This window comes from Durio zibethinus, chromosome 3 (assembly GCF_047325235.1).
Source record: "Durio zibethinus cultivar Kanyao isolate XHJ-2024 chromosome 3, ASM4732523v1, whole genome shotgun sequence".
Lineage (NCBI taxonomy): Eukaryota > Viridiplantae > Streptophyta > Magnoliopsida > Malvales > Malvaceae > Durio > Durio zibethinus.
Genome location: NC_143164.1, coordinates 28,312,206 through 28,456,384, shown reverse-complemented (window position 1 = coordinate 28,456,384; position 144,179 = coordinate 28,312,206). Strand labels below are relative to the sequence as shown.

Sequence of the window (144,179 nt, the reverse complement as noted above, 5' to 3'; positions counted from 1 at the left end):
GCCCTATCAAAAAAATATTTTTCATAACTTCTTCACAAGCCTTTCTTTTTTATCTTCTAAGATTGCCATTAAATCATTGTTCGAGAAGTTAAACTTTATGGGCTCATAATCTTCTATGGCCCTATTAACAAGAAAATTGACTATTGCTCCTCATTTTACAGACGTTTATGACACATACACAATATCATACTCTGAAAGCATGACTCGTCATCTAGCTATTCTACCTGAAAGGGATGGCTTCTCAAGCATGTACTTGAGAGGATCTAGCTTCGATATAAGCTAGGTTACATGATAAAGCATATATTGTCTAAGGCTACAGGTAGTCTACAATAATGCGTAGCACATTTTTTTCAATTGGGAGTATTTAATTTCATACTCCATAAACTTCTTGCTCAAGTAATAACTAACATGTTCTTTCTGACCAGTTTCATCTGTTTGCCCTAATACACATCCCATCAAGTTTTCTTGTATTGTTAAATACAAAATTAATGGCCTTTTTGCTATAGGTGGTACCAATATCAGTGGGTTTGTCAAATACTCTTTAATATTTTCAAGAGCACTTTGACATTTTTCATCTTCACTGCCAAGATTGTTTTTATACAGCAACTTAAAAATTAGATAACATTTTGAAGTGAGTTAAGATATAAAGTAAGATATGTAATTCAATTGCCCCAAAAAGCTTTTCACCTCTTTTTGTGTATGTAGAGCTACTAAAGAATGGCTTGAATCTAATTGAGGTTTACCTCAATACCCCTTTTATTGACTACAAACCCTGGTAATTTCCCTTATTTAGCATTAAAAGTACATTTGGCCAAATTCAACTTGAGCTGATACTTCCATAACTTTTCAAAGTGTTTTCTAAGGTTGGCTACATGATCTTCTCTTTCCCTAGACTTTGCTATCATATCATTAACATATACTTTTATCTCTTTATGTATCATATCATGAAAAAGAGTGACCATCACCCTTTGATACATTGCGTCAGCATTCTTAAGCCCAAAAGGCATAACTTTATAGCAAAATGTAACCCACATCATCATAAATATAGTTTTCTCCCTTTTCACCTGAGCCATTTTATTTGGTTATGTCTAAAAAACCCATCAATGAATGAAAAGGTAGAATGCTTAGTAGTATTATCCATAAAGGTATCAATATATGGCAATGGGAAATTATCTTTTGGGCTAAACCTATTCAAATCCTGATAACCCATACACATATTCACTTTCCTATCTTTTTTAAGAACTGAAACTATATTGGCTACCCATTCTAGGTATTTGGCTACTTCTAAAAGTCTCGCATCAAATTGCTTCTTCACTTTTTCCTTTATTTTTAGCAACATCTCTGGCTTCATGCACCTCAACTTCTATTGTTTAGATCGATAGTCTGGCTTTAGAGGCAGTCTATGTTCAATAATATCCGTATTAAACCTGGGCATATCTTGATAAGACCATGTAAATATATCTACATATTCTTTTAACAAGTCCATGAACTTTTTATTTTTCCATCAGCGATAATGAAGAGCCTATAACTTACTTTTTATTCTTCTCATCTCTTAAATTCAACAAATCTATTGTCTCTTGATAAGGCTCTATGGGTTTCTTTTTTTGTTCTATCCACTTTAACAATTCATAAGGCAAATCATAATCTTCAGAGTCAACATTGTCATCATGCTTACTATTATTAATCGAGTTTTCAAAATCAAATCTGGCATTATTGTCTTGTTCATCCATAATGGTTATTATTTAAAGACCTAAAAATGGGTATAATCACAAGGAAATACAAGGTAATTGGGTTAAAACAAGAAAAATATAAGCAACAAAGAAAAGAATATGGGAAGATAATGTATGAGAAATGCATTACATCCATTACTTCGGCTAGGATAATTAAAAACAAGCCCATACATTTACCCTTTGCATGCTTTTAAGCAAAAGCACTTAGAATTTAAAGTTTAGATGTTCCAATGATAACAACAACAAAACATCATGTTCAAATTCCTAATTTTAGAAAAGGAAAAAAGAACATCTCCTTTTCTTGTATCTTCTTCACATATTTTTTTATTTAAACTTGAGAGTAAGCTTCTTCCATTTCAGCAACTGGTTCTCTTTTTAATGCTTCTATTGATCCAGGATAGATGTACCTACCATAACGGAGTATCTCGTACAAATAAGGGAATACCATTCTTCCATCATCTAAATCATGCCCTTTGAGGCATGCCATTCTCTTCTTTCTCTTTTCCATCATCATTCTTCTCTGATCTATAGTAGTAGGTTTGAAACCTAAACCTTACCTCTCATTGTTTTCAATCGTGATCGATGTTTTCTTGATTCCTTGCAAAGATACTCCTAAACTTTATCCAACTCACCAGCCTTTGCCAATGGTCTACTGAACTATCATGTTTGCAATATTTGAAAATCGAGGCACAAGCACCTTTGACCCTTCTCCAGCATATATAGCACTTACAATGTCAAAAGCTTTAAACAAGCACTCAGGTGCTTTTTCAACAGCTTCAGTATAAAGAGTAATCAGAGTTTTAGTTACTAACAATTCTTCCTTACCATCCAAACAGACCTATTTTTCTTTAACAATAAATTTTATCTTTTGATGCAAGGAGAAAGGTATGATTCTTGCTGTATGAACCCATGGTCTTCTAAGTAAACAATTAAATGAGAATATAATGTCTATAACCTAGAATTGAACATCAAAGGTACATGGACCAATCTATAATGGAATTTCAACATCATCAATCACTTTCCTTCATGCCCTATTAAAAGCTCTAACCATCATGTAGTTGTTTCTTATTTGTGATTGATCCACTAGCAACTTTGAAAGCGTGGTCATAGGCATTACATTAATGAATGACCCATTATCAATAAGCACCTTGCCTATTGTATGTGTCTTGCACTTAACAATAATATGTAAGGTTTTGACACTACATCTTCCTTCAGGAGCTATCTCATCATCATTAAAAGAAATAAAATTTGAGACTCTAATTTTCCCCACCATGTGATGCACATTCTTTATAAAAATATTACGCTCAACATAAACTTGATTGAGCACGTTCAATAAAGCATTACTGTGTGGTTGTAAGTTTAGAAGTAGCAATAACAATGAAATATGAGCTAGTAACTTGTTCAACTGGTCTACTACACTGTACTCACTATGTTTATTGACCTTAAAAATTTCATAAGTTTTTTTCTTAGACATAGGCTTCTTATAATGTATTTATGGATTTATTACAATAGGACTAGATTCTCTTTCTACAATGACCTCTATTTTTTATATAATTTTCCTTTCCAAACCTTTTAAGCATTTTGGGGGTGTAATAATGACCATTTCTAGTCATTCCTCCCACACTTATTATATTTATGGTGCATTTACTTTCTTTATTCTTTAAGGTTATTTCATTATTTGACCCTTGAATCTCCACTTCATAATTATAGTCTCATGGGATTGACTTATCACGCTTGTAGGGAAAAGGACTAAGAACATAAATTGTCAATGGTATTCTAGAAAAATGCATCGGTTCTTCCACAATTGGTTTTGTTTCATCATTGTAAAATATGGTAAGGGGTTTTGGAATGAAAGGTGTTTCTGACCTATCACTTATCATACTCACATTGCTAACATCATCTTTAACATAAAATTTAATCACCCCTTCATCCATTAATTACTGCAACACCATTCGAAACCTTTGGTAGTCTTAGATCACCTACCCTACATTCTTTCCATGATAGTGACAATCATGGTTATCATCTATATTGCCAGTATCATCAATTGAGAGCAAAATCATGTTTGTCTTGACCAAGTAGTCAAAAACTTTCTTCATTGGGGTCCCACCTCGGTAATCCATCTCTTTACTTTTAACCCTTGTCTATCTAACACTGTATTAGTAATGGCACCAAAATTATTAAAAAGAGAGTTTCTACCAATATTAGGTTTAGACTTAGAGTTGATATTCAATAAACCTCGATCTATCAACTCCTACACCTTATGTTTTAAAGTCATGCAATTTTTAGTAGAATTATTGGTTACACCATAATGATAATCAATTTGGCATCGGGGTCATACCATTTTGGGTATGATGGTTTCAATAGCACTACACACTTGGGAATGATAAGGTGACCTCTCATCAACTGTGGATACAAATTAGTGTATGACCTAGGGATAGGGTCAAATTAAGGTTTTTCTTAATTGTTGCTATTTTGTGGGTTCCTTTAGCTTGAACTATTTGGCTAAGTTGACATTATTAGCGTAAAACTATGTGGTTATGGATTAAATTCTAGTATGTATGGTGGCTATTGGGATTATTGATAATAGTATGGTGGTTGGGTAGCTTGATTAGTGGTAAGATAATAAACAAAGAACTATGGTCTTAGATTATAAGGGACAAATGGGCGAAATGACGGATGTCCTATAGACACAACATGTGTCTCTTGCTCTTTCTTTCTTGGATTGGCTGACTTTTTGGTGCTAAAGCTTTGGGCCCTTAAATCTTGCCAATTTTAATGGCATTCTCAACCATTTCTCCTAAAATCACCATGTCAGTGAAATTTTTTATAGCACTCTCTACTAGTTTGCCATAATACGAGGCCTCTAATGTACTAATAAATAGCACTGTAACTTTCTTTTTAGTTTACGGTGGTTGGACTTAAGTTATTGCATCTCTCCAACAATGTGCATACTCCCTAAAAGTTTCTATTGACTTTTTTTCCATATTTTGCAAAGATAACCTATCTAGAGCAATGCCAATGACATGCTTATATAAAGTCACGAAAGCATTAGCTAAGTCTTTCCATGAATGGATCTAGCTTTGATCTAACTGAATATACCATCTTGCTGCTGATCCAGTCAAACTATCTCAAAAATAGTGTATCGAAAACTTGTCATAAGAGTATGACCTGTGATTTTACGATAAAACATCATAATATAAACATAAGGACATTTAGTTCTATCAAAATTTTTGAAATAAAAAATCTTAAATTTTGTTGGTATAACCAAATCAGGCACCAAACTAAGCTTATTTGCATCCATGCTTTCAAAAATGTCATTTCCTTATATGGCTCTTAGTCTTTCTTCTAACAGATCATACTTATCTTTCATCTCAACAATCACTACTGGTGCAGACATGTCACATAGCTTTTCTTGCTAAACAGGATCATCTAAATTTGGTACAATTATAGGATCGATAGGACCCAATCCTTGACTGATATTCACATGTACCTAGAGTTGATTAGCAAAAGGCCTAGCACCAATGTAAGGCTAGGGTTAACTAATAAAAGGACTAGCGAAAGTGAAAAGTTATGTAACCGATGGCGACAAATGAATTCCTCGAGAATTATGAACTCGAGGTGGAGTGAATCATGAAGGATATGCTAGTTCCTCTATATTAATCCCATCTTCTAATTCTTGTGTGCTAGCGACTTCTTTGTCTTTTAGGGATCTAGTTAATATTTCTCTTAACTCAGATATTTGTTCCTCAATATTCAACTATATTTCCATCATCCTCTCCCTTATGTCTTTCCATGCCTTCTCGACCCTCTCAAACCTAGCCGTATTCTCTTCTACCATAATTTGAGAATTAGAAAGAGTATTATACTTGTGCAAAATTGCTCGAGTTGACTTCTTTGGCTTTGCTATCCTTGAACCTCTAATTACTAATCATAAATTAGAATGCATGGTATAATTGTCATTACATATTAGTCTGAATACTCGATTATTAGACGTAAAAGGTTAAAAATCATGAAAAACACGGAGAGTCACCACTAATCTTTTTTAAGGGTGTGATTTGCCACCAAAAATTTATCTTTTTAATAAAATGGGTTTAGAGCTTTATTAAAGAGATGATTTTTGCCTACGAAAATAAAATTGGGTTCAAGAGCCAGCTACATGCGGGAAAGGATTAGCATTCCCACAGCACTTATAAAATTGGTACCAATTAATTATGCATTATTTTTAATTTTGGATATGAAAATTAATTATAATTCCATTTACTTTTAGAAAGAAAATTAATTTAAAGAAATCCTTATTTAGGAATATTATGAAAATTTTAGATCAAAGAAATACCTGCAAATTCCCTGACATAAAGGCAAAATTAAAATATAATAATTTTACCTAAAATTTGTCACAACATTCCTTTTAAAAATAATAAAATAACATTATTCATAAATGATAATTATCGACAACTCTGCTAACATCTAGTTAGAGTACCAATATTTATATTTCACGGAATGCTATTTTAACTTTATTTGTTTAAAACTAATTTTTAAGAACTTTTTGTGTAGTAAAATGAGAAATAATATAATTAATATTGTACGTCCATAATTGGAAAAAACATACATATGCGTTATAAATGAACACATTAATCTAAAAATGAAACATTTGCAAATGATGATAAAAATACGAATTTAAGAATCGAGTTTTCAAATATAAAGAGATCACATGGACTCTCCAACCTCTAGGTAAAGTTTGGGTGCAACTATTTATATTCAAAATCATGCTTTATTGTTTATTTGTTTTTTATTCTTTATTAAAAAATTTTTATTTTAAGTTATGGAAATATATGAAAATTATGAAAATTTCTAAATACCCCATTATCTAGATAGCATTTGGAAACAAATTATTTTATAAAAATTTTTTCATATAAATCATTGAAATTTTAAAATAACTTTAGGGTTTTGGGTAAGTTTATGATTGCAAAGTTTAATTTAAGAGTTCCACTAAGGCCTAGAGATTTAGGTTCCACCTAGGATTTAAGGTTTCAAGTTCCCTTACGGTTTTGATTTAAGGTTTCATTTAGGGATTTACAAACCTCTCTAAAAATTTTCAACATTTAGACAAACATTCGAAGCAAGCTCGTATTTTGAAATTTTCTTAAAATAGACATAGAGTTTTATATTTCATATTTTTACTTTTCCTTTAAAATTGTCATTATTTTTACTATTTACTGTTATCTATTTCTTTAAACAATGGATTTTTATATTTTTATTTATTTTCTTTTTCAATAAACATTTTATTATTACTATTATTATTTATTTACAATTATTACTTTTTATGTTTAATATTTAATAATTCTCCAACATTTAGGTGGAATTACCAATTTTTAAAACATGATTTTCAATTCCCCCTAACATCTAGGTAGGGATTTTTTTCAAAAAAAAAGAAAAAAAATAATTTATAATTATATTTTATGAGGTTTAAAAATGTAAATATTATTTAAAATCTATGAACATAATTAAAAATAAAATGGATATGCTAATTTCTAGACTAATATATGTGCAAAATTATTAAACAATCAAAACAAAATCAAAATAAGCATGATTGTAATAATAAAAATAATAAAGTTAGCAATACAAAAAGACATTTAAACAATCGGGTGGCCTAATCTTTTTGAATGATCAATCCTAGTTAATTTTTAAATTTTCTCCTTTAAATTTTTTATTCTGCTTAAGTTCCCTCTTTTTTAAATAAAAATTTTTTTTTCCTAACCCAACCGAAAACATGAATAGTAAACAAGGGAGCAATAGAAAATCACGGATAACAAGAACCAAACGGAACATATCCATCAACAAAACCAAAATGAAAAGAAGAGAAAAAAACAAGCTTCATCACAGCATCCTTACGGTTTATCCTCATACTATGTAAGGAAGAAAACAAACAGAAACCATCAAATGAAAAGGATAAGAAGACAACAAACCTTGAGCTACAAACAAGCACATGCAGAAAAATGCAGAACGGATACAGAACTATGTTCTAAATTTTCAAATACAGCCAATTACATTTCACGTTTCTGTGTTATTTTTTTCTGTGTTGTCTTCTATCTTCCTCGTCTGTTTATCTGGCTTTTGTTCACGTGCTGCCTGCTGCGGCGTTTTACTTCCACGCCCTTTGCCACCATTTTTCTGGCCTGTTGCTTCAACGTTTCCAGCTTTGTTTTCTGCTGCAGTTTCGTTTTTTTTTTTTGTCTGTTTCACGTTTCGTCCCTATTTATTTTTCTGGTTGGCTTCCTACTGCCTTTTCCGCCTGCTCCCACCTTCACCACTGCCATTTCTGTTAGGCTAATTTTTCTGCTGCTTGCTTGGTTGCTGGCGTCCCTCTTTGCTTGGTTTATTCTTCCTTGCCCATTTTCTTCTGGTTCTCCCTTACTTTCTGGTTCTAATTGTTTTTTTTTTTTTTTCTGCCTTCGTTTTCTCCCTTCTCTCTATTTCACGTACTGCTTTCCCAGCTTCCTCCTCCCGTTCTCAACCCAGTCATCTCTCCTCCTTTCAGTTTCTGCCTTCCTCCCTTTCACTGGTCTTCCTCGTTCTCCTTTCCTTATTGCTTCCGCCTTTCACTTTTTGGTTCATGCCTCTCCTCCCCTTGTTTTTGGCCTCCTCATTTTCTGCCTAACCATTTTTCCTACTGCCCCGTTTTGGTTTTCTCCTATTTTTTGGTCTCTCCTTTCTCTTCCTCTGCGTTTTTCTTTTGGTTTCTGTTTACCCCGCTTCCTCTCTTCTTCTGTTTGGTTTTCTTCTCCTTTTTTTTGTTTGGTATTTCACGTCCCAGTTTTTTCTTTTGGCTTTTTAGTTTTTGCCCTTGCCCATTTCTGCTCTTCACGTTCTACCTTTTTTTCTGCTGCACGTTCTCTTCCCTCGCATGGACTGCCTCCCCGTTCCTTTTTTGTTTAATAGTCATTAATAAGTCATCAATGGACTTTAAGGACAAGCCTTTTTATTGGACCATTTTGGCATTCACTAAGCGCTCATTTGAGCCACTGCAATGAGCCTCATCATGGGGCCAACATTGGGCCTCACCATAGGGCCCACATTAGACCTCATCCTAGAGCATTTGAAAAATAGACCATGTAATGGACCCGAAAAATTTATGATTAAGGCCCAATTGTCAAACCCAAGCTTGAGTTAAAGTAACAAAATACCTTAGACAAAATTAAGTGTCTACAACTATCCCTCTTTGCATATTTCTAAGGATCAAGAATAATGTAAACATAGATAACAATTTTATCTAGATACTACGTTCTAAAACCCTTTTTTTTGTTTTTGTTGTTTTTTTTTGTTTTTTTATTTTTAAGTTTCGAGATTGAACCATGAGTCAAGTAATAAAAAATGATTGAGACGATACCACAAGTCAAAAAATAAAGAACAACTAGGATTGATCTATGAGTCAAGTAATTAAAGAACGATCGGGATGACACTGTAAATTGAAAAATAAAGAATGAACAAGATTGAACCACAAGTGAAGTAATAAAGAATAATCAGGATCAGAAAATAAAGAATGATCGGGATTGAACCATGAGTCAAGTAACTAAAAAATGATCAGGATGACACTGTAAGTCAAAAAATAAAAAATAACCGAGATTAAACCATAAGTCAAATAATTACAGAACAATCGAAATGACACCGCAAGTCAAAAAATAAAGAATGACCAAGATTGAACCATGAGTCAAGTAATAAGGAATCATCGGGATGACACCGCAAGTTGAAAAATAAAGAATAACTACAATTAAACCATGAGTCAAGTAATTAAAAAATGACCAGGATGACACCATAAGTAAAAAAATAAAGAACAAATGGGATTGAACTATGATCAAACAAAGTGACCGCTAATCTAGGTTTACATGCCAACTAATCTAGACTTTCATGCCAGCTAATTTTGGGCTTACATGCTAGCTAATCCCAGGCTTATGTGCCAACTAAATTGGGCTAATATTTTCATAGAGGCTATCTATAAACTGGGCATAAAACGTCATTGGGTGTCAACTAGACTAGGTTTAAATTTTCCTTGGTGCCAGCTAATATGGGCTTAAATTTTCATTTAATGTCAACTAGACTGAGCTTAAATTTCATTGGATGCTAGGTAAACTGGGCTTAAAATTTCATTGGTGTCAAATAATCCAAGCATAAAAGCTGAGTGCCAACTAAACTGGGCTTTAATTGTTTCTCGAGTACAAAAAAATTTGGATTTAAATTTATATAAGGTGGCAGCTAAATTGGGCTTAAAATTTCATTAATGCTAGAAAAACTAGACCTAAATTTTTAAAAAAATTAGCAATCCTTACCAAAAATGAATAAGGTGAAAATTTTCTTTCCAAATGGATTGAATGGTTCAATATATGGAGGTTTCTATTTATTTAAAAGGATTTCTCCACTTGAAAGGGATAGAAAAGGCATATATTTTTTTAATGCAGGCTCACAGATGAAACATAAGTTTTTTCAAAAGACATGAATCCCTTGAAAATCAAACATGTTAAACACTTTCTCCTTTAAATGTGACATTTTGATATATGTCAAGGTTTGATATAAGAGCTTGAGATTTTGAAAGGTTATTTAGGAATGAAAACAGGTTGAGATTTTTTAAAGTAACCCTTCTCAAACTTTTAGGACTTTGGTATTCAGATCTTTCAAAAAGGTTTGGCTTATCCTTGTTCAGCCTTCACCTCATTCAGTTTTAAGAGTGGCATTGAAAGTTTACTCTAGATTGCCATTTTTAAGGTTTTCACCATAAAGCCAAATTTATTTTTCTACTTTTTCCTTTTCTCTTTCTTTTTTTTTTATTTTCTTTATTTATTGATTATCACACCATGCACTTAAAATTCAAACCTAATTGAAAAAGGTTAATTGTTCAAATAGAAAATTAAGTAATAAAGAAGGATCAAAAGGTTCATGGGTTTCGGCGCTATTTTCTTAAAAGAAGCTTTTTAAATTTTAAGCATCCTTGCTTGATCCAATATAGCCTTTTCACAGGATGTAACATAGGCTAAGGTTCAAGGTTTTCAAAAGAAAGGGTAAAAAGGCCCAAAATAAGAGTTTAAGGGTAATTAAAACCAAGAATCATCCTTCATTTGAAGGATTCACTTTGGGATATATTTCTTTTCATTTTCTTGTGCTTTACACCCATTCCTTTTTTTTTCTTTTTTTTTTTCTTTCGTTTTTTCCTTCGTTTTTCATTTTTCCTTTTTCTCTTAGTGGATTCAAAACTTTTGGGAACTTTTATATTAGGTTTTTGCCCTAACACACGTGATTTCATGTAGACATCATCATTTTTTAAGCCTTAAATGTATTCTTTTTTGCCCCTCAATATGAAGGCCAATCCTTAGGTAAGGTTTATTTCGAAAGAATTCTATCAGGCTCAATGGGGTAACAAAGGATAAATTTTCATACCATTGAAGGGAAGATCAAAGATGGCCATTTATCATTTCAAGCATGATCACTTATATTGAAAAGCAGTTCTCTTTGGGAAAATCAACTTGAAGAAAGATGTTTCATTTCAAAAATTCTCTTTTTTTTTCTTTTATTTCTTTTTTTTTTTGTTGTTTTCTAATTTTATCTTTCTTGACTTTTCATTCTATCTTTTTCATTTTGGGCTATTTTTTTCCATTGTCTCTTTCCCAAAACTTTAATTTTGTTAAGACTTTATTTGGCTTTATTCAAACATCTTAATTGCATGATGTCATAACCAATTTTCTTTTCCTTTTTTCTCTTTTTTTTGCTTTTCCTTCTTTTGTTGTTTTTTTTTTTACATGCCCCCCATAACTCATTTCTAAATTCATTTTGCTAGTAATGCATTTCATGGAAAATGCCCTATTTTAGCAAACCATTTTTCATAAAAGTTATTACAAGAAAAAGGTTACGTGGATGAATGAGAAAATGTCATATGGAATGAACAAGTTTAAGGTATCAAATAATCCATGTCACTTTACCAAAAAGAAAATAAAAAGGTTTATCATAGCTCAAATTGTCTTAAGGGTAATGAGGTTTTTCTTTTCTGATTAATGTGTCCCTAAGACACAGGGGTTATGCCAATTTTGGGCTAAAAAGACAAAAGGTTAGCAAGTTTCATGATCAATGTGCCCTTGAGACATATGGGTCAGGCCAAATTTTGATAAAGAGCTTAAAGGTTGATAAGTCTGAGTGGTGTGCCCTCGAGACACGTGAGCCAAGCCAATTTTTAGGTTGAAAGGTTGGTAAATCTAAGCAACATGCTCTTGAAACACATGAGCCAGGCCAATTTTTGGGTAAAAGGTTGGTAAGTCTAAGGTCATTTTACAAGACTTGGGGTGACTTTGACTTTCAAAAATTTTTGAAGTTACAACATAACATTGACAAATTAAATTACCATATCTAAATTCTTTTTAAAAAAAAGTCATGTTTGCCTGATCTTCTAGGAATCCAAATTTTTTTATCCCTTTTTTAATTAGATGTTTCTTTGCTCATTGCCTTGGAAAAGAATATCACCTTTCAATATCATAACATTATCAGATGAAGGCAAGGTTCACAAAATCAAATTTATAGCTTTTGAAGGGTTATGGCTGATGGATGGAATCAAATGAATGATTGAAGAAAAAATGTTTAATTAGATGTTTCATTGCTCGTCATTGAGCATTTGAAAATGGACCATGTAATGGGCTAAAAAAATTTATGGTTAGGGCCAAATTGCCAAACTCAAGGCCGGGTTAAAGTGATAAAATATTCCAAACAAAATTTGATATCTATAATTATCATTATTGTTATTATTATTATTATTATTAATTTGCTTTTATTAATTTACATGTATGTAATGAAGTTAATGTAATGTATAAGAAGCATTGCTTTGGATCAATCTAAGTAAAAAGAAACATGCATTAAGCATAGAAATCTTTATACATCAACAAATCATTCTTGCATTGAAACCATAAAAACACCTAACTTGAGCATAGTACTTCCTACCTTCACAAAAGAAACTCAATAATCGTTGACCACAATGCTGACTCGGTATGACCTCTTGCTCAAGTTCTTTAGCTCTCTCTACCATTTCTTTGGCTTTCTACACAACCTTGTAAATCTCAAAAGTAAAGTGCTTTATGTACTATTGCTTTCCTAGACTTTTTGTTCTCTACCTTTCCCAAGCTTCCACTTCCATGTTACAAGTATAAGCCCAATAATCCTTCCTCTCTTGCCATTTGGTCAAAATCTTATCTATATGGTTTTGATTATTGACCAACTGGATTTCCAAGCTCATCAACTCTTGTTTCGAAACCTTTTTTTCTTTTTACAAGTCAGAATTCCTATTCTGTTCCTCTTTCAATCTGGCCCTTAGCTTCTCATTTTCCTCTTGGCACATGACTACCTTTGTAGAGACTTCAAAAAGCTTATATTTCCATGCTTGCTATTCTTTGGTGAGTGTAGAAATTATTTCCTTGTTTTTTTGGGCTCTACTTTTCCAATACTCCACCATCTTTTTTAAATCTTTCTCTTCCTTCTTGGATCCCTTCAAAGGTCCAATATCCATCCTCAATCTCTTATTCTCTTAATGAAGATCTTGCAAATCCTTTTTCAACACCTTTTAGTCCTTGGTCAACTTCTATAATGCATCATCTTTCATTATCAAATCATACCTCAACTAGTTGACTTGATTTATCATTTCTATCTTTTTTTTCTCCATCTTTTTCTTTTCAATCTGAAACTCTCATTATGTTTTTCAAAAGCTGACAATATTGGCTGATCTGAAACATTTATTGGTAAGAGCCTAACTTTATTGACTATTTTCATTCTCTATGCAAAGTACCCTTCTGCAACATTGTCTACATGTTGGCTGGGTTCATTCGATTAATCTATTTTCATGCCCTGATGAGCTCTTAGACCTTTTTCATATATCCTAGTGCCCCATAATCAAACTCGAGCAAATTAAGTCCATGAATCATAAAGATAAATTGATGAAAATCATATTGCCTGCAAAACATGAGAGGTGCATAATTCATTGTCCCTTAAATCCCTAGCAATGGTACCCACAATTCATCTCTACAACTATACAAAATGGCTGTGGGAAGCATCCATGGTGCTTTCCATGTTACATCATCACTAGTAAGCTTTAGAAATAGCAACATCCATTGACCTTTTGTCCAATCCCTCTGCCATTTCTTGGTAATAAACTCCTTGATTGGATCGAAATGAATGGAAAAAAGTCAAAATGATAACATCCTATGAATCATCCCTTACCCTTCATTTGACAAAAATTTAGTGATCTAAATCTATGCTAAAACAATCAGTAAAGGATTTATACCTTTGTCCAAATGCTCAAAAAAGTCAACCATATATGCCTCTACATATCCTAAAACCTTGGGGCATATAATCAACCCATACACAGCTAAAGCAAACAAATCCAACCCGTGCTCATCATTTATATACTTCTTTATATGCTCTACCAAAAAGATTGATGGGATTGTTTTGATCCCGTTCTTTTCCTTCTTATGCGTGTTTATCTTTTCAACCCCTATTTGCATAATTTTAGCTAATTTCTTTGTATATCTTATAGTATTTTACTCCTTCCAATCGATCTTGTCTTGACTAGTTGACTCTATTCGAAGTAGGGATGAGTATTTTTCAAATGTGGGGGTTAAGTTTTATTGGTTAAACACAGAACACCGATAAGATAGATCCCAAAACTGTATTGCAGCCTTGATTAGCAACTCATCAATCTTCACCAACTTGAGCAATGCCACATCCTTATATTCTTCAAAAAAGACTCTTTCTTTTCTACTCCCCACTGTTGCCATATGGTTTCCAACTCGGCTACATCACTTTGACTCAAATCCATATGCACCAATGGTGGAAGTGTAGAAATATAACTGACCCTAAGCAGTCTTTTTTTTTTTTTATGCTTTTCGATTGGTTTTTAACTTTCAAATAATTCTTACTAAAGGCTAATGCTACTGATGGCTTCATGAGTGCTTCTTTTACTATTGATTGACCTAAAATAAATATTCTTCTTAAAGTGTAATATTTATATGATGTATGCAACAAAATTAAATACTATACAAATAAAAAAAATTCAAACAAGTAAATAATAACAATAACAAAACAATCATATCATACAACAAAATAACAAAATATACACAGTGTTCTAAACTTTGGTATTTTTTTAAAAGGCGGCATGGCTCTATCCTAAGTAGGCTTCATATGGCTCACGATATGTTAGGTCAGGATTTATTTATCTAAAGGTTCCCAAATCAACCTTAATCATCATTCATTATAGACTAATAAGGCACACCAATCCTCACCCATTACAAGCTACAAACGAAAAGGGTTCGATCTAAGTGGAAATGTTTTGCTAGCAAATGCAGAATTTATCACCTCACGAGAGCATAGCTACTTCACTTCCTCCTAATAAGGATGAAGCTTAGGTCTAGAGCTCATGTATGTATGTGCATATGCAAAAGTGTGCAAAATAGTATATCAATCAAAACAAAATAAATAAATCACTAAAAACAAAAATTAAAATAAGATAAAAACTAACATAAAAATTATTAATTTTTATTAATTTATTTCTTTTGAAAAAATAAAATAAAATAAAAGGAATTAAATTAAATATCAAATAAAACCAATTAAATCCAAAATTTTTGATAGCACATAATTAAAATTTTAGCTTGACTCTCAAAATATCCCCAACAGAGTTGCCAAGCTATTATACCATATTGATCCAGAGACTTAATCGCTAAACACAAAATTTAAAATTGCGAAAACATGAAAAGTCGGCACAATCTTTTTTAAGTGTGATTGGCTACATAAAAATTTTATCTTTTTAATAAAATGAGTTTAGAGTTTATTAAAAAGATAATTTCAGTCTACAAAAAAGAATTGGGTTAAATAGTTAGTTACATGTAAAGAAGGATTAGCACCCCCAAAGCATTTAAACAATTTGTACTAATTAATCATGCGCTATTTATAATTTTGAACTAAACTAGTTTTTATATGAAATTTAATTATAATTCTAATAATTTTTAGGAAATAAAATCATTTAAAAAAACCTTTGTTTAGGAATATTATGAAAATTTATAGATTAAAAAACTACCTTTAAATTTTCTGACATAAAGGCAAAATTTAAAGATAGTTTTTCCATCTAAAATTTATCATAACATTCTTTTCAAAAATAATAAAATAAGATTTTTTGTAAATGATAATTATTGACAACTCTCCAACATCTAGGCAGAGTATCAACAATTATATTTCATAGAATGCTATTTTAATTTTATTTGTTTAAACCAATTTTTTTAATAACTTTTTATGTGATAAAAAGTGAAGAATAATATAATTAATATTAGGCATCAATAATTAAAATAAACATATATATGCACTATAAATGTAAATATTAATCTAAAAATGAGACATATGTAAATGATGATAAAATGCAAATTTAGGAATTAGGTTTTCAAATATAAAGAGACTACATGAACTCTTCAACCTTTAAGCTGAGTTTAGGTATGACTATTTATATTTAAAATCTCATTTTATTTTTATTATTTTTATTATTAAATTTTATTTTTAAGTTATGGAAATTTATGAAAATTCTTAATGAAATTAAAGTTCCTAAATATCCCATCATCTAGACAATATTGGGGAACAAATTATTTCATAAAAAGGTTTTCATATGAATCCTTAGAATTTAAAATGAGTTTAGAGTTTCAACTAAGAACTAAGGATTCAGATTCCATCTAGGATTTAGGGTTTCAGATTTCACTTGAGTTTCATTTTAGGATTTTACTTTAGGGTTTCACATAACGTTTCGGGTTTCACTTAGGATTTAAGGTTTTAATTTCAAGGTTTTAATTTTAGGGTTTCAATTTAGGGTTTCAATTTTAGGGTTTAATTTTAAGGTTTTGGATTTCACAAATTTACGAGCCACTCTAAAAATCTCTAACAGCTAGGTAAACTTTTGAAGCAAGCTTGTATTTTCATAATTTTTCTAAAACTTGGATTTTAACATTTTGATTTAAAAATTTATCATTATCATTATTATTTATTAATCTTTTATTATAAACATGATCAAAGATGATATAAGCATGCCAATTAAAAAACTAATACATTCAAATTTTAATTAATCTAAATCAAACATAAAACAAAATAATTATATAATCCCAAGTTTAATAAGAATAGCAATAATAAAAATAAAATCAATAATGATGTAAAAAATGCCATATAAACATTCATGAGCTTTAAGCTCTTTACCTACAATCTTTATTATTTTTTATTATTTGTCTATTTATTTATTTATCTTTTTTTATATATTTTTAAATTCTATAATTATGATTTTTTTAAACAATTCAAATTTTCTTTATTCAAATTTAATTCTCCAACATCTAGATAGAATTAAACCTTTAAAACTCAATTTTGAATCCCTCCAACATCAAGGCAAGGATTTAGAATTTTCATTATTATTATATTCTTCTATTATCAAATTATTTTGAAATGAAATCATAATAGTAAAGGTACAAAAACACTAGGAAATTAAATTGCTTAAAATAAAAAAACAATAAGCAAAATTAAATTGTAAGCAGGTGTAAAGAGTGAAGTAAAGAAGCATGAAAGCTAAATAGTCTTGAAAAAATAGATTGCCAACAGCCAAAATGCCATAGAAATTAAAAATGTGCAAAGGGTCAAATTGCTTGGAGATAAAAAGTATATATAACTTGAGGGGAAAATTAAAACACCTAAATTCAAATAGACAAATGAGAATAAAAATTCTTAAATTGAAATTTAATTAAAAATAAAGGATATGAAATTCAAATATCTAAAGTTAAAATTGCATGATTTTAAGGAAGCTTAGTATCGTTTAGGTATAAAGAAAGCAACCCTATACTAATACTGTTGTATTATTTTACAAGCTAATAACATGAAACCTCGAGGACAATAAGAATTATATCCCCACAAACAACGTAAATGGGATTTTCAGCAAACAAAACTAAAATCTAACCTAAGAGTACCACTTAACAACCATTGCCCTATTGGATAACTAAACCAAGCACCTAATATATAATTCATAGACAAATGCTAAAGGTAGTAACTCTATATTGGCACTGCCACACCCACATAACCAATGTAAAAGGATTTGCATGCGACAAACCAAAAACAATAACATACAAAAGGATGAACTTTGAGTTTCCATAAAAAAAAAAAACTTATATACAAAAAATGAAAAATAAGAAAAAAATGAGAAGCTTTATATTTGGAAAAAAATAGCCCCATATGTGTTAAACATAACAAAATAAACATCACAAACCCTTGAACTCAAGCACACATGAACAAAGTAAAGTAATCCTAAGAATAAAAGTAAAAAAAAAAAAATATGAAAGATGGCAAAAAAATAGTACCATTTTAGCTATCCTTCACCACAGCTATTCTTTTTTTTTATTTGCCCGTTTCATTTTTGTTCTTATTTTTCATTTTTGCTTTTGTGTTTTCCTGCTTGCTATTTTTTCACATTTTGCTACTTTAGTACTTATTGTAGTTTTGGTTTGCTATTGGTTGCTTCTTTCTCGTGCACCTTTTTTTTTATTTTTTCTTTTTTTTGGCTGCTCTTTTCCACTCTCTTGCATTTTTCTACTCATTATTTTTTGCTTAACTTTTTTGGTTTTTCCTTTTTTTTTAATTTTTTTCTCCTTTTCCCTTTACTCATTTCCAGCTTTTTTGCTCTTATTTTCATTTTTTTCTTTTTTTGCTTTTGTTTGCTCTCATTTTTGCTGCCAATTTCCCTTTTTATTTTTTAGCTGCCTTTCTTTTTTTTTTGTTGCACTCTTTTTCTTGTTTTTTTTCTTGCACTAAAGGTTTTTTCAAAATGCCCCACTATTACAGTTTTTGGTGGTTTTTTTTTTAGTTTATGCACTTTTCACTACTACACCTTGCCATTTTTTCCTTTTCTTACCTTTAATCTTTGGCAATTAGAGAAACTGTCCATCCCATACTGCCAAACCTCCATGTAGTCTTTATGTCCTCATGTATTTTCTTTTTAGTTTTTCTTTTTAGCCCTCTTTCACATTCCATAGCATGGCTTTGCGTCAAATTTGTCTTTTTTTCACATGTTCAAGTGTATGCCACTTTCATGCATATTTTTATTTCATTTTGCATGGCTTTATCTCTAAATGACGCTAACCAAATGGCCTATTTTTTACCACATTTTGGGCTTTAAAAAGAAACCTTTCATTTAGGCTTAAGCTTTATTTGTTTAGCTTATGGTTTCAACTAGGCTTTTTAAGTTTTTTTAATTATTGTTATAATTATTATTTATTTTTGTTTAAGGCCAAGTTATTTTTATTTCTTTTTATTATTATTATTGTTTATATTTTGCATTTTATTTTATTATTTTTATTTTTATTTAATGGTCAATAACGGGTTTATTATTATTGCATGCATTTTGGGCCAATGCAACGGGCTTGGCTATGGGGTTCACATTAGGTCTCATGCTTGAGCATTTAAAAAATGAATCGTGTAATGGGCTTGAAAACTGATATCAAGGCCTAATTACAGAGACAAAGCTAGATTAAAACAACAAAATGTCCTGAACAAAATTAGGCATCTACAACCCTTAAAAATGTTGAAACCTATAAGGAAGACCTTGAAGAAGAGAATGTTGAGATGGTTTATGAAAAACATCAAGAGGAGTATATTGAAAGGTCTTTTGAAGAAAGGCGAATGCTACTACAAGTAGAAAGAACACCATTAGCGAACATTTAGCCTGAACATAAAGAGATAACCTAAAGTGAGATTGCCCAAGATGATACCGAGAATTGATGATTGAGATGTTAAAGATAACTCACAAGAATGTGAATATAGAATATTGTTATTGGATTAAAGAGATAGAAGTTCACCACCAAGTTTAGACATTAAGGGATATAGAAACACCGCCCTAAAAATTTCTAATCAAGGATAAAGAAATATAGAAGTTCTAGGAATTTCACCTAAGAGATATAAAACTTGAGAACAATATAAAAGATTGCTTAAGGATAAAATAAACTCCACTCTACCTTCTACAAATAATAACAGAAAATAAATAGGTCTGGAACATCCCTCCAAGCTTGGAAGTTTCAAACACTGCCTCTTTTGGTTTACTGAATTGATGGAATTGCTTCAATCTTGTCTTGTTAAGATGGTGCCTAAAATCATGGGATTGACATGTCAACACAATAATATGCAATGTGAACATAATTAGCTACCTCCCAAAGTCATGGGATTTATATGTGAATACAATAATTAGCTGTTGCCTAAAATCATAAGGTTTGCATGTGAACACAATAATCATAATTAATTACCCATTTACTCATGCAAATTACAACCTTGCACGTTGTTATGAATCTAACCATAATCCTATCCATCTTCATGCTTTTCTTTTTCAACTAGTGTGAACATAATCTCTTTATTTTAACCCACCTTATTTCTATATTTGTTTAATGGATATGGATTAAGGATAGGCCCATTTTAGTTTTGGATAGGTCTTCCTTAGTCTCAGCCTAAGTTGTAAAATATGTTGACACTCCGATGTCAATCTCCTCTGATTGGGAAAGACTTGTTCTCAAGTCTGAATTAGTCTTTTTGCCATAATAGGTGATAAATCAACAATATTGAATATAGGAGATACTCTATAAGTGTTGGGAAGCTCTATCTTATAGGCATTTTTCCCAATACGTTGGATAATTCTAAATGGACCATCTACCTTAGGTTATAACTTACCAAACTTTCTTGGTGAAAATCTCTTTTTATGCATGTGAATCCATAGCAAATCACGTTCTTTGAACTCTACATGTCTTCGATGCTTGTTTGTTGCCCTTTTATATTTTTCATTTTGCTGTAAAATCTTAGCTCTTATTTGTTCATGCAGTCATTTGATACCCTTACCTATTTCTTTTACATCTCTACTAAATTATTGATTAGTAAGGGAAAAAACTAAATCTAATGGGTTGATTGGATTCTTATCATACACCACTTCAAAAAGGCTGCAACTAGTGGTTTGGCTTGGTAAGCGATTGAAGGTAAACTTTATTTAGGGTAAAACATGATCCCATTGCTTGATGTTCTTTCCCACATAACTTCTTAAAAAGTTGCCTAAGTTGTGGTTGGTCATTTTTATTTAACCATCTATTTGAGGATGATGAGAAAAACTATACTTTAGATTGGTGTCAAGCTTCCTCCATAAAATGCACTAAAAGTGACTATAAAATTTGGAATCCCTATCTGACATCATGGATCTAGGAACTCCATGTAGCTCCACAATTTCATTAAAATGCATATAAGAAACATGAAAAGCATCTATAGTTTTGGTATAAGGAACGAAATGAGTCATCTTAGAGAAATGGTCCACAACTACCATGATTAAGTCTTTGTTCCTTTGAGTTCTTGGTAGTCTTACTACAAAGTCCAAACTAACATCCTTACAACGAGTATTAGGCATGAGCAGTGGGTACATAATCTAGCGTTTTGACCATGACTCTTGGCAATGTTGCACATTTTATATTGCGCAAGGTGTTTCATCACATTCATCTCTATTCCTGGCTAATAAAACCTATTTTGCAAAAGAGCAAGTATCTTGTCTATCTCAAAGTGTCCACCTAGTGCACCATTATGAGCCTTGGTGATTAAGGCTTGTTTCAAAGAACATAAGGGAATGTAAAGGCTGTTAGCCTTAAAGCGATATCCATTATACAATAAAAATTGGTTGTGCAGTCCTTGCTAGCATTTTTCCCAAATCTAGCCAAAGTAAGGATCTACCTCATAAAACCTTTAATGACATCAAATCCAATAACTTCATCAACCATAATCCCCAAAAATGGGTGTTTTTAGCTTAATGCATCTACCACTACATTTTGAGTTCCTAATTTGTGCTTGATAGTGAAGTTGTAGGCTTAAAGGAATTCCATCAAAGCTTTATGCCTTTAATTAAGCTTACGCTGGCTATTGATGAACATCAAGGCCTCATGGTCAGAATATAAAACAAATGGCTTGGTAAGGAAATATTGACTTTAATGGAATAAAGCCCTATATATGGCATAGAACTCATTATTGGTTGAATACTTCCTCTTAGCTTTATTAAACTTTTCATAGAAAAATGCAATAGGCTTTCTCTATTGGCTTAAAATGGCACTTATACCAAAATTGGATGATCACATTCCACCTTGAACACTTGATTAAAATTTGGTAGGGATAGGATGGGAGCTTCAGTGATCCTTGTGTTGATGAGCTCAAAGCAATGTTGGGCTTCTTTGGTCTATTTAAAAGCTTCTTTCTTCAAACATTCGGTGATAAAAACCACAATAGAGCTAAAATCCCTAACAAAACACCTATAGAAAGATGCAAGACCATCGAAGCTTCGGATGTCATGTAAAGATGTTGGTGTTGGCCAATTTAAAATTGCCAAATTGCCTCAACTGTGCTAGGATCTATCTTTTTTCCTTTATTTCACACCACAACTCCTAGAAAAACAAGGTTGGAAGTAAAAAATCTACACTCTTTAAGGTTAGCATAAAGCTTTTGCTCTTTCAATAAGTAAAACAGTTGGTGTAGATGATTCAAGTGTTGGTCCTTATCTTTGTTGTATGCCAAAATATCATTAAAATAAACTATTACAAATCTACCAATCAAGGTTCAAGGATATGATTCATAAACCTCATGAAAGTACTAAGAGCATTAGATAAACTAAAAGGCATTACAATCCATTCATAAAGACCATCCCTTGTCTTGAAGGCTATTTTTCTCTCATTTCTAGACCTCATTTTGATTTGATGATAGCCACTGTGTAGGTCTATCTTAGAAAAAATAGTTGCTCCATGTAGTTGGTTTAGCAAGTCATCTAAGCGCAAGATAGAAAAGCAATAGTCAATCATGATTTTATTGATTACCCTACTATCCACACACATGTGCCATGATCTATCCTTTTTGGGCACCAAAAGGGCTAGGGTTACATAAGAGCTTATGTTTTCATGCACCATTCCTTTTTTCACCATTTCATAAACTTGGCACTACAACGCCTCATGCTCTTTAAAGCTCATCGTATAGGCTATTTTATTGGGTAAAACAACTTTTAGGATGAGGTCTATATAGTGTTACATGTCCCTCATAAATGGTAGACAAGCTAGTAACTCTTCTTAAACAATATTTCAAAATTCTACCAATAATGGTTTTATGACTGCAAAAAGTTCCTCATTGTCTTCATTCTTTTTAATTAGCACTAGTGCATACGTAGTGCACTTATATCAATTTTTTTTTTTGTAATTAGCTTTGGTAAGTAAGCTGCTTCTTACTTTTTTGGTTAGTTTTGACAAGGCTATGGGCTTGGTAGGGCCTAGGATGATTTTGCATCCATCATTTATGAATGTGTAAGTTTTGCAATAGCCATCATAAATGACCCTCCTATCATAATGTCAAGGTCTTTCAAGCAGTAGATGGCAAGCATCCATAGGAGCTACATTCCTCCTTATATTTCTTTCCTATAGAAAAAGGAACCAAACACCTTTTGCTAACCTTGATTTCATTTCCACATTGCAACCATGACAACTTGTAAGTATAAAGGTGTTCCATAGTTTTGAGATCTAGCCACTATACCAAGAGAATGGATTCCACATTCTCAAAGTTACCATTATCAATAATCATATCACATACCTTTTCATAAGTAGTGCACTTAGTATGGTATACATTTTTATGCAAATAGTTTTTTTCCTTTACATACACGTCACTCAAGTTGCATTGTATAACAAGTCAAGATCCAAGATCACCATAAGGCTCTTTAACATCTTTTTCAAGATCTCGATGTACTTTAATAAGTTTTACTTTAGCTTCTTCAAGATCTTCATCTCCACCCAATGTAACTATCTTGAGATTTGGACACTCAAAATCTATGTGCCCAAGTCTTTGGTACTTGAAATATTTTTGGGTTTGAGTGTTGGTAGCACTAGATTGTTGTTTGTTGGAAGTGGCTCATTCCTTCTTTAAAGGTAGCTTTCAAGGGTTTTGGTAGAAACTCTGGTCTTGGATGTGCTTCCCTTATTAATGTAGCTCTCTTATGACCCAAACCTTGAATCACTACTATAGGTCTCCTTTCGATGCCTTTCCACCTTAAGGGCTAGCTTGCAGACATCATTACAGATCCAATATGGTTGTGGTTGCACCACTTTAAAAATTTCATACTTTAGGCCATTGAGGTAACATGCGATGGTCTATTCTTCTTGCTCTTCCAATTCACACTTCATCTGATATGCTTAAATTTTGTTGTGTCTTTTTCCATCAAAAGATCCCTCTATTTTAGATTATAGAGTTTGAGGAAAACATCTCGGCAAAAATTGTTTAAAAGGTATTTCCTTTTCAACTTTTGCTTCATCTTATCCTAAGTTGTAATTCTACTCTACCGTATCTTTCTCATTACTTTTTCAAGGTCTCCTACCAAAGTGAGGCATGTTTTGAAGCTTGATAACCACCAACTTGACTTTTATGGTGTTTTAGAGCATCCTGATATTCAAATATATGTTTCACCATATATAGCCAATCAAAGAACTCTTATGCCTACATCTGCCCTTCAAACTCAGGAATCTCCATCTTCGAGTTAAACACGTTATGTTGAGGTTGGTTTCTACTTAGATACTCTTTTACATTTCTGAGAGGTGGTCGAGTGTTATTTACTGAATCATGGTTGTTTGCATAGTGGACAAGGTTAAATTCATTATCTTTATCACCATTTCTCTTTTCATACTACTTTGCCTCCATGTGTTTTTCATGGTTATGAAGCTACTGTTGTAGTTGTAGAATTTGTTGCCTCATCTCTTTAAGACAACATCTTTCGAGTTTGTTATAGCGGTTACTTCAACATCAACTGTTAGGGCTTGATGATGTTGAACTGTCATAACTCTGATACCAATGTGATACCAAGAATTGATCTTTGAGATGTTAAAGATAACTTACAAGAATGTGAATAATGATAGAATATTGTTATTAGATTATAGGCATAAAAGTTCACCATCAAGACTAAACACTAAGGGATACAAAAACACCACCCTAAGAATTCTAATCAATGATATAGAACTATAAAAGTTCACCACTCTAGGAAATCCTCCTAAGAGATATAGAACTTGAGAATAATCTAAAAAATTGCTTAAGAATAAAACAAACTCTACCTTTATCTTATACAAAGAATAATAGAAAATAAAGAGGCTTGGAACATCCTTCCAAGCATTAGAGCTTTAAAGACTTTTTTTTTAGCTTGTTGCATTGACGGAATTGCTTTCAATCTTGTCTTGTTGAGATGGTGCCTAAAATCATGGTATTAACATGTGAACACAATAATTAGCAATATGAACATAATTAGCCGATGCCTAAAGTTATGAGATTTACATGTGAACATAATAATTAGTTGCTGCATAAAATCATTGGGTTCGCATATGAACACATATTCATAATTAGCTTACCATTTACTCATACAAATTATAGCCTTGCACATTATTATGAATCTAACCATAATTCCATCCATCTTCATGCTTTCCTTTTCTAGCTAGTGTAAACATAATCTTTCTATTCTAGCCCACCTTATTTCTACATCTATTTAGTGGATTTGGACTAAGGGGTCCATCTTGGGTTTGGATAGTCTTTCTTAGTCTTAGCTTAAGTTGTAAAATGTGTTGACACTTCAGTGTCACAAGATAACTAAGGAGAAATGGTACTATAAGAAGAGGATCCCCAAGAAAAAGCTCTTAAGGATGAAAAAAAAAGTTATAAGAAGAAGTTTAGCCAAGGCCTAGGATGATTGCTAGAATATATAAGCAGTGTTTCAATATAGAACTACCTACCTTAAGGCCTATTCAAAAGGAGCTACTCAAGGAATTAAAAAAAGTCACATTCTTTAATGAGTGCAGACTTAAACTTCAACAACTTCTGCTTAAAAGCCAAATAATCTAGGGAGTTTTACTATACCTTGCAAAATTGGAAATTTAAAATTTTTTAATGCTCTTTTTTATCTTGGTTCAAACATAAATCTAAAGCCTATGAATGTTTTTATGCAACTAAGTTGTAAAGAGCTGAAACTTCATCAATTCAACATTAAGTTTGTTGATCAATCTGCTAAGTTACCACAATGGATGTTGAAGAATGCTCTGGTAAAAGTTGGAAAATATGCTTTTCTTATTCATTTTGCTATCTTAAACATAAAGAATGATGAAGCTCTATTACTTTTAGGTAGACCTTTCCTATTCATTACCAAAGCCTTAAACATAAAGGATGATAAAGCTCCATTACTTTTAGGTAGACATTTCTTATTCATTGCCAAAACCCTAATAGATATGTATGAGGCTAGCATTACCCTTAGGTTTAGACATAAGAAGTTGCAATTTGTATCTACAAGGTATAATGTGATAAGAGATAAAGAATGAGTTAGTGTAGTCAAGGTAAAGAAAACCCTAAAAGAGTCTAACCTATTAGATAAACCTCTTAACTTTTCCAAACTCTAGCTCCAGTCATGTCAACCACTCAAAAAATTCGAGCTCAGTTTATGTGATCTTTGCTAGAAATTCAAACTAAGCCTATTTATATCATACCACAAAGAAGGAAGCAATAAGGTAAGCTCCCTCCAAAAGGGGTAAAATGATTCTGCATAGATTTAATGATGGTCAAGCTTGACTAAAACTAGTGTTGGCCCAAGTTCCTTTTTAATAGTTTTTTTTAATTTTTTTTATTTCTAGGTTAAGTATGTTTTAATGTTTTTATTTAAGCATTTTTGTTTTTAGGGATGAAGAGAAACAAAGAGGATGCCTCATGGATATTTGGCCTTGAAGAATTTTAGGGAGTATTTCTTTTTCTTTTTATGTTTTCTTATATGATTCCATTTAAATGTGGGGGAAAAAGAAAAATTTTGAAATTTTGACTCATCTTTGCTTTCAAACTAAATTGACTTGCTAAATCTCATTATGTTATTCATTTAGTTGAAAATTTCACATATTCTTTTTAAAATGACTAAAGTATGATATGTAGTTTAAGTATTGTTATAGTGGAACTTGAAAAGAATTATTAAGCATGTCTTTACTTTGGATATAATTCCTATGCATGTGTCTCTATTCTTTTTTAATGAAATGCTATGATTTTTGTGAAAGATTGTGAGATTTGGATTTGCATGAGATTTAAGATATGTTCACCTACTCAACCCTTGAAGTGAAATCTTAGACTGTGTTTGACTTAAGAAATGATCTAGCCAATTTCTTGGATTGTTTGACCCTTTTTCAAGCCTACCTTATGATAATGCATCCTTAGTACCCTTATTTTGAGCCTTATTTTGAGCCTTTATATTAATCCTTTTCTTTGTTCATTTTAACCACATTACAAGCCCAATAAGCTTTTTTTATTATTATTATTATCTTTTCTTTTGATGTCCTAACCCATTGTGCTTACTTATGTATCATGTACATATTCTTATATTTGGGAGGAAGGGAGGTAAAAGGAAAGAATGAAAGAAAAAGAAATTGGCAAAAGCAAAGGCAAAGCCTAATAAAACCAAAAATGGCTATCATTTAAAAAAAAAGGCAAAAAATACAAAAAGTAAGAAAGAATGCCTCGTAAGTTTCAAAAAGAGTTCCCATTTGTTCAAAGTTCAAATTCTTTTTTTCCTACCTTGACCCAGGCCTTACATTACAAGCCTAAGAGGCCTTTTGATCTTTAGTTGAATATGTAGGTCTAACATTAGTGGAGAGGGATGAGGGAAAAGGATATATGAAGCCATTCTATCTTTAAATTAAAATGTGATGAAGTGTTATGCATTCTATTTACTTGAGTTATATGCATGAATTAAAGATGGAATAGATTTGTATGTATGATAGCATAAAATATTGAAAGCTTAATTTTGCATGACATTATTCTGACTCTATATTTATCCTTAACTTTGTATTATGCAATAGTACATGTTAGGAGTTTTGTATAATTTTTTACTTTCAGGATATTTATAGTATTATTCAGTTTTGTTAATTTGAGCTTTTACTTGAAGACAAGTAAAGATTCAAGTGTGGAGGTGTGCTAGTGCCAAAATATATAGAGATTTTACATGTTAAAATGGTGCTAAAAATTAAAATTTTAGATGATTTCTTGTGCTTTTAATGTTGTTTTCATGGCTTTAGGTTTTTCAAACTTAAAAGGCTCAAGTTCATACAAGCCATGCATGTAACCATGTAAAGCTCACAATTAGCCTCGCCATACAAGATTAATGTCACCCGTCATTGCTCCATATTCAAGCAATTACAAGCCCATTTGGACTCCTTCACATTCAGCCAAAATGAAAATTCAAGATAAGCATGCTTTCTTTGCTTCGCAATGAAGAAGATGACTTGCATAAGGATTCTAGTACATTCGACCATGCAAGGGAGAAGGAAAATTTGCATGAATTTGGACTCTCCAAGCTCAATTCATTCGACCAATAGGAGATTGAAGTTCATCTTGAGACTTGACTTAGCCTTGAAGAGTTTTACTTTGAGGAAACCTTTATCTTTTCACAAGATGGATGAAATTCAAATTCTAGCTTTTGAATCCTATCCTAGTCAAACCTAATGGAGGAAGTTGATCAAGATTCATCAAGATGTGATAAAGGGCCGAGGCTATCAAAGAGAGAGAGTTTCATATAACCATGCTTTTTCTAAGATAAAGATCAAGCCTATCCAAAGGTATTTAAATTTGAATCAATCACTTGTAATCTTCACTCTCCTAGGTTGAATCCCACTGTATAAATAGGGAGACCATTCTCCTCATTCCATCCTCCTTACTTTTCACTACTCTTCTTTCTTTTAGCTTTTAAGTTACTTTTAGTTCTTTATTTCTTTTAGTTAAGTTATTGGCTTAGGTGATAGATTTGCCAATAACCAAGCTCTTGTTCTTTAAATCTTTTTCAATCAAGAAGTATTTTCAATCAAAGATCTCTTTTCTTATTTTTAACGTTTGCAATTCTTATTTCTTATTTTCTTTAATTTTGGCACAAGCAATCTTTAGTTTTCAAGATCCAATTTCATTTGTTTTCTTTACAAGTTTTGATCAACCTACATTTTCTTATTCTTTAGTTTTCTTTCATGCAAGCTTTGTTCCAAGATCTCTTTAAAAGTTTAGCAATTTTTATTTCTTGTTTTACAATATTTTAATTATTGCTTTATTTAGTCTTTGGCAAAAATTTTTTACTTCCAAAATGACAATTGGTGAAGTAAAATCTCTACCCACACATTGCCTTTAATCTTTATTTAAAAAACCTAAATGTTCATTTGTTTAGATATAAGATCTTAACCTTTCACCTTTGGTAATTATGAGCAACCCAACATTATTTTTTATAATCCCTAATGAGACGATACTTGGAATACTCCATTTTATTACTTGATCTGTGCACTTGCAGGCTTTATATGAAAAGCAATAATTAAAAACATCGTTATACTTAAAAGAATCACATAATTCAACATAATTTGACAATTGAAGGTTAGGATCATTGCTTAGTAAACTACCAAACTGTATAGAAGTTTGGACCATTTGAATGATCAAAGACTTAATCTTAAAGTTGTTAGCTTGTATAGCTAGCCTTCAAATGGATGGTTGAAAAGCATCAACATTAAGGACAGCATAATCTCTCAAAGTTCTTTGACCTTTCGTTGTTTGCATTTGCCATTGGTGTTGGTGTAGGTGGTGTTGCTTGCTCTCTCCTTAGATGCCTTAAAGTTTTTTCAATTTCTTGATTGAATGGAACTAGGTAAACACTTTTCTAATCTACGTATACAAATAATAAAAAGATCAAAATAGATAAAAGCTAATAAAAGTAAATGTTTAGATTACAAAAGAGTAAAGAATCCTTATTGATTTTGAATCACACTGCTATAATCTCTGGCAATGGTGCTAAAAACTTGATTGTTTTTTTTTTTTGTAATGCCTACAAGTGCATAGATTGTAATAAAGTAATAGTAGTAAGTGAAGTAAAGTATCATCCCATAAGGGTTATAGACTTTAATTGTTAGGTGGATTCAAGTACCAAAGTTGATAGTCCCTTATATCTAAATCAATGAAAGCTTAAAGTCAATTTGTATATAAAAAAAAAAACCAAGAACATAAAAGAAAGATTGTATAGACCTAGATCTGAAGAACAAGAATTGAAACTTGAAATTAACCAGATTTAAGAAAAGCTAAATACAATGAAAGTAATAAAGAAATATTAAAGCAAAGTTCCATCAAAATCAAAATTTAGTATGAAACAAGAAATATAACTGAATCTTGTAATGAAGAAAAACTACTTGTAAACCAACAACAAAGAAACAAGATTATGAAAACTAGAATAAGAAAGCTTAATAAGAATTTGTAAACCAAAACAAAAATGTAACAAGCTTTGAAAAAGAATAAATCTTGAAACTAAAATAATACTTGTATTCTAAAGAAGTAAGAAAACAAAAGCTTTTTGTATTGGCTAATCTGTCACCTTAGCCTAATATAAATAAAACTTAGAAAGAGTTAAGAATACTGAAAGAACTAAAGAGAAACCAACAATAAAAGAAAAGAATGGAATGCGAGGTTTGTTGGAACTAAGAACTAGCTTTCCTATTTATAGTGAAGGGTTCAACTACGGGTTAGATATAAGGCTTCACAAGTTTAATCCTATCAAAACAATTAAGGATATTAATTATTTTGATCTTCAAGAGATTTGACTAATAGGGATCTTCAAGCTTGAATGATCTTGGCTGATTATGCTACATAGAATTTCATCGTGGCCATTAGTTATTGGTGCTTCAGTTTGATCTTGAATTCTTGATAGCTTTGGCTAAGGTTTGAAATCCAAGACAATGTTGTTGTTTCTCATTCAATCCCTTAATAATTATCTTGCACAATCTTTATTGAAATATAACTCCTTAAGTGATGATCAAAAGAGTCATTCTTGCATCAAACTTTTCTTGGCCTAATGTCTTCATAGAGTGCTTCCTTACATAGAAGCCTTCAATTATCACATGTGCATGAAGTCCTCTTGAAAATAGGCTAGCCGAATGCTTTGGAGTCTTTATGCAAGTAGAATTCTCTTTAGCCGGATGGATATAAAAGTTTTGAAACTTCCTCATTGCATGGCCGAATGTTCCTTGTATTTGTGCTTGCATGAATTCACATGGATTCCACATTCCAAAGATTTTTAACCTTTAAAATCAAGAATTCAACTATTAAAGTACCAAATTCAACAAAATTTTAAAATTTTTTCACCCAAATTGGACTTCTAAAACATTATATTTTTAAGTGCTATCATAGCCTCACACTTAAATGTTTACATGTTCTCAAAAAAAATTCTCAAATTAACATTACTATAATTAATATAAATACCATCGAACTCAAAAAATAAACAAATTCTCAATCATACACTATAGCATAATGTAAAGATAATTACAAACATAGATACACAAGTAACTCATTCAAAAAGTAAGCTTTGAATGTCTTATAATCTTCATGCATATGAAATTACTCCATCTCTAATCCGTACATATAATTTAAGCAAAAAAAATGAAAAATACATCACACATATCCACTTAATGATAAAATAAACTTCATACATTTACTTTTCTTTTCCCTCTCCATTAATATTAGACTTACACATTTGACTCAAGATCAAAAGGTTTTTAAGGTTTGTAATGTAAGGCTTGGGTTAAGATAGGAAAAAGGAATTTTAGGCTCATAAACCCTTAGCTTAATTTCTTGAACTTCTTGGAATAAAGATCAAGAATTTGAGAATTTTTTCCACTTTTTCAAGACTTTGAGGCATCATTTATATTTTGGCATTGTTTTTACTAAGCCATTCTCGATTTTTTTCTGTTTTCCTTGCACCTCCCTTCCTCCCAAATACATAGAAATGTCCAAACTATGTGTAAGCATATTGGATTAAGGTAAAACAACAAAAAGGGATAACTTTCAAAAAAGGCTTTTGGCAAATTTATATGGCTAAATAAACAAAGAAAATGATATGTATATATATAAAAGGCTAAAAAGTAAAGGTATTAGGGATGCATCATAAAAGATAGGCTTGAAAAGGCTCAAACTGTCTTAAAAATACTTAGATCATCTCTTGAATCAAGTACAATCTAGAATTTCACCTCAAAGGTTGAGTAGATCAATTCTGAAGTAGTATTCTTACTTTAAATTTCTTTACAACTTATTATATTACAAACTTTCCACAAAAATTAATGCATCTCATAAATCAAGCATTAAAACATAAACATAAAAATTATGTTCCAAAGAAAAACTTACTTATGAACTTGTTTCATGCTTCACCACATTCATCCCTATCCTTATATCATATTTGAGTCATTCTTGAAAAATTCATGCAATATTGACCAGGCTTGCATAATAAAGATTTTAGCATGCTAATTCAGTTTGAACATAAAGCAAAAATAGGTAAAAGATTTAAAATCAAGTTTAGTTAAAAAAAATCCTTTCCCTCCCACACTTATTCAAAATAACACATTTAACTAGGCAAAAAATACTCCCCTAAATCTGCTTTAAAGCCGAATCTCTTTGTATTCTTCATGAGGCATCACCTTGCATCCATTCCATCCCTACAAAACTCAAAAACATAAAAACAAATCAAAGCATACCTATCCTAAACATTTAAAATAAAAATAGAGAAACAAGTGCATAAACCATTAAAGTAAAACTTGGGTTGCCTCCTAAGCAGTGCTAGTTTTGGTCAAGCTTAACTATGCCTAAATTGGTTGGTTCAATTAAGTGCATAACCTATTCTACTTGCTTTGCAGCTTCCACTTCATAAATCTTCAATCTGTGCCCATTAACCTTAAAATAATGTTTTTCCTCCTTATCCATAATTTCTATAGCTCCATGTGAAAAGACTTTAGTCACAATGAAGGGTTCACTCCATCTTAATTTAAGCTTGCAAGGGAAATAGTTTGAGCTGAGTATTGAAAAATAACACTTATTGACCAAGTTCATGGTTTTTTTCAATGATCCTTTTTATCATGCCATCTTTTCATTTTTTTCTTTATATAGCTTGGCATTTTCATAGTCTCACAATCTGAATTAATCCAACTCATTTAGTTGTAATAGCCTCTTTTCACTTGCTAGGTTTTGATCAAGATTAGGGTTTTTAATGGCCCAATACACTTTGTGCTCTAATTTTATAGAGAGGTGACAAGCTTTTCCATAAACTATTTGGAATGAAGGCATTGCTAAATGTGTTTTGATGCTATTATATATGTTGGTAAGGAGACATTGCTAAAGGTGTTTTGAATGATGTTTTATATGCCTACAAAGAATCATCTAATTTAACTATTGAGTCTTTCATAGACAGGTTTATAATCTTTTCAAATTTATATTAATCTCCTTATTAAAAACCTTAGAGTGGTCATTAGCTTGAGGGTGATAGGTCATAGCTATCTTATGGGTCACTCCATATTTAACTAATAATTTTTCAAAAATTTTGTTATAGAAATGGGTGCCATCATCACTTATAATGGCCCTAGGTGCACCAAACCTAAAAAAAATGTTTTTATTTAAAAACTTAAGTACTATCTTGGCATCATTAGAAGGTGAGGTGATGGCTTTAACCCATTTGGAAACATAATCTACTGCTAGTAAAATATAAATGTTCCCATAAGATGACACGAACAGGCCCATAAAATCTATCCCCCATACATCAAAGATTTCAACTTCCAAAATGCTATTTAGTGGCATTTTCTGTCTCTTAGTTAGATTCCCTCCCTTTTAACATCTAGCACATTGAGCGAAAAACCTATATGCATCCTTAATTAGGGTAAATGAATAGAAACCACATTATAATACCTTTGCTATCGTCCTTTCCCCTTCATAATGTCCTCCATATTCTAATGCATGGCATTGTCATAGAATACTCTCCACTTCTTCTTTTTGGACATATTTTCTTAGCACCTGATCTTTACATTGCTTAAATAAAAAAGGATCATCCCCCACATAATATTTAACATCATGCAAAAAATTTTTCTTTTATTGATAATTCAAATTAGGTAGAAGGAAATTACCCATAAGGTAGTTTACCATGTCAGCATACCATGGTAATTCTTGGATTGCAAAAAGTTTCTCATTTGGGAAGAATTCTTAAATAACCTCTTCATCAACTGCTTTCTTTTTTATCCTTGACAAGTGATTTGCCATATCATTTTCACAGCTTTTTTTTCCTTGATTCCAAGTTAATTTCTTGTAAAAGCAAGACCCATCTAATCAACCGTGGTTTAAAATATTTCTTTATAATCAAATACTTAACAACAGTGTGATCTGTGTCCATAATCACCTTTGTTCCTATTAAGTAATATTTGAATTTTTCTAGAGCAAAGACTACAGCAACCAATTCTTTTTCTATTATGGCATAATTAAGCTTTGTGTCACTATGATAGGGTGAAAAATCTTGTTTTTCTTTGCCCTAATATAGTTCCTACTACAAAATCACTTGCATCACACATAAGCTCAAAGGATTGATTCTAATCGGGCCATGAGAGAATGGGTGCCTTAATCAACTTGACTTTTAAAGTTTCAAATGCTAGTGCACAGCCTTGGTTGAACTTGAACTTAGTGTCTTTCTCCAATAACTTGCATAGTAGATTAGAAATTTTGGAGCAATTTTGGGGAAATCATGGATGAATCTCCTATGAAAACCAGCTTACCCTAAGAAACTCCTAATCTCTTTGATTGAAGTGGGCAAGGGTAATCTTTTAATGACATCTATTTTTGCTTGATCAACTTCGATCCCTTTTGCAAACACTTTGTGACCAAGTATAATTCCTCCTTACACCATGAAGTGGCACTTTTCCTAGTTGAATACCTAATCGGTTTCCTCACACCTTTGAAATACCCTTGACAAATTGGCAAGGCATAAGTCATAATTATCACCAAAGACTAAAAGGTCATCTATAAATACCTCCAAAATATCTTCCACCATGTTTGAAAAAATTGCCACATACATCATTGGAATGTGGCAAGGGTGTTGCAAAGGTAAAAGGGCATTTTTCTAAAAGTGAACATGCCATACAAGCAAATAAAAGTAGTTTTTTCTTAGTGTTACAGAGCTATGGCTATTTGATTGTAGCCAAAATATCCATAAAAAAGATAGTAATACTAATGACTAGCTAATCTATCAAGCATTTGGTCTACAAATGGCAATAAGAAATGATCCATGTGAGTTGCTTTATTTAATTTCCTATAATCCATGCAGACTATCCATCCAGTAATAGTTCAAGTTAGAATCAATTCATTATGCCCGTTGGTGACCATTGTCATTCTTTCCTTTTTTAGTACACATTGAACTAGGATCACCCAAAAACTATCTGAAATAAGATAAGTGATTCTGCATCCAACCACTTGATAATTTTTTTTTTACTACCTCTTTTATAACAGGATTCAAATGCCTTTGTTGTTCAATCATTGCCTTGTGGTCATCTTTCAGCAAGATCTTATGCATACATATCATTAGGCTAAATACCTTTGATGTCTACTATTGACCAAGCAAATGCCTTTTTATGTTTCTTCAGCACAATTAACAACTTATCTTTTTACTCTTAGCTTAGGGCTGGAGAGATGCAACTACAAGGGTGAATGCTTTGCCTAAGAATACATTATGAAAGTGAGGTAACAAGGGCTTCAACTCCAATGTTGGGGGTTCCTCGATTGATGGTTTAAAACTTGGATTCGACGATTCCAACTTGAAGTCTATTTTTGGTTCAAAGCATAATGTTATGAAAATTTGCTCAAGCATCACCTTTTTGGATGTCTTCATGTTGAAAGTCTCTTCTTGATCATGCATCCTCATGGTAAGTTTTTTTTTTTACATATCAATCATGGCATTACTAGTTCTCAAAAAGGGTTTTTCTAATATGACTAGTACTTAGACACTTTCTTCAAGATCCAAAACTACAAAGTTGGTTAGGAACATTAGTCTTCCAAGTCATACCATTAAATTTTTTACTCTACCCTCTAGATGCCTAAGAGACCCATTGGCCAGTTGATTGGTCATCATGATTGGTTCAAGATCTTCTTCACTAATTTCCTTGAAAATAAATAAAGGCATTGCATTAACACTTGCACCAATACCACACAATGCTTTGTCAAAATATTGATTACCAATAATGTAAGGAATAGTAATACTCCTTGGATCTTTAAATTTTAGTGGTATCTTTTTTTGTATGATGGTATTGCACTCTTAGGCGACTGCTATTAGTTCATAGTTTTCCCATCGTCTCTTCTTGAACAAAATACCTTTCAAAAACTTAGCATACTTAGGCATGTACTTTATGGCCTCAACAAAGGGAATGGTGACTTGTAAGTTTTTAAAAAGCTTAACAAATCTCACAAATTGCCTCTCTTCTTTTTGCTTTTAAAATCTTTAGAAAAATGGGATTATTAGATTGGACAATTTTGGGGGAACTCTTTCTGGAGGCAGCTTATTTCTTTTATCATTTTCTACAATCACCTCTTCAACTGGTTCTTTTAAGGTCACCTTCCAAGTAATTAGTTGCTCAGCTAAAGTCTTTCCACTTTTCAAAGTTATGGTGTACTAGTTGATTTAGAGGTTTTTAGCTAATTGAGTAATTTGTAATTTTAAACTCCTAATGGATTTAATCCGATCTTGTAAAGTAGCTTTTTGAATGACTACTTCTTTAAGGATAGAAGATTCATAATGGGTTGACTGATATTAAGCATACTAAACCATTTCTATCTTAAATTGACACTTATCACTTGCATGTGGTCCATCACATATTTTTCAAGTCATAAAGTGATTTTGAATGGCATAGATGGTTTCTGATAGGGTTCTTAAGGCTTAAATTTCTTTAGTAAAGTTACCAACTATGAATTAGTGGAAGTAAAGGCATCTAACTCATAAACACTGGTAGGTTTCTTGTATACCTTACATTCCATACTCTATTGATAATTGTTGGTGGCCATTTTCTCTATGAACTCATAAGCCTATTCAAGTGTTTTGCTCATTACACTATTCTACTACAAAATCAAAGGTAGTTCTCATGGATGGAATTAAGACCATTGTAAAATATCTAAATCTATAGCCATCGAGAAAGCTGTGATGAAGGCATTTTCTTAATAGCTCATTGAATCTTTCCCAAGCATCATAGAGATTCTCACTATCCACTTACAGAAAGGTGGTTATTTTATTCCTCATCTTGGCAGTCTTGGTAGGTGGAAACAATTTCACATGGAAATTTTATACAAAATCCTCCCTAGTTCTAATTGATCCAGATGGTAATGAACTTAACCATCTTTTTTCATTATCCCTTAGAGAAAAAGGAAAAAGCTTTAGTCTTATTGCATTATCTAAAAACATCATTATACTTAAAAGTATCACATAATTTAAGAAAATTTGACAAATGAAGGTTAGGATCATCACTTGGTCAATTGTCAAACTGTATAAAAGCTTTGACCATTTGTATGTGTTAACCTTGAATTGATCCTTATTTTGAAATGACAAAACATTAAGCTAAATAATAAAAAGATTTATTTAGTGCATGTTCTTAAGTTTTATTATTTTGGTACTAAATAAATAATATGATTTTCAAAGTTTAAACAAACATTTCTTTATTTTTTCTTATATCTCAAATCAAAACTATCTTTAAACATTATTTATTTGAATTTAAATGAAAGTCCAATTGTTGTTTTTAAAGTGAACTTATTCATTTTAGACTCAATACAATTTTGATAACATCGACTTTGAGAAATAGATTAACTTAAGAAAGTTGTTGTACAAGAACAAAGTTTTCCAACATTGAACTTCTTTTATTTTTTTTGTATTAATTCACAAAGTTTTAATATTTGAATTTTATGTGGTTGGAGAGCTCTTTGAGTCTGCTTTCTAATGGATCAAATAAAATCAAAATCCAAATTTTTTAAGAAAACATTTTGAATTTTTACTAGACACTTTGCAGTTGTCTAAAAACAACAAAATGGGTAGTTTTGAAAATTCAGTATAATTTGCTTACAATGAATTAGGTGATGAATTTTATATGGATAGAAAGCCCTTTAAGTCTAGTTCCTAAATCTTCAAATTATTTTTGATATGGAATTGTATAACTCAAGATATGATCAAATTAATAAGTGGAGTGCAAAATAAGAGACAATCTCCCAGCTTGATCAGATTGATCCCCTAGGTTACAAGATCAATCCCCTAACTAAACCAATCATTCCTCTCTTATAATGGATTAATTTATTTTTCATATAATAGATTTGAAAAACACCAAAAAGGATCGATCACTTACAATAAGGGATTGATTGGGTAAAGCATAAGATTGATCCCCTATGCCTAGAAAAGCTCCAACAACTAGTTTTTCAAGCTTCAATGTTTTTTTCAACTCCAAACCATCCCCAATAGCCAGTTCTTCAATTCCTTTATAAATTGGGCATTCCAACACATTAAGAAGGTTGATGAATCAAAAGAGTCAGATCAAACAAGTCATATTTTTAGTCTCTTAAAGAAATTAAGAGTTTTAGAACTTAAATCAATATCCTTTGTATTTCTTATATCCAAAATATTGTTGTGTTTCATTCACCATTTTCTTTGTACTTCATTAGGTAAACACTCAACTTTGAGAGGTCTTTTAGTTTGTAAAATTAATTTGGGTTATCTTGTAAACAAGAGGTGAGGTATCATCTTGATTGTGTAAGGGTAAAGGTTTTTATCTTAAGCCTTAGGAAGAAAAAGATAGAGTTGTATTCTCAATTCAAGATTAGTGGATTGAAGCCTTAGTGTGGACAACCAAGAGAGAAGATGTAGGTGCCTTGTGGAGAATGACTGAACCTCTATAAATCCTTGTGTTTGATTTCTTTAGCCCTATCTCTTTATTTTTATTATAGTTTATATTTGCTTATAGTTCATCAATTTATTATTATTTGCATCATATTTTGATATCAATTTTAATTTCCATTCAATTATATTGGAATCTAGTTTTGGGAAAGAATTTGGAGCAATCCAATTCACCACCTCTTGGATCACTATCTCACCTAAAAAGCTAACAATTCGTATAAGAGCTTTGGTCTCTTTTTGTAGGTTTAACCACCTTGAATAATGATCTTATGGCTTAATTTAGGTTCCAAGATGGTGAGAAAATCCTTAAAGCTCCCATGTTTAATAATATGAATTTTATGAATAAAGAATGAGGATGAAGGTGTTCATAATGGCCCATGATTTTAAAACTTATAATGGGATAGAAAAAAGGCTTAGAATTTCTTCAAATGATGCAAACTATATAAGGCAAGTGATAAATGATCCCAAGGCAAAGTGATGGAGCTCTTGACTCCTACAATTTCAACATTGTATCAAAGTGCTCAACCTCAAACGAGATATGGGAGAAGTTAGATGAAATACTTGAAAGACGGCAATCCAATCAAAATGCGTCATGTTTCATGGCTCTTGAAGATCCAGAGGTAATCTCTAATTCTATTTATTCAAATTTATATACTTTTGACAAATTGCAAGATGCTTATAATGAGTTATATGTTGAATGTGAATCAATGAAGAGGAAATATAAGAAAATGATTTCAAAATTAAGTGTTGAAAATGATTTTTTAATGAATGCAAAAAAAATTTTGGAAAAAGAAAATGAAAAATTGAAAATAGAATTTCAAACCTCTTAAAGTATAAATGAATTTTTAGAAAAAAAAATTATTTTGAAAAAAAAATGTGATGAATTGATGAATGAAAAATAAAAGCTTTTAAAGAGTTCATTAAGCAATAAAATGATTAAATTTAATTTTTGTCATTTTCATGGTCATAGTACATATACTTGTCCTATAACAAGAAAATTTCTATTTAGAATTGGCAAGTATGGGTTCTGTAAAGAACTAGAGACTTGGTCACTAACTCTCAAAGACCCAAAGCGATTTGAGTACCTAAAATAAAATGAGAATGTCTCTTATAGGTAGGCTAGAGCAAGGTGCTACAATGTGCTTTTGAAGATTAGATACTCTTGACACATAATGAAAATGGTTAACCTCTAAGCCTAATGTTTATTTGAAGAGTACTCGAAATTGGTTGCCTATTCTTGGTTGCATGTTGAAGTGCTTAATTGCTATATGCTTTATTGATATATCTTGATTGATTCTAAATTGTTTTGAAAAAAATATATGCCCACATATGTTATGTTGATATTGCAAATTTGATTGAAATTGATTATATGTTATAATTTGCATGATTTTGAAAAATATGAGCTTGATTGTGTATGTATTTATTTTTGCTCTTGAATGTATGATTTTAATAATTCCTCATGCTTGTCATTGTGTTTAATGCTTATTTGCTTGAGATACAATTTTAGGAGAATTCATGTATGCTCTAATGAATTTGTTGGATTACATGTGAACGCTCTTAATATTGGGATTGCATGAATGATCTTAATATTTTGATATTGTTTGTGAAATTGACATTTTTGAAAACTTGTGCTTATGCATGATTGTGTATATGAATGTTGGATATTGATGATATCATGCTTTGTGAAATTGCTATTGGTGTTTGATGTGATTAATTGTGTGCTAAATTGTTTCTATATTTATGCACAAACTTAGGAGGAGCATTCAAAGCTTAATGATTTTGAAATTTTAAGTTTTGCTTTGAAAATAATTTTTGCTAAAAGTCCAGCTTGAAAATATAAAATTTTATTTTAGTAAGTTTTCAAATGTAAAAAGAATTTGAATATCTTGTATTCAATGATTTAAACTTGCTCAAACAAAGAAAAACTTGATTGACTTGCAATGGGTTTTATTTTTCATATTGTTACATGCAAGTTTTAAAGGATTTTAGAGCTTAAAAGATCAAATCTTGTTTTTGACCATACATGGGCAGAAAAATCATTTGGATAATTTCAAATTCTGATATAAAATTTTTCTAAATGGTTTAAAGAGCTTAAAATATATTTTTAACATTTTTGTCCATCTTAGTAGCCTTTTTAAAGGAAATGTAAGGTTTAAGAATTGGCTTTTTGATTTCCTTGCTTCTAAGGCCAAATCACTACTTGAACAACTTTGTTAATTGAAACTTGTTGGAATGGTTCAAGATGGTTAAAAATGAGCTTGACTATTTTTGAGATTTATTAAGGTATTTTTCAAGCAAAAATGAGTTTTAAAATGAAAAAATCAAAATCCTAGACATATTAAGCTTTGAATGGATTATCCTATTGTATTTTGCATAAATATATTTTTTTGAATGATTTTAGCATGATGGAAATGATTTTTGTGATTTTTATGCATATGATTAGCGATTGTTGAACATGCTTATATAACCATGATGTTTGAAATTGCTCCATTTGTTGGCAATTCTTGAATCTTGTGAAATATTATTTAAACTTGATTATTTTATTCTCAATTATTGTAACTCTTGATTTGTGTAGAAATTGATGATCATCTTATGCTTAAATCATATATATTGATGTTCTATTGTTCATCTTTTGATTTCTTATGAAATAGTCTTAAACTATGCTTTAATTCTTTATCCTTGTTAATTCAAGATTTATTTCTTCTCTTGGTTGATGAATTGATGAACTTTATGTGCTTAAAAGATATATATTGATTCTTCGTTCATCTATGTTTTTGGTCAGGATATGTTCTCATATGAGATTGGTTCAACTTGACCTTAATACTTGTGATTTAAAAGTGCTTAAATTGTTTATTACTTAATTTGTGAAATGCTTTTGTGATATGCTTGCTCTTGTGCTTAAATGTTTTTTCTTTTCATTTGTGTTTTTAAATTGATGAACAACTTGTTTTTTAAAATGATTTGTGTTGTTAGTTTATCTATTATTCTTATCAAGGGTGTGCTTATATGAATATGATTGAGCATTACTTGACATGCTTGCAACATGGCTTAAGTAAATGATTTTCTTATAATGCTTATGCTTGCCTTAAGTCATTGTTGATTATGGCCTTTAATTTGTTTGTGATGAAATTTTCTTGATTATGTTTTTTATTATAAATATGTCTTCCTTGTGCTTTCAAGTTCTATATGGCATTTGACATATTATTTTGTGTTTTCTTGAATAATTTTGAATATTGAATATGTCTTCCTTGTGTTCATTATTCCCATAAATTGACTTTTGCATATTACATGAGAACTTTTGCTTTAGTGCCATTTTTATGCTATTTGATATTTAAATTGATATAGGGCCTCTAGCTTAAGTATATGTCTCTTTTGCTATTGGCAACTTGTGCTTAATGAACAAAATTTCTTTTGCCTATAATGACTTAGAATGTGAAATTCATTTTCTAACAATTGAAATAATTTTTATCAATTGATTTTCTTGATGCTTCTAATGAAAATCTTTTGTCAAAAAATTTTCTAAGTTCATGCTAGGAGAACTTGAAATAAGCATGAAATTTTCTAAGTTTCAAGTATAGCAAGCAAAGCATCTTCATCAATCAAATTCAAGTACCTTAAAGATTTGCTCAAACATTTGGAATGAAGAACTCAAATCCAAATGAGCGAAACAACCTAGCTTGATATGAATGGAGGTAAATGTATTGACTCTATGCTATGTGCCTATGATGAATGAGTTTGAATACTTGCTTACTTTGATATGTGCTTAAAAAACTTATTTGTTTTTAAATGTTTTGATTGTGTACAAAAATGAGATATTGTGCTTGAACATATGAACACATTGTATAAATTAGTCACCAAGCTATTTGATAAAAATTGTCTTAATATTTTTTTTAAAGCTTGGATAGCTTAATTCACTTTGATTAATATTCATGCATAGTTCTTGATTGCTTTGATGTTATTAATATATATTTTTTGCATGAATATTTGTTTAAGATGAATCTTTGAACATGGCTATGAGTTGGCTATGTTGATTTCTTGATCTTTAAATTGATTTGACTGATAGATTATGAATTATAAATTTGAAATTTATATACATGTTCATTTATTAAGATCATTGAGATGGCAAGCACCAAATTGTGCCTAAATGCTTGCATATTTTTTTAATTAGCTATATTGCTTATGTATTTTGCATATGCTTGTATGATTTTGATTAAAATATATGTTGAATACTTGCATATGTTTGAGTTAAGTACATTGCTATGCCTTGAAATAATTTGGATTACATTTGAATGATTATGCTTTCATTATTTCTTTGCTATAGCATATGTGCTCATCATGTTTGAAAAATCATGCTTATATAATCTTTGTTATGACATGATGATTGAACCTAATTGTTCATTAATACTCATGAATCATTACATATGTATGAGCTTATGGTTCTTATTTTGGATAGGTTATGCTTATGAAATGTTGGTTTTATCATATTAGAACTATTGATTAAATCTTTCATATGCTTGAAATATGTGTGATCTTTGAAAGTTGTTGGACAAAATTGCTAATGAATCTTTTGAACTTTCATTGATGCTTATTTAGTATGTGTGATCCTTGTTGCTTATACCTTTCATGTAAAATTGTGTGTGCCTTAAATTCATTACTTCTTCTTTAAAAAAAAAATCTTAGAATACAGTTTTGCTTGGATTAAAATGAGTTATTTTGTGATAGCAATTGGTATTCTTCTTAATGACATACCTTTAATAATCGGTATCCTTAACATTTGGTATGGCTTAAATATATGTGCTTGAATTTATTCTTAATTGCTATTGATGTTTTATGTGCTAAGCACATCTACAATAACGTGATTTATGAGTAGTTTGCATATCATTCATTATCCTTTGCTCATAAATTACATGTAGTAAATTTGATGACTTGTGCTAAAATGCTAAAATTAGATACATTAGAATATTTTTATGCTTTTGTGTTTAAATACATGTATTTGAAATTGTGAACACACTTGATTACATGCATTCAAAAATACTTTTGATATTACTGGTATCATGCATTTTGTCCTATGCCTTGAATTGATCTCTCTTTCTTTTGAAATGACAAAAATGGGGTGAGTTTGAGATATTTCTTCTTGTATACTTATAGCAATTGATATAGGTACTTTTGGTATAAAGAGATTAAACAAAAAAGGAGAAAAATGTTTCATGAATATATCTGTTAATGATGCCTCTTGTGTTTATTTGCTTATTAATATGCTCATGACTTTTTACTATCATAGAAAGGGGGAGAACTATCATATTGACAAATTTGCTTGTACTAGACATACATATGTTTGATTGTGCTTATTTGATATATTTGACTAACATATGTTTGTTGATTTATGTTGGATTAAGATGTATTAATTGAGGGGGAGTTTTTCAAAATGTTTTTTAAAAATCTTAAATGTCTTAAAGAAAGTGTTTTTTTATCAAACAAATTTATCTTTAAGTTTTGTCATTTCAAAAAAGGGGAGATTGTTAGCTTAGATTGATCCTTGTTTAGAAATGACAAAACATTAAGCTAAATAAGCTTAATTGAGATTTTGAAAAAGATTTATTTAGTGCATGTTCTTAAGTTTTATTGTTTTGGTACTAAATAAATAATATCATTTTCAAAGTTTAAGCAAAAATTGTTTATGTTTCCTTATATCTTAAATCAAAACTATCTTTAAACATTATTTATTTGAATTTAAATACAAGTCTAATTGTTGTTTTTAGAGTGAACTTATTCATTTTGGACTTAATACAACTTTGATAATATTGGCTTTGAGAAATAGATTAACTTATGAAAGTTGTTTTACAATAACAAAGTTTTCTAACATTGAACTTCTTTTATTTTTCTATATTAATTCACAAAGTTTTAATATTTGAATTTTATATGGTTTTAAAGCTCTTTGAATTTACTTTCTAATGGATCAAACAAAATCAAAATCCAAATTTTCTAAGAAAAGATTTTGAATTTTACTAGGCACTTTGCAGTTGTCTAAAATTTGCAAAAAGGGTAGATTTGAAAATTCACTATAATTCGTATGCAATGAATTAGTGACGAATTTTATATGGATAGAAAGGACTTTAAGTCCAGTTTCTAAATCTTTAAATGGTTTTTGATTTGGAATTGTATAGCTCAAGATGTGATCAAATTAGTGAGTAGAGTACAAACAAGAGACAACTACCTAGCTTGAATGGATTGATCCCCTGGGTTAAAGGATCGATCTCCTAGCTAAACCAATCAATCCCTTCTTATAATGGATCGAATGATTTTTCTTATAGAAACAAAATAGACTTGAAAAACATCGAAAAGGATCGATCCCCTACAAAAAGGGATCGATCTGGTAAGGCACAGGATTGATCCCCTATGCCCAAAAAAACTCCAATGGCTAGTTTTTCAAGCTTGAACATTTTCTTTTCAACTCCAAACCATCCCCAATGGCTAGTTTTTCAATTCCTCTATAAATTGGACAATCCAACACATCAAGAAGGCTGATGAATCAAGAGAGCAAGATCAAACAAGTTATATTTTCATTCTCTAAAAGAAATCAAGAATTTTAGAACTTAAATTCAATATCCTTTGTATTTCTTGTATCCAAAATATTGTTGTGTTTCATTCACCATTTTCTTTGTACTTCATTAGGAAAACACTCAACCTTGAAAGATATTTTAGTTTGCAAAAATCATTTGGGTTATCTTGTAAGTAAAAGGTGATTTATCCTCTTAATTGTGTAAAGGTAGAGGTTATTATCCTAAGCCTTAGGAAGAAAAAGATAAGGTTGTACTCTCAATGCAAGATTAGTGAACTGAAGCCTTGGTGTGGAAAACCAAGAGAAAGGATGTAGGTGCCTTGTGGAGAAGGATCGAACCTCTATAAATCCTTGTGTTTGATTTCTCTATCCCTATCTTTTTATTTTGATTATAGTTTATATTTGCTTATAGTTTATCAATTTATTGTTATTTGTATCATATTTTGATATTGGTTTTAATTTCCATTCAATTATATTGAAATCTAGTTTTGGGAAAGAATTTGGAGAAATTCAATTCACCTCCCCTATTGGATCACCATCTCACCATAAAAGCTGTATGATCGAAGGCATGATCTCGAAGTTGTTAGCTTGTGCAGCTAGCCTTCGAATGGATGATTGAAAACCATCAACAATAGGGACAGCATAATCCCTCAAAGTTTTTTGACCTTTATTGTTTGCATTCATCATTAGTGTTGGTGTAGGTGATGTTGTTTGCTCTCTCCTTAAATGCCTTAAAGTTCTTTTAATTTCTTGGTTGAATGGAGCTAGGTCAACACTTTTAGGTTGGCGCATACAAACAATAAAAGCTCAAAATAGATAAAAGCAAAAAAAGTAAATGTTAGATTACAAAAAAGTAAATAATCCTTATTGATATTGAATTGAACACCGCTATAATCCCTGGAAGTGGTGCCAAAAAACTTGATTGCTTATTTTTGTAACACCTACAAGTGCACAGATCGTAATAAAGTAATAATAATGAGTGAAGTGGAGTATCATCCCACGATGATTATAGACTTTAATTGTTGGGTGGATTCAAGTACCAAAGTTGATAACCTAAGCCCTTATATCTAAATCAATGAAAGCTTGAAGTTGATTTGCAAAAAAAATAAACAAGAACATAAAAGAAAGATTGTATAGGCCTGGATCTAAAGAACAAGAATTGAAACTTGAAAATGACCAAATTTAGGAAAAATCGAATACAATGAAAGTCATAAAGAAAGATTATAACAAAGTTGCATTAAAATCGAAATTTAGAATGAAACAAGAAATATAGCTAAATCTTGTAATGAAGAAAAACTACTTATAAACCACCAACAAAGAAACAAGATTATGAAAACTAGAATAAGAAAGCTTAATAAGAACTTGAAAACTAAAACAAGAATATAAAGAGCATTGAAAAGGAATAAATCTTGAAACTAAAAAAATGCTTGTGTTGGAAAGAAGTAAGAAAAGAAAAGCTTTTTGCAATGGCTAATCTATAACCTTAACCGAATACAAATAAAACTTAAAAAGAACTAAGAATACTAAAAATAACTAGAGTAAAACCAAAAATAGAAGAAAAAAATGGGATGCAAGGTGTGTGCGAACCAAGAACTAGCCTCCCTATAATTGAGGATTCGACTATGGGGTAGATACAAGGCTTCACAAGTTTAATCTTGTCAAAACACTAAAGGATAGCAATTATCTTGGTCTTCAAGAGATTTGGCCGAATAGGATTCTTCAAGCTTGAATGATCTCGGTTGATTATACTACATGGGATTTCATCATAGGCATTGGTTATTAGATTGTTTCACCTTGATCTCAAAATTATTGATAGGTTCAGCTAAAGTTTGAAATCTAAGATAATGTTGTTGTTTCTCATTCATCTCTTGATAATTATCTTGCACAATCCTTATTGAAACATAAATCTTTAAATGATAATCAAAATAGTCATTCTTGCACCGAATCTTTCTTGGGCAGATGTCCTTATAGTGTCTTTCCTTACATAGAACCCTTCAATTATCACACATGTGCATTAAGTTCTCTTGAAAATAGGTTAGCCGAATGCTTTGGAATCTTTATGCAAGTAGAATTCTCTTTAGCTGAATGGATATAGAAGTTTCAATATAAGTAGGATTTCAACTAAACTTCCTCATCTCTAGGCTAAATGTTCATTGTATTTATGCTTGTATGAATTTGCATGGATTCCATGTTATAAAGATCTTTAACCCTAAAACTCAAGAATTCAACATTAAAAGTATCAAATTCAACCAAAATTTAAAATTTTTTCACCTAAATAAGACTTGTAAAACAATATAATTTTAAGTGTTATTAGTTTACATGAAGAAATGAGTCAACTTAGACATAAAAGTCAAATTCATGCAAACCATGCAATAGTTATAAGAGGAAGCCATGCACGAACCCTGCACTTCATGTAAAGTTAGTTGATGACATTCAACCAAGCCATGAAAGAGTCTATCAAAGCCTATAAGGCCATACATTTAATGAGTTTCAATCCATGCAAAAGGTGGCAACTTTGGCAGTGCATGCAGATGATATGTTTGGTCAAAAGGAAAAGTCTTGTGTATGAGAATTCTTTCAAATTCAAAAGAGTTTTAAGCCAAGTGAAATAATTAAAAGGATTTGGCATTTGAATTTAAACTAGCCAAATCTCACATTCAAAATTTAAAAGATGTTGACTTGGTAAAGACACCTAAGCATGAGTAGCATAAATGGACCAATCCAATAGTCCCATTCAACTACACAAGCTCCCGACCATCCAAGAAGCTTCCCACATTTGGTCAACTTCATTTAAATTACAAGATCACATTTCAAATTTAAATGTGTTTAAGCTTAAGTGAAACTATCCAAGTTCATCTCCCCTTGTACTATAAATAAGTTATGCTGTTCACTTTTTCCTTTTCCATTTTTTTTCATTCATTTCATTTTTTTAGAACCTTGTTTGTTTATCTTTGTTATCCAAAAGCCTTTTTTGAGCATGCTTTAAGTTTGGTTATGAGAATTATAAATCATTACCAATAATGTTATGTCAAATGCAACATCGTTTTCAATTAATGGATTGGACAAAAAGGATTTAAACAACAAAAACAAAGGATATTCATTATAATTTCGATTAACCTAGTTCACAAGCTGTTTAGAGAGAGGAAAATAAATGTATCATTTAGAATAAGAGAAAAATGAGCAAATGAGAATGGCATCAAGGATTGATTCTCAAAATTTCCAATACTAAACATCAAGATGGATCTTTATCATTTACACCTGATCTTTTTTTGAAAATCTTGTCTCATTAATAGTTCTGATCAATGTTGAGTCATTAGACTACAATCATGGCCCCTGATCTGACAATGATTTGTCTTTAACGTTTTTCGTGTTGCTGCCTCTACATTTTTCTACGTCAAGTTTTTAGCCTAATCATTTTTTCAATTTCCTCATTATACCTAAGCCGTTCTTTCGGGTTTTCAACTCAAGTATTTCCCCTTATGACTAGAATGTCTTTTATGGGGTTTTCAACCTAAATCTTTTTTTAAAATTTTTTTTCTTTTTTTTTTTGCAAAGTATTTCTTAACAGCATTTCACTTTACAGGGATTACCAATTTGTCTCCATTCATTTCTTCTAGAATTAATGCTCCACTAAGGAATGCTTTCTTGACCATAAATAGACCTTTCCAATTTGGTGTCCATTTTCTTTCATGCTGATTGGGCAATATTCTTTTCAAAACTAATTCTTCTTCATGAAAGCATCTAGCCTTTACCTTTTTATCATGTGCTCTCATCAATTTTTTTTGTTACATTTGGCCATGATGAGTGCCACAAGCCTTTTTTTCTTCAATCAAATTCAACTATTCATAACAATTGCAAACCCATTCCACTTCTTCCAATTGTACTTCCATCAAGACTCTTAAGGAAGGAATTTCTACTTTGATTGGCAAAACCACCTCCATTCCATATAATAAAGAAAAAAGAGTTATCCCAAAAGAAGTGCAAACTAATGTTCTATATGCAACTTCTCATACCAGTCTTTATAAGTTTCAGTTATTTTCTTTAATAACCTCTTAATATTCTTATTGGCAGTTTCTACTACCTCATTCATTTTTGGACAACAGGGTGCTAAGTTACGGTGGCTAATCTTAAACTAAGTGCACACTTTTTTCATCGTTTTATTATTTAGATTGCCAGCACTATTAGTAATGATCTTTTTGGGTAACCTATACCTACAAATTATTTCCTTTTTTATGAATCTACACACAACTGATTGAGTTACCCTAGCATAAAATGCTGTAAGATAATCAATTGCCACAAAAATGAATCGATACTTGTTTGAAGCTTTCAAGTTGATGGGTCCAATCACATCCATTCCCCATATAGAAAAGGGTCATGGAGGCACTAGGACATGTAATGGTATCGAAAGAGCATGGATCTTATTCATGTAAATTTGACATTTATGTATCTCTTTGCATAGTTGATATAATCACTCTCCAATGTTAACCAATAATGTCCTACATTCATTACTTTTTTTGCCATCATATGACCACTCGCATGTGTCCCACATATTCCCTCATACAAATTTTCAAGTATTTTTTTTGCTTTTACAGCTTTTACAGCTTTTACATATCTTAGCAGCATTTGGTCTTGACTTTTCTTGTACCAACCTATCCCATAAAAAATGATTCCCATCATCAATCTCCTCAAACTTTTTTTATCATTTTTTGATGTATGCTCAAGATAATTTTGATGTTTTAAGCATTGCATGATATCATAAAACTAGGGTTGGTCATCAACTTCTTCTTCTACACTTGCACAATGTGCCAAAAATTCAAGAGTCTATATCCTAATAGGTTGAATTTCAATATTTGCATTCAGTTTGAACATTACTAACAATGTGGCTAAGGCATCAACTATTTGATTTTTTTTCTGAAACACATGTTCAAATTGGATATCTTCAAATTGTTCTATCAACCCACCATTAAACCTTTGGTATAACACTAGCTTCAAGTCTCGCGTTTCCCATTCACTTTTCAACTAATAAATCACTAATGTTGAATCCTTGAAAACTTTCAGAATTTTGATCTTTTTGTCCAAGGCCATTTGTAAGCCCAAGATGCAAGCCTCATATTTTGCTATGTTTTAGTGCAATAAAAAGATAATCTTATAGTGCTAGGGTAATATTCTGCATTTAGGAATATCAAATGTGGCTCCTATGTCGTCCTCTAAAGCATTTAACACCCCATTGAAGAATATTTTCCATGTAGCCACTTTAGATTCTTCCTTTTGTATTGATAGAATAGCGATCAAATCTTTGTTTGAAAATTTGAATTTCATCGACTCATAATCATTACTGGTTCAGTTAGCAAAGAAATCAACTATTGCACCCCTTTATCAACCTTTTGAGCCATATATATAATATTGTATCATAAAGCATAACTTGCCATCTTGCTATTATCTCTAACAAAGATAGTTCTTTGAATATATATATTTAAGGGGATCTAATTTAAATACCAGCCAAGTTGTATGATAGAGCATGTACTGTCTGAGTTGATAAGTAGTCCATACCAGAGCACAACACATTTTCTCAAGTTGTGAATATTTAACTTCATAATCAATGAATTTCTTACACAATTAGTAGATAGCTTGCTCCTTCTTACTAGTCTCAGCCATCTATCCCAATATACATCCCATTGAGGCTTCATTCATTGTTAAATACAAGATCAAAGGCTTTCTTGCCATAAAGGGCATTAGCACTAGTAGATTCATCATATATTCTTTGATTTTGTCAAGGGCATCTTGGCATTCTTCATTTCATTCTCTCGAGTCCTGCTTTTTCAACAACATGAAAATAGGGTCACATTTCGCTACAAGCTGAGATATAAATTGGGCAATATAATTCAACCCTCCCAATACACTTTTTACCTCTTTTTTTGCTTATGGAAAAGCCAACTTCATGATTGCTTGAATCTTATCTAGGTCTATATTCCTCTTTCACTGACCATGAATCCTAGCAATTTTCCTAATTTTACCCTAAACATGCACTTTGCCAAATTTAACTTAAGCCAATACTTGCATAGCCTTTTAAAAAGCTTTTAAAGGTTTTCCATATGATCCTCTCATTTTCGAGTCTTTGCAATCATACATCCACATGAACTTCAATCTATTTGTGTATGATATCATAGAAAAGGGTAACCATAGCTCTCTAATAAGTAGCAATCATATTTTTCAATCTGAATGGCATGACTTATAATAAAATGTCCCCCACATTATTATGAATGTGGTTTTCTCCATGTCTTTCTATGCTATCTTGATATGATTATCATGAAAAACCCATCCATGAAGGAGAATAATGAATGCTTTATAGTGTTGTCAAACAAGGTGTCAATATGTAGCAATGCGAAATTATCTTTAAGGCTAGCCTTATTCAGATCCCTATAATCCATACACATTCTCATCTTTCCATCCTTTTTTGCCACGAAGACTATATTGCCAACCCACTCGAGATATTTGGCCACTATTAGAAAGCCAGCATCAAATTGTTTCTTGACTTCCTTTTTTATTTTCCATAGCATCTCTGGATTCATACTCCTTAACCTTCATTTTTGCTATATTGGTATGCAACTTGAGACCAATGGCAACTTATGCTCTACAATATTTGTGTCAAGCCCTAGCATATTCTTGTATGACCATGCAAATACATGCATATACTCTCAAATAACTCTTCCAATCTCTTCCATTCTTCTTATGAAAGAGAGATACCCACTTTGACTTTTTTTTATTCTCATTATTCACCAAATTGATCATATCAACAAACCCCTAATAGGTTTTATTATTTTCTCCTCATGTTCTATTAATCTTATCAAATCAAGAGATAAGATGTAGTCTTTTAAATCCTCATCATTAGGCTCGTTAACTTGGATAAGATTCTTAAACTCAAATTCAGAGTAGTCGTCATAACCATTCATGATGTTCAATGTTAAAAACTTGAAAATTATTAAGATTGTAGGGATATAAATGGATATTTGGGCAAGAACAAAATATATATTGGCATGAATAAAAAACTAAAAGGAATGGAAAAGAGTATGTGATGAAAAATGCATTGCACTTGGCATTTTATTAATGATGCTAAAAAATAAGCCTTTATAAACTATTTGTATGCCTTTAGGCAAAGGCACTTGGATTTCAATTCAAAGATAACAAATGTAAACAAACTAGTCTCTAGATTCCATTATTGAAAGAAAAAAAATAGATCTTTCTTCCATTGTCATTGCTTCATTTGCTTTGTAAATATTCAAATTCATATTTGAAAAATGACCTCTATCTCATCTATTGGCACTCTTACCTTTGATGCTTCAGGAAAAACATACCCTTTAGAATGGAAAGTATCACAGAGGTATGGAAACACCATTTTATTCCCATCTAGTTGTTGCCCTTTAAGGCGAGCCATTCTCTTCTCTTGTATTGCTTTCCTCTTGTCAACAGTAGTTGGCTTATATCCTAAACTAAATTTTTCTCTATTTTTACAAACTCTGGTGCTTCTTTGATCCTTTGCAGTGTCAGCCCCAAACCTAGACCATGTTGCCATCTTTTTTAGACATCTATTTAATGATCGTCTCAATAGTCTTTGATAAGTGAGGGATTGGTATGGCTAAGCATTCTCCCATATACATAAGGTTAACAACTTCAAAGGCACATAAAGAGCATTCAAGTGCTTTTTTAGTAGTTTTCACATAAGGGGTTGTCAAAGTCTTGTTAACTAATAGGTCTTTTTTTCCATCAATATATACTTGCTTTCCATCAACCATAAACTTTACTTTTTGATGCAAAGATGATGGTATGACCCTAATAGTGTGGATCCTTGGTCTCCCCAGCAAATAACTGTATGATGGTGAGATATCCATGACTTGAAATTCTACATTAAAAGTGCAAGGCCCCATATGTAATGGAAACTCTATGTCTACAATCACCTCCCTCCTTAAGCCATGAAGGCTTTGACCATCATGTGGCCATTCTTCATGTATCAAGGATCAACTAACAACTTTGCTAAAGTAGCCATTGGCATAACATTAATGAAGGACCCATTGTCAATTAGCACATTCACCATAGTGTAGCTTTTACACATCATAGTAACATGTAAGGCCTTTAAGCTACATTACTTTTTTTATGGGATCTCATTATCATTGAATGTAATGAAATTAAAAGCCACTATACTTCCCACCAAATGATCTACCTTTTTAATAGAAATGTCATGGTCTACATAAGTCGGGTTTAACATTTTTAGTAATGCATTCCTTTGGGGTTCAAAATTTAGTAACAAAAATAGAAGCAAGATTCTTACTAGCATTTTGTTAAGCTGATTCACTACATTATATTCACTATTCCAAATGATTTTCAAGAATTCATACACTTGTTATTTAGTTACCAGCGATTTGTATTACATTATAGAGTTCATTCTTCCCTCATTTCTATTTTGTTCCACTTCTTTTGCTTTCTCTTTCCTTGCTTACTCTATTTTTTTCAAGGCATAACATTGACCACTTCGGGTCATCCCTCCTACCTTAGATATGTTGGTTGTATCATTAATTTTTGAACTGTTTGATCTTTGGGTTGTCATATCACAATCATACTTCCATAGCACTATTCTATCATTTTTATAAGAAAATACAATAGGTATATATACAATTAGAGTTGTTACCAGGTGAGGAGTTAATTAGTTTGACATCTATTTTAACTCATCATAGGAAACTGTTAAAGGCTTTAGGAAGAATTATCCACTTGATCCTTAACTTGTTATCGTGCTTGCTTCATCTTTTTTCTTTTCATTGTAAAACTCAATTACTTTAGTATCATCAACCTTTGAACTACTTACTTGAACTTTTCATAATCCTAGATCAAACCCAATCTTACTTGCTTGTTATCAGTCTAAAAACTTATCAATTAAACCATATAATTTTGACCAAATAGTCATACACCACTTTCAAAGGAGTTTTCACTTCTTTTAAGCACCCTTTTTTATTTTGTTACCCTTCTCTATCACATTAGTTGTACCTCCAGCATGATTGGATAATAGGTTTCCTCCAATATTTTCCTTTGTTCAAGTATCAAAATTCAATTGCTTAGCCTTCACTAACACTCGCACCTTGTATTTAAAGCTATACAATCTTTCAAGGAATGACCCATTGCACCATAATGGTATTTACATCAAGCATTAGGGTTGTTTCATTTGGGATACGGTGGTCTGAAAGGTTCAATAGAGATAGGGATGATAACATGGTCTTTTAGGAGTTTTCGTTAAAGGTTTGTGGAAGACATGGGCATTGGGTTAATAAGGGTTTTATCTCTGGTGTGGGTGGCAAGGGATTTTTTTTCTGTTCTAGAGTTTGGTTGTTTGGTTGGGAAAGTGGCTATATGGTTGGTGTTGGAGTGTATTAAGGAACTCTTGGTTGGAAACTAAGGTGGTACATTGATTAGCGGGTGATGTATATGTGTGGTATTTAGAATATCTGGTTTACTATGGGCGTAGGGTAAATTGGTGGGATATGGGTGATAGGTAATAAAAGGTCCAAATGATGGGCTTAAAATTATTACTTCGTAGGTTTCAAATTTTTTCTTTCTTGCAGTTGGGGTCTTCTTAGCACTTGAAGCCTCTTATCCATCAATTTTACCCTTTTTCATTGCATTCTCGATCATTTCTCCTGATATCACCATATCAATAAAAATTTTAGTGGCATTGCCTACTAATTTAGCATAGTAAGGGGCTTTCAAAATGCTGACAAAAAGTATTATAGTCTTTTTTTTTTTATTAACGGTGGTTAGACGTATACAGCCATATCTCTCCATCTATGAGAGTACTTTTCGAAGGTTTTGGTTTTTTTTTCCATATTCTATAAGGATAACCTATCTAACACCATATCCTTAACATGCTTTTATTATGCTATGAAACCTTGGCCAGATTCTTCTAAGAGTAAATTTTACTTCAATCCAGTTGGATGTACCACATTATGACGGATGCAGTGATACTATCTAGAAAATAGTGGATGAGTAACTTGTTATTATGGGAATGGCCAATCATCTTTTTGCAAAACATTATAATGTGTGTTAAAGGGACCTTTGTTCTACCATATTTCTCAAAATCCAATATTTTAAACTTTGATGGAATAACATGATCAGGCACTAGGCTCAATTTACTCTCATCGTTTCTATATATATCATGACCATTTAGTGCCTTCAATCTTTCTCCCAACATATCATACTTATTATTCATTTTAGTGTTTTTTGCCCCTTTAGACATCTCTTTCAATTTCTCTTATTTTTTAGGATATCCAAGTTTGGCAGAGTGATAGGGTCAAAAAGAGTGGACCTAGGATTATTGTTCATTAGGACCATTGATGGCTTGATAGAAGTACCAGCATATTGTTGAAAAGTTACCAACGGTGCCTAAGTAACATAAGGAAAAAGGTATAGTTCTTCTACAATTGTCTCTTCCCTTGTATCATATATCTCGATAACTCATTTTCTTTAGATAACCCTACCAATATCTATTTCAATTCCACAAACTACCTATCTATATTCTATTGCATCTTGGCAATTGTTTCTATGATTTCTTCATGGGCCCTTTCCTTCCTATCAATTTAGCTAGCATTTTTAGAGCTTAAGTATTATAGGTGTGAAAAATCAACTAATTTGGTTTCTTAAGGCTTGTTATCTTAAACTTTTTATTAATTCCTAAAAATTAGAAGCACATGATATGAATCTTTATTATCAGCCTTAAGAGATAATTTAAAAATCCTTCAATATTTAGGTAAAAATTTTAAAGATATCTCTACGCTTCAAAAGTTTGATGAAAGTATACCTACAATCACCATTCCTTGTCTTTAGCTAGCATGAAAAATAATGTTCAAACAAATTATGCATGATATGCAAGTCAAATTCTATTATTTTTTAAAAGAAACTTAAATTCCCCTCTTATATTCAGATTGAGTTATTTAAGGATACTTTTTTCACCTTAGAAGTCTGATGAAAGTATATGCATAACCATAAAAAACAAAGATATTTATTTATAGATGATTCAAATCAAGACAAGTTTTCATTCATTCCAAAAATTTTAAATTCTATACTTCATGAACCTCTTAAAACTAGAGCCATAAAAGTATCAAACTTGTTCATATTGTTCCTTTACCTCATCTAAGAAATCCAAAAGAAGCTGACTGTGACTACTAATGGGGACGACTCTTTGTTTCAATGACTTTGCCTTTTCCATCATCACCTTGGCCTATCTAACTACCTTTCGGATCTAAGTACTAAGGTGGTCAATATACATGTGTCTCCCTCAACTCTTAATCTTCCATTGCTTTCGAGCTTCTATCTCAAGGTTGCACACTTTTTTCCATCCGGCCCCTCTTTCTTGCCATTCCTTATGTAGAAGAGCAATGTGGTCTTTGTTTTCTTACAACGGCAGTTTTAGGGCTTTTGTTTATATGTCAAGTGCATTTTTCTCTCATTGAGTACCTAGACGCCTTTTTTTTTTGCTTCTTAACTCCTCTTTTAGTTCCTCATTCTCTTCTTGGCTTATACTTAGCTTTCTATTTTGTAGTGAGGGCTATATGCACATCCTTATTTTCTTGGACTATCAAAACAATGTTATCTTCATTCTCTCAAGCCTTTCATTTCTAGAATTGTACTTCCTCTTTGAGCTGCTCTACCTCTTCCCCATGTTTGCTCTCCTTTCTTTTATCCTTTAATTGAGCTCCGAGTCTTTCATTTTCCAAGTACAACTCCTTGAAATCATTTCTAGCCAAATTCTTTTTCCTTTGTCATCTTTCCTAGCCTATCATTTTGTGCAGTCTCCTCATACTTTAGGTAGCCTATCTCTTCTTGTAATCTTTGATTTTCTTTCTTTATTTTCTCCATCTCTACCTCAAACTCCAACCTAGCAATCTTTAATTTTGATAATAGTGGCTTAGCCCAAAAGTTGACCAGCTTGACTAATTTCTAATTAGATGGTAGCAGTAAATCATTAACTCATTTAGCTCTTCAAACTAGATACCTAATTAGATGGTAGCAGTAAATCATTAACTCATTTAGCTCTTCAAACTAGATACCTTAGGTTCACATCATCGATGTATCTTCTCAATTCTAACCAAAATGTTTATCCTTAAGCCTTTGTAATGTTGCACACTCTAGCTATGTAGCCTTCCATTCCATATTCCAACTTTATTTGATCTAGCCCTTGAGTTATCAAAATGAACTATTGGGACCTATACTGTTGTCAGACCATCAATGGTGCATAGCCGGTGTCTCCCTAAATACCAAGTTGTGGAACCCAAGGCTAATCACCACAACTGTACAAGATCGAGACATAAGGCATTAACAACATTTTCTAAGTCACCCCATCGTTTTCTAAACTTTGAAAGCATACCATCCACTACTCCTTAGAAAAACTTCTAGGCCACTATTTTGTATTAAACTCAACTAAAAGCACTAAGGATTTTGTATAAAGCAATAGCAGAGTTCGATTGATGCCCTAAAAATGACTCTGAATCCATACATAAAATAGTTGAACACAACCAATCATCTTTCTCTCTCTCTCTTCTTTTGGCAATGGTTCAAGGATCTAATAGTTTCTGCTAAGATGGTTGGTGAAGGGTTAATCTTATGCTCCAACTGTACAAAAAAATCAACCATGGAAGACTTTATATACCTCAAAGCTTTTGGAAATATCACTAAACTGTAAATCACCAATGCAAACATTTTCATAACCCAGTCTTCATTGGAGCTTTAAAGCATAACATTTCACAAGAAAACCCACGGTATCCCCTTGCTAGTCCCTTTGTTATTATCAATCACATGAACCTTACCCTAATTATCTTTACTAACTTCTTGTACCTTGACAACTTTTATGCTTTCCAAGACACTCTATCAAGCTTGGGTAGATCTAAACATGGCAGGGTGGAGTACTCCTCTATAGTAGGTGTTAGATCTACCTTGTTCTAAAACCTTATTGCAGTTTTCAGCATCTAATCATTAGGTTTCACCATCAATAATAAGGCAATGTCTCTATACTTATCTGTGAAAGCGATCTTCCTTTTTGGGTCCCACTAACTCTAAATTCCTTCCAAATTTGTCCTATCATATCTCCTTAAGTCCACATATACCATCTTCGGAAGGCTTGCAATATACCTATCCATCAAATAGTGTCCCTCTATATGTTATCTATTCTCAAACTGATCCTTAACCTCCCAAAATGACTTATTCACTAAGGATCCTACTTATGATTCTTGGAATGCCATGAAAACTTCTACTAGTGAATTATATATAATGAATATCCTTGATGCTCTATGTTAAGAATGATATATGAGGCAAACAAGAAAAGGAAAACACAAAAAACAAAGAATAATTAGTCAATAAGGAAAAAGAAATTCAAATGCAAGGTAACCAGACAAATTCACACACATTTTTATTAATCTAAATTTTTAGATCCCTTATTTATTTATTTATTCTCCTTTTGTTTTTTTATTCCTTTTTTTCTTTATTTTTTTAAAGAATTGTAATTCTTAATTATCTTTCCTTTCTTGCCTTATTAAAAGCAATAATTCAAATTATCAAACTTACAAAAAAGTAAATGAGAAATGTAAGGAGTGTTTCTTCATGTGACTTATTTATGGTCAATTTCTATAGAAAGGATAGGCATGGCTCTACCTAAGGTTGACTCTATAAATTTCACTACATCTTGGGTTGGGAATTGACACATCTAAAGTTCTCAAATTGTTCCTTACATCATCGTCTATCACAGACTAATAAAGCACCCCAATCCTCACTCATTACAAGTTTTGAGTGGAAAAGGTTCAATATGAGTGAGAGTATTTCTCTAGCAATTACAAAGGTTTATACCTTACAAAAGCATAGCTGCTTTACTTATTAAAAAAAAGTTAGAGCTCAGGCCTGCTTACGCATGTAATGCAAATGTGAGTGTGTGTGAAGGAACATACAAACCTTTCACACTTTCCTAAAATACCCCTATCCTTAATGCCTCAAAATTAATAAGAATAGAATAAATAATAGTAATTTAAAATAAATGATATAATTAAAACATGCATGAAATATAAGACACATTTTTGTGCTTTTTAGAAACAAATAAATAAAAATCAAAATAGGTTTTTCTTGTAACTTTTTATTTTTTTTTAAACTTTTCACTTTCTAAGAAAATGAGAAAATTAAAATAAAGGAATTAAAATTAAACACTAATTAGACCATTAAATCAAAATTTAGAATAACTTCCAATCAATTTTTAACTTGACTCTTTAAAAATATATCCCAACAGAGTCACCAAGCTGTCGTGATATGTGAGCCTAAGGAGCCGATTGTTGGAATTAGGGAATGGAAAATGAACGGGGCTAAAATGCATTTTTAATAAAAAAACCAAAAACAAGGAGTTGCAAAAATTAAAAATAAGGAGTTGCCACCAATCTTTCTTAGTGTGTGATTCGTCACCAAAATTTTTTTTGTACTTTTAATAAACATTTAAAAGATTTAAAAGTTAAGAAAAGAACAAGAACAAACTGAGGTTTATGAAAGTTAGATTTAGGGTTCGAGAGTTAATTACATGTGGGGAAGGATTAGCACCCCTACATGTTAGTCGAAAACGATACCATTAACTGCATGTTATCCTTAGACTTTGGTAAAAATGGTCCATTTCTAATGTTTAGTTGTTAATTCCTTTTCTTTCATGTGTTTATTTTAAAAATTGAATTTTTTTCTTATAAAGTAAATCAATTTATATTTTTTTGAAAGCTATTATAACAGCTTTAAAGACTGCTAGATAAATTTGAAAAACAAAAGATAGAGTTACCGCCAATCTATTTTGGTTAGGTGTGATTGGCCACCTATTAAAACTTACCTTCTTAATAAAATTTGAAAATTAATTAAAATTTATTAAAAAATATAATTTTTGGATTTGCAAAAATAGTTTAAATTCAAAAGTCAATTATGCATGGGGAAGGATTAGACCCCCATAGTGCCTGTTTAAAATGGCACCAATTAATTATATGTTGTCTTTTAATATTAACTAAAATGATCTTAATTTTGGTATTTAAAATTAATTTTCTTTAAAAATATTTTTTTATTTTTTTAGTATGCTTGAAAAATAAATAAGAACCTTACATATTGAAAATTTCCTAAAAATATTCCAATACTCTAGTAATATTAAAAGGAACCATCTCAGCTAAGGAATTTTTAAGAATCGTTACTCGAAATTCTCAAAAACCCTATCTTCGGTGGTTCATATTTATTTTTAATATTTTATATTAAAAAATCATAAAATATAATATCTATAGTTTAAAATCAAATAATATTTTCTAAAAAAAATTATTTTTACACCATTTAAAAAAATAAGAAATCTTTATTAAAAATTAATTTAAATGCTCTAATACATTGGTGGCATTTTAAATAAATTTTCTTACTAAAAGACTCCTAAAGAGTCACTACTCAGATTTTTTTTTAATCTCATCTTCGAAAATTTTTCATTTGCTTTAATATTAAAAAATCATATACTAATATTATTATTCATAAATAAATTTATTAAAATAATGCATATTTTTATATAAAAGACTACTAAAATTAAAGAAAATAACGATAAAATCGAGATTTTTTGTATTGAAAAGAAACTTCTAAATATTCCAATACTTTGGTAATTTTTAAAAGACTTTTCTAACCTAGGTAATTATTTGAAATTACTACTCAAACTTCCCAGAGTCCCATCATCAAAAATTTCATTTACATTTAAGATCCTGTAATGCAAAACAATAAAGTAGAATATGCACACAAAAAAATATATATTACTTATTGTTGTTGTTGTTATTGTTGTTATTGTTATTATTGTTGTTGTTGTTGTTGTTGTTGTTATTATTATTATTATTATTATTATTATTATTATTATTATTATTATTATTGTTGTTGTTGTTGTTGTTGTTATATTATTAATTTTTTTTTTACATGAAACTAAAGTGCAAATAAAATAAATTGCATTAATAGCAATAGTAATAATTTATGACAAGAAGGATTAAATTACATAAAATTAAATTAAGCAAAAAAGTTCAAACAACAAATAGATTATAATGCACGAGATTTAAACTCAATTAAATTTATATAAAAGAAATGCATGAGGTGTACATGAAATACCAATGTATTGGATTATTTAATAACAACCTATTATCCATTGTTAGTTTATATCAAGCTTAAAGCCAAATAAAAAAGGATGGTGAGACAAGAATAATGGCTTAATTTTTACTTTCTATCTTCTATCTGTTGAAAAGCCACAATTCCAAGGAAACCATGAAATAAAGATTTAAGGTTTCCTCCCTAAAAACTACATATGTATTGGAAAAAACATGGAAGAAAAACCTCCAACTGCATACTTTACTACTAACATCTCCAACCACCCTTATGCAAAAGGAACCATGATCATGTAGCAATGAAACTTTAAAATTCCTCTAGACAAAGCCACATACAGAGATATAAATCAATAAATAGACGTAAAGAGCAAAGTGGCAATGTTGCATGAATGATCAACAACACTTATGCATAAAGACTTGACAAAGCTAGAAAAGTTAAACCCCTATAACAAGTTTGACACTGGGAGATGAAAGAAGAAAATAAATACATGAGCTTAGGCATGGATAATAGCCCCCTATAGAGACAAGAACCACCAGAAAAATGAAAACAGAAGAATTTTCAGCCCATCATTCATATAAAAAGAAACATGTAAGTAATGAAATGTTTGGCTTATTTAAGCAAGCAAAGGTCTAAATGTGAACCTTGGGAGAAAAAAAAATAACATGCAACCAGTTTTAAACCATCAACAGTGGAAATTTAAAGTGCATAAATCGCTAAAAGAGAATAAAAGAAGAATCGAATTTTTTTTAACCCTTGGACACTCGAAGCTAAGCCTACATCTTCTACGTAAGAACAAATAAAAAAGTTGCTAACATTATTAAAATATATATGTTTTAATTATTATACTAAATACATACTTAAAGTGATCTATTTTGAAAGTTATTGAAAGATGAAAAGCTACTAAAAATCGTAGGCTTGGGAGAAATCCCTCTAAAGAGCTAAAGCCATGACTTGCCCATCCAAAACTGAATAACAAGATTTTAGTTTCATTTTCACATTTTTCTTAGCAAGTTTGCTTCTTAATTTACCTTAAGCTAGCTAATAGAGGGTAAGAAAGATGAATAAGACAAATGCTATAAACAAACAAGAAAGGAATTGTAAGGTAGCCAAGGTTGTTACTATTCACTAAAAATGAATAAAGCAAAAATGGTGTCCCATAGTAAGGTGCTGCTGCTACTCAATGGCAATAATTAGAAGAAAAGTGGCATCCCAAAGTAAAATGTGGTTTTTTCAACAAATAGTCCACACATGGAAACAGGGAATCAACAATCATTAATCCAAGAAAAACATTTTTCAAAGCTCTATGGACAATAAAGCTAACAATAGCTAATACCAATAAAAATCTAACCAACTTGAATATGGTAAAGCTTTAAGCTTTACGGTAGCTCTTTCCTTTCCTTTTCTCTTTTTTTTTTGTTAGTGATAGAGACTTCTTTTTCCACAAAGCTCTCTTTTCATTTTCTCTTCCTTCTCCTTCCTTTCTTTTCAACTCTCTTCCCCTTTTTCGTAATGAAGAAAACCTTCAAAATATCTTTAAAAGATTAAATATAGGCCTTTAGATCAAGTCTCATCCAAGAGATAAAGTTCTTCCTTTCTTTTAAGGAACAATCTTTAGCCATTGAATCAAGATTCAGTATGAGAACTACTGGCTCACATTAGTCACTGCAAAGGTTAGATTATTATAGCCCTTAAACTAAATGAAAAGATTATTTTACCCTTAGTACAAAGTCATTTTCTTAGAAATCAATGCTCCCATGCTCATTTTTAGGCTTTTAAAGCACAAAAAATCATGGAATATTATAAAATTAAGATCTGAAAAGTTTCATGAAAATCTGAACTTGAGAAAGATAAATTATAAAAATACCTCTAAGGGTGTTTTGGTAATTTCAAACATCTTGGGGTACTATTATGATTTCAAATGGACCAAAAATCATGAAATATTATAAAATTATGATCTAAAATGTTTCACAAAAAATTGACCTCAAGAAGGTCAAATTACAAAAATACCCCTAAAGGGCATTTTAGTAATTTTACACCTCCCAATGTGTGATTTGGGTTTTCAATGCATCAAAAATCAATAAAAGATATTCATCTATGATTTGGAAATTTTAACAAAAAATCAACCTTGGAAGGGTCAAATTATGAAAATACCCCTAAAGGGCATTTTGGTAATTTTATACATCCCCAAGTGCAATAAAAATTTTTAGTGTTTTAAAATCACCAATTTGAACTTTAAACCACATTGATTCCAATTAGGTTGTGAATTTTGATAACTATCCTAGGTTCTATCCCTTTTGATCAAGTTTTGTACAAGTTTTATTTTGTTTGACTAATTTTAATTTTATTGACCAAGTTTGAATGGATTTAACCCAAGTTGGCTTTGGGGCTTACTTTTTTCATTTATTCTTTATTTCTCATGCATCCACATAAAAAGGTATCATCCATATAAATCCCATGCGAAAGAGCTTGATAGTAACCATACGGGTCTGTTGTTCCTTTGTTTATTATAGGCCTAAATATTGATGCATTTTATGGGCCTCTGTATAGGCTTCAAATGGACTTTGTTTGGGTCTCTAAATTGACCAACTTGTGGGTTCGTTATTGGTTATAAATGGGCTTGGGTCAACCATGCTAAATAATATTTCGAACAAAATTTGGTGTCTATAAAAGTAAAACATTTTTATTTTTTGGATCAAAATGAAAACAACCTAAGTATTGAGGCACTTTTTTCACTCTCCTATATTTAGATAAAGTTTCAAAAATATCTCTAACTTAAGGGCTTTCAAATTATTCTACAAAACTAAGATGACACCTTGCGTAAATGATAATTATCGATAGTCCCCTTATATTTAGGCCAGATCTCAAAGGTTATTTTTAATTAAGATGTTATCTTATTTAAAAATATTTTTCTTTAAAAACTCATTTTTGAAAACATATGCATAGTATGTGTGTACATAATAATAATATGGATGTATGACAATTGAATATGAATGACAAAGTATAAATGTATGACAATTTAAGAATGCATGTAACAACAAAGTAAAATGAAATGAAAATGCATGAATGGGGGCAAAGTTTGGTTTTAGGATTTAGGAAATTGGTTTGGGATTTTAGGGTTTGGGATAGGTTTAGGGTCTTGGTTGAGTTTGAGGTTCTATTTAGGTTTGCTCTGATTTAGGGTTTACAATTAGTTAGTTTAGGTTAAGGTTTGGGGTTTGGTTTAGAATTTAAAGTTAGAGTTTAGGGAGGGTTAGTGTTTAGGGTTTAGGTTTAGGTTTAGGGTTTAGGGTTTAGGGTTTAGGTTTAGGTTTAGGTTTAGGGTTTGAGTTTTGGTTTAAGTTTAGGGTTTGAAGTTTAGGGTTTAGTTTAAGGTTTAAGATTGGGTTTGGGGTTTGGGTTTGAATAGGGGTTTACAGTTTGATTTTTAGGGTTTGGTTTTAGGTTTGGGGTTTGGATAGGGATTAAGAGTTTAGGGTTTGGATGGTGCTTTAGGGTTTAGGGTTTCAATTTAATGGTTTTTCTTTAGTAAAACACCTCAACCACTTTTTCTTCAATAATTCACCTCTTAATTAAATTAATAGGCTTTAGTAATAGTTAGCCCAATTATCATTTGGGCTGGGATATTACATTCTCCTCTCCTTATAAAAAGTTTCATTCTCAAAACTTAATTTATATCCACATCTTATTCCTCTATTTCTAAAATCACTTCTCTTGCCATATGATTGTTTCATTAAACTTTTACAAAGGTAACAATTCTATCTCAAAGCTTGTTCTTTCTAATCAACCATTCAAATGAGATAGTTTCAATATGTTAAAACTTATATCATCCTTAATTTTTAAATACTCATATCCAACCAAATAGCTTGGATTAAAACATATTCTCTCATCATAGATTTGTAACACAGTATGTACAATAGATATCTAAGGTGGCAAGATTCTTTATATTGAATTTCTTTCACTTTACCAAGAACTTCAAATGTCCTTACATAACGTAAACTTCATCTTTTTTACCTGATAATCTTTGTAACGCTTTTAATGATGACATATTTAAGTACAAATGCTTACCCATTTAAAGCTACAAATGTTATCTCAAAATTCCAGTATAATTCTTTTGTTTACTTTGTTTAATAAATTAAAATTTATCAACCATTTGTTTTATAAATTCAACAAATCAAAGTTTTTCTTCCTAATCTTTATCGTAAAAAATTTGAGACTTAGATCTACTTCCATACAAAACCTCAAAATGAATCATTGAATGTTTGTCTCATGACTATTGTTATGAAAAAAAAGTTTCTATTGAAATCACAACATAAAAATTCCTTAGAAAGTGTCAATCAATGATAAAGCCTCCCAAAAATAAAAGGAACACAAAATATTCTTACCAAAAATCCATTAGTCTTGACTTGTTAAAGATTCATCACTTTCTCGACTAACAATAGCCTAAGAATTTATAACTTAAATCAAATCAAACTTGCACTGCACCTTCTGGTATTTTCTTCTAATAAAACTCTAAAATAGAAAATTAACTTTCATACATTGTTTTTAATAAGAAAAACATGTATCCATAAATTTTCTTCATCATACAGCCTTGTTAACGAGTTATAGTAGTTAGCATAAGGCTCTAGTTAGTGGGTTATAATAGTTAGTGATGATCATGAAGGGGATGAAATTATCAATACAGTCAATGTCACAAGTTATAGAAGTGACAGTAGCTAGCGGATAAACTAATGATGTGATGATTTATGGTAATTTTAAATATTGATCCATGATTTGGTTTGATTACGATATTTGAATGACAACATATTTTGAAATGATTTATGAATTGATATATTTGATCTTGATTTATGAATTTATGAAATATTTGACAAAACCATGAACTTTGAAATATTTTGACATTATGATTTGACAAATGTTTTAAATGATCTATATGATATGTATGAAAATAATGCTTGATCTTGTAAGGTGTATGAAGCTATACTTGCTAAGCTGTGGTTTGCTCATTCCCCATTTTCTTGCTCTTTATAAATGAGTACATGATAAGTTTTCTTAGTTTTGTGAGAAGTTAGAAGATCAAAATGGAAAAGGTTACTTAGTCGTTAAAGACAATGCTGGCCAATGAGATCTTATGAAATGGTTTTGTATTTTATAAAGTTTGTATTTGGATATGTAGAGATGTATCATTAGTTGGATTAAAGATATAGATTTTACTTGACAAATTATTTTATTAAAGAATTTTAGAATGATTAAGAAAGAAGGTTTCGTATTACTTTAGAGTTTTACTTCAAGGTAATATGGCCGTGTTGCATCCTAATCTCAAGGCGTGACATAAAATGGTAGTCAATGCAAAAATTTTAATTATACATTATCAAAAGTTTTGGATTTAATTAGTTTTATTTGATATTTAATTTAATCCCTTTCATTTTAATTTTTAAAAGTAATAAATAAATTGCATGTTAGTTATCATCTTCTTTTGATTTTGTTATTTGTAATTTATTTATTTTGTTTTGATTAATATATTGTTTTGCACATTTTTGCGTATACACTTACATGCTTGAGTTTTAATCCTGAAGCTCTAAATTATTCTAAATTTTTAAGGATTTATATGAAAACCTTTTACGAAATAATTTGTTCCTAAATGCCACCTAAATGACAAAGCATTTAAGAAATTTTAATTCATTAAAAATTTTCATACAATTTCATATTTTAAAATAATAAAATTAAATAAAAAATAAAACACAAAAAATGAGATTTTAAATATAAAAAGTCAAACCCAAACTCTACTTAGAGGCTTGAGAGTCTAGGTGGTCTTTTTATATTTAAAAAGCTAATCTTAACTTCTTATATCATCATCATTTAGGACACACATTTACATCCATATTTGTGTTTATTGCTTATATATATGTTTATTTTAATTATTGATGTTTATGGTTAGCTATTTAATTGTTTAATTTTTTTTAAAACAAAATCAATTTCAAAAATAAATAAATAAATAAATCTCAAATAATATTTCGAGGAACATAATTTTTGGTAGTCTGCCTAGATGTTGGATAGTCACCAATAATTATCATTTTCAAAGAATATTATTTTTGTTTTTAAGGAAGTGTTGTGGTAAATCTTATACGGAAAAGATTATCTTTGAATTCTACCTTTATGTTAGAAAATTTTAAGGTATTTCTTTAGTTTAGAGGTTTTCATAGCATTTCTAAATAAAGATTTTTAATTGATTTTATTTCTTAAAAATGAAGGGAATTATAATTAAATTTCATAGAAAAACCATTTTTGTCTAAAATTATAAATAGTGCATGATTAATTGATTCCAATTTTATGGGCACTTAGGGAGTACAAATCTTTCCCCATGCGTGATCGACTTTCGAACCCAATCTTATTTTCATAGACCAAAATTATCTTTTCAATAAATTTTAAACCTATTTTATTGTTTTATTGAAAAGGTAAAATTTTGACATGGCCAACACACACTCTAAAAAAACATTGGCGGCGACTCTCTGTGTTTTCGCGATTTAACCTTTTTATTTCCAACGATCGAATCTCCAGATCGATGCATTATAACAGCTTCTCAATTTCATTGGGGACATAAATCAATTTCAAAAAAAAAATAAATCTAATATAATATTCTAGGAAATATAATTTTTTTGTGCTTTGCTTAGATATTGAAGAGTCATCAATAATTATCATTTTCAAAGAATATTATTTTTGTTTTTAAGGAAGTGTTGTGGTAAATTTTATACGGAAAGGATTATCTTTGAATTCTTTGAATTCTATCTTTATGTTGAAGAATTTTAAGTTATTTATTTAGTTTAGAGATTTTCATAGTATTTCTAAATAAATATTTTTAATTGATTTTATTTCTTAAAAATGAAAGAAATATAATTAAATTTCATATAAAAACCATTTTGTCCAAATTTACAAATAGCGCATGATTAATTAGTACTAATTTTATGGGCACTGTGGGCGTGCTAATCTTTCTTCACATCTAACCAACTCCCAAAACCAATCTTGTTTTTGTAGACCAAAATTATATTTTTAATAAACTTTAAACCTATTTTTATTATTTTATTAAAGAGGTAACATTTTTGGGTGGCCAATTACATCCTAAAAAAATTAGTGACGACTCTTCATATTTTCATGATTTAAATTTTTACATCTACAGGTCGAGTCTTTGAACTAATACGTTATGATAGCTTAGCAACTCTGCTAAGGAAATGCATGACTAAAAATTACTAAAATACCATTATTGAAAATGCAAACTTTAATGCATGAAACATGTATAAAAGCAAACATATTACAAACTAAGGCATATTTACAAATATATTGCAAACTTAATATGAATGTAGCAATAAGGTAAAAATGGATCAAAAACCAAAGGTATTAAAAATTTAAAGACATGTTCAACCATTTTTTCTTTCGTTTTGAAATTTATACAAACAAGCACAAAAATCACCAAAAATCAACTAAATTAACAATTCATTCATGGAAAATTTAAGCTAAGACATTGAAAACATGAAGAATCATGCAAGAACACAAGTAAGAAAAGAAAAATAAACCAACATTTGGCCATCAACAACCTAGGAAGTTTTGGCCAAGCATGGGAATGGCATGGCTGAACCACCACATGGCATATCCACAATTTCACACCCATTCATTGATCAAATCATGTATGAATCATTTATAAAATCATGATATGAAGGCTTTTATATCATGAGAGAAATTTTCCCACACAACAAACTAATAAATGAAGAAACCATGAAAACAAACGCATAGTACCAAACACCAAACATACACCATTAAACTAATCAATATTCATGCAAATAACAAGTATATTAGCAATATAATCATCATAAACATTATTGGATGCAAAGAAATCATCAAATGAAAACTAAGAGGAGGTTCAGCCATGGTGGGAAGATGCTTGGTTGAACCTCCAATGGTTACAAATGATGGATTTTTTGTTGTTGTTGCTTGATCTTTATGGTTTCAATCCAAATTATTGTTTAGTTGGATCATAACTAGATTCAATCTTGGATTAAAAGAGTTGAAAACTATGGATTTTGTTCACAAAAATAGAAAAAATGGAAAGGTAAACAATATGAAATGCAATGGAATCTAATGAAATACAAAGGAAAATACCAGTAAGAATTATACCTCCACAAAATTTTCCAAGAAATTTTTAATTTTTCTTTCTTGTTCTCTATACTTTTTACGTGAATTCTCAACTCTCTTTTCCATTTTCTTTTTAGCCTTTGCATAAAGAGTAAATATCTCTTCTCCATATATGTAAGCCATTAGATCAAATCTTCATCTAATGGCCATCCTTTCTCTTTTGGTTTGTATGCAATGAGCCAACTTTCACCATTGGATCCAACCCTTTAAGATCATCGCACAGTCAAGATTGTTTATAGCCGAAGGTTGCATTATTAACGTTGTTGGAACCAAGTGAAAAGTCTAATTTACCCATTGTTAGAAAAGTTTTCAGTTTTGAGGCTGTTTTCTTGGAAAACAATACTCTTTTCTTCATTTTGTGATTTTAAAACACTAAAAATTTTAAAATATTATGAAATCATGATCTAGAAGTTTTTGTGAAAATCTAACATCAAGAATGATTTAAAAACAAAGGTTTTCAATGTACTAAGATTTTTAATGTACCAAAAATTATCAAATAATTTAAAAACATGATTTGGAATATTTTACGAAAAAATAACCTTGAAAAGGTCGAATTACAAGATTATTCCTAGGAGTATTTTAGTAATTTTACACCTTTCGAGGTACGATCAAGGTTTTCATTATTTCAAAAATATCAAATAATATCAAATCATGATTTAAAGCCTTTTGCAAAACCTCAAGAAGGTCGATTTACGAAAATATCCCTAAAGGTATTTTTGTAATTTCACACATCCCAAAGTGTAATCGGGGTTTTAATGCACCAAAAATCATTGAATAATATTTAATCTTGATCTAGAAGTTTTCACAAAAATCTAACTTTGAGAAGGCCAAACTAAAAAAAAAAAAACTTTTGAAGGGCATTTTGGTAATTTTATCTTTCCCTTAGCGTAATCAATTTTTCAATGCATTAAAATGACAAATCTCAATTTCAAGCCCTATTAGTCCCATTTGGTTCTGAATTTTAAAAAATTGACCCAAGTTCAATCCAATTTAACTAATTTTGATCGATTTTGACTAAGTTTGACCAAAGGGTATTTGGGTCAAATTGGTTTTGAATTTCTTTTTTAAAAACTTGTCAAAATTAAAAATATTGGATTGGAACTAGGTCAAATTTTAAGAGTTTCACAATTGGCCAAATTTTACCTAGACAAAATGAGGTGTCTACATACTTAAATTCACATCTCGATCCACTAGTTATTCAAATAGCTTAAACAACAACCAAAGATGGCCACGAAATAATCAAGAAAAACCCAAGTTTAACCCAACTCCTATATCATACACTGAGTTGTTTCCCTAACTTGTTCAAAATTGACTATTTGCCCTAACTTATTTAAAGCTATTACAACCTCCTTACATAAAATGGTATGATAAAAGTGCCACTTGTGATTATCGTTTTGGCATTCAAGGCCATTCCATATAAAATTGCATTCCATTGAAGCATAAGGTTTGAAGCACTCCTCCAAGTTAGACATATAAATTTTAATACAAAAAAGAATCCAAGTATTACTAGCAACCCTTTACTCAATCATAATGAACCAAAAACAAATGCCATCATAGAAGAAAAGCCATGTTAGGTTAAAAAAAACATTTAGGAAGTTCAAACCAAAATGGAAGTGATATTTGATAAAATGGTCAAGGCATAGGTTATCTCGATAAAGTTGGAGATGAAAGGGAATGATATGGATTTAACAATTTTTTGCAAGTTTAGTGGAAAGGTTATTGGGCTTTCCATTGAAAATTTTGTAAAGTTTCAAAATAAAGTTTAAGATATGATGAACTATAGTGAAATCAAATTTTTTAAAAGAAAAATGATACGATTTCAACAACACCTTTGGTTATTCCTTATAAAAAGGTGATTGAAAAGACCTTAAAATTCTCTTGCAAATCTTTAAACTTTGGCAATGCTACCTTGGTAGGGGAAAAATCAAAGACACCATTTACATTGCCTTTGAGAAATTACTTCATAGAGCTTTCTATTCAAATGGTAGGAAAAGAAAAACTTGAAGGCAGTAAGAAATGCTTGACTATGTAACCTCGTCATTCAGGAGTTGAAGTGAAAAATTGGCTTATCTTTGAGCTTTATATTACTTTTAAATCTTTTTCAAAGTAATACAATGAACTTCCCCTAAATGCTTCTACCTAAAAGCATTAAGAATCTTTTATGCATGGGCTATTATTTACTTTTTATCATTTAAATAAAATGTTAAGCATAATGCATTATCACATTTCCTTCATTCTTCCATTTGCATAACCTTCATTACCACATATGCTTTTCTTTGTGCCTATGTCTAAATGCCCAAATAATGAATGTGAAGACCATCACGATAATAAATCTAGGATGTTAGCTCAAAGATGGTGAGAAAGAAAAATATTTATTAGAAAATATCCAAAGGAAATCACTAGACATCATACCTTGTTATCTTTAGTGAATTTTCAAGGCTTGTTGATTCAAAAAAAAAAAATTAGCTTTATAGTTACATCATGTATTTAAGTAAAATCAATTGATCTGGGCTCACTTTTTTTTTTAATGATACCTACGAGTTTTTCAATTTTTAATAATTGCTCTCTAATGAAGGTGTTCACATTCAAAATATGGCCATCTTTTAGTTATCTTTCTCATAAAAAATTACCCGTTTGCCACTCTTTTAACCCAATAAAGATTTTCTTTTGATAAACCTAACCAAGGATCATCCACAATATGTAGGGGTAAATTTTTTAAATGGATTGATGGAATCATAGAGAAAAAAAATATAATTCCCTTGATATTGAGAAGTAAGTTACAAGAAATTTTTAAACTCATCTCCTAAAAAAAAAAAAGAATAAAAGAGAAATAGAAAAATGAAAATGAGGTGATAAGGAATCATAGGCAAAATGCTAGCATTGATGTCCACATGGTGAAAAATGATCCTTTAGTTTATGACCCTTAAACACATATTTTTGGCCTATTTATACATTCTTCCAAAACTCCAAACCGTGGCCTACATTACATACCTCGAAGGTCCAATTTAATCAAACATGGATACTTGAATTAGAGAGTCATGCATTGGATCTTGACATTTTTGTGGTGAAGGTCAATGGTTTTGTACCTCATTCCTCTATCTTTTTCCTTTTAGATCAATTTAAAGCTCAAGTGCATGATAAAATTATCAAATAAAAAGTAAATGCAGTCTAAAAAAAATCGAAATAAAAAAGAAGGTTCAAGTTGAAACCCTAAAAGGGCAGCCTAAATCTTAAAAGGGTATCAAAGTTAAAGATTCAAAAAGATGACTTAGGAAAAGGAGCATTGTCTAAAAATAAGGCAAATTTTTTAGGGTTTATGAGAAGTCTCAGAAGACGAAGGGCAAAACTCCAATCTAAAGCATTTCAAAAAAGTTAAAAACATTAATCAATGGCTCATTCAAAATAAATCTTGGATTAATTGATCTATAAATGTCTAAATTTTTAGTATATGGGTATTTTTTATTACAATGACTAAACTTTGACCTTTTCTTATATGCCCTTGATTGACTTTCAAAATATTTCTCCTATTTTAATAAAGGCATGCATTTTTTTTCATCATTTCAATCTTATTTTTTTTATCTTTAGAAAGAAATTCATAATGTGCTATGTTAGTCATAAATTTGAATGATGATAAGTAAATAAAATGAGAATAGACATAATATACCCTTGCATTGCTATAAGGAAGATTTGAGAATAATTTAGGGCAAGATGAAAAATGAAAATGGAACATTGAAAATCACTTTGACTCAAGAGAACATTAATACTGGTAAACTGAAAATGAATGACTTGTCTTTGTCATAATAATTAAAAGATGCTTGAAAAAGAGGAATTTGGGAAAAAAAAAAAAGATCAAAAGGATCCACTAGGATAAAGATTTGATTGTTTAGTTAAAGGCAAAGAAATAAAAAAAGATGAAACCATGAATGGGAACACATGTTAATATTTTTGCATTTCATAGGGGCATTCACATTATTTGAATAGATATTTGTGTCATTACAATAGATCTTTGCATTCACATTATTGGGTAGACATTAGTATAGTTCATTTGTATTTTTAAGAAGAACATTTGCATCTTGAAAAAAAAAATCATTTGCAATTGCATCATTATTTGATTCATTGCATTTGTATCATTTAGTGAGCATTTTGTGTCATTGTTTGACCCATTGCATTTGCATTTTAAAGGGCATTTGCATTAAAATCAATACCAGTAATGTCATGATTAATCATTTCATCAATCAGTTTTGGCTTTGTTCAAGTCTTTTCTAATTTTGGTTTCACTTGGATCATTTTGGAAAAAAATTTCAAAGCTTAGAAAATTGCTTGCATTGCATCTTTAGACTCATGATTTCATTCTTTTCATTGCATTTTTAGACTTGTTGTTTCATTTTAGTCATTACATTTTTAGACTTGTTGTTTCATCTTGGTTACTACATTCTTAAACTGTAGTTTCATCTTGATCATTGCATTTTTAAACTTGTGTTTTCATCTCGGTCATTACATTCTCATACTTATGGTTTTATTCAAGTTATTGCATTTTTAACGTTGTGGTTTCATCCTGATCATTGCATTCTTAGACTTGTGGTTTTGTCCTAGTCATTTCATTTTTAGAGTTGTGATTTCATCTAGGCAATTGCATTTTTAGACTTGTGGTTTCTTTTTAATATTGTACCTTTAAACTTGTAATTTTATCCTAGTCATTGCACTTTGAACTTATGGCTTCATCCAGGTCATTATATTATCAATCTTATAGTTTTGCCTTGGTTATTGCATTCATGGACTTGTGGTTTCTTTCCAATCATTACAAACTTGTGGTTTCATCTAGGCCATTTTGTTATAGACTTTGGTTTCATCCAAATCATTTTCATTTATTCTATTTTCAGACTTTGGTTTCTCCCAAGTCACTGTATTTTAGATTTTTAACTTCATTCCAATCATTAAGGCACTTGTCCTAAATAAAATTATTATTTTTGTCTTTGTGCAATTCTTGTGTCACAAAAAATGGGCAAAAAGGTGTAGTTTTAGACACCTAATTTTGATTAGGTTTATTTAAGTCAAAATCCATCACCTGAACTTGATAACATCCTAGTTTAACTAATCAAGACTTCAAAAAGCAAATTTTTAAATTGATTTAATGTCAAAATTTTATGACTCAATCTCCTGGTTAATTTAGATTTTAACTCAAGTCCATGATATCAATATTTGCTTTTGGGCCTCAATTTGTTAATTTAACCTTAAGATTTGCTTTAAGTCATTAAATTGTTATTAGGCCTCAAGGTTTACTTTCTAACTGAAGATTTGTTTTTAGAAGTTTGATTGGGCTTTAATTTGAATTTTCAATTCATGTGTGGCATTAAGCCCAAGTCTATTTTGTTTGTTTGTTTGTTTGTTTATTTGTTTTTAATTTTGTTTTGCATTTCTATTTTTTTTCTTTTTTTTTAAATTCACAAAAATAAAATAATAATAATAATAATAATCAAAGAAAATAGAAAATCAAACAAGTAAAAAAATTTTGACAGATTTGAATCAAGATTTTTTTGGAAACACAATCAGTCAAATGTGATCTATGGAAATAAAGCCTAATCTGACTTTGGAAACTCTTAAAAAGAAAGAAAAGGAAAAAAGGTCAAAATCACATCTGCCTTCATAAATCCAATCTTTTAAATCTCTTTGCTTTAATATTTTCGTAAAATTTCTAAGCCTTGAATCACTATAAAAAAGTTCAATAACAAGCACGATAGACATCATCAATAACCTAGGCATAAAAATCAATCACAAAGACAAATGCAAACAACAAAAATCAAAGCAATTTTTTTAGAGCTTCCAGGTTTTAGGTTGTTTTTCTCGGATTTTAGGTTGTTGAAAGAAAGGGTTTTAGGTGGTTTCAAATTGGAACAATGGAAAACGATAGAAAATAGTGTGAGAGGCAATAGGTGTTTTAAATCTTGAAGCTTAGATCTAGATTTTAGGAAAAGGATTCTAAAAAATCCAAATTAGCCAAAATGAAAAGGAAAGCAAAAAGAATCAAAAGTTTCTTTTGGTATTTTTTATCATCAACATGGCAATCATTTGCAACAAACAATTGCAACAATGGCAAACTTCATCTGAAATTGGGTTTTTGTCCTTTCTTAGAGAGAGATCAGAGAAAATCAACAGTTATAAAGGTAAAGGTAATGTGAAAATGTGATAAAATATATTTGTTTTTTTTTTTTTTTTACTTTAAAGAGGTCTAATAAAACAATGGCATTTTAGGAAAAGCTAGATCCACATACAACTTGCACTCTAGTCTGAATCCATCCCGACCCATTTGCACGTTTTCCTTTTTCTTTTCAAGATTTTTTTATTCTTTATTTTTTTATATATTTTTGTTTTTATTTTTATTTTTATTATATTATTTAATTTTATTGCTATTAATTATAATAAAAATTTTATTTTAATTTTTGAAATTGCAAGTATTTTTTGTATAATTATTTTATATGATTATCATTTTGTATATTATGATGTTTGGAATAAAATAAATTTATCTTTCATAAAATATTTAATTAATTCAATAATGGAGCCTCTTCAAGGGGATGACGTGCCCTTCTTGAATACTTTAAAGGTGAGAAAACTTTTTTTGGTGAAAAGCCAAAAACAACTTTCCAATATTTAAATATCAAAATTAATAAAAATAAGGAATAAAGATCATTTTAATTAAGGCTTGGACAAGATAATATGAAGCCAATTTGATACCAATTTGTGGATGTTGTGGGGCCACTTAAACATTCCCTACACATATGCAACTCTCAAACCTAGTTTTAAAATGTAAACTAGAATCTATTCTTTTTAAGGACCTTTAGTTAAGTTTAGAACAACCTTAAAAAAGATAAATTCACTTAAATGGCCAATTATACCTAATAAAAATGATTGGTGCTGACTCTATTTTTTTTGTATCTAAAGATCAGGTTTGTAAGTTTAAATGTTATGACATTGATCAAAGGCTCCTAAAAAGAATAAGTTATGATCTACTAAATAGAACTAAGTTTAGAAGTTATTTATGTGTGGGAAAAGATTTAACACCTCTACAAACACACATCCAAATATGGTACCAATTGATGTTATGTTATCCTAATATTTCTTCTTAATTGAAAGAACTCTCATTCTTAGTTTTTTATTTTTTTATTTTTATTGAAATGAATCCTAAATTGAGTTTAAGTAAATAAAATTTCTTTATTGGAAAAATTCTCAAAACATTCTTCCAACATTCGTGGTAAAATTATTTTGGAAGATTTTCTCACCTAATAATTCTCAAAGAAAGTCATCCTTGTATTTACAAGTACATCAAAATTATTTATAAAAAAGTAAATAAAAAATCCTTTTTATTGAAAAAAATTCCTAAAAAATTCTTCCAACTTTCTTGGTAAGATTATTTTGAATAAATTCCTCACCTAGAAATTCTCAAGGAAATCAAATCTGTTTTCTGCTTTTATTCCATCACAAGAAGAATTTTTACTTACAATTAAAGTTTATTAATAAATTAAAATTTATCTTATGGAAAAGAAAATTAAATGATTTTTTTTTTAGAAAATTTCCTAAAATATTTTCCAACTTTTTTGGTAAAATTAATTTCAAAAAATTTCTCACCAATAAATTCTCGAGGAAACCACCTTTATGTTCCTCTCTTAATTCCATCATAGGAAATTTTTTTCCCTTTAAAGTTTACGAATTAATAAAATTTTATAAATAAATAAAAATTCTTTTTATTGGAAAATTCCTAAAAACAAAATCCTCCCAACATTCTTGGTAAAATTAATTTGAAAAAATTTCTCACCTAAAAATTCTTAAGAAAATCGACTTCGTGTTTCGCTTTTAATTCTATCATAGGAAAATTTTATTTACCTTCAAGTATATAAATTAATAAATTTTATTAATAAATGAAAAATTCTTTTTATTGAAAATTTTCAAAAAAATCCTCCCAACATTCTTGATAAAATTAATTTGAAAAAATTCATCACCTAAGAATTCTCAAGGAAATCAACTTTGTTTTCCTCTCTTAATTCCATTATAGGGGAATTTTATTTACATTTAAAGTTTATAAATTAGTAAAATTTTATTAATAAATAAATTTCTTATTGAAAAATTCTAAAAAAAAAAGGCCCTCCCAACATTTTTGATAAAATTAATTTGAAAATTTTTCATACAAAAAACTTCTCACAGAAATCACCTTTTATTCCCCTCTTAATTCCATCATAGAAAGGAATTTTTATTTATTTCCAAAATTTTCTATAATTTTCATTTTATGATTGGGAAATGCTAGAGGTAATTGATCCTAGACCCACTTTTCAACATACGAGCTCGTAAAAAGCCACGTCAATTCTCACGTAAAATTAAGATCGGTAACTTATGATAACTAGATGCTGAGTTTTTTAGCTTTATTTGTCTTCTCCCACTTAATTGTAAACTATGTAAAAAGAAATGTTCAAGAAATAAGGATTGACCAGTAATGTAATTCTCCATTTTTTCTTTTAAAATTTCTATTCCAAAAAGGCTTTCTTTTGCATTTACAGCCCAACAAAGCCCTCAAGTTGTAACCTATTTTTTTTTTATTTCTTTTGTTTAACAATAAGAAAACACGAGATTTTTGTTCTTGGTCAAAAAGAAGTTTGAAGATTTTCAGGTAGGCCCAAATCTCATGGAATCATTGTTAGAGTGTTGATTTGTGGAACTGTAAAAGATTATATGCCTATTTACAATTACTTTCATGGCAATAATTTCCCTTGTTTTCTTGAAGCCATATTGCCAACCTTTTGTAAGAACATTGGAGAAGGTAAAGGTAGATCTATGATTGAGAAATCGAGAGTTTTGATTTCTAAAAGGAAACTATATATTTTTAAAAAATTGATAATTCACTAAACTAAATCATCAATATATCCAAGAGAAAAAAAATGTATTTTATTTAACAAATAAAAGTCAAAAAGAATATTTTTTAATATATTAGTTTCACAAAAAAGAATCATTCCAATTTTTATTATTTTAATTTATTTTACATTTTATAAAAAATAAAAAGATAGTGAGAATATAACGAAGTATTTCAAATTTTATTAAAAATTCATTAGAAAAAAGCAACTATTGAAAAAGGGTGAAGATAACCCAAATATTGGATAGTAGGTTTTAGGTTAGAAATGTGAAAGTGTCACGAACTTTGACCTAAGACTCAGAATCCATGTGGCTTTACGCTTGGAATCACCTCCTTTTAGCCTAACTCAACCTAATACGTAAGTGTGCGGGCACTAGAACAACTGGAAAGGCAAAATATGCAAGTTTGAAAGAGCAAGAGAATTACTAGAACATGCACTATATATTGCTGAAGCAAAGTATCTGATGATATACAAATGAGGGTGAGGCAACCCTCTATTTATAGTTGAGGTCCTCAGCTCTACTTATGGCTAGCTCCTAAAATCAAAGGATTACAATATCTCTTAAAAATCAGGGATTACACAAATTACACATTAATACAGAAGGCTCCTATTGATTTTCAAGGTTAACTAGATCCTGCTAAAGGCTCTTGCTAATCTTGTCTATTTCTGAAAGATTCTAGATCAATCCTACTCCTTGGGCCCTCATGGGTACAGTGTGGGCATCTTGCAAGCCTGGTCCTAGCTGTGCAGGTAGGCCTGCATGCTATGCGAGTAATTTGGACTCCTTTTTAAGGTTCAATGCGCAAACCCCGCCAATGTCCCTAGTGTTCGAGCCTTAACCCCTGGTGCTCAGGTCTGTTTGCTTGGTGCGCCTGCCTAGGGCATGACATTCTCCCCCACCAGATTGCATGACACCCTCATCTTGTCCTTTACATGGAACTGTTTGATCTGTTCTTAAAATTTTCATAAGTTTTCTGTTAGCTCCCAACTTGCCTTACTATCTAGAAGTCCCTTCTAATGCACTAAGTACTCATGTCTTAGTTGATAGTTCTTCTGCCTCATTTCTTAATCAGCAATGATGTTATTGACCTCCTTCTCATATGAGGCCTTAGCTCCCAATGGTGTACGCTTCAACTCTACCCATTTTGGATCTCCTTCATCCTCATGGAATGACTTGAGCATGCTAACATGGAACACTAAGTGTACCTTCAGCTTGAGTGGCATATCCAACTTATAAGCAATCTTTCCTACCTTCTTGAGAATTCTGAAAGGTCCCTTATACCTCTAGACTAGGCCTTTGTGTAGTCTTCTATGGCACACAATGGGATGCAACTTCACTAACACCAGGTTTCTTGCTTGGAACTGCGCATCCTGTCTCTTCTGGTCTACCCACTTCTTCGGCCTCTTCTGTGGTTTTATGGAGATAAACTCTAGCCAAGTGGGCTTATTCTTGCCAAGCCTTGGCAAACTTATACACTACTGGATTAAGCCTTGTATAACTTGCAACAATTGAGCTAGGTGTTTGCAATTGCTGACCTGTCACAATCTTAAATGGACTCTAGTTCATTGCTTCAATCCTCTACAAGTTGTAGAAAAATTGGGTGATATCTAATAGCTTTGGCCAGTCCCTTTGCATGGCACTCACATAGTGCCTGAGGTAGACCTTTAATAGTCCATTCACTAGCTCAATCTACCTATTGATTTGTAAATGCATTCTAGTGAAAAAGTTCAAGTTTAACCCTAACAATTTGAGTAACTCAGTCTAAAACCTGCCCGTGAAAAGCTTGTCCTGATCACTAACAATGGTCCTCGGCACTCTCCGGTACTTCACCATGTTTTTCAAGAACAATTGAGCTATCTCCTTAGCTAGGCACTTTTTGGTTGCTGGAATGAAAATCCCATACTTGGAAAACCTATCCACCACTACCATGATGCTCCTAAACCTCTTTGCCTTGGGATGACTAACTATGAATTCCAGAGTGATGCTATCCTATGGTTGCTTTAGCACTGGCAATGGCTCCAAGAGACCACCTAGTGGCTTGAGCTTCACCTTATCCTGTTGGGACATAAGATAAGTCTTCATATAGGCCTTTACATTTTCCCTTATATGCGGCCAATAGTTTCGATCCTTTAGCAATGCTAAGGTGCAGCTCACCCCTGGGTGTCCAACCCACCTTGAATTATGGCATTCATGCAAAACTTCCCTATGGAGCTTTCCATGCTATCGCACAAACAACCTATTGCCCTTGGAAATCAACAAATCACCCTACACCTAAAATTATCTAGTCTTACCTTGGCATGCTCGATAAGAGCTGTGGCTGTAGGATCATGTGTGAGCCCCTCTCTGATGAGTGGCATAAAGAAACCCTCTGGTTGGCTAATGGTAGCTAGGCTCGTCTTCCTACTCAATGCATCAACCACTAGGTTTGCTCACCTAGGCTTATACTCTATCCCATAATTAAATTTTATAAGAAAATCTTGCCATCTCACTTGCTTGGGGGATAGCTTCTTCTGCATCTAGAAGTAGTTGGTCACCACTTTGTCCATTCTAACCATAAACCTTAACCTCAATAAGTAATGGTGCCATGTGCACAAGTAGTGCACCATTGCTATCATCTCTTTTTCCTAGACCATGTGTTTATGCTCGATCTCATTGAGCTTTTGACTCTCAAATGCAGTCGAATGATCCTTCTGCATTAACAGGCCCTTTATTGCGTAGTCTGATGTATTCATATGCACCTTATATAGTTGGCATGGTTCAACAAGGCCAATACTAGCTCTTTGGTCATAGCTTGCTTCAACCAATCAAAAGTTTCTTGGCACCCTATGCTCCACTCTCATGCTCTCCCTTTTTTAAGCAAGTCAATCAATGGCATAGCTATGATTGAGTGGCCTTTGATAAAGCACCTATAGTAGTTGACTAGCCTAATGAATGACCTCAACTCAGTGACCTTGGCTGGTAATTCCCACTTCAAGATGGCATGCACCTTTTTTTCATCCATGCGTATCTTGCCATCTCCCACTATATGGCCTAAAAACAGGATCTCCTGTTGGCTAAATGAGCACTTCTCCCTCTTTACATATAGTTTATTTACTCGTAACACCTCAAACACCTATCTCAAGTGATCTACATCATCCTTTAATATCTGGCTATACACCACAATATCATCAAGATAAACCACAACAAAATGATCAAAGAATGACTAAAGTACCTTATTCATTAGAGTGTAAAATGTGGCTGGAGCATTGGTGGTCCAAATAGCATGACCAAGAACTTATACAAACTATAGCGGGTGACACATGTTGTCTTGGGCTCATCTCCCTATGCAGTCTTGACCTAGTAGTAACTTGACCTTAAGTCCAGCTTGGAAAACCACCTTGCGCTTCCAAGTTAATCAAACAAGTCCACAATAAGTGGGATAGGATACTTTTCTTCACAGTTAGTTTGTTTAATGCCCAATAGTCTATACATAACTGCAGTGACCCATCATGCTTGCATTGGAACAACATTGGTGCACCATACGAGGCCTTGGATGGCTTAATGTACCCCGTATCAATCAACTTTCTGAGCTGTTTCTTCAACTCTTCCAACTCTGAGGGAGACATTCGGTAAGGCTAGTGGCTTGGCCTCAGACACCAACTCGATCTTATGATCCACCTCTTTCTTGGGTGGTAACCTACCTAGCAGCTTTATGGGCATCATATCATTAAAGGCTTCTAGCATTTTTAGCACCTCGAAAGGGGTGTTAGTCTCTTTCTCCCATGGTTTCTCATATTTCAGGGTAGCTAAAAAAGTGTCTTTATCCCTGTTCACTACCTTGGTAAACTGTATAGCCGATAGTACCTTAGACTCAAGCCCTACTCCATGCCTTAATGGTATAAGGCATTGGCACTGTGCATCCATAATACACAAACAATTGGCAAAAGGCACAAAAAAGGCATTAATCCAAACAAGGAAATCTAACCCAATCATAAACTCATAGTCATCTAAGGGTATTACCTCAATTGTCTCATTGCCCTTCCAATCTTTGAGTTGTAGCTCTACCCTTTGAGCCACTCCAATGGTTGGAACCTCCGTAGTGTTCACCATCTTAATGGTACCAGCCCTTTTTTGCACTTTCAAACCTAGTTTTTGGGCTCCTCACCTTAAATAAACAAATGTGAGGCATCTGTATCCACTAAGGCACTCACATTTTTGCCTGCAACCAGCAAATCTGTGAACATCTACCCTTTTAGCTTACGGTTTGACTTCCTTTGGATAGCACTAAACACTATCAACCCAAGCTTTGCTATCCTTTTCTTTGGCTTTTCATCCAACTTTTTGTCTATGGTAGCCAACTTGCCCCTATTTGGATAATTGCACGCTATGTGTCCCTCACAACATAGGTAGCATGAGATCGGCTCACAGTCTCCCTTTGCCTTCCACTTCCTTACTGGTGGCTTCTTTTAGCCATCTTTATCCAAATGATCTTGGTCTCAATCCTTGGACTATCGATCATGATCCTTTCTTATGGACTATCTCTCCCAATCTCTCTTATCCTTGCCTTTCCCTTTGGGCTTGGAAGACTTGAACTTGTTTTGTGGTTTGAACTCTACCAAAGACTCAACAGTAGTCATGGCTTTAGCCAAGTCACAAACTCCCCTTCGTTGTAGCTCATGCTTCACCCACTGTTTTTAGCCCATCCATGAAAGCAAATAAACCCTTCGTCTCACTCAGATCCGAGATCTAAAGCATTAGTTCAAAGTATTTTTGGATGCACCCCCTTACGTTCCCTTATTGGCTAAGCTGGCGTAACTTTGCTCGCATTTTATCATTGATGTACTGTAGGTAAAACTACTCCTTGAACTCTTTTTGAAACTCCTTTCAGGTTCTAATCATGGTGCCCCTACATCAGACATCATCACACCTACGCCTCCACCATAATAAGGCAACATTAGTAAGATACATTAAAGCAGTGTTTACCTTGGTAGCATCGTCTTGCATGCCCATAGCCTAGAAGTATTGCTTCATCTCCTATAGGTAGTTGTCTACTTCCTTGGCCACCCTTGTCCCTTTGAAGTCTTTAGGCTTGGAAATCTCCACACTGGTCTTAGACATTCCAGTGAACACACCATTCCCAATGGCAATCTTACAAATAAAGAGCTCCCCCCTAAGTTCTTCCATCTCTCTGTGTATGGCCTCTATCCCATTGTGCATGGTTTCCATCTGGGTTTCCAAGATTTCATTCCTTTAGGTGATCATTCGAGGCTTTCATTAAAAGCAACTTGCACCTCACCCTTGAGTGCCTCTTTCATGGAGTCTAGCTCTTCAATGTGAGTCTCCACATCATCAAGCTTTTCTTTAACATTGCCTATGGTCACCTCCATCTTGGACAACCTCTCGTCCATGGTAGACAATATGTCTCTCAAACTAGCTTTCCTGCCCTTTCCACAACCTTGCTCTTGGGCCTCTGGTTGTTAGCTAGCAACATCGCTCTGGGATGCCATCTCTTCGACTGTGATCTAACCTACACACAAACACAAGTAGAACCCTAATCGAATCAGCTCTGATACCAATTGTCATGGGCTCTAACCTAAAACTCATAATCCATGCAGCCTTAGGCTTAGAATCACTTCCTTTTAGCCTAAACTAGCCTAATACGCAAGTGTGCAGGCACTAGAACAATTGGAAAGGCGAAATATGCAAGTTTGAAAGAGCAAGAGAATTGCTGGAATATGCATTATATATTGTTGAAGTAAATTGTCCAGTGATGTGCAAATGAAGGTAAGGCAACCCTCTATTTATAGTTAAAGCCCCCAGCTCTACTTATGGCTAACTCCTAAAATCAAGGGATTACAATATCTCCTAAAAGTCATGGATTCAATAGATTACACATTAATATAGAAACCTTTTCCTGATTTTTAGGGTCAACCAGATCTTGCTGAAGGCTCCTGGCAATCTTGCTTGCTTTTGGAAGATTTTGGATTAGTCCTACTCCCTTGGCCCTCCTAGGTTCGATGTGAGCATCTTGCAAGCTTGGTTTTGGCTGTACGGGTAAGCCTGCATGCTGTGCAGGTGGTTTGGACTCCTCCACAAGGCCTAATGTGCAAACCCCCTGCCAGTGTCCCTAGTGCTTGAGCCTTAACCCATGGTGCTCGAGCCTGTGCACTTGGTGTGCCTGTCTAGGGTGTGACAAAAGGACGTGGCTCTTTAAGACCTCGAATGTTGAAAAGTGGGTGCAAGGATGACTACCCCTAACATTTCCTTTCGTGATTTTAAAGTTTCATAAGTATTTCATTTATTATTAAATTTTTACTAACCTATCAACTTTATTTTTATGTTTATTATTGTATTATCATATAATTGAATTTAAATAATTAATAAATAAATAAAATAAAACAAAATAATAAAACAAACTAATAAATATATATAAACAAAACTTATACATATTGGTCGAGTCTCAAGTAGAGGCGTGAGTTGACTAGTCACCACACGAGTTTTTTAGCTTTGAAATGATGTTGTTTAGGTGTTCTTTAAATTGCCAAAAAAAATTATTTTCCTTACTTTTCAACGCCTTTTCCTCTCTCTACCCCACTTTTTTTCTATTTTCTCTCTAAAAGTTTGACATCGAAAACTGCAAAAGTTCATTGGAAAACTCAAATGTCCAATGAAAGTCTAAACCTCACTATAAGTTCATCGAAAACTTCAAAGTCTACCAAATGTTTTGCATAAAATACTACTAGAATGTTTGTTAAAAATTGAAAATTCCATCAAAAAATTTGCCAAATTTTGCAAACTTTATTGAAAATTTAAAAAATTTTCATGAAAACCTTTTTCCTATGTTTTGGCCTTTTAAATCTTCTTATTGATTGATTTTTTTCAAAATCGAACCAAAAAATCCCAAATCTAAAATCAATAGCAAAAACCAAAGTATCTGAAACTAGAAATCCCATTACAAAAATTTTTTTTACTTATTTTTTCTTGCTTTTTGTACCTTAATGGTTCCAAGAAACTATTCGTAGGACAAAAAAGTTTAAAATCAAACAAGGAAGTCATCATAAGTATTTTTTTTTTTAATGTGATTGACCACCTAAAATGTTTATCCTTTTAATAGAACCCCAAAATTGCATTAATGTGTATCAAAAGGATAATTTTGGTCATTAAAAAGCAGATTAGGCTATAGAGTATGATTACGTGTGAGGAAAGATTAGCACCCCCATTATGTCCATTTAAAAAATAATACCAATTAATCATACATTATCTGTTTAGTGTTGAAAAAAATTGGTTTCAACTTGATTTTTAATAATAATTACGATCACTTTTGAAATCAATTTTTATTAGGTAGAAAAAAATATGGTTCAGGAATAAAATGAAAATTTAAAGGTTAAATTACCTTAAAATTGTTCAACATCTAGGCGAAATTTAAAGATAACCATTTTCACCTATGATTCATCATGATATTCCTTAAAATTGAAAATAACACTCTTTATAGACAATAATTATTGGTGACTCTCCAATATCTATATAGATTACCAAGGATTATTTTTCTTAGAATGTTATTTTAATTTTATTTCACAAAACCCCCTTTTTTTGAACATATTACCTTTTTTCAAAAAAATTTTATGCAACAAAAGTTATAAAAAGAAACAAGCAAATGAAATAAATGCAAGTGATTATTCAAAATCAAATAAATAAACATATGCAAATGAATGTCATATATGATGATGAATGATGAAGTTAACCCTATTTATTTAGGGACTAAAATTCTTAAATGTAAAAGAGACCATCAAGATTCCATAATCTTTAAGTGAAATTTAGGAATGACTTTTTATATTTAAAAATCCATTTTATTTCTTTTCTTTATTTTTTTTTTTTGTTAAGGAATCATATGAGAAAACCTAATGAAATAAATTCTCAAATACCCCATCATCTAGGTGGCATTTAGAAATAGATTACTTCATATAAGATTTTCATAAAAATCTTTTAAGCCTTAGCGTAACTTTGGGTGTTCAGGACTTGACTATGATTTAAGGTTACAAGTTAGGTTTTTGGTTTATGGTTTAAAGTTTAAGATTTATGGTTCAAGGATATCAATTATAAGCTCGAGTTCAAAGCAAATTGAAACAAAATCAAGGCAAAAATGATGAAAAACCAAGGCTGTCAAGGCTGAAAATAGCTTCTATCATGGCTTAACCCACATTGAAAGAAATTTTACAATAGCTTAAAATTAAATGAATAAGTTAAAGAAACTGAAAATGGCAACAATATTTAAAGGTAGAGGATCAAAAATGAAGTAAACAATAGCTAAAATAATAATAAAAAAAACAAGTTAAAAACCATGAATTTCAACCCCAAACCATGAACAACATAGAAAATTGACCCAATAATAACTCTCTAGTGGTTTTGCTATCACTTTCTTGTTCCTATAGCCTTTTAAAAAATTTACAACCCCTAAAGACTAGCTTAAAATTACTTCAAATCCTAGATTTTCTAAGTTAAGAAATGAGCTAAGAAATAAGGAAATAAACATTAAAACTAGAAAATAACTCCCGAAAATGATACATATAGCCTCCATGGGCAATAGCAAAAAAAGAATCAAAACCTTATTTGAAAATAGTTTTTTTTAAGCCTTTAAAACTTTGTTAAACCTTTTCTTTCTATGCCTTCAGGAACTTTCAGTTTCAAAGAAAAAAGGAACTCTTTTCATCATTGGAACCAACAAACAGAGATCATGAAAGAAGCTAAAAACTCCTATGTGCTACAAAATGGAGAAGAAAAACTAAAACATACACCAAAGAACAACATTTGCAAGCTTAAAAAACTTTACATTTTCCTTGCAAAAGCTTTAATTTTTAGAATCAAATGACATCAAATAAAGAGATAACATAGATTTTGAAACCTCATACATAAAAACCACAAGGAAGAAAATAATAATAATAATAATAATAATAATAATAATAATAATAATAATAACAACAACAACAACAACAACAACAACAATAATAATGATGTTAGCTTTTGAGGTGATATGGTGTCCAAGAAAAGGGGTGATTGGATCTCTCCAAATTTTTCCTAAACAAATAATTTCAATATAATTGAATGGAAATTAAAACAACAAGGACTTTTGATGGAAATATAATGCAAACAATAACAATTAATAAACCTAAAATCAAATATAAACGACAATAAATTGTAAGGAGATAGAGATAGAGAAATCAAACACAATGATTTATAGAGGTCTAGTCCTTCTCCATGAGGCACCTATGTCCTCTCTCTTGGTTGTCCACACCAAGGCTTCAATCCACTAATTGAAGAAAAACTCTTACAAGATACAAACCTATCTTGTACTAAATCTCTATCTTTTTCTTTAACCTTCTACCCTTGCAATATCAAGAAGATACCTCACCTTTTACTTATAATATAACCCAAATCATTTTTGTACACTAAAATACCTCTCAAGTTTGAGTGTTTGCCTAATTAAGTACAAAGAAAATGATGAATGATACACAACAATATTTTGGATACAAGAAATACAAAGGTTATTGAATTTAAGCTCTAAAACTCTTGATTTCTTTGAAAAAATAAAAGCATGACTTGTTTGATCTTGCTTTCTTGATTTATCAACCTTCTTGGTCTGTTAGAATGGCCAATATATAGAGAAATTGAAGAACTAGCCATTGGCGAAGGTTTGAAGGAAGAAATGCCCGTTGGAAGCATGAAAAACTAGCCGTTTGAGAGTTTCTACCTAGACCCGATCAATCCCTTCCATGAAGGGATCGATTGGTTCAAGTTTTGTGCCATTTTCCACTTGCAAAACATGACTCAATCGATCAGGTAAGGGACCCGATCAATTGGTTCAGCTAAGGGATCGATTCTGTAACCCAAGGGATCAATCTAGTCAAGCTGCTCTATCATATCCTATTTTGCACTCTACTCACTAATTTGATCATATCTTTAGTTATACAAATCCAAATCACAAAAAATTTAAAGATTTAGAAACTAGACTTAAAGGGATTTCTATCCATTTAATTTCATCACCTAATTCATTACGTACGAATTATAGTGAATTTTCAAACCTACCCTTTGTATAGTTTTTAGATAATTACAAAGTGTCTAGAAAAATTCAAAATATTTTCTTAGAAAATTTGGATTTTAATTTTGTTTGATCCATTAAAAAGTAGACTCAAAGAGCTTTCCAACCATATAAAATTCAAATATTAAAGCTTTGTGAATTAATATAGAAATACAAAATAAGTTCAATGTTGAAAAACTTTGTTCTTGCAAAACAACTTTTTCAAGTTAATCTATTTCTCAAAATCAATATTATCAAATTTGTATTAAGTCCAAAATGAATAAGGTCACTTTAAAAACAATAATTGGACTTTCATTTAAGCTCAAATAAATAATCTTTAAAGATAGATTTGGTTTGAGAAATATGGAAACAATGAAAGGTTTGTTTACACTTTGAAAAACATATTATTTATTTAGTACCAAAATATAAAACTTAAGACCATGTACTAAATAAATCTTTTTTAAAATCTTGATCAAGCTTATTTAGCTTAATGTTTTATCATTTCAAAATAAGAATCAATTTAAGGCTAACAATTAAGACCATAAAAAAGCTACCTTTTTTCCAAAGCTCACTTCTTTCACAAATTCCTCCATTTTTTGTGAATATATATATTTTTTTCAAGAGTAGACCAACCTCCACTTAAAAGCCTTGCCTCATGCCTTTTCTAAAGCACCAAGAGCCATTCAAGCCCCTTAGATCATAGACAAATCAAGGACTAGAATTTACTTGCCTTTTTCAGTATTTTTGGTACCCAAGCTTAATAATGTGTGCCATTAGATATTTTAGGCTTCTAAATCCTATGGTTGCAAGAAAATACAACACATCTTCTAGAAACATGCAAAAGTGTCCCTTATTCGAATGCAATTTTATCATTTTACCCCTTATTAGTGATTAAATGTCCTTTTCATGATTTTTCTTTAATTTTATAATTTAATGATGATTTTTGTGATTTTATTAAATCAAAACATATTAATAATCCTTAGTCATGATATGGAGCTTTTCACAAAAAACACTAAACTCTAAAAAGCTAAACAACAAAAATACCCTTAAAAGGTACTTTATAATTTCACTTTTCTTTTAAGGTCCAACTTGACTTTTAAGAGCCCAAATCATACTTTTATTAATATTAAGCCTTACTAGTCCTAGTCAAACATGAATTCCAATGGTCAGTTTGGGTTTGACCAAATTTGACTAAGGGGCATTTGGGTTATTTCACTTAAAATTCAAAATTTTCAAGATTCTTCTTTCTAAAATTGTACTTTGACCTAAGTTGACCAACTTTGCTCAATTTCTAACTTGAACCCATCTTATGGGTATTTTGGTCATTTTGCCTACTTTTGTAAAAAACTTAAAATATTCTTTAAAGCTCTTCAAAACTCTAATGGCTTTACTTGATTCTTCCAAAATGACCTGTGTTTGACATGGTTTTGACCAAATTCTAACAAGTTTGACTAAGTTGGCTTTTATATTAACTTTTGACTTTTTCTTTGATTTTTACTACTCTTCTTGCATCAACCTAATAATCAATTTACTCAAAAATCATGGAACTTTTGTAAAGTCTAAAAAAATCTTGGAAAAAATCTGGGTCTCGATTTTTAAAGTATCACAATTGATTAGAACATGCCCCAATAAAATTAGGTTTCTACAGTATTCCTCTATGTGTTTACATGTATATTGTGCGTGATTGTTGTTAAATTTATATAGGGAATGAGCTCAACAGTGATTTTAGATTAATCTTCAGTTTAAACTTTGTATTTTAAAATTTCGTATTTTTCCATCTTGATTTAACTTCAAAAAAACAAAAGGAAAGAATATAACCTGAATCTCAAATTTTAAAAATCCTAATATGATTTCTTTTCATTTTTGAATAATTTGTATCTTTTTTGTTTCTCTTTTCCTTATTTATTTTTTTCAAAAATAATAACAACAATAGAAATGAAAAATAAATAAATAAATAAATAGAGCAAAAATAAGGATAGCTAAGTTTTGGGTTTGGGTTGCAAATCCAAACCATGACCCATTAACAAGTGAGGCCTACACAAAACTCAAAATATTATAGCCCAAATCAAAATTCAAATAAATTAGCTTAAAATCCAAATAAAATCTTGTCCCACCATTAATGGACAAAAAATGAATTTTAAAAGGCATCAGACTAAATGAGGTGTTTACACTCTTCATTAGATTGAAAAAGTTAGAAATTGAAAAAGAGAATAATACAGATTAGGGCTTTATCCCTTCCTTATGATGGTTTGAACATAGTGGATGAATTTGAAGAACAATTTTTGTAATATCAATACTATAGAATTTCATGCTTCTAGATAGTTTGTAAATAGAAAATTATTAAGGCATGCAAATCATGTCTAAAATTCATGAAATTTAAACTCAATCATCTATAAATTCAATCATCTTAAGACATTATATTTTGATATTCTAAAAGAATCAAACCAAAATATAATCGAAAAACTTCTTTTTCAACCTCTTCATACAATAAATAGATTGCAATCAAAACAATATTGATATCAAGAACAACCAAACAAATTTTAGGTTGTGTAATCTAAATCAACAAGGCTTTGATACCATTGTTGGGAATTAAAGTCAAAGATCAAAGTTTAAAGTAACATAATTTTAAAACTTTCAATCCTTAAACCTTAGATCATGTTGACAAGATTATACACAAAAATAAAGTACATTTTAGTATAAGCAATTTTTCTTACTTTTTTTTTATGGTGTTTAGGACACTTCAAGAACATCTAGCCCGATTGTAGCAAACTAACAGTTGTCCAATTGTCTAGTCTTTAATAGTAATCTACACAAATATGAAGATAAAACCTTCTTCAAGGGATGTGAAGAACTTAAATTGAATCTTTAGCTAGTAAGATCATTGACTACCCTCTTAGTGTTTGCTCTCAAATTTTCTCAACACATGAGATGCTCATTCTCTTATGACACCATAGAGAGGGCGACTTGAGCTCTTTCAAAATATAAGTGGTATTTGGCCTAACCTTAGACTATTATGGTTTGCATGAGATAACTTCAATTTCAAATAGTCGCATGTCAAAATTGTTTTACCATATCTATTCATTGTATTTTTTTTAGAAAAATTTATCAAATTAAAAAAAATGAAAGGAAAGAAAAAAAAAACAAAGAGAATGAAAAGTGGATATTTTAATTGGCCATCTTTCTTTATAAAATTAATATAAAAATACCAAACACAAACAAAAACTTAAAAAGTGGGAAAATGGCATATGAAAAAGTTAAAAAAAAAAAAACAAAAAATGAATAGAGAAAGAAAAAGAAAATCTAATAAAGGATGCTAGTACATTGACATCTCATATTGAATTTAAAATATAAATTTCTTAAATTAAGGTAAAAAAATTCTTTATTAATAATATATATGTATAAAACTATATAAATAATAATATGTGTTTTTATATATAGCTAGAAATTGGTCAGGACAAAACACCATAAACATGTTTCCGACCCAATCTCTTTCTTCTTTAAAAAACTTAACCCAACTCAACTCAACATCGATTTGAAAAATAAGCCCTTATAAAATTAGATGGATTGAAACCTATTGAATATAGATGATTTTGGCATATTCATCAATTGGTATCTTTGGTTACAAAATTTATTTAATTAAAAAACATAAAAAACAAAAATGAAAAAAAACTCAAATGCAGTGCCACGTGAACACAACCCTATTTTTTTTTTTTTTACAAAATTCATTTATTAAAAAGACAAAAAAATGAAGTAGGAAAAAATTTAAAAAGGAAATAAAAGAAATAAAGCTTATTGGGGTATTAAGTAGGCATCTCAATTGAGTAAGGATCCGTCAAATACAAATTGTTTTGCCATTCTTATCCATTGACTCATTTATTGAAAAAAATTTTATCTAATTAAAAAATTGAAAGGAAAAAAACAAATTGTGGTGTCATGTGGGCACCTATATTTTTTTTCACAAAACTTATCTAAATAAAAAATAAAAAAAAAGCAAAAAATAAAAAAAAAGAAAGAATATATAAGATGGCACGCTTAGACCTCGAATAAGGTTCACACAAAAGTTAAAATGAATCAAATTTATAAAATGGATGGATGGATTGATGGATTACATTTTAATTATACATAAATATAGTATTTTTATTAAATTAAGACTTTAAATAATAACTTCATTATTATAATACATATATAAATATAAAATTAAATAAATAATTTCAAATGTAATTTAATATATACAGTCAAGACAAGATAGAACACCATAAACTTGCCATCGACTAGACAAGACAGAACACCATAAACTTGCCTTCAACTCAACCTTAATTTTTTGTGAAATAACTCAATTCGATCCTAAATAATAAAGAACACACCTATAGGATCCCAGCGAATTGAAACACAATAGATATGGGTTGCTTTATTATCCTTTTTTGTATTAATATTAAAAAAATTAATTTATCGGTTACATTTTGTCTTAACATATAGATTCAAAAATCTATAGCTAGGCTTAACAAGAGGAGTTACCACTAATCTTTTTTCTACGTGTGATTGGCCATCTAATGAATTTATCCTTTTAAGGAACTCCTAAACTTGACTAAGGTTCCTTAAAGAATAGGTTTTGACCTTCTGAATAAAACTAGGTTCGAGAGTTCAACTACGTGTGGGGAAGGTTATAGCACCTCCACAATGTTCATCCTAAGATGGTACCATTTAATTTTGAATTATCTTAAGGTCTTAATTCTAATGGTCTTAAATTTTTATATTGAATATTGGAAATAACTTTTAAGATTTCTCCATCAATCTGATAGAATTCTTAAAAATACTTTCTCTCCTTAAGAGTATTCAAGAATCCCATTTATTTTCTTGAAGAGGCTTCGTCATCGAAAAAAGGTTTAATCATTTTTATTTTGATTTTTTTATTAAAAATATACATAATTATTCCACATTTGGGCCAAATTAGAAATATCATCTCACCTAGAAATTTCTTAGATAATCAACCATTTGTGATTATTAAGAATTTCATCCTCAAGATTTATTTTTATTTTTTATTTCTAAATTTTCCTCCATTTAGAAATTTTCTTTTTAATTCTAAATTTTTCACCATTTAGGTCTATTTAGAAATTCTTTATTTTTATCTTTGAAAAGAAAATAACATGACAATTATTTTTTAAAGTTTTATTTAAATTCTTCCACCATTTAGGACAAATTTAAACAAATTTCTTACCTAGAGATTTCTTAGAAAATTTACTATTTGAAATTTCTAAGATTCCCATCCTTGGATAATTGTCAAATATTTTCAACCAAAATTTTTTTATTTAGAAAAGAATACAATTACTTTTTCTTAAAGTTTCATCTAAATCATTCTACCATTTGGGAGAAATTTAGAAAAATTTCTCACCTAGAGATTTCTTAGGAAATTTACCATTTGAAATTTCTGATAATCTCATCCTTGGGTAATTAGTATTTAATTTCAAAATTTTTATTAATTTTTTTTTTTGCATTTTTTGAATTGAAAATAAATATTAATTATTATTATTATTGAAATTTTATTTAAATTATTCCACCTTTCAAGACAAATTAAAAAAAATTTTCTTACTTAGGAATTTCTTAGAAATTTGCCATTTGAAATTTCTAAAAATTCCATCATAGGATAATTATTATTTATTCTCAAATTTTTATTATTTATTATTTATTTTGTTCTATTTCCTAATTTTTTCTAAAATTTTTCCTAGGATTTAATCATGCAAAAATACTTTAAAAATAAATAAACAAAATAAATAAATGAATAAATAAAACCAAAATAGGAACCAGCTTAGCTCAGTTGGTGCATGTGGCTCGATTGCGGGCATGAAACTGGTTGAAAAGGCTTGGGAAGTGGCTCGACTTGACTTAGGTGTAAGTTGCTGGATTTTGAGATTGATTGTCAGAATTTGGATAATTATTCCAGAATTTTATGCTCAATTGTTGTCAAACTTTTGCTCTCACTTTTTCCTTTATTTTTCTTTCTAATTGTTCTATGATTGTTGTCCTTTATTTTGTGGTTTAAATATCTATTTATAGGGTACAATAAGGAGAATTTCATATTGATTCCAATTTCAAAAATTAGGATTATCATGAAAAAATAAAATTTATCTTTGAAAAGTTTAACTTCAAATTTAATTATGATAAAACTATATTATCACCAGCCACTCCTTTTTAATTTATGGCCATTCATTCTTTTTTCTAATTATCCATTTTTTTTTTAAATATCCATATACATTTAAAAAAATTAGATAAATATAAGAAAATACAATTAAAGATAAACAACAAATAAACAAGATAAAACAAGTAATAAAATAAAATAAAAAGGATGAATAAATAAATATATATATATATAGATAAATAAAAGTAAAAACACAATTTTGGCAATTAGGCTTGGATCAAATCTAAGCCCAATTGATTTGGGCCTTTGGCCTTGAAATTAAATTGAGCCTAGTTGATTTAGACCTCGGACTAAATTGGGTATCTACGGCTACCCCTCTTTGTGCATTTTCTATGCAACAGGAATTGTGTAAAGATATAGACTTCCATTTTATCCAGGTATAGCTTAACAACAATTACAAAATCTCAAAATTCCAAAGATTCATAATTTAAAATATTCAAGAACTTCGCAATTTGATAATTAGTAATGCAAGTTGAAACTCAAAGATTCACAATTTAAGTTCAAAGAATCACCATTTTGAAATTCAAAGGTTCGCAATTCAATGAATGGCAAGGTTCAGTTTCGCAAGAATTTGATTTGCAAGGATTTTTAGATTTGTAAGAATCTGATTTGTAAAATTTTATATTTGCAAGGATTTTGGACTTACAAAAATTTGATTCTCAAGGATTTCAGATTCATAAGGATTTTTAGATTTGCAAGAATTTGATTTTCAAAATTTCAATTTCACAAGGTTTTTCAACTTAGCAAGATTTTTCAACTTCGTAAGAATTCAGATTTGCAAGAATTTGATTCTCAAATTTTCAAAATTTACATTTGAGAGATTCACATCCCAAGTTCAATTCAAGGATTTGCATTAAAATTGCAAGGCTCACATCCAACATTTAAAAATTCACATTCAAAATTTAGAGATCTACACCCAAAAGTTAAATATTTTTCTTTTTTCTTTAACTTTAGGGATTTGCTTCCAAGATTTTAAAGATTCTCATTAAAAAATTTAAGCGCTTCACATCCAATATTCCTCATTTAAAAACTTCAAGATTTCATCCAAAATTTCAAAGCTTTTCAATGAAGTTCAAATATTCACATTCAATAAATTTTAGAGTTTCACATCTAAATTCAAAGGTTCTCATTCAAAAAATTTAGGGATTCACATCCAAAATTTCAAAGGTTCTCATTCGAGTTCAAAGATTCACATTTGATAGATTTTAGAGTTTCACATCTAAATTCAAAGGTTTTCATTTAAGACTTAAAGTTTCTCATTTAAAACTTCTTAAAGATTCTCAGTTAAAACTCAAAATTTCTCATTATTATTAAAATTAAAAATTATCCTTTAAAAGGCTCCACAACTTTAGAATTCTCAATGTTTTCCTCATAAAACATTTTTCCATTCAAGGATTCCCAACCTTATCCCAAAATGCTTTCCTCCAAAAGTTCAAAATTTCTTATCATGAAAATTCTCAATCTTTCATCAAAGTCAAAATTTTGTATATAAAAATTGTCATGATCATGATACAAATGCAATAATCTAGATTCTCACAATAATGCAAATGTCATAATCTAAATAATAATTTAAATGTTCACTACATGCTGTAAATGCATGGCCAGCCAAGATTCAAATATTCACCAAATTATATACATGTATTGTTCAAACTACAATGCAAATGCAATGCATGTAATGCATATGTCATTAATGTCATGAAATTCTAATTAATTATAGTAATATGGTTCTCAAAACTCCACCATCTCATCTTTTCCCTTTTTTAGTATTTCGGCACTAACAATTTCAGAACAAATTCCATCAACTATTCCTATTATTTCTATCATTTGATCATAACTCATAGGTTATTTCGACCATTCTATAACCATATTCATCACTTGGTTACTCCATGTGTCTTTTCAAATAACTTTTTAGGCTTTTTTTATCTTTTCATTTTTTTTACCCCTATCATCCTGGATTTTTTTTTAAAAGAATGTAAGAATCTTTTACCTATATTATCATTCATTAATTATTATTTCAATTCTTGACAAATATAATGCAATCACATATTTTCTTGATTTATTCTTAGGATAAGATAGTACAAGGTAAATTAGGAGAAATGTAATCAATAAAAGAATGAATCTGTTACAAAAATAAATGGGGAAAGAAACAGGTTTGAAGCATATCATTGGGATGAATGGTAAATCCAAACAATGAATATTCAAACAATTTTTAACATTAATCTAGAATTCTTTTTCAAAAACTCATTCCATTGACTTTTGAAATAATTTTAAGCTTATCGAACTTTGTCTTAGCCTCAAAGGATCTTCTAATGAAATTGATCTTTCATATATTGAACTATCCATTTAACTCTCAGCTCAGAGGTTTTTTTTTACCCAAATCATCCTTTTGGGTTTTCAATTTGATTCTTTTTTTTCTTTCATTTTTTCATTTTTTTCACTTTTTCATTTTTCTTTTTTTTTTCTTCATCCATTATTGATATCTCCTACACATCAATCTCTAAAACACAAAAACATTGCACGATCCAATTGCTCCATCACAAACATGCCTAAGCCCAACATATGATGATTTAATTTAAGCATTCACATTTGATCAGAGTAAACTTTTAAGGGTTGTAATGTAGGCTATGGTGAGGGGTTATGAAAGAAAATGGATAAAGTAGGCTCAAAATATATATTTAAAGGGTTCAAACCGAAGGAATGTTTCCCATCATGTGATGCAATTTGTCATTTTGCCCCATTTCACATCATTTTATTACTTTTCTTTCTTTGTTTTTTCATCTTATTTCTCATAAAAAGATTCTCATTACTTTACCCCAAATCATTTATGCCATTCATTTTTTCTTTTTTTTACTCTATCTTTTTTTCCTTTTTCTTTTTTCAAGTATGTTTTTTCTTAAAATTTACCCCTCAGTATGGAGGATGATCCTTGATTGGGGTTTTTTAGAAATAAAATTATAATAGGCTCAAAATGGGTAACAATGGATGGTTTTTTGAATGGTAAAAGAAATACCATCATTTTTTCATCTCAAATGTGAATGCCTTCTTTAAAGATCATCTATTAAACAAAAACAAACTCATTGATCTTTATAAAAGACTATATATCTTCAAGACATATTTATTTCATATCTATTAGCAGTTTGCTTCTTTTGCTTAAATAGTCTCTATAGATTAATGTGAATGAGTGCTCAAAATTAAATCTCAAAATTATTGTTATCATTGTCTAAACATTCATCATTGAAAATGAGAATAAAAAGACATGTGAAAAAAACTAAGCATAAAATAAAGGTTGGGATGAAAGAGAAAATATAATGAAATGCATCATAATTGACTTTTATTAAAATGATAAAAAATGAAATCTTATCACATAAAAAAAAATCCTAACATTATTTTAAAAGAAATCCTAAAATGATAAGCAATATCCAATCAGCCTTAACATTAATTTCAAAATTATGCCTTTACGTGATCAGGTAAAGAATTTTTATTAACATATTACTCTTCTAATTCGTCAAAGCTCACCGGTCTTTTTGAATCAAACTTTGCACCTTGTATTTGAAAGTAGGGCAAGTTTTAATAAAATGACCCACATTTCCATTATGATAATCGCATGTGGTAGTAGCATCATACCATTTGGATAGGGTGGCTTAAATGGTTCTAGAGCAATTAAAGATATCAACTCATTTTTAACCAGTTCTGGGAATAACTCAATGTAAGTTATAGGGATAGGATCAATGTGGGCCTTTTCTTAGTTATTCTGAGGTCTATTTAAACCACTAGCTTGGTTGTTAGGCTTTGAAGTTGTATAGTGATATGACTAAACCCATATACAAGTACTTAAAAGGCTAATTGGTAGGTTGGTAGGTAAGTTAGTTATGGATATGGTTGGCAATAGGCCTGCATAATACCATTAACTATGGGATAGTAAACAAAATGAATAGACGGTGAATATAGAGCATAGCTTCTAAATTGTTGCTCGTCAAAATTCATAGCTTGGGTTTTAGTTTCTTTCATTTTAAGTAACCTTCCTTTCTTGGTGGTTTCTCCTTCCTGAAGCTTGCTACTCTTGATGGTATTTTCAATAATTTCTCCTGAAATCACCATATCAACGAAGTTCTTCATTGCATTTCCTATCAGTTTTTCATAATAGGGAGATTATAAAAGTGCTTACAAATAACACTATGATTTTTTTCTCAATCAAAGGTGGTTGAACTTGAGTAGCTATGTCTCTCCACCTCTAGGCATACTCTTTGAATGATTCAATTGCCTTTTTCTTCATATTTTGTAAAAATAGATGATCAAAAGCTCAATTTATGATATATCGATATTAACTGAAGAAGTTGTAAGCCATATCACTCTAAGATTGAATGTAGGTCTTATCTAGCTAGACATACCACCTAGCAGTGAGCCAGTAAGGCCATCTTGAAATATATGCATTAACAGTTTCTTAATATTAGCATGGGTACCAATTTTCTGGTAGTACATGGTAATGTGAGTCTTTGGGCACTTTGTAGGATTATAATTTCAAACTCTAAAACCTTGAACTTTAGAGGAACAATGACATCTGGGACTAAAGAAAGCCTAGCAGTATCCATAGAACCATAAAAATCAATTTTCTCTATTGCTTACAACCTTTTATCGAGTATATTCATCTTTTTGTCAGCTATTAAGTCCCCAAGTGACTCATCCCTTTTTAGCTTTAATTTTTTTTCTTTTAGATCATCCAAATCAGGGACTTAGATTGGTTTTACTATCTTCTCAGTAAAGACAAGATTTATATAGCTCCGGTAATGCCCTAGATTTGAAGCTGATGGCATTTTAAGGTACGTAAACTACTGTGAAGGTGTATCTTGTACAGACCGATCTTGAAGCGATCCAAAACTAAAAAGGTATAAAAGGTCAATCACCTTATGTGATAGATAGTCCTGTTAGCTAGTATTTTTTTATACCCTTTCCTTTATTCAATTTGTTCAAAGCCTTCAGAATTTTACTCAACTCCCCTTGAAGCTTCCATTGAGCTTTCTCTATTTTCTCAAGACAATTAGAATTCTCTTGTTCCATTTGTTTATTTTGAGCTCTTGTATTGTATGGGTGAGTTGATTGTGTGGGGTTTTTATTTGGTGGAGTTATTCTTGAACCTTGAGTACCACAATTGCATTATTATTAAAAATGACATGCTTTATGTTCGATGTTTTAATGCATGAATGGAATGTACATTTCCATGAATGAGATCTAATATGTGGCGAGTATTCCCTATATAAAATGATGCAAACACATAATGTTAAATATGACAATAAAAATGATGCATGATATTGTAATGTAAATGCATAAAGTCTAACAAACAAAATAGTCAGATCATAAATCGTTCCTTCTTATGTCTTATATTTGGGTTACATCTATCAATGGATAGGAAGGGCTTTATCTTAAGGCTGGAATATTAAGTGTAGATTATATGCTGGGCTGAGTGATTTTAACCACAAAAGGTTCCTAAATTGTCCCTTACATCATTGTCCATCATAAACTAGTTAAGTGCATCCATCATAAGCTACCAAGGAAAAATATTCAATTTGAGTGGGAGTATTTCATTAGCCATTATAAAGATTATCATCTCACGAGAGTGTAGGTATTTTACTCCTTCCTAAAAGGGATAGAGCTCGAGTATAAAGTTCATGTAATGCAAACACATGTAATAGTGTGTGTGAAAGAACATATAATTGTCAACCCCATAAATCAAATGAGAGACAAAAGAAGAAAAACATTAGTAAACAAATAACATAATCATTACACTTTAAAACAATTAGACCAAAAGATAGATAATTTAAAATTTGATGGCCTAACTCTCTATTAACTCATCCCCAGTAGAGTTGCCAAACTGTCTTAATATATAGACTCAAAAATCATAAGAAGAGTCATCACTAATATTTTTTCTAGGTGTGATTGGCTACCAATGAATTTATCTTTTTAAGGAACTCCTAAGCTTGACTAAGAGTCCCTAAAGAATAGGTTCTGACCTTCTAAACAGAATTAGGTTCAAAAGTTTGATTATGTGTGGGGAAGGTTATAGCACCCTAACAACACCCATCCTAAGATAGTACCATTTAATTTTGAATTATCCTAAGGTCTTAATTCTAATGGTATTAAAATTTTATATTAAATATTAGAAATAACTTTTAAGATTTTTTCATTAATCTGATAGAATTCTTAAAAATACTTTCTCATCTTAAGAGTATTCAAGAATCCTATTTGTTTTCTTAAACAGGCTTCATCATCGGAAAAAGGTTTAATCATTTTTATTTTCATTTTTTTATTGAAAATATATCTAATTGGTCAAATCATAAATATCTTCTCATATAGAAAGTTTTTAGATAATTAACTATTTGCGATTACTAAGAATTTCATCATCAAGATTATTTTTATTTTTTATTTCTAAATTTTTCTCCATTTGGGCCAATTTAGAAAATTTCTTTTTGATTTCTAAATTTTCACCATTTAGGTCTATTTAGAATTTTTTTTTTTATCTTTGAAAAGAAAATAATATGACAATTATTTTTTGAAGTTTCATTTAAATTCTTCCACCATTTAGGACAAATTTAAAGAAATTTCTTACCTAGAGATTTCTTAAAAAATTTACCATTTGAAATTTTTAAGATTCTCATCCTTGGATAATTGTCAAATATTTTCAACCAAAATTTTTTTATTTAGAAAAGAATACAATTATTATTTCTTGAAATTTTATCTAAATTATTCTACCATTTGAGACAAACTTAGAGAAATTTCTCACCTAGAGATTTCTTAGGAAATTTATCATTTGAAATTTCTAAGAATCTCATCATTGGGTAATTAATATTTAATTTCAAAATTTTTATTAAAATTTTTTGTTTTTAATTTTTTTGAATTGAAAATAAATATTAATTATTATTATTGAAATTTTATCTCAATTATTCCACCTTTTAGGACGAATTTAAATAAAAAAATTTCTTACCTAGGAATTTCTTAGAAATTTACCATTTGAAATTTTTAAAAATTTTAACATAGGATAATTTTTATTTATTTTTAAAAAATTATTTTATTATTTATTTTGTTCTATTTTTTAATTTTCTTCTCTAATATTTTCTAAAATTTAATCATGTAAAAATACTTTAAAAATAAATAAACAAAATAAATAAATAAGCCAAAATAGGAACCGGCTTGGCTCAACTAGTGCATGTGGCTTGACTGCAGACATGAAACTAGCTGAAAAAGCTTGGTAAATGGCTTAACTCAACATAGGTGTAGGTTACTGGATTTTGGGATTGACTACTAGAATCTAAATAATTACTCCAAAATTTTACGCTCACTTGTTGTCAAACTCTTGCTCTCACTTTTTCCTGTATTTTTCTTTTCAGTTGTTCTCTTATTGTTGTCTTTTATTCTATGGTTTAAAGGTTTATTTATAGGGTACAATAAGGAGAATTTCAGATTGATTCCAATTTCAAAAATTAGAATTATCATGAAAAATAAAATTTATCTTTGCAAAGTTTAACTTCAAATTTAATCATGATAAAATACATTATCACTAGCCATTCCTTTTTAATTTTTAGCCATTCATTTTTTTTTAATTATCCATTTTTTCAAAATATCCATATACATTAAAAAAATTAGATAAATATAAGGAAATGCAATTAAAGACAAACAACAAATAAACAAGATAAAATAAGTACTAAAATCAAATAAAAAAGATAAATAAATAAAATATATATAGATAAATAAAATATAAACACAATTTTGACAATTAAGTTTGAATTAAATCTGAACTCAATGAATTTGGGCCTTTGGCCTTAAAATTAAAATGGGTCTAGTTGATTTAGACTCTGAACTAAATTGGGTATCTACACATCTGTTGTCAATTATCTAACAAAAAATAGAAACCAAAAAGGCAAAAAAGTGAAATATTGTGCAATGTGTACACTTATGTTGGTTTTTTTAAATTTATCTAATTAAAAAAAGACAAAAGAATTAGGGAAAGAAAAATTTTTTTAAAATTAAAAAAAATGAAGGAAAAGCAAAAATAATAATAAAAAAGCAATGTTAGCAATGATGAAATTTCCTAACAAAATTTATATTACATTTATTTTTATTTTTATTTACTTTTTTCTTTTTTATATTTAACATTTTTTATATTTAAAATTTTTTAGAACTAATTTGGTATTATTGATTAAAAATATTATTTTTTCTTATATCATAAACTTATAAAAAGCCCCCCCCCCCCAAAATTATCAAATCTAGATACCACGTAGACACATTTGCTAATATCTCTTTTAATAAAATTATCTAATTAAAAAAGGTACAAAAAAGATATTTTTAACCAATAATATAAAATTGGCCCTACCATAACAAAATAATAAAAATATTTATTAAATATAAAATAGGAAAAATAAAATGAAGAAAAAAATAGAAAAGGAAAAAAGATAAGATGAAAAGCAAAAAATTTAAAAATAAAAGTTGAGTTGTCACTTAACATTAGTTCTGATTAACTATTTTGAAAAATTTTATATTATGGATTTAAAAAAAAAACTAAAAGAAAGACTAAAAAACAAAGGAAAATAATGAAATTTAGACATGGCATTAACACCTATGTTAATATCAATTTTTAAAAAATTATCAAATTAAAAAGGTAAATAAAAATATTAAAATATTGGAAAATATTTATTAAATAAAAATTAAAATTAAAAAAAGATTAAAGGAAAAAGCAAAAGAATGAATTAAATTACTTGACAAACGAAATATGTTTTATATCGAGTTATTAAAAAAATAAAATTTAAAAAATTATTTATTAATTATATATAAAATAAAAGATGAGAAAAACTAAAAAATTAAAAAAATCATTTAGGTACACCTTCATAATTAAAGGAGTCTAACAAAAAAATAAAATATAAAAAAGAATAATAAATTTTTTTAAAAAATTATTATCAAGTGCATCTAAACTAAAAAATATTTATTAAATATAATATTAAATATTAAAAAAAAAAACAAGGTACCTCAAACTAAAAAAGTTAAGAAAAACATAACGAATCTCACAAGAAATATAATAAAAAAGGTAGTTCCCACGTTTAAAAAAATTAAAAATTAAAAAAAAAAACGAAATGAAAAGCCAGGAAAATAAGTAAGTCTCAGTGATATAAAATATAAATAATTAAAAAAAAAGTGAACCTCACGAAAAAAACCAAAAAACAGTTGTGCCTCGCTAAAAAACAAAATTTTTATAATAATATATATTAAAAAGTAAAAAATTAAAATATAAAAAGTTAGTAATTAAATGAAGAAAAAAAATGGTCCCACTAAATAAAAAATAAATTTGTTTTAAAAGAAGATGTGTAAAAAATTAAAAACATAACAACACGTGTCACCCGTAAACAACCAAACGCGTGGCGCAACCCCCCCCTCCCCCCGAAATTTATATGGGGTAAGCAAATGCATCATATGGCTCCTGCTTTCCAGTGGTCATTCACGTAACCTATCACCATACTGCTTTTTCGCATCTGTTCATTATTTAAACTTGTCTAATTTTCAGTCTTTCTCACTAGGGCTCAAAACACCACACATCTAGGCACACGTTCACACCTCCTTCCATTACCATCACTTTCAGAACAATTTTTACTACAGAGTCCACATATATAGGTGATTGGATTGATTTAGTTAATATTCAAAATATTAATTATGATAAAATCAATTATTATAATAATAAAAATAAATATTATAATAATAAAATAAAATTTAATAATGAAATATCTGTTTGAATGTATACATAATGATAATGATGAGATAAAATATAATGATAAAAAAATGATACTTATAAACATTATATTAAATTTTGTACGTAATAAAAATTATAAATTATGTAACATTTATTAAACTAGTAAATAATTAAATTATTAAAATTATTTTATAAAAAAAATTTTGTTAATAAATAATTAACAATTAATAAAAATGATAGTAATATATCAAATATTATATTTAAATAAGTTAAATATAAAAATAATCCATATACTATGCAATTTCTATAAGTTTGGTAAAAAAATAAAATTGCCTATTTGATATACCAATTTTATTTTCATCATCAAATTTGTTACTTGAAACTAATGCTGTCAGTTAACTTGCTGATATGGCATGAGCAATTAATAAAGTATTGATACGTGTCAAAAAAATCCAACCAATGCTATATCATCAATTATTACGTTAGCAATAAAAGAAAATTTATAAAAATTCTAAAATATTTTAAAAATCTAAAATATTTTAAAAATTATAAAAAATTAAAAAACTAAAATGTTTTAAAAATAAAACAATTATGAAAACTTAAAAATTTTAAAAAAATTTCAAAATTTTAATAAAATCCAAAAATTAAAAAAATTTTGAAAAGTTTTTTAAAAAATGAAATTTTAATAAATAAAAATATCTTAAAATTAAAAGAAATTCGCAAAATCTTTAAAAAGTTGAAAATATAAAAAAATCTATTTTTTTTGAAAAAGTCTAAAACTTTTTAAAAATTTGTAAAAAATTATGAAATTTTATCATTTTTTTAATCTTACAATCTTAATTTTTTTACATATTTTTTAGTTTTTTATTCATTGATCAATCCATAAGGCACTCATGTCGAATGAAGTATTGAAAGTATATGATGATTCTTACTCAATTTTGTTTTGCTTGAGTACAAGCAAAAGCTTAAGTTTAGAGGCTTGATTACATTAAAATTTTAGTATTTATTTTTAGTGCAATTTTTCTTATATTTTGGCTCATTACTTGAAAATCTTGGCAAAAAAACACCTAAATGCATAATTGCTTCATGTGTAAGTGAAAATAGAGAAAATGAGGAATTTAGAGATATTTGGATCAATTTGAAGGATTTGTGGTGCTAAAAGCTAGCAAATACCATAACTAGTATAATTGTGCCACATTGCCTTTTAAGGGAGTTTTTCTTACTCTTTTCTTCTATGACTTTTTAAACTCAAATGAACTTCATATAACCTTATTTTAAGTCTCAATTCTTTGAAATTGTCTTCCTTAGCTCAATTATGCATTAGTACTTTTTTAATATCTTTATACATATTTGAAAAGTAATGGGTGCAGTATGGAGTTGAAAGTAATTTTTAGTTGATAAATTTTTTGAATTTTTTCAAGCATTATATTGTCAAATTTATTCATTTGATGGCTTGAGTTGTGACAAAAAAATGAAAGCATAAACTTGTGCATTTAGCTCCAAAAGGAAGGCAAACATAAACTTGTGTCATAAGTACAAGGTTTATGTAACTACATGCACTTTGGCACTACACTTTTGGCAATTCAAAGAAGACCATGAGGAGCTGCTAAGTTGGCTGGTTGAAGGTCTCCATTGGTAATAATTTTGACTTCTCGATGTGCAATGGATCATGAAAAAAGGGCTTGAAAGCAAGGATAGCTTAAGGAACCAAACAAGCATGCAAACACTATGATGGAATGGAGTAAGAAAGATCAAAGTACCTATTATCCTCATATCCTTCTAAAGTTAGCTTAATCAAACAAAGAAAAACATGGCATTAAACTAACTAAAAAACATAAAATCAACCAAAGCATGTAAAACAAATATAGTATGCTGTAAAATTGCAAAATGTAAACTAAGTAAAAAAAAGTGCAAAACAATAGGTAAATTGAAATGCAATGAACTAAACATGATTTAAAGTAAAAACATATTTGAAAGGCAAGCAATAAAAAAAAATTACAAAATTTAAGCTAGAACATGAAAATTGAAAGTATAGCAAAATCTTAAAACTGAATTTAAAACGGCCATTCTATCTCTAAATGATGCAAACTCAAGTTAACATGAACTAAAAATTTAAAGCTTGACTAAGGAAAAAGATGGGAAAGTAAAGGGAAAATAAAAAATTTTAGAAAAGTCGCATGAAGGAACTAAAAAATTAACCAAACAGTAGCTATGCTAAAACAATATTTTAACGATTCACAAACTGAAAATGCAGATTTAAAAATTTCTAATGAACATGAGCTTAAACTAAACTAAAGCAAGATCAAACAACAAGTTTATTATAGATTTCAATAAAAAATTAGCAGCAAAATAAAGGAAAAATAGCTCAGCCAAGTAGCAAACTAAATAGCACTCAAAAATGCAAAAAACAGAGCATGCATTACAAATATGATCCAAACAACAATTAAATGCAAAGAAATAAATTGGATCCAGTAAAAATCAACAAGTAAGCAAGTAAATATAAGGATTTAGAATGAAAAAAAGATAAACAACTCAACAAGGAGAGAGCAATTCCATGCCAAACTTGCTGGATCAAAACTAAAACTGCACTATCATTGTATCCAGCCAGACTTTCCAAGCATGATCTGAAGCATTGTGGTTTAATTTTGAAGCTGAATTTTAAATATATTGTAGCTTATTGAATTAGGAAACTATGAAAAAGAACTTGAACAAAAATAGGTAAGATTTGAATGAGATATCATAAAAAAAAATTGTAAGTAGGTCAAAACTGGCAGATTCAGAAACAGAATTGAGTATCAACAAAAAATCAGCATATTTGAGCTAGAAATTAGGAAAATTTGCAAGTTTCATTTCCAAAATCGTAAATAACACTAAAAAATACTTGAGAAAATGTAAAATTTCAATCAAAATCAATAGAAAAACATCAAGATCAAGGGTTATTTGTTTGCTAAATAAAATATAGTAAAAGAAAGTGCAGAAATTAAAGAACAAGAAAAATAAAATCCTAAGCTAAAGTCTACCTAAAATGGCTGGCTCCACTCTATTTATACGTAGGTGAGTGATGAATGGAATCTCAAAAAATCTCTCCAAAATATTTACAATGAGGTGAGCTTTCAGAGATTTCTTTCCTCCTTGCTTATATATTTGGTGCATGGCTATTTGTAGGCTTCTTTGTTTTTCCTTAATTGCAAGCCTTCCTAATGCGTTTTTCCACTTCCAAAAAGTCTAAGTTATGGCCAATGAAAGGCCTCCAATATGCCATATCATCACCTTTTTAATTTCTTCGAATGCCAAAATGTGATGCCTAATTCTCATGCAAATAAAGGTTGCATTCCATGCCACTAGTGTGCCATCTTTTTCTTGTTAAGCTTCTTGCATACATGTATGTTTTTACTTTTTGCTACAAACAATTCAAGTAGTCCATAAGCAAATTTAATAATAAAATCATTAGAAAAATGTTAGAAATAATGCTAAAAAAATTCATGAAAGAAAGGTTTAAGAAAACTCCCTAAAAAATAATCTAACTTAATGACACTAGTTTTAGGTCATTTTCACAATTTACACCAAAAATCCTCTAAAATGTATCTAAATTGACCAAAATTCCTTATTTTCTCCATTTTTACCTACACATAAGAAAATTTTGATTTTAGGAGTATTTTTGCTAAGAAATGCTAAAGAACAAGCTAAAATAATAGTTAAATTGCACTAAAAAGCTAAAATTTTTAATGCAATCAGCTATTTTAGGAAGAAGTTTTAGGGAAAATAAATGGAATTGATGGAGATAGGGAGAAGATAGGAGGTAAGCCATGGGTTTTAGAAGGAAAGGGGAAGGGAATTGAAAAGAGACGAAAATAAGAATCCAATTCTAGTAAAGGGCAAAATGGTAGAGAAATAAGGCATGGGTTGACTCATTTCCTATAATAGTTGGAGTCACTGCTTAAAATATATATATATATATATTCTTTTTTAGAATGGTTCACTATTTTTTTAACAAAACAAAAAAAAATTGGTTTTAAATGGAGAAGATATTGATCAAATTGAAAAATAGAGGGAAGGATTTTATTATGCAGCTCAATTCAAGTTTCCAATTATAGACACCTATTTTGTCCAAATAAAATTGAATTTCTTGATTTTATCTGATTCAATCTCGAATTATTTGTTGGGCCTAATTAGTTTTAGCCTAAATGTAATTTGGTTTCTTTTTTTTTTTTACTTTAATTTTAATTTTAAGAACATTATTTTTTTACTATTATTTTTCTATTCTCGTTTTATTTTCTTTTCCTATTATTTTTTCTTCTCTTCTTATTTGGATTTTTTCCAAAGTCTTTGGTGCATTAAATGCATTGCCAGACTTTGCAACAAGAATCCAAGAGATGAATTTTGGTGAAGCCAAAGTCACCGATGGCCACCATTTTTTCTTTTTCAAATCCCAAAAATCTGGGATTTGATTTTCCACTTACTCTATAAATAGAGCCTTTCCTACAAACAAAAAAATAGAGACAAAGATAATAGAACCTAGATAGAAGAAACATTGCCAAAACATAAATATTTTTTTTTAGAGCAGAAGTCCTTTGTGAGCTCACCACCCAAACACAAAAAAAAAAGCCTTAAGAAAAAATTAAATAAAAAGCACATCCCCTGGAACGGGGAAGACAATGCCATACCCAAAAACAAAAAAAAAAAGCTTTTTTACAAAAACTTTGAAGGTAGATCTAGAATTTTGAAGGTCATTTTTCAAGAAAAGGTGGTTAAATCATAAATCAAGAGGCAAAGGGGATTTTTTGGGTGTTTTTAGGACATTTTTTGGTCACCAGCAATGACAGTGAAACGATAGTGACAGCAACGACTTGGTAGTTTTCTAGGTTATAGGTTTCGAGATTTTTTTTGGTTGTTTGGAAATTTTTTTTTAGAAAAGGGTTAAAATGGTTTAAAAAAAAGTTTGGTTTATATAGTTAAAAAAAAAAGGTGAAACAACACTATTTGAACCTCAGAGGATTTATGTGTTATCTTGAGATCTAACCCAAAATCTGCACATCTAACCTAACAACTCATATTAGCTTTGAACCGCAATCAATTCAACTGAACCGGATCGAACTACACCAAACCAAATCTGACTACGATAAACCGCTGTTGAACTAGGTAGATTGTTTTTAAATCGGGACTGGACCACTCGTCATTGAATGCTGTTGACCCGCATTGACTGATGTTGACCAATGTTGACTTTGGCATTAACTTACCATTGACCAGTGAAAAATTAGTATTTTTATTTTTATTTTTATTTCCTTTTTTTTTGTTTTTGGTGTTATTTTACTATCTTTTTAGTATTTAAATTTACAATTTGAGATTATCTTAGAATAAATATAACAATAAATAAAATAATAAATGTAAAAATTTGTAATAATGAATAAATGAAAATAAATAATGAAAAATAAATAAAATATTATTAATAAAAAATAAAGTCACAAAAGGCGATTTTATTAAAAAAATTCATATAAAGAAATTTTCTAAAATATTCTAAAAGTGTTAGAAATATTTAAAAAATTTTCAAGTATAAAAAAATTTATTAATAAAATAAAGTCACAAGTGGTAATTTTATCAAACATTTTCTTACAAAAATTTACCAAAGGTATTGTGAATATTTTTGAGAATTTTTAAAATAAAATAGATAAAATATAAAATAACAATAAAGTCACAAGTGATGATTTTATTGAAAATATTCATGCAAAGAAATTTTCTAAAATATTCTAAAAGTGTTAGAAATATTTTAGAGTTTTTTTCAAACACAAAAAAAAAAATATTAATTGGGATAAAGATAAAGTCACAAGTGGTGATTTTATCAAAATTCCTAAACAAGGGGTTTTCTCGAAGTAGTCTAAAAATGATGGAAATATTTTGGAACTTAACCAATAAAATTTTTACTTATCTTAATAAAAATATAAACAATAAATAAACATTTAAAAATAGATTAAAATTCTTGTCGATGATGAAATTAAAAGGAAGCCACAAGTGGTGATTTTGCTCTAAATGTTTAGAATTATACCAAAAGTGTTGGTATAAGAGAATTATGTTCCTTTTTACTTTGAATATTAAAATAAATTCGACAATAGAGGTCATTCAAGGAAATACGTGATTTCTTTGAATACTCTTAAGGTGAAAAGATTTCTTAAATTATATCGAAAGTGTCGGGAATAGTTTAAAAGATTTCCAATAATAAAAATATAACAATGAAAAATGAAGTAATAAGTAAAAAAAAAAAATCTAAACAAGATAATTTTTAAGATCTTATAAGATTATTTGGTATCATCTTCGAACGAGAACTATAGGAGTGCTATAATCTTTCCCACGTGTAATCATACTCTTAAACCCAATCTTGAATTCGTGGACCAAAAGATAGGATTGGTGGCCAATCGCACTTCAACAAAAAAAGATTGATGGCTACTCCTAAATTTTATGTTTAGTGATCGAATCCACATATCAATATGTTATGATAGTTTGGTGATTCCATTGGGGATGCAGAGAGTTGAATCAAAATTAATCTTATGTAATCTTAGGTCTTGGTTGAATATTCTAGTTTTCTTTATTCATTTTACTGATTTATTTAATTAATTATATGTAATTTGTTTATTTGCTTAAATAATGTTCAAGAATCTATTCCTTTGCACACTACACGTGCATATCATAACATGAGTTTTAGATCCGAGTTTCATCCTTATTAGGAGGGTAGAGTACTTATGCCCTTGTGATGTGTTAACCTTTACAATGGCTAGTGAAATACTCCTACTCAAATTGAATTCTTTCTTTTTTTAGCTTGTCATGGGTGAGGATCGGAGTGCCTTACTAGTTCAGCATAGACGACCGTAAGGAACAATTTGGAAACCTTTAGCTTTTACCCTAAATCTAGCATATAAATGACCTAGAAAGCCTACTTTAGAATAGAACCATGACCACCTATTATTTAGAATTATCCTAAACATATAAGGACACATAAAGGAATAGGCTGTTGTTGTTCAAACTTATTATTTGTCTCATGCATCGTCGTATTTTCATACAAAGAGTTATTTGCCACATACCAGTTTTGACAAAATGAATCTCGGTTATATTCATGGAAAGCTTAGAGCAGTTTCAATCTGCACCAGTCCAACATGTTGCCTTAAAAATTAGATCGAAGAAAACATAAATTAAAGAAAAAGACTATTTACTGATAGATTATGTGTCCACTCTTCATAAGAAAGTTCATCTTAATTTGAAGCAAAATGACCTTTTCGATTTGGCTTTGATTTGGAAGTAATGGAATAGTGTTATATGAGAAAATTTTTGAAAGAAATATGGAGACTTAACATTACTTGTCTCTATAAAGTTGGATGAATAACTTATTAAAGCCATGATATGGCTTTGGGATCCTTCATACAGATGTTTCATGCTCAACAAGATAGATATGGTGCCTACAGTTTATGAGTATTCCACATTACTTCGCCTATGCCTTTCATGCATCGAGAAAGTTTATCTATGAAACAAAAGCATAAGCTACTATAAAAATCTTGTCACAATGATAAAAGTTAGTGTGGAAGACGTTGACAAGCATGTTAAGGGAAAAGGCAAAAATGCATATATTCCTTGGGATTTCTTGTATAGTTTTCTCATTAAAACTACAGATGACAAGCAGTGCATGACTCTATTTACTCTAGTTGTGTATAGGATGATGGTATTCCTAAAAAGATGTAATAGTGGTGGATTTCTTAAAGCAAGTTGAGAACAATGTCAATTCGGCACCTGTTATTTTGGCAGAAACCATTATATTCTTGAATTTTTATTGACAAGAAGGAAAGAATGATTTTATAGGTTGCATATAACTCTTATGTATGTGGATGAAGAGTCACTTTGAAGTTAAGAAGAAGGCAAATTTTGTAAACCTTATCTCACCTCTAGCATTCCTTGTAAGGAGTTTTATGAAATTAGATGGTTGGAATTAGTTTGAGAAATAGTGGATTTTCTATCTACAAAGCATAGGGAGCCCATAAATATTACGAAAGGTGCCTTGGATGCCATATGATTCAATACTTCATAGCTATGGGAATAAACTTTAGGTTCCACTTTTAGGCATTTGAGATGTGATCAGTTATGCCCCATTTATGGTACTGAGATAGTTTGGATATGAATAGTTTGTTCCAATGACACATGGACTTAATCAGTTAGGTTTTACATATAGTGAACCATATTCCATAAAGATGGCAGGAGAGATTATCCAAGGATGGAACAATCGAGAAGAATGGATTGAGGTAGGTGCACCAGCAAGATCAGCCTAGAATATTCTATGTGGCGTACTAGGGGAGCTAAAAATGTTGTAGCTCTAAATGGAGATAGTCTAAGCAGCCTATTTATCCTAGTTTCTTCAAAGCCTCAGGATTTATTACTAGAAGCAAAAATTACAAAATGAAAGTTACAAGAAGAAAAAGAAGAATTGGAGCAAAAAAATAAAAGGTTAAAAAAAGAAATGGAGGAAAGTATACAGCGATAAGAAAGAAATATTCAATAGCTCATTCAAGATAGAGATGGATAGAAAAATTTTTCTATTGATTTAAACAAGACACATTCATCTACCACTCTTGAACTAGCTCAACTCTTATAAGAGAATGAATAGTTATAAGCAAAAATACAAGAAAAGGAAGATGCATTCTCAGAAAATTCAAAAGTATAATTTGATGCTTTAAAAAGCTATCAATGAAGTCAAAACTCAAGTTTCCATTTTGAAAGAAAAGTGCCAAGAATACCTTAACAGAGGTGAATAATGGAAGAATGTATAGATGGGAAAACAAGAACACTTAAAGCACTTGTTTGAACAAATTAGTATGGCTTCACATAAGGCAGCAAAAATGGAAGACAAGGTCACAGAGCTAAATATAAGAGTACAACCAGTTAGGGCAAATGGTCTGGATCTACTAATATTTTTTATGAGGCATAGGATTAGTATCAGTAGATAAATAAGTTCTTTTGATAGGTAGTAGACTTTAAGCTTTTATGGATGTAACTTTAGATTAGTAATAAAAATCATTTGTTATTAATTGATGTGTGGCAAACTCTCTTTAATGCATCATGTTCATTTTGTTTACTTTTGTCCATTTTTCATTCATGCATTCATTCATACACTAGTTTGAATAAGGCATTAAAATATAATATTATAATTCACAACAATTGTGATAATAAAGGTTTAAGAATAGCTCACCCACCACAAATTCTGACTCAACCTACTCATCATTTGTATAACACCAAGGCTCAAACAAGAATCATGGAATAAGAACAAGTAAGTCGATTTGAAAAGATTTAAAGAGACAAAAAAAATTAAAAAAGGGATATTAACAAGATAATAGATATGCTTAAGAATCTTAACAAAGCAAAAGCAGTAGTAGAAAATCCTAGCTTTCAAGAGTAATTGCCAGAGATGGTGGATCCCATAACCCTATAGTCTTTGAACCCTAGCAACCTTAAAATTTTTAAAGGGCCAAAGTGCAAATTTTTACTCCCAGAGGATATCCATATACTTATCCAGGAATGACATCCACACCTACTCTAGGATAGTTTCAAATTTTTGCTAATCCAGTTTTTGTAAAAAAACCATCTAAGCTAATCCTAATTTTGAATTTGGATAGTCCTAAAGAGAAAGAAAAGTTAGGAATGAAAACATATGAGATAATGAAAGACACAAGTGCCTAGTAGAAGATGAAATTGCTTGAAGAAAGACTTAAAGCCTTAGAAAGAAAGAATTTTTATGGCTAGATAAGTGCAGTTGAGTTTTGTTTGGTCCCAAACATGTTCATTCTTCCTAAATTTAAGGTTCTTAAGTTTAAAAAGTATGATGGCATAAAATGTCTAGTGACTCATGTCACTATGTATTATTGTAAGATGGCTATGCATACTTACAGCAAAAAGCTACTGATGCACATATTGTAGGATAGCGTTATAGGTTTTATAACTAGATTGTATATTTAATTAGACAAAACCCATATCATTTCTTGGAAAAAGTTTACGAGGGCATTTATTACTCAATACTAACATGCCATGGATTTGGCTCCAGATCATTGTCTCTATAGAGCATGAAAAAGAAAGCAACTGAAAGCTTTAAAGAATACGTATAAAGATAAGGAGATATGGTCACACAAGTATAGCTTTTCCTCACAAAGAAAGAAACAACTGTCCTATTTGTTAATACCTTGAAAGTACCATATTATGAAAGACTGAATGAAAATGTGACTAAGAATTTTACTGACATGATAATTTCAAGCGAGATTATTGAAAGCACTATAAAGAATGGCAAGCTTGATACAAGAGAGATGAATGGCGTAAAGAAAGGTAAAGCCCCCTAAAAGAAAAAAAGTAAAGCACAAGTATTAAACTATATGGAGCAACAAATCAAAGGTTTTTCCTAGTACCTTACACTAATGTACCAAGCCCATTACCCTCCTATAAGCAATGTGACAACCATTCCTTATCCATATAAGCCAGTACAACAATCAACTTATTCACCTCTTTTTGGCCATCTTTTCAAACACCTACCTATGGGAATAACTGTCTAGCTGCACCTATTAAGCTAGAATGGAAACCTAACCAAGGCAATGGTCTAAAAGCCCATAGAAATACCTAAGAAAAAGCCTCTTTTGACTTTATCTAATGACATACACTGACTTGTTCTTTCAACTTATGAAGAATCATTTACTTTCCCATATTTTTTATCAACCATTAAATCTTTGGTATCCCAAATGGTACAATTCTAATGCACATTATGATTACATTATGGAAGTGCAGGCCATTCAATGGAGAACTATGTTACTTTGAAGTGCAAGATACAAGAGTTAATCAAGGAATGAGTGTTAAACTTTGATACCAATAAGTGAAGGACTTCAAATGTTAATACAAGTCTTTTATCAAATTATATTAGACCAGCAATAAATGCTTTGATTGACAGCCAAATATGCTATGTTAAAAGAAAGATAGATAAAGTTAAAACTCTGATGGCTAAAATTTTTAAAGCTTTAGTTAAGACTGGTTTACTAGAACCAATAAAGCCTTACAATTGTCTTATGATGATTAATTCAATCAAGAGTTATGACTATCATAAAGGTGTTTTGGGACATTCTATCAAGAATTATGATCAATTTTATCAAAAGGTACAAAAGTTGATAGACATGGATCGAATAGAATTTCATGAAGAGAAAGAAGATTTGATAAAAGCTTATGTGTCTACCATTGATGCATCGACAAAACTTGTGCATAAATCTGTGACCATTTTATCACAATAAGAAGCCAACCTCAATGCCAAAGAAACATATCCCCCTACCTATTGTGATGATTAACATCCCTTGCCCTTTTTCATACTAAAATTATAAGGCAGTGCCATGAAAATATGATTATGATATCATGGTTAATCTAGATATTGTGCATATAATAAGCGTAAGAGGTATGACTAGGAATGAGCAATATTACACTCCATAAATATTGGGAAAGGTAGGGAAAAAAAACTAAAGTTAGAGAGGAAAGGGGAAGTCCAAGCAACCCTGTGGTAGTCCTTGACAGAGAATACCAAAAGTTGGTCTTTATAAATGAAACTTATGAGTTTTTTAAGTTTATAAAGCATAATGAGTATAGTGTAGTAGAATAGTTGCATAAGATGCTAGCTAGAATTTCACTATTATCACTTTTGGTAAGTTTGAAATCTCATTGTAGTGCTTTACTGAAGGTGTTGAATCAAGCATATGTGTTTCATAATGTATCTGCTAAATACATTAAACAGGTTGCTTGTAATCTGGTGGTCTTGAACTATATTTTTTTTAGTCATTAAGAGATTCCTCTTGAAGATTGAGAAAGTATCGGGGATCTTCACATTATTGTTAAGTGTAAGATATATAGTGTTTAAAGTTTTAATTGACAATGGCTCTTCAATTAATATCATACCTATGACTACACTGGTAAAACTGCCTGTGGATGTATCTTACATGAAACCTAGTCATATGGTTGTTCAAGCTTTCGATACAACTTGACGAAAGGTGCTAAGGGACATAAAAATGCCATTAAGATTGCCAATGTTACATATGTGGCTAAAATATCTAAATTATATTCATTGCACCTATCTATGACTGCTAAGATGGTCATCAAGTAGCTTATTATAATGGGATGGCAACCAAGAACTAGACTTGGGAAGAATCTACAATGAATCATAAAGCCACCAGTAGTATACGACAAGAAAGATAGATTTGTCTTAAGGTATAAACTAACAAAAGGGGAAAGAATGAAAATGATGAATTAGAAAAAAGAAAAAAGATAGCTAATCTCAAGGGATGTGAGCTAAGGTCAGAGTCGATAGTTATTCTTTACCTTTATGATTCTCCTTTCGTTCAGGAGGATGTATTTATCTAGATTCACTTGAAGCCCCAAATGAATAATTTCTAAAAGGTTTTTCTGAGCTGGTCATTTAGATGGTGGACAATAAAGAAAAGAAAAGTCAGGATGAAGATCTATTCATATGTTCTTATCCTTCAAATTTTGAACTAAGTAATTGGAAAGTCATAGAGTTGTCGGTTATCTTTGAAATTTTTAAAAAGTAATGTGAAACTTTATGTCCCTAATTGCTTGTTCTATAAGGATTAGGATATCTTTTATGGTGTGTTTTACGTTAATCATTGTAATAAAAGACTTAAAAGATGCATCTATATTTCTTTTATTGTTTTCATTTTCATTCATTCGATCCCTTTTTTCTTTTCATTCTCCCATTTCCATTTTCATGCCATACTAGTGTTATGTGCCAATATTCTTTTGATCTCACCCATTTGCAGGTTCTCAAATAATGAATATGAAGATAATCATGACAATAATCTTGGATTCAATTTTGAAAACCCAATTCATGTTGGTGAACTTGATAATAAAGAAGACTCAGATGATTACACTTTGCATCATGATTTGTTAAAAATAATACAGCATGAAGATAAGCTAATCGAAGCTTATTAAGAAGTTACTAAATTAGTGAATTTAGAAGATTATGAAAATAGAAGAGAAGTTAAGGTTGGTAATTCCTTTTTACCAGCTAAAAGATAAATGTTAGATACATTGTTTTAAGAATACATGGATGTGTTTGCATGTCTTACCAAGATATGCAAGACTCAAGATTGATATTGTAGAGCACAAATTGCCTTTGAAACTAGAGTGCATGCCAATATAGCAAAAGTTAAGATGCATGAAACTAGAAATGCTATCGAAAATAAAAGAGAAAATAAAGAAGCAGTTTGATGCTACATTTTTAAAGGTAGCAAAATATCCTGAATGGGTAGCAAATATAGTACCAATTTCTAAGAAATATAGAAAAGTGAGAATATGTGTCGATTATTAGGATTTGAATAGGGTGAGTTCTAAAGATAATTTTTGTACCCCATATTGAGATACCTTAATGGATAACATTGCTTGGCATTTCACATTTTCCTTTATGGATGGCTTCTCTAGCTACAATAAATTAAAATAACTTAAGATGATATGGAGAAAACAACATTTGTAACCATGTAGGGTACATTTTGCTACAAAGTCATGCCTTTTGGATTAAAAAATGCTGGTGTTATTTATTAAAGAGCAATAAAGAGTCTCTTTCATGACATGATGCATAAAGAGATAGAAGTATATGTGGATGATATGATTACAAAGTCTCGTGAAAGAGAGGATCATGTAGTCAATCTTAGAAAACTATATGATAGATTGAAAAAATTTCAATTGAAGTTAAATTTTGCCAAGTGTATATTTGATGCTAAATCAAGAAAACTGTTAGGTTTTGTGGTCAGTGAAAGAGGAATCGAAGTGGATCAAGATATGATACATGCCATTTAGAACTTATCCCATCATCGTATTCTAAAAAAAGTGCAAGAAGTTTTAAAAAGATTGAATTATATTTCTCGTTTCATCTCTTAACTCACTTATAAGTAAAACCTTATTTTCAAGCTTCTTAGAAAATATGATTTAGGAGAATGGAATGATGAATGCCAAAAAGCTTTTGATAAAGTCAAAGAGTATTTGTCAAATCCACCTGTGTTGGTACCATTAGTTACGGGGAAACCTTTAATTTTGTACTTAACAATACATGAAAATTTAATAAAATGTGTATTATGGCAAAAAGATGAAACGAACAAAAAAGAACAAGTGATCTATTACTTAAGTAAAAAGTTCACTGATTATGAGTCTAAGTATCCATCATTGAAGAAGATATGTTATGCATTGGCCTAGAGAACTTGAAGGCTTAGGCAATACATGCTTTATCACACCACTTAGCTTGTAGCAAAGTTGGATCCCATTAAGTATATCTTTGAGAAACTTTCATTGATAGGGAGAATAGTGAGATGACAAGTTATGCTCTTAGAATACAATATCATCTATGTAACTCAAAAGGTAATAAAAGGAAATGCAATAGCTGAGTTCTTTGCCAATTATGCAGTCGAATATTATGAACCAATGAAGCTTGATTTTCCTGATAAAGATGTGATAGTTATTTATCAAATGAAGAGAAAGAACCAGTTGAAAAATCTTGAAAGATGTATTTTGATATAGCTACAATGCCCCAAGTCTTAGTATTAGGGCAATTTTAATATCTCTCAATGGACATTATTATCCCATCATAGCTAGACTGAATTTTAATTGCACAAATAATGTGGCTGAATACAAGGCTTATGTTATGGGTTTGCAAGTAGCAAATGAAAAGAAGATTAACGTGTTTGATGTATTTGGAGATTCAGCTCTAGTCATATATCAGTTACGAGGGAAATAGGAAACAAGAGATTTGAAGTTAATTCGGTACCATGAATACATCTTTGAGTTGGTCAAACAATTTAAAGAAATTTAGTTTAAGCATTTATCTAGAAAGGGAACCAAATTGCTGACACACTAGTTACTCTAGCTGCAATAATCAAAATAGACATAAATATTGAGATCCAACCTATCAAGTAGGATGTGAAAGATGCACAAGCACATTACTCAAGTATTGAAGAAGAAGTTTATGAAAAACCTTGGTATTATGATATTCTACAATACATCAAAAGTCAGCAATACCTTGAACATCCAATAAAAAACAATAAAAGGATTATCAAAAGGTTATCTATAGGTTTATTCCTTGATGGAGATATTCTTTATAAAACAAGTCGAGATCAGGTGCTTTTAAGATGTGTGAATGTAGCTAAAGCAAAGAGAATTCTTGAAGTACATGATAGGATCTGCGGGGCACATGCAAATGGTCATATGATGGCTAGACAAGTTATGAAGGCTGGTTATTATTTGTTGACAATGAGAGTGACTGTATTGATTATGCTAGAAGATGTCATAAGTGTTAAATTTATGCTGATAAGATTCATGCTCCCCTATTAGCTTTGCATGTTTTGGCACTTCCATGGCCATCCTCTATGTGAGGCATGAAAGTTATCGATCCCATCACCTCAGAAGCTTCAAATGGGCATAGATTCATATTTGCGATAATTAATTATTTCACAAAATGGTTAGAAGTTACATTGTATGCTAGCGTGACCTAATTAGTGGTATGTAAGTTCATAAAAAAAGATATAATATATAGATATGGGCTTTCAAAGAGGATTATTTTTTACAATGCCAAAAACTTGACAACAAAATGATGAATGAAGTGAGCACTCAGTTTAAGATCCATCATCAAAATTTGGCACCATATCATTTGAAGATGAATAGGATAGTAGACGCTGGAAAAAAATATCAAAAGGATCCTAGAAAAAATAATTGATACTTATAAAGATTAGCATGATAAGTTGTCTTTTGCCTTGCATGCTTATAGAATATCAGTCAAAACATTTACTAGGGCCACTCCATTTTCGTTAGTTTATGGAATGAAAGTTGTGTTGCCAATTAAAGTGAAAATTTTCTCATTGAGACTTCTAATGGAAGTTAAGTTAGAATAAGCAGAATAAGTCCAAAATTGCTATGAGTAGTTAAATCTCATTAAAGAGAAAATACTTACAGCATTTTACCATGGTTAACAATATTAGAAGAGGATGATAAGAGCACATGATAAGAAAATCCATGCTTGTCTCTTTCGAGAATAAGACTTCATGCTGAAAGGATCCTTCCAAATCAACATGACAATTGAGGAAAATGGATACCAAATTGGTAGGGTCCGTATACGATAAAGAAAGCTTTTTTTGGTGAGGCATTGATTTTAATAGAAATGGATGGAAATGATTTACTTAATCCAATAAACTCAGATGCTATGAAAAGATATTTTGCTTAAAAACAAAGAAAAAAAGAAAGAAAAAAAGGGATATATCTAAGTTGAAAACCTAAAAAGACGGCTTGGATTTAAATGAGAGGTAGCATCATAAGATAAACTCACAACACAGGGGCAAACATGGTTTAATGAGTTCTGAAGGATCAAGGATGTCATTTGGTTAAGTTTGGGAAAAAAATTCAAAATAACTTGTTCATGATTATCTTGTAATCATTGTTTGGGTGCTTTTGTTCTTGCCTAAATACTTTTATTGCTATGCTTATGTTATCTGTTTGATGAAATGTATTCTTCCTTCTTTGAAAAATAAAAATAATATATATCTATTCCTTTATCTCATTTGTTATCATTGTCCACCCTACAAAAAAATAAGAGAAATGTGTGATACATTTTATTTGTCTTAAATTAAAATGATGAAACAGCTAAACAATAACATGGAAAATCCCAGCATTACTTTCTAAAAGTTAATAAAGGTAGGTAGAAAATGAAAAGAAGAGAATGACAAGACATTGATATTACTAACTTTTAGAAAGGGGAAAAGATATTGTTGAGAAAAATACAATGATCAAACATTAATGGTAGGTTGGTTTTATGGCAATTATTAAGAATTTTGATGATCAAAGCGAAAATGTGAGAGATTTTAAGAACTTTTTACCACAATTTGAAGTGAATAATTTGATTGCATTACATGCATTGCATTTAAAGCATTTGGTACATGCATCCATGAAAGGTTAAGATCACAAGTTACAGTAAGAAAAAAGATTTTTCATTCCCTTATGAAAAATAAATTTTTGGCCCTTGTATAAGAATAATGATCAAAGATAAGACTTCAATGCTCAAAAGAGAGAAATTTACTTTTTCAAAGATGAGATTTTAGTTTCAAAAAGACAAGAATTTTAAAGTTGTCGAGCCTCTACTTAGAGGAGCTTTTAAAATTTTCAAAATTTGTTAAGCCTCTGTTTAGAGGAGTTTTTCAAAATTTCAAAAGTTGTTGAGCCTTTGCTTAAAGAAGCTTTTCAAATTTTCAAAAGTTTTCGAGCTTCTATTTATAGGAGTATTTTAAATTTTTAAAAATTATCGAGCCTCTGGTTAAAAGAGCTTTTCAAATTTTCAAAAAATTATCGAGTCTCAATTTACAGGAACCTTTCAAATTTTCAAAAAGTTGTCAAGCTTCTATTTAGAGGAATAAAAAAAATGAAATAAAAAAAAACTTTATGTCCAACATTTATCTTTTCTTATCTATTTGCTTGGACAACTGTAGACACCCATTTTATCTAGGTAAAATCAAATTTCTCTATTTTACTCTAATCCGATCTTGGATTATTTATTGAGCCCAATTAGATTTTAGCTTAAATGTAATTTGGTTTCTTTTTTACTCTCATTTTAATTTTAATTTTATTTTTTTACTATTATTTTTCTATTCTACTTTTTTTCCTTTTCCTATTATTTTTCCTTTTTCTCTTCTTCTTTGGTTTTGTCCCAGGGTCTTTGGTGCATTAAATGCTCTGCCAGACTTTATAGTAAGAATTTTAAAGGTTGAATTTTAGTGGAGTCAAAGTCAAATGTGGCCATCATTTTTTCTTTTTCGAGTGCCATTTTTTATTCTACAAATCTCAAAATTTTCTACTTCAAATCCCAAAAAATTTGGGATTTGATTTTCCAGTGGCTCTATAAATAAGGCTTTCTAGAAAAAAAAAAAAGAGACAAAGATGGAAAAAATCGAACCCAGATAGAAGAAACACTACCAAAATCAAACATAAATATGTTTAGAGTCGAAACCCTCTGTGAGCCCACCACCCAAACACAAAAACAAAAAAAACCTTAGAAAAAAATAAATAAGAAAACACATCCCTTGGAATTGGGAACACGATGCCACAACCAACAAAAAAAAAAATTTTAGCCTAAACTTTGAAGGCAAATCTAGGATTTTGGTGGTTGTTTTTCAAGAAAATGAGGCTAGATCGTCAATCAGGAGGCAAAGGGGATTTTTTAAAATGTTTTTTGGGCATGTTTTGGTCACTGACAACAAGCAACAATAGCAAAATGGTAGGGACAGAAGCAGTTGGCCAGTTTTCTAGGTTGTAGGTTGGGATGATTTTTTGGTTGTTTGAAATTTTTTTTAAGAGGAGGGTTAAAAAGGTTTTAAAAAATTTTGTTTATAGAGTTAAGAAAAAGAGGTGAAGTGACACTGATTGGACCATAGAAGATCCATGCGTTGGCCTGAGACCCGACCTAAGATCTGCGCACCTAACCCGACAACTCGCATAAGCTCTGAATCGAAACCAATTCAAACGAACCAAATCAAACTACACCAAATTAAATTGGATTAGAGTGGACCATTACTGAATTGAGATAGATCGTTCACTATTGATTGGTGTTGACCCATGTTGATTGGTGTTGACTTCAACATTAACTTACTGTTGATTGATAAAATTTTGGTATTTTTTAAATTTTTATTTTTTATTCCATTTTTTTTATTTTTGGTGTTATTTTAGTATTTTTAGTATTTTAATTTACAATTTGAGATGCCTTAAAAATATAATAATAATAATAATAATAAATAAAATAATAAATGTAAAATTTTGGAATAATGAAAAATAAATGAAATATTATTAATAAAAAATAAAGTCACAAGTAGTGATTTTATTAAAAATATTCATGCAAAGAAGTTTTGTAAAATATTTTTAAAATGTTAGAAATATTTTAGAAATTTTCAAGTATAAAAAAAATTATTAATAAAATAAGTCACAAGTGATGATTTTATGAAGACATTTTCTCAAAAAAATTTACCAAAGGTATTGGGAATATTTTTTAGAAATTTATAATAAAATAAATAAAATAATAAAATAACAATAAAGTCACAACTGGTCATTTTATTGAAAATATTCATGCAAAAAAATTTTCTAAAATATTCTAAAAGTCTTAAAAATATTTTAGAATGTTTTTCAAACATAAAGAAGTATTAATTGGGATAAAGATAAAGTCATAAGTAGTGGATTTATCAAAATTCCTAGATAAGGGATTTTCTCAAAATAGTCCAAAAGTGTTGGAAATATTTGGTAATTTAATCAATAAAATTTTTACTTACCTCAATAACAATATAAATAATAAATAAACATTTTAAAATAGATTAAAATTTTCATCAATGATGAAATTAAAAGGAAGTCACAAGTGATTTTCCTCAAAATTTTTAGAATTATACCAAAAGTGTGGTATAAGAGAATTATTTAATATTAAAATAAATCCGATGAAAGAGCTCATTCAAGAAAATAAGTGATTTCTTTGAATATTCTTGAGGTGAGGAGATTTCTTAAGTTACACCAAAAGCCTCAGGAATAGCTTAGAAGTTTTTCAATAATAAAAATATAATAATAAAAATGAAATAATAAGTAAAAAAGATTTTGAACACAACCATTTTTAGAATCTTATAAGATTAATCGGTACTGTCTTTAGGCAGGCACTATAGGGGTGCTATAACCTTCTCTATATGTAACCATACTCTTAAACCCAATCTCGAATTCGTAGACCAAAGGATAGCATCCTAACAAAACAACATTGGTGGCTACTCCTAAATTTTACATTTAGCAATCAAGTCCTTAAACCGACACATTATGACACCAATCAAACATTAAATCAAAATACATTTCCTTATACTTGAATAACAAAACCAAATCTTACCAAATTGCTATAGAAAAGTGTTCTATCATCGTACAAAACCAAATCTTTTTATAATTATTTTCAAAAAACCATTAATATGGAAAAAGTTAAACACATGAAGTTCATTGGCTACTATTTCAACCCTAACTACTTTAAATTTCATGTTGGCTTCATGTGAAAACTAGCATAATATCTTAATGTGAATTATAGCAAGACAAATTTGCAAGTATACATGCATATGCTTTTAAATTGATATGGAAATTGAAATTTTGACTTAAGTAGTAAGTACAACATGTTTTTATTATATGCTTTAGTAGGTAGAATAAAGGGCAAAATGTCACTTGATGCAAAGAAGCTATATCACCTTTTTGAACAAAACACAAGAATCCTTATCATTTTTCTTTCATACGATAAACTCATGAAAGAACTATTTGATACAAGAAAATTTTCTTTGACCATGAGAAAATTCAATTTGCTGCAACCATTTTGAAAAATATTTCTTCTACTATCGTGAAAATCTTTCTAATTAATTTTTAACAATAGGAACTTTCATTTACAACTAGCTTTCAGACTCAAGGATGGTTGTCCAATATAGTAGGTAACTACATCCAACATGCATTACAAGAAATATCATCTTTAGCAACAAAATATTTTGGAGTGTATATAAATGTTGCAAAATATATCTTTTTTACTGCATAAAAAGTGATATGTTGCAATTGGTTGCTGTAAGTTACATTTGGCAACAAGTAGGTCAAATTATACAATAGATATCTATACTTTAGTTAAATGGTGAAATTAATCTCTCTATCTTAATGTGTTCAAATTGTATCCTTATACTTCATTTAATTATCAAATTTAGTCAAATTGTTAACGATTTAAACTTTTTTCGTTAAAATTAATGATGTAGCATTTTTATTTTTCTGACATGGCTTTTTTGCTTATGTGGCAGTTGAATTTGCTAATGTGTAAAGTCTACATGCTCACAAATGATGATGCAGCAAAATTCTTTAACACGTCATCATTTTTCCATGCCAATTTTTCTCAAGTTGTATGGTCCGTCCTTGTATTTTGGCTAAATGGTAAAATTAGTCCTTCTACCTTAATGTGTATTCAAATTTGATCTCTATACATAAATTAATTATTAAATTTAAGATCAAGTAAAAGAAAACCAAAATAAAAGATGAAAAAAACTTTTTAATACAAATAGGTTGAGTCATAAACAGAGTCAAAATATGAGTCAACATATGAGTTGCACCAGACCTGTCTTCTAAAATCACTTTTTATAATTTTCCTTTTTTTTCTGTCTTATCCTCATTTTCCTCTTACTTGCCTTTACATATCTCATTCAAGGAACTTATATTTCAATGGAATTTCTAGAAACCAGTGATTGAAAAATTCAATGATCATAGTAAAATTTATCTAAAAACCCTAAAGTTCGTCAATACCCAAAAATCGATTGCTATCAAATTTTTAAATTTTTTTTTAAATCAATATTTGCAAAAAATTTTCATATTTTTCTTATTTTTCAATTTTCAATTTTTGATTTCCTTTTTTGCTTTTTTTCTAACTTTGACTTCTTGACTTTCACTAACTAAACAATAAAAATAAATAAATAAATAATAAATACAACACTTTTAGGCCTTTAAATTTGGCTTTAAAATCCAATTTTACATTTAAACCCAATTGATCCAAAAATGATTTTAGAACCCAATGTCAAGAAGAAATTCAAAACCCATTTAATATTGAAAACTTTTTTTGTAAAAAAATAGAATTTCTACAATATCTTTTCATTATTATTGTGTATCTAGGTTTATTGATTATGGGTTTCTTGATCTAACTTTTACATTTTTCTATCATTTTAAAAAATTTTTTTATTTTTTTATCTATTTTTTATATTTCAAAAATATTAAAAATAAAAATGAAAAAATAAAATAAATAAATAAAGAAAAAAAAGATAAGGAAAATATGTAATTTAGTTTATGTTGGGTTTGTAATCTAATTTAAGATTAACCCAATTTGTCAAATTAAGTCCAATTAATAATTCAAATATCCCAAAAAAATCTAAATATGAAAAAAATGTCATAGTTGAATTAATAATTTATGTTATTTATATGTTATTTTAGGTCAAATTTAAATTCGATAATTAATAGATGTATAGAGATCAAACTTGAACACACATTAAGGTAGAAGGACTAATTCTACCATTTAACCAAAGTATTGGAATGAGCCATATAATTTAAGAAAAGCTAGTATAGAAAAATGATGACATGTTAAAAAATTTTGCCACATCATCATCTTTTACCATGTGGACTTTACATGTTAGTAAAGTCAACAGCTACATAAGCAAAAATGCCACGTCAAAAGTAAAAAATACCATATCATTAATTTTAATGAAAAAAGTTTGAACCATTAACAATTTGACTAAATTTAATAATTAAATAAAGTATAGGGATCCAATTTGAACACATTAAAATAGAGGGACTAATTCCACCATTTAACTAAAATAGAGGTATCTATTGTATAATTTGATTGCAACAAGAATGTATACAATATTGTTGCAAATGCTTTTTACGATACTACTATCAAGATTTTATAGTTTACCTTTTGTAACATAAAATGTCTTATGTTACAATAGGTGCTATACACTATTTTTTAAACAAAATGTGTGTCATAACGTATCGATCTTTTGATTCGGTCACTAGACGTAAAAGATTAAGAATCATCACCAATCTTTTTTTAGGTGTGATTGACAATAAAAAAATTCATATTTTAATAAACTTTAAATTAATTAAGATTTACTAAAAAACATCTTTGATCTACAAATCAAAGTTGGATTCGAGAGTATGATTACATGTGAAAAAGATTATAGCACCCCTATAACGCCTGTCTGAAGATGGTAACAATTGATTTTATGTTATCCATTAAGTTTGACATAATTTCTTTAAATACTTTCAAAATAATTTCATATTGGAAATTATTTTTAAATTACTCTAATATTTTAGCAAAAATTCAATAATATTTTCTCACTTTAAAAGTATTCAAGATATCTATTAATACTCTTGAAAAAGCTCCGTTGTTAGACTCAAAAACATATATTTTTATTTTCTTATTAAAATCCTTGATATTAAACAATTTTCTAAATACTTTAATATTTTACTAGCATTTAGAAAATAATACCTCACTTACGAATTTAGGTAGAAATTGCTATTGCAACTTTCTAGTAATTCTATCATTAAAAGATTTAAAATTTTTATTTTTTAATTTTAGGAAATATTGACATTTTCAGTTTTTCCTAAATATTCTAAAAGATGCATTCGAAGAAAAGGAAACTAATATTTCATTTTTCTATATCACTTTTTTAAAATTTAAATTTAAATTTCTCATTTTTAAAAATTTTTGAAAAAATTGATATTTCAACTTTTTTCTAAATATATTTCATATTTATTTTAAATATTTTTCATACCAATTTTAAAAGTATTTTCAAAACCACATCAAAATTCATCCAAAAAAAAAATGAATAATCACAAAAAATATATATATATATATAAAAATATGCAAAAAAATCAAGTAAAAAATGAAACAAAATAAAAAATATGAGGAAAAGACCAAAAACGCCTCTACTCAACTTTGGTCAATGGTTCAACGGTCTGGGCGGTTGAACTTGATTTTACTTCGACTTAGAGCAATTCATGAATGGTTTAGCAGCAGTGTAAGAATGTTTCAGTGGTTCGCTGGTGGTTTAGTTCATTTGTAGTAATTTGGAATGATTCAGCCAAACTGGCTCAAGGATGATTCACAATGACAAGACCTCGGGTCAGGCGTACAGACCCCGGATCCAAGTCGGGTCAATGCACAGACCGTCAGGTAAGTTTTTTTTCATATAAAAGATAATTTTTTTCATTCGTTTCTCCAATTTTTATCTCTCTTTCTACACACACACACACACTCTCTCTCTCTAAAATTTTTGTTGGCACCATCGCTATTTCTAGAAACTAGCCACCGTCCACCATCGTCGGTGCCAAATCTACACCAAAATATAGCAGAATGTTCCTTTTAACCCCATCGTTATTGTTCCAACCTAAATTTAGTCTAGAACAACCCTGAATAGCCTAGATTTATGCTTAAAGCCGTTGGTTTCAAAGCCCAAACCACCCCTCTCCACCGTGCCAAACACCATCAACTCACACTATGTTTTTCCTCAAGCAAATACCTTCCTCCTTGGCAAAAATAGAGGCTAAAAAACTTCTTGGATCCCAACATTGAAAGTCACTATTTTGAAAGTTTTTTTGCTATTATTTTGTAGTTCCCTTGATAGGCTTATTATTATTTTTTTGGTGTGTGTTTGTTTATTTGGTGGGTTTTTAGGTTTCACTTAGGATATTGATAGATGAAGGGATTTATGATAGGTGTTTTCGGTTGGTAGTGGGCAATGGGTGGACAGCTAATTGGTGAGTGTTTTTTGGGGGGTGTTCTGTTGATGGTGAAATGATGGTGGCTAAGGGAAACGGAGGCCGAATAGGTAGGCTTTTGATGGTGGCTTGGGTGTTGGATTTTTTGTTATGGAAGGCTCAGGTTTTCAAAGTTTTTGGGAAAGGAGTGAGAATGCAAAGGATGATGGGAAGCTTAGGTTGAGAATGGATCGAAGGATGTTTGTAGGTGGTTGCGTTGGTAATGGCTGAGTCTACTATGAGGGATGGGTTATGGGCAGTGGCTTTTGCAATTTTTCTGGTCGATTCCCTTTACTGTCCCCTTTAGCCTTTCCAATTTTTCCAAAAAATCCCCCCCTCTTTTTAGGTTCCTTAGAACCAATTTATGAAACCCAAACAATGACCAAAACCCTTAACTTTGGGGGTCATAATCTTTATTTTTAATTGGGTAAGTGGCTTGCAATGAAAATGGGGGTGGAGCTTGGACTTTTGCTCCTACTGTTTCTCACCTCTATAACAATTTCTTACCTTATTTTTTTACTTTTCTTTTCTCTATTTTTTTAATTAAAAAATATTTAATAAAATATAATATATAATGATTGTACCTAAAAAACAATAAATATAATCAAAATGACTGAATAAGTTTAAATTTGACATATTATAACGAATGTCATTTGGATCCATTTCAATCAATCCACATAAAATTATATGCCTAAAATGTGCTTAGAAAAATTATAGAAAATATTTTTTGTAACAAAATTGTTTGCAATATCTTGCAATAAAATATAAAATTTTTGTTGCTAAAAATTGTATTTCTTGTAATGATGATAAATACATTTAATCTTTCTAAATTTTTAGTAAATTTGGAAGATTAGAAAACCATATTGTGTTCGTTGGATGGGTGTCAGAAATGGATACTTCTAGAAATATAATTAAGAGCCAAAGCAAAATTTATAAAATGATCTTAATCATTTTATATACTATGGTCAAATCTAGATAATGTTAAGCTAGACAGAGAAAAAAAAGATGAACCACCTATTAAAAACAAAGCCAAACAATATAATCTAGAGACTACTCTAGATGTAAACTCACCAAAGGTTTTGGCCAAAGTCTCAAGCTTTGAGTGAACTTATGAACTTATAGAGCATAAATTTACATGTATATGGTACATAAATTGAAATACAAATTATGTACTCATTTAGATATTGTTGTTTGTTGAAATTATTTTAAGTGATAAAATATTCTTTTAATTATAATTACTAGCATTTTTATTTAGCATTTAGTAGTAGTATTTTATTTTACCTAATTTACATGATGAGACAGAAACTATTGAATCAAACTCAACTTCTAATTATATTTGTCCTTCATCATTTACTTTTTTTTGTGTAAACCTATTAATTCATACATTTACAAAGAATATAGAGATTAAGCAATGGAGAAAAATCCTTTAAGTTGCTTCATATAAACCTTTTCCTCTAAATCACCATTAAGAAAGGCTATTTTAACATCCATTTGATTTAGTTCTAAGTTACAATGGGTAGCTAATGCAATGAAAAATGTTGTTTTAACATCCATTTGATTTAATTCTAAGTTAAAATGGGTAACTAATTTCATGATGATATGAAAAGAATCTTTCTTAGAAACAAGAGAGAAAATCCGATTCTAATCAACTTTTTCCTTTTGTCTGAATCCTTAGGCAATGAGTCTTACTTCTATCTTTCAATGTTGCCTAATGTGTCTTTTTTGGTTTTAAAAACTTATTTATAGTCAATGGTTTTTGCCTCATTAGGTAACTCAACTAGATCCCAAACTCAATTCTTTGCCATAAAATCCATTTCATCTTTCATAGCATCATAGCACAACTTAGAATTGCTACTATCCATGCTTAAGAGAACATTTACGGGTCATTCTCTACACCAATATCATAGTTAGATTTTTGTAAGTACATAACATAATCACTACATATTGCTGTCCTTTTTGTTCTAGTTGGTTTCTTCAATACTGTATCAATATTCTTTTGTTAGGTTTATTGCTTAACAGAATTCATCTTTTGCTAAGGTTGATGCCTTATAAAAGCTCTTTTTTTTAAAGCTTGTTGCCATATAGAAGCGACACCTTGTGGAGGTTGTTGCTTAATGGAATCAACTTGAACATCTCCAACATAATGTGGAACTTTAATACTTGGTTGTTTAATATCCATTCGATTTTGATGGAAGTCATTTAAAATAATCAATCTAGCACTTGATGCAAAATTGTATAAAAAACATGACCATTTTAAAAATGTAATAGATACTCCCACTAACCACATTATTTTAAAGAAATTTAGCATTTCTTAATTCAACAATTCTAGTGGTACAGGTTGGATAATAAAATACATATACCCTTTGGACTTTTCAGCATATCCAATTTTCTCTCTTATGGGTTATAAACCCTAACTTCAGTTAGGCAATCCCAAACATGTGCATGTCTAAAACTTGGTTTCCAAGTTTTCCATAACTCAAATGGTATTTTAGGAACCATTTTGGTTTGAACTCGATTTAATATATGCATTTTGGTTTTAAGGGCCTCATTTTATGATGATACAAGAAATTTGGAATTGCTAAGCATACTCCTTACCATGTCTAGTAAAGTTTAGTTTCTTTTTTCTAGAACACCATTTTGGGATGGTATGCCAAAAAAAGTTTACTGGGTTACTATACTTTACTCTTAAATAAACTTGGCAAATGGACTTGGTACATGTCTAGTCAATGTGTACCTGCCATAATATTCTCCACCTTGGTCCAATCCATGGTTTTGATTTGCTTATCACATTATTTCTCTACCCCTACATTATAGTTTTTAAAACGCATCCAAAGCTTCATTCTCATTATGAAGCAAGTAGAGATACATATATCATTAATAATCATCAATGAATGAGATAAAGTATTTTTTACCATTCAAGCTCATATTAAGACAACAAATACCAGTAGGTATGATCTTTAATATGTCAAAACTCGTCCTAGTACTTTTTTGGATTTGTTGGTCTCTTTTCCTTTAATGTAGTCAACACAAGATTAAAATTTGTAAAGTCGAAAGTATCAAGTGCCTTATCATTTACTAACCGTTTGATTCTCTCAATTAAGGTGCGTCCTAATCTTTATTGCCAGAACATTATTATGTGAAGCCATAAAACTATAAGAAATGTTATGATTTAAATGAATTTTAAACAAACCATCAACCATTGTACCATTGCCAATAATAACTAAGTTTTGTAATAAATCAAAAGCCGTTCCTAAAATTAAAAAAAAAAATCAAAGGTACTCGTCTTAAAATAGAAATCAAATTTCTAGAAAAACTGGGAATGTAAAAATTTGTTTCAAATATAAAACAAAATTAGTTTCTAAAACTAGTTCGCAAGTTACTATGGTTTCCATATATGAATAAATCCGTTTGCCAAAATAAATGCTACGTTCATTTTCCATCAGTTTCTTTTTGTTTAGAAAACCTTGCGTGGTATTAGAAACATGGATTGTAGAATAAGAGTCAATCTACCAAGTGTTAAGAGAAACATCAACCATATTAGATTCATAACACACTAAAGATGTGAAATTACCTTTCTTTTCTAGCCAAGCCTTGTGTTTAGGACATTCCCTCCTTATGTGTCATTTCTTTTGTTTAGAAGAAACATCTAGAATCCTTTTTCTTAGTATGGGAGGCATTTTTCCTTTCCTAAGCCTTTTGCTAGCTTGCTTTTAACTTTTATCTTGAGTCACCATATGTATACTTTCATTCATTTCTTGGATCAATCACCTTTTTCGTAAAACACATATGGTTCTTATGTGCATTATAGGAAGTTTTCAAAGGTCTATATTATGGAGAGAGAGAGAGAGAAAGAGAGTGAGTTTAAAATAAAATGAACTAGAAAGGTCTTAGAAATCTTAATCTTTAATGACTTTAGCTGAGTAGCTATGTCTCTTATTTGCATGATATGCTCATGCATACCATTGGTGCCAGTTAGTGTCATTGATGACAATTTTTCCATTAGGGTGCTGGCCAATACCTTATCTGAAGACTCAAACTGCTCATCAATAATATTCACTAATTTCTTGACATTTTTAAACTTAGGTATAAATCCAAGAATACTAGTCATAATGTGAAATTTGATGAAGCTTATACTCTAGTGATTAGATCGCTCCCAATGTTCTCTCGTACAATCTTAATTGAGGTATTAACATCTGTCTTGCTGGCGTCTCATCTTTATGAAAAGTATAGTGAAGGTCCATGCACTTTAAACGAAGGAAAATTTTCTCCTTTTAGACTTTATAATTGTCACCAGTCAAATAGGGAATATTAGATCTTTCATTAGAAACAATCAAAGATTGAACAACTACAATTAAACAAAATTAAACATGCTTACAACAATTTATTAATTGAGGCAAAATACATAATAATGTGATATGTTTACCAATGCAAATCATATATATATATATGAATCACATGTCATTAAAATCTAAGTATAGGTAAAGAAGTCAACACATATTGGTTTATAATACTATATGATAAAACTAGCAATTACTAACATTTCTTAATACCTATGGGCAAATTAAGAAATCAATAATTTCTATTTCATCCTAATTATTCATAGAACAATAATAACTTCCATGTAGAGTAAAACTATGGCATTATTATGATTAATTAGAATTGATGTCATTCATACTAAAGTGAATCAAAATTAAATCCTTAATGCATATATTATTATAACTAAGGATGTTGTGGTTATTCTTGAATTTTTTTAATACACATGATTATATGACATCATCAAATTGACTTAAATTTGAACAAAAATAAACTAATCATAACTTATTTAATCGTCAAGTTCAAAGTAAAATTAAGAGATATATGTAAGACAAAGTAATCTTTTACTTAAATTGAACTTCAATTAAAATAAGTTTATTGGTTTACTTCAATATCCAAAGCTCATCAGACAAATTTACAGCCTAAACTAAAAGCAAAATTTAACCTACTAAAGAGCTAAAAAAATGGCCACATAGTTAACAACATACAAATGGCTCAAAATTGATTAAACAAAAAAAGGAGAAGTGGCCTACAACAAAAGTTTTATGTAATGCCTAACAATATTGACCTAAAAACCAAAACGAATTTTTTTAATGGTTTCTACCTCACCCTTTCAGGTGAAGTTGCATTAAAATGGGTCAAAAACCTAATCCAACCATAATACTCAAAATAACTTTGATAGGTGTTTTCTTTAATCATTTTCATAAAAATTTTTAAAAACTTAGATTCATGTCTTGGTGCGAAAAAGAATTAAAATCTATCCATTGTCGTAACGATTTTAAGATCACTAGAAAAATTTAAAAAACAAATTGAGTCTAAAACCAATCTTTTTTTACTAGATGTGATTGGCCACCTATTAAAACTTTACATTTTTAATAAAATCTTAAAATTAATTAAAATGTATTAAAAAATTAATTTTTTAGTCTGCGAAAATAGTTTGGGTTTGAGAGTTAGTTATATTTAGGGAAGGATTAGCACCTGCACAACGCCTGTTAAAAAATGATACCAATTAATTATGTGTTATCATTTAATTTTGACAAAAATATCTTAATTTGGTTATTTAAAAATAATTCCCTTGACTACTTTTATTAATTTATTTTCATTTCCATTTTTGTTATTTCACCCATTGTTCTTTTTTACAAATTTTTTCTTTTTTATTATTTTTTTAAAAAAATTAATCCATTTTATTTAAGAAAAATAAATAAAAACCTTGTTATAAAAAAACTCTTAAAATGTTCCAATATGTTGGTAACATTGAAAGAATTTTTCTCACCTGGGGATTTCTTAAAAATCACTATGTGGATTTTCTTAGAATATCATCATCAGATAAAAATTTTCTTTCCCTCATTTTTTATTATTTATATTCTTTTTTTATTTCATTTTGTTTTTTTTTTTTAAAATAAAATTATAAAAAATTAAAATTTTTATTCTCATTGTTAAAATAAAGTAATAAATATTTATTTTGAAAATTTGTAATTTTAAACATGCATGAATGAAGAAAAATAAAATAAATAAAAATAGATATATAAAAATAATAACAAAATAAAATGCCAAAAAAAAAAAAACTTGAATCGGTTAGTCAACAGTTTGCACGATTCTGGCAGTTTGGGATAGTTTTCCATCGGTCTAGAAAGGTTTTCTAGTGGTTTAGGCCTTTTTTTGTGATTCAACTAGTTTTGTAACAGTTCGATTAAGTCGGTCAGCAGTCTAGTTAGATCGATCTTTGGTTTTATGGGGAATTAGGTCATGGGTTGGTTGTGCAACTCATTGACCCGCAGGTGCTCCCTAGGTGAAACAACATCATTTTGTTTGTCTATTTTTTTTTCTTTCTTATAAAAACCCACATTTTTAAAAATAATTTTGACCTCCTTTAAAGAAAAATTCAAACACACAAAGAAACTTCAGAGTTGCTTTCACCAGCAGCTATGAAACCTAAAAAATGGCTAGTCATTACCATAGTCTGCCATTTTCGGTCACTGTTGTCGGTGGTCAAAAACTCTAAAAAAGACCATAAAAGACTCTTTTTAGCTTACTCTACATTGTTTTGAGCCCTATTTCATAAAAACTCTCTCCGAAAGCCCAACCCAACCCTTAAAGCTTTGGCTAAAAGCTTTTATCTTTTTTGGTTTACTTTGTTTTCAATTTGATCTTGGTGCTGGCTCCCCACTCTAGGGTTGTGGATTTTGTTTTTGGTTTTTTTTTTTTTACAAATTAGGAAAAGGTTTTTTTTTTCTTTGATAGAAGATTTTTTTGGGGTTTTTTTTCTTTGTTTTATTTTTGGATCATGTAGGCTCAATTTATAGAGCCAAGATAGGAGGTCAATCACATGTTTTCTGAGTCTGTGGGACACTAAGGTACGATCGACAACCTTTCCAACGACCAAGTTTCATGTTACAAGGGTGGCTTTTCAAAGTCTTATTTCCTGTGTCGATTTTCCAAAGTTACATTTGATTTTAAAATTTTGATTTTTCCTTTTTATTGGTTCTTGCTTAGTGGCTTGTGGGGTGAGACTTATCTACCATAGCCAAAAAAGGATAGTCATGAGGGTGTTTCTAGGAAGGGGTTTGTAGAAGAGGTGCAAAGTAAGGTGGCTATCATGGATGGGGCTCGTGGATTGCTAATGCTGTGCACGGCACCCATTGTCATAGATTTTTTTTTCTTTTTTTTCAATTAATTAATTTTTGTTATTTTTGTTTTTATTTCTTCTTTTAATTAAACCTAGACCATTACCTAGATTTTAGGCTTCAACTTTGGGATAAAGATAAAATTTGGGCCTTAAGCTCAACTAACATAGATTTTGGGCCTAGAATCTAGTTGACATTGAACCAGCAAGGCCAAATGAATGTAATATCCACTCAATTGAAATCAAGGTCCTTTTCAGACAATCTCAACAAATTTTGGTGCCTATAGTTGCCCTTTCTTATGCATTACTGAGTATCAGGAATAGGGTAAAGACAAGGACAACAATTTTGTCCAGAGTTAAAAGAAAATTTTTTGTTTTGTTATTTTTTTCTAAGCAAATCCATAAATTCCTCTCATCAAAGGCTAAATAACTTTAAAAATCAAACTGAATGCTCATTTTATCAAAGGCTTGACAACTTTTTGAAAATTTTGAAAGACTCCTCTAAATAGAGGCTCAACAACTTTAAAAATTAAACTAAAGGGCTCCTTTCATCAGAGGCTTGATAACTTTAAAAATGAAACTAAAAGGCCCATCAGATTAGAGGCTTGACAATTTTAAAAATTTGACTAGAAAGCTTCTTTTATCGAAGGCTTGACAACTTTAAAAAAATATAATCTAAATGGAATTTGGATTATGCTCGAAGGTCTTATAAACCATGTCCGACAAGTTTCTTTCAATAAAAGTTTCATGTCTTTTTGAAAAGAATTTAATTGAAGGCTTATGACACTATCAACCCTTGGTTTATTTCAACTTCAAAATTAAGTCTACATATTACATTTCTTACTTATTAAGTGCAAGTAAGGAATGAGATGTGAACAAAACAATGCCATGCATTTTTCGTTATGGTAAGAATGTTATCAAGATCATCTTTTCATTTTCTTCTCTTTTTTTCTTTTTTCAATTCTCAAACATTCAACTCCGAAATCGACTTTCAAAATCTTGATGGCTTAACAACCTTTTTAGTAAATCAAATATTCATTTTTTCAAACCTATGCGGTACCGGTTCTTTCCTCAATTTTCTTCCATTCTCATTTTGTTCATTCTTTCATGTTACCTTTGAATTTTTTTTCAATGCAGTGCAAGCATTATTAAGCCAAACCTTTCGTGATTTCAATTTTAAATGCAGTGCATCAATGTTTCCTTCATTTGTTTAAGAGAGTAACATAATAGAGAGTAAGGCAGGTTGAGAAAAATGAAAAAAAAAATCCATTACTAAATGATACATAAGCAAATTTTTGTGAAAGGTCTACACAAACGGGCATTTAAGAGCAAACTACTAGGAAAAATTATTAGGATAGGGATAGTTAAATTGGAATAACAAACATTTAGAGACTTTACACATTTATCCAAAATTCTTATTTTGAAAACCTTGTCATTTGACGTTCTTGATTATCATAGCACATCGGATTAAATTTTTCCCCAATGTGGCATGATCCTTTATTGATGTGGACACCTTATTGTACCTAAGTCATCTTTTCAAGTTTTTGACTTAGGTATCCCTTTTCAACCCAAACCAACCTTTTCGAGTTTTTGGTTTAAGTTCTCCTGTTTTCTTTTTTTTTTTTATGCAAAATACTTTTTTATAGCATCTAAGTTGATTGGGTTTGGCAATTCATCACTATCTATTTTTGTCAAAACTAATACCCTACCTAAGAAGGCTTTCTTTACTATATATGGACCTTCTTAATTTGGTGTCCACTTTTTCTACTATCATGCTAAATCAAAAGGAATTTTTGTAAAATCAACTCTTGTTCATGAAATTGCCTATGCTGAACTCTTTTATGATGGGCTTGCATCATTTTCTTTTGATACATTTGACCATGGCAAAGGGCTATTAATCTTTTCTCCTCGATAAGATTCAGTTGTTCATAATGACTTTGAACCTAGTCAGCTTATTCTAATTCTACTTAATTCGAGATTCTTAATGAAGGAATTTTTAGCTCAATCGGTAGCATGACCCCTATCTCATATACTAGTGAAAACAAGGTAGCTCCAATAGAAGTATAAATTAAAGTTCTATAAGCTTGCACTGTAAGTGGTAACTTTTCATGCCAAACCTTGTAAGTGTTAGTCATTTTTTCTATTATCTTCTTGATGTTTTTGCTTGTAACTTTTGCTACCCTATTCATCTTAGGGCGATGTGGAGTTGAGTTGTGGTATTTGATCTTAAACTGAGCAAAAGCCCCTTTTAGCATTTTGTTGTTCAAGTTACGAGTATTATAAAAAATGATTCTTTCTAAAAGCCCACAATGACACACTATCTCTTTTTTTATGAACTTGCATACCACCGTTCATGTTACATTAGCATAAGAAGCTGCCTCTACCTATTTTGTGAAGAAATTGATCACTATGAAAATAAATCGATGCCCATTTGAAGCTTTCAAAATGATAAGCCCAATTACATCGATCCCTCACATAGAAAATGGCCATGGTAGTGCCAAAACATGTAAAGGAATTAGAAAGGCATGTATCTTATTTGCATAAATTTGGCATTTGTGGCACTTCCTGGCATAGTTGATATAATCTTTCTTTATTGTTAACCAGTAATAACCTGTTCTTATTATTTGTCTAGCCATCATGTGGCCATTTGCATGAACCCAACAAATCCCTTCATACACTTCTTCTAATATTCTTTTTGCCTCTATAGCATTTACACATCTTAATAGCAGTTGATCTTGACTTTTCTTATATAAAATCTCTCTATCAATGAAAAATCCCATTACCAATCTTTGGATAATTTTTTTGTTGTTCTTTGATGTATGCTTCGGGTACTATCAATGATTAACAAATTGCATGATATCGTAGTGCCAAGGTTATCCATCCACCTTATCTCTAACTCTTGAGCAGTGAGCCAATGATTCATATATGTTCAATTTGATAGGTCAAATCTCTACATTTGCATTTAGTTTAAACATTGCAACCAATGTTGCCAATTTATCGATAATTTGATTTTTTAAAAAAAAACATGCTGAAACTAAACATTTTTAAATTGCTTGTTTAATTCAATAATGTACCTTTGGTATTGGATCAACTTCGAGTCTCTAGTTTTCCATTCACCTCATAATTGATAGATTACCAGGGTTAAGTCTCTATGACCTTTAATACTTTAATTTTTTTTTCAATTACCATTTGCAAACCCATGACCTATGCTTTATATTCTACCATGTTATTAGTGTAGTTAAAATCTAGCCTTGCTATGCTTGGATAGTAGTTTCCTTCTGAAAAAATTAAAATTGCTCTGATTCCATGCCCTAAGGCATTCAAGGCTTCATTAAAAAACATTTTCCATGGTTTTTTCATGAGCTCCACCACTTTCACTTGAAAGATAGTCATTAAGTCTTCATCAAGGAAATTAAACTTCATGGGTTCATAGTTACCAGTGGCGTGACCTCCAAGGAATTCTATAATTACACTCCTTCTTATTAACTTTCATGCCATATATATAATGTCATTTTCAGAGAGCATGACTTATCATCTTGTTATTCTTTTTGACAAAGATGATTTCTCAAAGATGTATTTCAGAGGATCTAGTTTTGCTATTAGCCAAGTTATGTGATGCACTATATATTACCTAAGCCTATATGATGCCTAAGTTAATGCACAACACACTCTTTCGTAATCAGTGAACTTCTTGCTTATATAGTAAATGGCTTGTTTTTTCTTGCTTGTTTCATCCCATTACCCTAATACACATCCCATAGAATTATCATGCACCATTAGATACAAAATCAAAGGCTTTCTTGTAATAGGTGGCACCAAAACTAAAGGGTTCGATTAATATTCCTTGATTTTTTTCAAAGGTGCACTAACATTTTTCATTTCATTTACCGGGATCATGTTGAGCATCTCAAAATTAGGATCACACTTGGAAATGAGTTGAGGGATTAAATAAGAAATGTAGTTCAATCTTCCCAAAAAACCTCTTACTTTTTTTTTTTTTTGCATCTGTGGAGGGGAAAAATTCTAGATGGCACATATTTTGCTAGGATCCACTTCAATTCCTTTTTCATTGACCATGAACCCTAACAAATTTCCTAATTTAGCCCCAAATGTACATTTAGCCGAGTTTAATTTAAGCTGAAACTTTCACAACCTTTCAAATAACTTTTAAGATTGGCTATATGGCTTTCCCTTTTACGAGAATTCACAATCATATCATCCATGTACACTTTTGTCTCTTTATGCATCATATCATGAAAAAAGGGTCACCATTGCTCTTTGGTAAATGGCGCAAACATTTTTTAATTCGAAAGGCATGACTTTGAAGTAAAATGTGTCCTATATCATCATAAATGTAGTTTTCCCCATACCAGTAAGAGTCATTTTAATTTGATTGTATCCTGAAAAATCATCCATGAATGAGAATGTGGAGTGTTTTGCAATATTATCCACTAGAGTGTCAATGTGAAGTAATGGAAAATTATCCTTTGGGCATGCTTTGTTCTAGTCTCTGTAGTCCACGCACATTTCAACTTTTCCATCTTTTATGGGAACCAAAACTATAGTAGTCAACCACTTTGGGTATTTAGCTACTTTCAAAAAAACCTCTATCGAACTACTTCTTCACTTTCTTTTTATCTTTAGTAACTTTTCCAGTTTCATGCATCTCAACTTTTGCTGCACTGGTTTGCATTTTGGTTTTAAAGGTAATCAATTTTCTACAACATCCTTGTTGAGCCCTAGCATATCTTAGTATGACCACGTGAACCCGTCAACATACTCATGGAGCAATTCTTCCAACCTTTGCCTTTTGATACATGAAAGTGTTATGCCTATTTTGACTTCCTTCTTATTCTCTTTGCTCCCTAAATTAACTATATCTAGAGCTTTTTCAAGTGGTTTAACTGGTTTTATTTCTTGTTTTAGTAGTTTTAACAAGTCAGGGGATAGAGTATAATCATTTGAATTTTCTTCATTATCAAGCTTATCAACATGAATAAGATTTTCAAAACCAAATTCTAGATTATTGTCATCGTTAGCTTCATGTTCATTATTTGGATACTTGAAAAATATATATTAAAAAAATATAGGTGGGTATAAAGATATAAAAATTTTAAATGAAAGAAAAAAAAATATAAAATACACTAATTTTATTGAAATGAAAAGATAAGCTTATACACAAAAACTTCCAAATGCTCTTAGGCAAAAGCATTAAGGAATTAAACTCACTACATTACTTTGAAAGGGACTCAAAGACAACTGGTAGCTTCATCATTTTCCAATTTTTTAGCTTGGTTCCAGGTGGGTATTGATACATAAACACCTCATATTCTTTAGGTGCCATCTTTTCTTCGTTTACCATGCAAATCTCTAGCAAAAAAAAGCCTCTTATATGTCTAATGTGGGTTCTCCCTTTGTAACATCCAATAAATTAGGATAGATACATTCACATGACCGAAAGGTATTATAAAAGTGAGGGAAAACCATTTTTTCACTTTTTGGTTCATACCTTTTAGGGTAAGCCATTCTATTTTCTTTTTCCTTAGCGTAAGTCTTCTTCTTTATGCTTTATTAGCCTTGTATCCTAATCCATGTCTTTCTTTCTTCTCGATTATCCTTAGTGGTTTTTTGATTCCTTGCAAGTTCACCTCTAAATCTTTTTCAAAACACCACATTTTTCCAATTGTTTGTTTGATGACCATCTTTGTGACCTTCGATAAACATGAAGTTGGTACCCTTGACCTTTCTCCCATGTAAGTTATATTGGCAAATTCAAAAGACTTGAAAGAGCACTTTAATGCCTTTTTAGTAGCTTTCATATATGAAGTACTTAAGAACTTACTCACCAGTAGATCTTTTTTCCAAAAATATAAACATGTTTCTCTTTAACAATGACCTTGAGATTCTGATGCAAAGAAGATGGGATAGCACTAGCCATGTGAATCCATGGCCTTTTAAGCAAACCACTATATGATGGTGAAATGTTCATGACCTGAAACTTTACAGTGAATGTACATGGCTCGATTTCTAAGGCTATTTCAATGTTCCAAGTACTTCACATCAAAACCCATCAAATGCCCTCATGATCATATGGCTTGGCTTTATATATGACATGTCAATGAGTAGCTTCTTTAAAATGGTGATGGGGATGATGTTTATCAATGAATCATTATCAATGAAAACCTTACTTATGATGTGATCTTTGTATTGAATGGAAATGTGAAAGGCTTTAGTACTTCCTTGACCTTCCGACGGGATCTCAGCATCATTAAAAGTAATGTAATTTTGTACAATGATGTTTCCTACAATGTGGCCCACATTTTCAACTAATATATTATGCTCCACATATGCTTTATTTAACACTTTCAATAAGGCTCTTTGGTGTAGTTTAGAGTTTAATAATAAAAACAACAATGAGATATGAGTAGGCATTTTGTTTAACTACCTAACAATACTGTACTCATTATGTTTGATCAATTTAAGGAACTTATAAGCATCTTCTTTAGAGACCAGCTTCTTATATTATACTTTTTAGGTTACTATCAGATGAATCTTTTTTTCTTCTTTTGACACTTCTTTTCATTCCTTTGCTTTCTTTTTTTGAATCTTCTTTAAGGTTTTCAGTGTATACCACCATCCACCTTTAGTCATATAGTCTACTTTGATAATATTTGCAGTATCTGGATCACTTGAGCTTGAGCCACCATTTGATCCTTAGACTACAATGTCATAGTCATATTTTCATGGCATTGCTTTACTGTTTTGGTATGAAAAATGACTAGAGACATTGATGGTCGCAATTGGCTTAGGAATAAAGAGATGTTCTTCTTTTGCTGAAGCTAGTTTTTATCGTAAAATAGAGTCATCGACTTGAACATAACTCTTACAAGTAAATTCCCTAAAAGTTCCTCTCTTATGGCATTCACAAAATATTCATCACATTTGTCAAAAAACTCAATCAAGGATGAATCCATCATTATTTGTAGCACTCGATAGAATGCATCGTAGTTTTAAATGGAGTGCCCTATTGCCCTTATATGATATTTGCAAGTTTGATCTGGATTATACTCTGTATGGCCATATTTTAGTTTCAGGATTAGGGATGGAGGGCATTGACCTTTACCAATACATTAAACACTTTTCCAAAAAGAGTCTTGATTTCATCCATAAATCTCTTGATGTGTCATACCTCACCATTATCAATGGCATTGTTTGTTAGGCCAGCATGATTCAGTAATGGATTGCCATTAGTGTTTGGTTCTCCTCTCTTCTCAAAGTTCAAATAACCATTTTTAACCAAACCCTGTACCTTGTACCTGAATGCCATGCAATTCTCTAAGGAATGGCCCGTAATCCCAAAATGGTAGTCACACCTAAAATTGGCATCGTACCACTTTGGGTAAGAAAGTTTTAATGATTCTTTATGGACAGGTGTGACGAGTTGTTTGCTAAGAAGTAAAGGATACAAGTTGATATAAGACATAGGAATTGGATCAATAAGATTTTTTCTTGACTATTTTTTTGCCCGTTTAGGAAATTGATTGGATTATTCAGTTGAGTGGGGGGTTGGTTTATGGATAGATAAATGGGCTCTTGAGGTGGAAAATTTAGTCAAAACCCTTACTATGGCATTGTTTGATAAGTGTAGGGGTTAGGCAAGACATTGTTTATGGTCAGATAGTAAGGGTAGTAAGCCAGTTTGGGATAGAATAGGATAAAATTACTATTTTGATGGGCCCTATGAGTTACAGCTTGGACATCTTTTTTCTTTTTAGTTGCATTGCACTTATTTACATATCCTCCTTTAAATTTTTTCACTTTTAATTACATTCAAAATTATCTCCCCTAATATCACCATATTTGTGAAGTTCTTTATGGTATTTCCCACCATTTTTCCATAGTATGGCACTCAGAAAGTATTAACAAACAAAACAATTATTTTCCTTTTCAGTGAGGGTTGGCTAAACCTAAGTGGTAGCATCCTTCCATCTCTACGCATACTTTTTGAAGTTTATAGCGGTTTTTTCTCAATAGTTTGTAAGGATAGGCAATCCGAAGCTAGATCTATAATATGCTTATAGTGGGTGATGAAAGCCCTAACCATCTCTTTCCATCAATGGATGCAACTTCTATCCAGTTGGACATACCATTTGGTAGCTAATCCAATAAGGCTATCTTAAAATATGTGTATCATCAATTTTTCATCATGAGTGTGAGCAACCATCTTTCTATAGTACATGGAAATGTGGGTCACTGGACATTTAGTCCCATCATACTTTTCAAAATTTGGGACTTTGAATTTAGGTGGCATGACTACAATCGGCACCAAGCACAAACCAGTAGATCTATTAAGCCATTAAT

The 144,179-nt window shown here is 30.2% G+C and overlaps 1 non-coding gene across 1 annotated transcript; it reads left to right on the top strand.

Moving 5' to 3' along the window:
- The first annotated feature begins 36,799 nt into the window (after positions 1-36,799).
- Positions 36,800-36,906, top strand: LOC149519720 (small nucleolar RNA R71). The gene has a single exon (XR_016341148.1). It is a non-coding gene; the product is annotated as a small nucleolar RNA R71 (small nucleolar RNA).
- The last annotated feature ends 107,273 nt before the right edge of the window (positions 36,907-144,179 follow it).